General features: G+C 41.1%; 3 protein-coding genes and 1 long non-coding RNA gene across 8 annotated transcripts; 2 read left to right on the forward strand and 2 right to left on the reverse strand.

The window, feature by feature from the left end:
* Positions 1-3,676: 3,676 nt before the first annotated feature.
* On the reverse strand, positions 3,677-74,118 carry SLC38A1 (solute carrier family 38 member 1). Of its 4 annotated transcripts, none has more exons than XM_082349445.1 (17): positions 73,825-73,963; positions 60,877-60,991; positions 56,327-56,532; positions 46,512-46,587; positions 46,104-46,219; positions 24,124-24,197; positions 22,582-22,674; positions 22,194-22,275; positions 21,129-21,211; positions 19,680-19,738; positions 19,442-19,558; positions 18,116-18,195; positions 14,904-15,004; positions 12,302-12,420; positions 11,639-11,780; positions 11,439-11,536; positions 3,677-9,653 (listed from the first exon to the last, which is right to left on the reverse strand). In XM_082349445.1, exons 3-17 carry the CDS (start codon positions 56,446-56,448, stop codon positions 9,552-9,554), a joined length of 1,464 nt encoding a protein of 487 aa, XP_082205571.1. In that variant the 5' UTR covers positions 56,449-56,532; positions 60,877-60,991; positions 73,825-73,963; the 3' UTR covers positions 3,677-9,551. The 4 variants fall into 4 exon arrangements, with proteins under 4 accessions (XP_082205571.1, XP_082205570.1, XP_082205572.1 ...); XM_082349444.1 differs by lacking the exon at positions 73,825-73,963 and adding an exon at positions 73,494-73,635; XM_082349446.1 differs by lacking the exon at positions 60,877-60,991 and having other exon boundaries at positions 73,494-74,118.
* On the forward strand, positions 73,125-80,136 carry LOC309609674 (uncharacterized protein; the record flags this gene model as incomplete). Its single annotated transcript, XM_082351375.1, has 3 exons — positions 73,125-73,261; positions 73,465-74,295; positions 75,054-80,136. The coding sequence occupies 3 exons, from the start codon at positions 73,125-73,127 to the stop codon at positions 75,184-75,186; spliced, it is 1,101 nt and encodes a 366-aa protein (XP_082207501.1). The 3' UTR covers positions 75,187-80,136.
* A 37,423-nt stretch (positions 80,137-117,559) lies between these two features.
* Positions 117,560-131,769, reverse strand: SLC38A2 (solute carrier family 38 member 2). Of its 2 annotated transcripts, XM_082350317.1 has the most exons (16): positions 131,490-131,769; positions 130,161-130,358; positions 129,790-129,871; positions 129,526-129,641; positions 126,520-126,593; positions 126,325-126,417; positions 126,113-126,194; positions 124,607-124,689; positions 124,151-124,209; positions 123,892-124,059; positions 123,404-123,483; positions 123,187-123,287; positions 122,374-122,498; positions 121,876-122,020; positions 121,674-121,771; positions 117,560-120,581 (listed from the first exon to the last, which is right to left on the reverse strand). In XM_082350317.1, exons 2-16 carry the CDS (start codon positions 130,274-130,276, stop codon positions 120,483-120,485), a joined length of 1,521 nt encoding a protein of 506 aa, XP_082206443.1. In that variant the 5' UTR covers positions 130,277-130,358; positions 131,490-131,769; the 3' UTR covers positions 117,560-120,482. The 2 variants fall into 2 exon arrangements, with proteins under 2 accessions (XP_082206443.1, XP_082206444.1); XM_082350318.1 differs by lacking the exon at positions 129,526-129,641.
* Positions 131,770-132,064: 295 nt separating this feature from the next.
* On the forward strand, positions 132,065-132,845 carry LOC309609185. Its single transcript, XR_014233307.1, has 2 exons — positions 132,065-132,354; positions 132,666-132,845. It is a non-coding gene; the product is annotated as an uncharacterized lncRNA (long non-coding RNA).
* The last annotated feature ends 11,334 nt before the right edge of the window (positions 132,846-144,179 follow it).

The raw sequence follows: 144,179 nt of genomic DNA on the forward strand, positions 1-144,179 counted from the left end.
TTGGCACTTTTGTAAGTCATAGAGAGTTGAACAATTTTATAGATCAATTACTTCCCTTGTGACTTCTGTATTTTTGTACAAAGAAAGGCCTTCCCCTCTCCAAGATATTATATATATGAGATACAAATCTACAGACAGTGATAGAAAAACTGTGAAAGCCTTTGAAATAGGTAAAAATGATTACTGGGTGTCCTTTCAGTGGAATACTACACAGCTCTTCAAGGTTACCTGGAAGGATACCTATGATAGAGTGGAAACCATTAAGTTACCTAGTAAATGAACCACAGCCTTTCCATCTCATTATCAAATAGCCTCTTCTATTTCTCCTTGAAACTTCCCTGAGGCCCTGTTATAAGCTACAGGCCCAAATCTGGTTCTTTAGCAAAGACACACAGGCCCAGCGACTCGTGGAAAAGGAGTGTGCCAAGTGCATTAAACTATTAACACTTCAAAGAATCGACTCCTGGGTTCGAGCTTCTGAGATGACATTACTTAGACAACTTTCAAGCTGTACCGGTGGAGTGAGTGTGGATTTACACGACCGCTTTTAGTCCAGAAGCAGACAACTTTATGAAAGCAGAACATTAACCCAAGATCAGAGCAAAATTACAAGGGATGGAAGGAGATGATGAGGGAAATCTTACTATGGCTGTGTTGAGGCTGTTTTAATACTCATTTTCTGGATATATAAGGAGGCCATCTCTCTTTCTTCTTAAGCTGTCTTTAATCTACAACTCAGTGGACTCTGCTTTTGTAAAGTGAAGTTAAACTCATTCAAGTTTCCTCTGCCTCCAAATTAAAAAGCTCTGAGTTCCTTTACTTTTTCACAGCAATAGAGTTATTTGCATAGTTTCCTTTCTACCAGTATATAGTTGGAAAAATTGTGTATCAATTCCTTGTAATATCATATTTGTGAATGATGCTCATTTAATCAAACACCTCTAATGAACAAAGGTTGATTTTACTTATAAAGCCAATGCCTACAAAACCATCCCAGGAAAGCTGGCCTAGTACCATCCTTATAGATGGTAAGAAAGGGCACTTCCTGGAAGGGCAGGATCCTTAGCAAATTTGGGGGGAACTCAAATAGAGAGGAATTCATCCAAATTTCTAGACAGTGCAGGTGAAATATGGTGGAGTTTCTTGGGCTTCCTTTCCTAGCCTTGAGCTGGCAAATAATAGAGACTTTTAAAAGCGCAGTTCTGTGCTCCAATAGCTGTTCAATACTGCATGCCTCCGGATTTGCAAAGCAAACCCAAGAAAGTCTATGTGGTTAATTAACACTTGCTGCACCTATGCAAATTATCAGGCCAAACCTAATGAGGCCAGCCTTTTTTTTAATAACCAAGGATAATCTTTGAGATTTTTATGGTCGAAAAGCAGAAAGTTATTAGGAAAATTGGAAAGCATTTGAAAATTTGAAAGGAGCAAAAAAATTTACTGGGTTTACTACCTATGTAATACTAGATTTCCCTTCTGAGTTATCTGATTCTAAATGAATATTGCTTTTTTTTTTTTGCCTTTGAGCTATTTTATAACCCGGTAAATTGTAGAAAACTGATAGAGACAGAAATGATTATTGCCCAGAGAAGCAAATGAATTCTGTCTTAGGGAGATGTAATTGATTTCCCTCTGTGAAGGCCAGTTTTGCATCTATTAGCAAATTCATTTCAGCATCCCTGATTGCTCATATATGTGTCTGTTCTTTGAATTCTCCTTTGAACCATTTTAAAACATCTTAATTGTTCCTTTATTAATAATGAACTAGGGCTTCCCTGGTGGTGCAGTGGTTAAGAACCCACCTGCCAATGCAGGGGACACGGGTTCGAGCCCTGGTACGGGAAGATCCCACATGCCACGGAGCAACTAAGCCCGTGCGCTACAACTACTGAGCCTGCGCTCTAGAGCCCGCGAGCCACAGCTACTGAAGCCCGTGCACCTAGAGCCCGTTCTCCGCAACAAGAGAAGCCACAGCAAAGAGAAGCCTGCACACCGCAATGAAGAGTAGCCCCAGCTCACCGCAACTAGAGAAAGCCCGTGCGCAGCAACTAAGACCCAATGCAGCCAAAAATAAATAAATAAATTTAAAACAAAACAAAAAATAATGAACTAGATAAATATTTTGACACACTTTGTATGTCATATTTCTACATTTGTAAAAAAATAGACATATTTACCTGTGTGTTTTAAAGTCTTTAATGTATATGAGCTTTTTTTAGATATAAGGGGCAATACAAGGATATAGCTTTATTATCTTCAAAAAGCTAGTCATTTTTTCACCATTTATTGAGTAACCCTTATTTTCCCCATTAATTTGAAAGGCCACTTTTCTCACGTTATTTGTGTTCTCTATTATGAGCTACTTATTTCAGTATAAATCTGCTTTAAGTGTTATTGCTTTATAATACATTTTGATAATTTGGCAGGTTATTACGATGTTGCACTAACCCTACCAAAGAACAGAGTATCCTGCCAATTTGGATTAGTCTAAAATTTAAACTAATGAAAGATAAAACACTGGCATACCAAAAATTGGCTCCATTATTTGGGCCTCATCAACCCCTTCCAGACTGGGCTAACCAGACAGAACCGAATTATAAGTCTAGAAGGTAAGCAAGCAGGTTTTCTGAGTTGCAAAGTAACCAGTAAGTCCATAGTTTATTCCATTTTGGAGGGGTAGAATAACCCACACCCAGACAATTATGTGTAAAATAGGGCAGAAGAGAACAGTATTAGCAGACACTCATGGGACTGTAGTGGAAGAAGTCAGAACCATCAAAACCACAGCAGGACCAGACCTTCTGATTTATAACAAAACCTGCTCATATTCTCAGGCCTTTTGCATGTAGGCACTTGTACAACTGCTTGGGTTGGAAAGTGATGACGACTCACACCCTTTGTCCCTGGGGTTTTGATTAATTAAGAAATAGAAACAGGAGGCACATAAGGATAAAAGTATCAGCCTTATTGCTAACGAAGTCAGATTGGAGTCCACAGCTTGGACTCCTGGGCCCCAAATTTCCACCATGAGACCCACACGGGTGCCAAGGTGGCCCTGCAGAATGGGCTGTCTCCTGGGAAGCCCAGGGAGAGTCGAGACAGCCTCACAGCCAGTCATACCATGAAGGCCCAGGTCGTTCATGCACTAACCCTGTGTCCACAGAGGAATTTGGATATCAGACTGTGGCCATCTTGCCATCTTGGTCTGATAAAACTTTCCCAAGATCATGGGGAGGAGCCAGTGGTGGACATGGAAACCAGGCTGCAGGAGCTTTCCCCTCAGTAGTTCCTGGAGAAATGGAAGTGTCGATAGGACTTCCTATTTTATGGGTGGTTGCAGTTTGGGTAGAGGAAGACTAGAGTCCCTCCCACAAGATGGCACAGAAATTGATATTCATAAAGATGAACCTGAGTTTAAGAAGAAAATATTATGTTCAGCCTACTCTGATGGCGAAGGACGGAAAAGATGTAATGTGCTTCAGTTCAGATAGATTTCTATCGGAAGTAATTTTTAAAGTTTGGGCACCTGAATATAATCTTCCGTGAACTCTCGGTGTCCCAGAACACTGACAAACGTGTCAAATCTGTCTCCAACAATCCCAAATAGTGTGTAAGTACCTAAATACCTCCCTTTTTAGTACTGCACCCCAGAAGAATGAAGACAAAAATTCATAAATACTTTTATTCCACATTTTTAATGTTTAAAAACTATGTTAACAGAGCAGTTATAGAACAGAACTTCTTACATGTCTTTATTTACACCACATCCTGGCCGGGGGGGGAAACTATGTGTTTGATCAACCATGAATGGCAAAGTTTTGTGACTTGTGACTCACTTAAATCATCCATCTGAAATTCATTTACAAGGTTTTTACATTAATAAAACAGTGGTGTGCTACACGCACTGGACTTAGATGAAGTCTAAAATACACTGAACTCTAGTGAGTGGATTACATACCAACAATCAAGATTCAAGTGTTTTGGGAAAAAATGACTTAACACAGTCTATGTTGGCGTTGACACTGAAAAGAAAAGGCAAACATGCAAGACTTGCAAGAGCTTGATAAAATAACGGGGTTTTTTTTCTTTCTTTCATATTTGTGCTCATAGTTAATATTCAGGTCTTTCCCCCCTTTCAGAGATCCCAAAGTTTGGGAAATGCAGCAATTCAATTTTGAAAAAAGAAAAACCCAAAAAACCGTTCTCCTCCCCAACTTCTGTTTTCATACATGCTGTGTAGTGGTATCAGTGTTAAACAGTGAAACAGCATTATAAAGAAACAACTCGTTACTTTGGGTATATCTATTTCTATATGGCAATAATTTGGGTCTAAAATGTTCCTTATTTGTATCTCAGAGGACTAGCTTTGAAATAATTGATCTTAATACCAGTAATAAGAAATCAATGAAACTATTTCTCAGACATTTCTCTCTCTAAACAATAAGTAAGATTTGTAGTTTCCAAGTTTACATTGAGAGAACTATGTTACCTGGGAGAGAAGGTAAATTTTTCTAATTCCCAAACAAAACCGCTAATATCTATGAAAACATTCTTGATACGCAGATACTAGCGACTTCTATTTCAATGTGGATCAACGACTGCAAAAATATACAGCCTCCTATTTATTTACAATATATTTACATACAAATGAAGTATTTCCTACAATAAGCCTCAACTGCATAGATTCTTCCTTTTAAAAGCACAGATTCAAGCCTGTATGCACATGGGCCCAGTTTCACAGTCCTTCCTCCAAGAAAATCCTAAAGAAGATCTGAGCCTTGTGAATTTTACATGTTTTTCAAGAACTTTCCCTTTAAGATTTAGTGGTATTTTTCAGTTGTCAGCTACCCCATCCCCAATTTGTACCTGAAAGCCTTAGATAACTATAAATAATTCACCGTGTGTATTTTAGAGGAAGTGTATTCTGCTGCTAAAAGATTCTCAGATCTGCCATCTCGAAGGAAACATTCATTAACATCGTTAAATGATGCAGTCTCAATCGTCTTTATTTTGAAAGGGGCTAGAAGTTTACTGTGAACTGGAATGGAGGAATTACATTCTTAAAGTTTACACCCTTTCTAAGCCTCATGCCACTTACACTGATAAACAGAGGGGAACTGATTGACGGCTTTTGCACTAAGGCATAAAATCATGTATCTGATCATTTCACCGACCTCCGCCCCACTCCCACCCCAACAAGACGTGCTGTCCAGCACCCTGATCCACTGAAACCGAGCTCAGCACTAACCTTTTCGGAGCAGTTTGTAGCCCTCACGCAGTGCAGCACTTTCAGTAGAGAATTCACTTTAAAGGGAGGACAGGATTGATCGCTACACACTGAACCCAAACATTCTGGAGAACTTACTCCTGACATGAATTCAGTACTTCCTCTGAGGTTGCATTTACAAACGGTATATCATTTAATTCCTTTCAAAAAAGAAAAAAAAAAAAAAAAAAACCCAAACCCCAAACACCTCACTTTTATTTCTTCACAGCTGCCGTAACTGTAATCTTATGGTGTGTCACCCCGCGCGAGCCCCGTTTACAATGATGCACCTGTGCCAGCATTTCCAGTGGGAAGGGGGCTGAGACGAGGCCCCTTCCTCCCCTCCTTAAGTCCTGCTTCCCACTTCTTGTCTGTGAGTCCTAGGAACCACCCTCAGAGAATTACGGGCAGGACTAATGAAGACGAAAAGGAGAGACAAACTGGCTCACGGGCAGGGCTTTTTAAAACACGGTTTGCTGGGCCTCCACCCTGAGGGTTTCTGATTTTACTGGGTCTGGGGTGGGGCCTGAGAATGTGCATTCCAATGAGTTCCCAGGTGATGCTTCCGGTCCGGGGATCCCCACTTGGAGAACCACTGGCTTGGAGGCTTGACTCCAACTCCAGAAAGAAGCCAATTCTGGGGTAACTGTCTGAGATGTCCTCTGAAATACCGTGACACCTTACCACAGCCCTTTGTCCACTCCAAGCCCCACGGCCATGACCCATGGATGCCCTTCTCAACAGGGTCTGCAAATGTAAAAAAGGAAAAGTGGGTAGAGAGCTTTCTTACCCCCATTTGATTACTGGGCAGTTAAACCATGGTTTACTAGCACTAAACCCATTAAAAGTGCTGTGCGCTGGCTTCTATGACTGGCATTTGGGAGAAGCTATGCAGTGGCATCCTTTTTGGTAGCAGGAGGGAAGGAGACGAACTCCAGGAGCAAGAGGTCCTACAAATAGAAGCAGGCAGGCCAGGCCTGAGACTCCAGAGAAAAGAAAGGGTAGCAGCAGAGAACGTCCCTGGCGGTTTACGGCCCACAGGAGGACCCTTCATCCTTCGTAACCCTCCTCCTACCACGAGGTCTCTGGTGGCCCTGAACTTGGTCCCCCTCCTTTGCTGGAGACCTAGCTTCAGGCCGCTCTGGGCACCTCTAATTGGTGATGTGTGACTGGAGTGGGCAATCTAGATTCCACTAACAACGAGTGAGGAATTCTTGGCAACTCTGAACAAATACCCCCTAGAAACAATATTATATTTAGTGCATAGGTTCTTTAGTAATCTTGTTATATTATCCTATTTCAGCTAAACTATGGGCTTAGATCATTTTCTCCAGCTGGTCTGGGGGGCCTAACCATCATATATAACCTGGTTTCTAAAGGAAAATGCATTCTAGGTTGCAAACAACTGACGGTTTTACAACGTGGTCTGCTTACAAACTGGGGGCTGCCCGTGCTTAACAAGACTGGACTTCTTTCCCATATATACTCTGCAACCCCACTTCCAGTGAGTAACATGAAGGAAACTAGGGATTTACAGTGTGCTGTGTTATTATAACTAGAGAACAGTTCATAATCCAAAGTACGAAGCTGGCACTGTTCACTAGTGCTGAGATCCTACCTACCAAAGGAAAACGTGCTGCTCCCAAAGGCTAAGGTATAATGTTCGTTAGTCTACTCATTTAGCAGAAAAACTTCTACAGCACTTGACTGTGTTACTTAAATTCTACCTCACATCTGTGGTACATATATTTTTGGCTACCGGTTCACTGTTCTGAATAAGAAGAATAAGAGCAGTACACTTTACAGCTAATCCCACACAAATGATGTAATTAGTCAGTGATACTTGCCAAATTACAGTAGGATCTATTGTATTCAGTCAACAATAAACTTAGATAAACATTACAAAGAAGATTTTAAAAACCTGTAGTATCACAGACATTCACAACAATGTGCCTCCTCTAAATAAGTGTATTTTAAATAATAATAAAAATTCCTTGTCCTGACACATAAAATCCAGAGATTCAAAAATATCACTACACATCCCAAGAGCTAATGATCATCTTCTAAATGGACTCTGTGGGCATAAAATGAATTGTTATAAATTAATGAAGAAAATAGAAAGCAGCATAATAGAGCTTGCAGGCTAAATCTGTAGTTTTTTTAATGGAGGGTCATCTACTATCTGGCTGTTTCATTATTTGGTGCCCTGGACAGATCAAAGGGCCAGCCAACTTGCTTTGTTGAGTTTCTCTCCTGCTCATCTAACATGGAAGACACTGCTGAGAACGACAGAGATGGCTGTGGATTTTACCAGATTAAGAATTCATATATAGGTAGATACTCATATCTAAACACCTGAACTCTGACCTAATGTGCATGTAATTCTGGAGCATTATGGTAAAAGCTATGATGATCCCACTAAGAAATGCAGGCAATAACTTCTCCTTTTCCCCCAAGAGGATAACGAGAAAGTGCTCTGATGCCTGCTTTCTCTATGGGACATTAGTCTGTAAAGGGGAGGGGACATCTCCGTGTTACTCCCGGTAAGTGTGGAGGCCTCTGGGGGTCTCAGTGGGGGAGGAACAGAGCCCAGAGCTAAGTGCCTGGAAACTCTGCCAAGAGTCTGCGGTTAGAGGCCACTTATCTCTGGATAAGAAATCTGTGCTTGGTGAACTTACGTGTCTGCGGAATTCAACCAGGATGCAGATAAAACACAAGCCCTGTTTCACAGGGTACACAACACTTCTCACTGTGTGATACGGACAATCCAATCATAGCTGATGGCCCAGCTTAGGCGGAATGCGGTGCTGGGTTTCTATACTGTCTCCTATGCCTTTCCAAGCTACCTTGTCCCAAACTCTCTGCTTTTTCAGCCTCTCTGTAGTTTCCTTCACTTGCTTTAGGAGAGGGGCTGGGGTAAGAGTGTGAGGCAACTCTGTCCTCCTGGGTGGGTCATGTCAGGCAGGCAGTAACGGCCCACCCTTGACTAGGGGCGAGAAGAGAGATAGCACAGATGCCAAAGTTCCCAACTGGGGGAAGAAAGGTACACAGTGATTTCATCACGTGTTCTTCTCAAAGACCATCTCTGAGGGCTCGTTTTCTTTTTTCAAGACTGGATGGATGGTTAATGGAGAAGAAATAGGAATGAGGCTTATTTAAGGTACAAAAATCTTATATTTGTAATAACCTAAATTTATAGATATAAAACAAGTCTTTTAAAGACCCCCCTAAAGTACCCAATATAAAACAGGAATTACTTATCCTAGATCATCCTTGGTTAGATACACATGATTCTCTGTGCAAAAAGCTGGTGGACATGAGTAAAAGCTGCTGGGTTTGTAATTTAAGAAAATGTTTTTCCCCCTTCAACAATACCGATGTAGGGCTGAAGGCTATCTGCATCCGAGGAATATTTCCTTAGGCATTTTGGACAATCTTTTTGCAGGACTCTTGCTTCTCAGTTTGTTACAAAGGTATCATGGGTCTTCCCCAATAGAAGTTGACTCAGAGTAACTCTGACAGAAATTGTCAAGGGGGAAACAAAACTTCATTTGCTAGATTACCCAGATGTGTAGATTAGCATGTTTACCAAGGTAAGAATCATTCCCATCCCTTTCCCAGCTGAGAACAGTCGCCAGACAGTATCTCTGCACAGAGTGGGATGCAGTGCCAGAGAGGCCATGGGCTGCTGAAGCTCGGCTGCCAGGTGATCAGAGCTGCCTCAAATATTGGGCATCCTCTGATCCAGCAAGGGTGCGCGCCCTGTGACTCTCATATGATTATCCCTATGTGCTATGTTAACCAAAATAGGCAAATTATTTACGAAACCATTTTTTTTTCTGTAAAGCAAAATAAATATATACAATTCAAGATTCTTTTCTCTTCTAAAAAGGTACAGATATTATAAGCTGAACATCAGTAGGAAAATTATGTCAGAATCTGGATGTGTAATAAATAAACATGATGGATGATCATGTCTTCCAAGTTCCAAGAGATGATGAAATCACAAAAAACAGAGTTAGGCGAGTGAAAAATAACTGACTGTGGAAAGTACTGGAAAATATGATTGCGTGAAATTTGGAACAAAAGAAATCCATAATCCTTAAAATTGATCCCCAATCTTGGAGGGACATGAACCATGATAGAAACAGGTCTCTGTTTTGTTACCAAAGTGTTATTCCATTGTGTATCTTGTAAATTTCTGTTTGCTTCTGTAAATTTGCAAAGGATGTGATGAGGGCTTGCTGATGAGTGGTAACTTGACTGTTTCCTTTTCCATCTGGTCTCAGTGGCCTTCATCACCACTTGATGAGCAGGCCCAGTCGTAGATAACCAAGGGAATGCTGACCAGGGAAAACAACACCCCCAGACCCAAGAAAAGGGCAGCCTGGAGTGACAGAAAGGCAAGGGTTATTTTCAGGGAAGCAAACATTTCCCACACATAGCTGGGAAAAAACAGATATGCTTTCCCTCTCTTTTTGAGTCCCTCCGTATTTGGAGTTTGTTACAACTGTTGCTGAACTGTGAGAATCTTTCTAAAACTGTGTGCGTCTGATTCTCCAAGGATGGGAAACTAAGAAAAACCAGCTATGCAGAACCATCCTCTGCATTCTGTTCTTTGACTTCACAGTCACCTCAGAGTGACTCTGTTCTACAGCTGACGGTATCCTCACAGCTTCTTTCAGACTAAGACGACAACCGAAAAAAAGAATGGGCTTAGAAAACATACAGGTCATTTCATTACTCTTTACCAACCAACCTAGGTTATCGCTGGCAGGCAAACATTTCTGTTTGAAAAAGTGTTAAAAGGATATCAAAAAGCAAAGTAGATTTGATCGAGTGAAATAGGAAATGGGTGTCCAAAACGAAGTTATTTCAAGGGTTGATGAAGCCCACAGGGGGCAGGTTACTAACTCTAGAATCTGGAGAACCCGAGATTATAAACTGCTTGGCCTTGAGAGTTTCCAATGAAAGCTGAAATTCAGGGAGAAGGATGAAGCATCATGAGAGCCAGGGGGGCTGGACTAGACTCTGGATGAGGAGACAGAGGTAAGGGATGGGGAGGAGGTGAAGGGTGGCATTGGGAGGGCTGCACACAGGCTCACCAGCACCGGTCTGGTGTAACTCCCACTGGGTCCCCACATGGCCTGGATCCCTTGTCTAATGCTATTTGGTAGATCCTCCTAGCAGTTTTAAAATGGGAGCAGGGTTGGAGAGGCCCAGAGAATTCACGGGCAATAGGTCTCCATCATTGTCAGATTTAATCTTAGTTTACTTTACTGCTGTGCCTGAGTGACTGCTCCTTCCTTTCTGTCCCCACGAAGTCCCCGCTGGTCAGATCTAGAAGGATTGGGGATTTATGGCTTTAGGGCTAATCCTGTTGGGGAAGGAGATGCTCTACCAGCATCAACGCTGCTTCTCCTAAATGCACGGCCATGATCCCCCATGCCTATGTCTCTCATCCGGGTCTGTTGGCTCAGGTAACATGTGGACTGGAGTGCTTACACTATCTGGGAGGGCGGCTGAGAAGCCTTCTCCGAAGCCAAACATAATGGTGCTCCAGAAGGTACTCAGGTAGCAACCACTTCACCCCTGCTTCCCTCACTGTCTCCAAGTGCACCACCTTCAAGATGCCCTTGAACTTCACCAGACCTGGAAACAAGAATCCCAATATAGAAAGGTAGTTTCTGAATCCAGGTCTGTTGCTCCAAAGCATTTCTGTCAAATCATAAAAAGACTCTTTATGCTAACTCAGCCATTTAAATTAAGGCATTGCAGGTTCCCTGGGCTGTAGCATGGAGTTACAGGACTAGGAATTGTACTGAAACAGCAGACTGCATAAAATCTTTGAGCCCCTTTCCACTTCAGGTCTTGCTAAAGACAAGGCATTACCCTACAGAGATACAGGATGATAAACGTCTAATCTCTCAGCTGGTCCTGCCCTCACAGAGCAAGAGCTAAGGCACAATAAGAGCAAGACCTGAAAATATTTTGAGGGAATGGAGAAGATTCTGATATGATATTTTAAATTTCCCAAATGGGCAAACATTAGGACTGCTGCCTACTTTGGAGATCACTAAAAGTAGTATTAGTTGGTGGAGATGGACTATTATTTGATATATTTCAGTGAAAAACTAAGCAGAAAAATGAGAGTGGTTGGCATGAGACATACCCAAATTTGTTGAGTTCCTTTATCTCCATCTTGGCTTGTGATTTTTAAATAAAGAGATGAAGGAAGAATGAAAATAAGCATATTAGCAGACGTAACTCCTGAAAAATAAGAAAAAAAAAAGTTTGAGGTTGTTATTGTGAAACTTCAGGTTTCTAAACAGCTACTGTAAATACAATAAGCAGAAAGTCAGAAAGCCATACCTACGACTCCAAAAATATCCTTCATGGAGGGTATGAAGATCACCAACAAGTTGATGATAACCAGGAGTATGAAGGTCACCAAGACATGACGACATAAATTAAACTTTGTTTTCTTAGCCAGTTCAAATAAAGAAGAACGAACCTGCAGGATAAGAAAACAAAAAATTCCTTAATGCCCACAGCATGCTACCTTTCACATTTCTCAGCAGTGACTGAAAGATTGGTGCACAGGCATTTGGGACATGTTTTGTCACCCCTAGTGAGTTTATAGATAGCTTTAACCGTTTGGGAAGCAGGGGGGCTTGACTTAAGATGGAAAATCTTTTTCTTTACGAATAGGTAGTTTTCTTTTGCAGGGGGATAATTTCTGTTTTATCTATGACCGAGTGTTCTCTTCTGGTTCTTCTATATTTCCCTGTCATGGATGACTGGAATTCAAACAGTCTATCTACATTTCTCTGTAAAGAAGAGGGACAGATAAATTAGACCGAAGATTCATTCCATCAGACGGTTACCCTAACTCACTGATCCCACGTTTTTTCCAAAGAGCCTTGGGATCCTTCCTTGATGCAGTTTCAATGATGCAGGAGAGTTCCCTGCAGCAGGTTTGCTCTGCAAGGAGGCCTCAGCTTTCCTCAAGTTGCACTGAGGCCTTTTACTCACCGTGAAGAATAACACCGGCACCGTGAGGATGACAGCGACAATGACAGCCAGCCGCACGGTCAGGATGAGGATGTCGTCTTTACTCTGATACTTGTGGAGGAGGTCCGAATGCACATTTTCTAAAACGAGGGAAAAGTAAGAGGGTGTTAAAACAAGACAAAAGCACATCACGGAAGGACGGGTTTTCTGAGCCACAAAGAATTTGTAACCTAAAGGGCAAGGAAAGCAGTGTCCTGGGTATTGAAGTGTCTATTCAACAATTCATAAAGTTGAAAAGAAAAATCCCCTGTGTGAGATGGGCACCACCTGTCCGCATGTACCTGTAGCAAAAAGGAATGTACAGTAATCACTAGAAGAAGTTACACCAAGTGGGGAGCTTAATTTACACTACACTAAACCTAAGAGTAAGTTGGGGGCAGAAATACCATACGGTTGAAGCACAAAGCTCTTCTTCATCTAGGTTCTCCCCGACTTGATGCCACTCATCAAACAACACCGAATAGCCTCACTCTCGCTAAGTGGACTGCAAGGCCCCCCGGGGCCACTTTCAAACTCTCCTCTTATAACTCAATGTCCAAGCTGCAGAGGTACCCATGGAACTTCACCGTGGTGAAGTTCATCATTCTTCTCTTCCAGGTATGTTTTCCTCGTAAAAAAAGTACTTAGCTTATACACCACTTTGAACTTTTTCTCAACTCCGAACTTCAGAAAGTGTCATTTCAAAGACAACCAAAGCTAGAATGGCAGCCACTGAGAGCAAGAATGCTCACTCGTGTCTTTTTCATCAATGACTTTTGAGCAGTTAGTTGTGATTTGGGTGTGCTCGTGAGAAGAGGTGAGCTCAAGGTCCTTCTACTCTGCCGTCTTATCTCCAACTCGAAAATGCTCACTCCTTTGACAAAAGATAGTTTCCCTCCCTTCTCAAGGTTCAGGGTGTGGAATTCCAATTCTAGTCTGGGCCAGAGATTGGTCTCAATTTTAGAAAAAGGGCCCTAGGTTATAATAAAAATCTCCTTAGTTCTAACTTCCTTGATTCAAAATTCATAACCATCTAAAAATAGCTGAGTTTTTTCTCCGACCTAAGAGTATGAAAGGGTTTGGTATTCTATTCTATGTGGGAAAAAAATGGATTTGCCAAGAAAAATCATAGCTTGCACAAGGTTGCAGTGAGACCATTCAACTAACATTAGGTGCTCTCTCTCTCTCTCTCTCTCTCTCTCCCTCCCTTTACCCACCCTAATCCCTGCAACTCTGCAGGAAACTTAAGAACATCATCTTTTTTTTTTTTAAAACTCTCATATCATTTTGTTTATTTATTTATTTATTTATGGCTGTGTTGGGTCTTCGTTTCTGTGCGAGGGCTTTCTCTAGTTGAGGTGAGCGGGGGCCACTCTTCATCGAGGTGCGCGGGCCTCTCACTGTCACGGCCTCTCCTGTTGCGGAGCACAGGCTCCAGACGCACAGGCTCAGCAATTGTGGCTCATGGGCCCAGCTGCTCCGCGGCATGTGGGATCTTCCCAGACCAGGGCTCGAACCCGTGTCCCCTGCACTGGCAGGCAGATTCTCAACCACTGCGCCACCAAGGAAGCCCAAGAACACCATCTTTATGCAGAAATTAAATGTCGTATTTATGGACTCATTAGACAATGCTATTCTCCATCGCTTGTGAAAATGGTAATAAGGGAATTCCCTGGCGGTCCAGTGGTTATGACTTGGTGCTTCCACTACTGAGGGCCCGGGTTCAATCCCTGGTTGGGGAACTAAGATCACACAAACCACGCCGTGCGGCCAAAAAAAAAATGGTAATAATACAACTGTATAATCAGGGTAGCCTTCCTCTCCAGGATGAATTGATCATCTCTAAATGTGTTTAAATTTTGAGACATTTGTGTTTATGAAAAAATGCCCCCAAGAAATATTATTTAATAGAGAATGTGAAATTTATGTATTTAAATTTAAATTAGGTCCCAAATTATAAAGATAATGAAAGATGTTAAATAAAGCTGCAGGATGATTGGAATAGAAGAGGATGAAGAGGTAGTAAAAGAAGGTAAACTATTCATACAGGGTCAATAAAAGTTACAAATGAAACCTTGTCATTTCTTTCAACTTTCTATGTCACTGCTTCAAATCGTTGCAAGGCTCCACCTGCCGCTGAACAATCAGGTGCTTTATTTTTAATTAATGCAGAGTGTCATGAGTGTAGCACTCTGCTGTTTCTCACTTTCAAAATCTGTCTCTGTCTCTCTTTTCTATTAATGGAATCTGACCCAGTTCTCAGCAGCAATTAGGAAAGCCTTCTCTGATTATAGTTTTAAACTTTCCTCAGTAAAGGTGGCGTGCTTATAAAATGCAATTTCTTTTAAGGACAGTATTAGGAGAAAAAATGACAGTATATTGTTTCAGTAATTATTCTATTGTGCAGTCTGCATGAATATGTAAAGGAACCACTGCCATTTGCTTTAAGTAGAAGAAAAGATCAGCAAAGTCAATGGACAGATTTGTTGCTTTTTGGGCTATCGTATTAAAAGTTATTTTGATATTGATTTTTACTAATTTACTTACTAATACCTACATTTAGGTACTGACAGAAGGTACTTACCATAGAATGTCAAGTAGCCAAAAATGGCAGTCAAGAAATACATAACAAACATGGCGAAAAAGGAGATATTTGAAACCATCTGCATCTTTTTCTGTGATCGACTAAAAACAAAGATAAAGGAATTTGAAAAATTAAAAACCACATTACTGAATGTAAGCACCGGTGTTAACACTGAAGAATGGAACTTAACTTTCTATCAGGCTGGGGCTGACCTGACCAGCTGAAATTACCCTCAGCAAATATGCCAGTTTATAATAACTTCTTTTACACCAAATGGGTATTGTGTGAGAGAGAGCCATGTAACAAACAATCCCTTGAATGTTCCTCCCCATTCTTTTGAAAGAATATCGAGTTCTCATCTGAAGAGCAGAGAGTATTTTTTAACATTTGTTTGATACTATCTCTACACTCAGCATGCACAGGAAAAAGGCAGAATAAATTCCAAAGCTGTTCTCTCAGCTCAGAGATCGGGGCAGAGCTACAACTTGACCTCGGTGTTCAGTTGCTAAAGCTGCTATTTAAGTTCCGGTTGTCCCACTGAATAGCCCCAGGGAAGCCTGTATGTCTCCAGAGCAATGAGTGCCTAAGAGCTCACAGCTGGGATAATGGAGGGCTCTCTCTTTCTCTCTTAGGTCAAGGTTACTCTGGGAGTTTGCATGAACCTCTAAGTTTCTTTAACTGCCCAAACAATTAGTCTACAAGACTTGTACTCAACAGTCGACCACCAACAGTCACAACATTTGATTGTGTCATAAAAGGGAGTATGGAAAACGAGAAAAATTGAGAAGTACCCACGTGAGGAAATTACAAACTAAAAGCTGAACTATTAAATTTAAAAGATGCCAAAGACGTATTTAAACACCCTAAATATAAGGTCATAAAGTAAGCCTGATGAACACATAGATAGGTAGATGTAAATACTGATACTTCAAAGTTTACTCATTTATCAATTAAATATGAAAGAGGAAGAATAATGAGTGAATTCAATGCTAAATAACATCATCTTTATTTTTGTTTCAAAATGGAAACAGATAGCTATATTGTATATCTTTCTGAGTTTAAGACTATACCATGATGCCTACTTCAAGAAACAAGAAAAATCTCAAATAAACAATCTAACCTGACACCTAGAGGAACTAGAAAAAGAAGAACAAACAAAGTCCAAAGGAAGGAAACAAAGATCAGAGTGGAAATAAATGAAATAGAAACTAAAAAGTCAATAGAAAAGATCAATGAAACTAAGAGCCATTCTTTGAAAAGATAAACAAAAATGACAAGCCTTTAGCTAGACTCACTAAGAAAAAAAGACAGAAGGCCCTGATAAATAAAATCAGAAACAAAAGAGGATAAATAACAATGGATACCCCACAGAAATACAAAGGATTACAAGAGAATATTATGAAAGCTATACGCCAACAAATTGGGCAACCTAGAAGAAATGGACAAATGCTTAGAATCATATAACCTTCCAAGACTGAATCATGAAGAAATAGAAAATCTGAATAGACTGATCACTAGTACAGAGATTAAAACAGTAATCAAAAACCTCCCAAAAAACAAAAGTCTCCAGGACCAGAGGGCTTCACTGGTGAATTCTACCAAACATTCAAAGAAGATTTAATACCTATCCTTCTCAAACTCTTCCAAAATTTTGAAGAGGAGGGAATGCCTCCTAACATTTTATGAGGTCAACATCACTGTGATACCAAAACCAGACAAAGAGGACACAAAAAAAACTGCTGGCCAATATCTCTGATGAGCATAGATGCAAAAAATCCTCAACAAAATACTAGCAAACTGAATACAACAATACATCAAAAGGACCATACACTGTGATCAAGTGGAATTTATTCCAGGGATGCAAGGATAGGTCAACATTCACAAATCAATCAATGTGACATACCACATTAACAAAATACCCACTTACGATAAAAACTCAATGACGTGGGTACAGAAGGAACATACCTCAACATAATAAAGGCCATATATGACAAACCCACAGCTAACATCATTCTCAATGATGAAAAACTGGAAGTTATCTCTCTAAAATGAGGAAGAGGACAAGTATGCCCACTCTCACCACTCTTGTTCCACCTAGTATCGAAAGTCCTAGCCAGAGCAATTAGGGAAGAAAACGAAATAAAAGGCATCCAAATTGGAAAACTGTCCCTACTTGCAGGTGACATGATTTTATGTATTGAAAACCCTGAAGACTCCACCAAAAAACTATTAGAAATAATAAACAAGTACAGTAAAGTTGCAGGGTACAAAATCAACACACAAAAATCTGCCATGTTTCTGTATGCTAACGATGAGCTAGCAGAAAGAGAAATTAAGAAAACAATCCATTTACAGTTGCAACAAAAAGAATAAAATACCTAGGAATAAATCTAACCAAGGAGGTAGCTACAGAGAATAGAGTAGTGGTTACCAGAGGGGAAGGGGTTGGGGGAGGACAAAACGGGTAAAGGGGATCAACTCTATGGTGATGGATGGAAACTAAATTTTTGGTGGTGAGCAGGATGTAATGTATATAGAAGGAGAAATATTAGGTTGTACACATGAAACCTATATAAGCTGTAGACCAGTTACCTCAAAAAAAGACACTATGCCATGATGACTGTTTTTATGTGGAAAGTCTGATAACAATAGGCTAAAAAGAGAACCCATGAGGGAATTTATAAGCAGGGCTTTCGTTTTCTCTAGAACAGCAATCAAAACCAAATCCATACAATCATTGTAATAGTTTGAAATGAACAACAATATTCTTTTGTCCAGTTTGTGGTCTTAACATTAATTTCTTCCTGCCTGATTTACCAGCCTTTTCCAAGTAAACCAAAAGGCAAATCAGATGCAGTGTATTTAGTGGTTCACAGATGGGTCTGAAGATTATTATTATCCACTTGCAGAATAATCATAAGTAACATAAAGCAACACAAATACTTGAACTCTCTTGAGTAATACAGAATTTGAAAAACCAAATTAACAAAAAAAAGCCCACAGAGTAAGCCACTTTATACATTTATGGCCAAAATATACTGCAGGTTTGTGATTTTTCTTGCTCAAGAATGGCAGATAGTAAATGTTGAAGCTGGGTGATGAGTCAGGGGGCGTTCATCATATGAGTCCATTTATTTTAAATACCGTACTTGCCTATTAATGAGAGCCCCTAAAATGATTCAGTTTGCAAAAAAATTAAACAAATCTCTTACTCTTTAAGCTCGCTGTAAATTGGCAGGACAGACGGGTGGCAGACAAATGCAAATGCAATTGTTGGTAAAGCGTACACGGTCTATTTGAAAGAAAAAATATAAATGTTACGGAAAGGCATTTTTACCATAAAAATTGTACAGCTCCAGTATTTCTGAGCTGTCTTTTCATCTGACAGCCCTTCAGAATCCCTGGATTATTTGGTTATTAGGAGAGCTTTGGTATCGAAATAGGAGCAGCTTCTCTAAGAGAGCTTATCTAGCTTGAGACATTAGGCACTTGGCAGAGAGGGGTTCTAGAGCTGGGCTCACCCACAGTGTATTTTACAACCTCCAGGCACTGCGTCACCCCGTATTTATGTGGTGCTAGCCGGTTACAAAGCACTTTCCTACATTATTTCACTGAATGCCCACAGCAACCCTGAGGCAGACCAGTGCTGTTCTCCTGACTCCCTCCAAGACAGGCTAGGCAACACACCCAGAACTTCCACCTCCATTTTACTGCGCTTTGCACTACATAGGGCGCATCAATCAGACTTAAATATGGCATCTAAAAAGAAAGTTACTTTCTAAAAAGAAAATCACTTCACTGCTTTGGCTGTATCCTTGAGAGTTAAAAGACAGCGAGAGAGAGAACGAGCTAAATTAGTTTTCTTAGATAAGGTTTTTTAAAACTCCCAAATTCAATATAGTAACTTCTTATGCAAAAAGAAGTTGGCAGAGAAGGAGGGAAAAGTAACATTTCTCATGCTCTAATTTTGCCCAAGCACTGTACCAGGCACATTCTAACAAAACCCTGTAAGATACAGAATAGAATAGTCATTTTACAAATGGGGTTGATAATTTGTCTGAGGATTCAAATCCAAGCCTGACTGGTTCCATAGTCCATCATTTCCCAATATGTCGTATGAACGTTCCTTAAGTGCTAATTTGTGGTGGTGTCTGTATTTCAACTGTACATGCTGGGGAAGTCTGAGGTGTTCCCTTCTGTCACCACAAGATAAGAAGCAGTGGGCTAAGGATGTTAGTTATTAATCTGTTTTTAAAGATCTACAAGGAATAACAGAGCTGAGACAATTATCCAGAAAGAGGTTTTCACAGGGAATACTTAAGGCTGTCCTACACATAAACTGGGTAAAAGGGAGAACGAAATATACAATTTGTATATTTCTCCAAGGTCCCTAAATGGATTGTGGCAGTTGGAAGCAGTGATACAGTGTTCTTTTGAGAACAATCACATCAAAGACAGTTTAATCAAAAGAAGTTTGAGAAATAAAAATGCCCTTAGTAAAAACACTCGTTTTTATATTTAAAGGATAAGAAACTTACCTTTGAATTGAAGGTAACATATTTTGGCGTACACATGTCAGCATTTGTTGAATTAGCACTTATTGTTGAATTTAGCTCTGGAACAATGCAGGGAATTTGAAATTTCTTGTATATAACCTAGTATTAAAAAATAAAGGAGAAACAATCAGACTTTATCAAATAAAGCCAAATAATGCATAATTATTACATAGCATCATACTATGGCAAAACCAAGCCAACCATTTCAATCAGCACTTACCACAATTAGGAAAAAAACCATACAGCTCAAGGAAAATCCACTAGTATAGCCAAGATAGCCTAAAAAAAAAAGTTTAAAGAATTCTTATTATTTCATCCATCACCTCTTTCAATGCATTATTTCAAGCATAGTTTGGGGTTCCAATAATATTCATACATGCTAATATTAATACAAGATTATTTGATAGTGCTACCTTACTTGGCAAAAATGGTGACTTTAAATTAAAACATTATAGCATTATGTGTTTTGATTCCAGTTCTTCCTGACACACTAGATAGAGAACACAGATTCCCAGAATCCAGGGGAAAAGAACTTACCAAATTTGGCCATAGGTCTCTGTTGCTGTACTCAGATGGATTCCTATGGCCAATTCCCATTTACCCCTTGATCCATTCAATAATTCTTGATTATGCACATATTGTGTAAATACTGAATATACACAGAGGAGAGGAAGTGGTTTCCAGCGAGAAACTGAACACCTGAGGATCTCCACCTTGCTCCCCTTAGAATACCTGGGAGATCTCCGAACACCGTAATCTCCAGAAAGGCAGAGTTAAGTGGTCTCTGGGGGCTGCACTATTCTCACCCCTGGGGGAGAAGAGCCCTTCTCCACTTGCACTGAAAAGAGCTACATGTATACACATAGAAAAGCTTAAACACAGACTCAGAAACCAGATAATTAAGTAGCTTAAAAAAAATCTACTTATAGGTCTCACAGAACAGCTACAGAGGCTTGGTATTTTTCATACAAAACAAAAAATTATGGTTAGCAATCATTTTGGGAAGAACGTTAAACGTCTGCCTTGAATGAGCCCAGAATTAAAGGAAATGCATTTCAGAGGCTTTGGACTGGACGGCAGTCTGGCTGCATTATTCCACACACGAAATGTCCATAACATCAGGGACCCTGGTCTCCAACTATAGGCGCACACACAATAATGTCAAAACCAAATGGATATGACTTAGTGATTATCTACCACTTTTGACTTTTTGCTTCTCTCTCTCCCTTCAATGAAGCAAATAGTTGAGACCGGTTAGACTCCTGATAATTTAAGAGTGATTCATAATACTTTGGGGTAAAAATATAAGCAATTTTCTGTCTTGATATCAGATGTGAAATTCTGCTCGTCTAAATAATCAGAGTATGTAAGACCTTGTATGAGGAGAATTCCATTTTCTGGACTTTGTGCTTTTGGACAGAGCACTGTCTGTTGCTGGTCCCAGGACCTTCCTTCTTCCCTCCACGGCTTAGTAGAGGGATTGCTTAGGAAGTCACATAGCAACCAGTGTTTTTATCCCATATTAAAGTCAAGCCTGATTAATACTTGTAATTTATCACTCATTTAATCTTTACCCTACAAGTGAAAGCAGAGGGCAAAGTTGTTCGTTTTTATTAGGTTTCTGATTCATCTGGGTATTGTAGAGACTATGAGAAAAGCAAGCTCTTACCTAAGTTCTTCAAGAGACACAGAGGGAGAATTATGCCAAAGGTAACTACCACCACCAGAAGACGGCCATCCACGTACCAGGCTCTGAAAAGCATGTGAACAGTTAGGTCACATTTTCTTAGAAAGTGACTTTTCTTTCCTCACACGTAAAATTTCACAATATTTAAACTTTGTTAACTATTATTAATGTTTACCATTAACTTTTATCATTATTCAGGTTTTATCCAACCACTCTGACCCAACCACTAGTCACTTACTCTCATCTCTCTCCCCATGCAGCAGAAGAAGAGATATTGCTTCCTCCCTCACTCCCACTGGCTAAGCGCGCCATTCCTCTGAATTATTTACATCGTTTCAAAGCTGAATGCACACATCACGTTCTGTCAGATTACAACTTCTCTTATCAATTATTTAAAGAGAAAGTTCCTTTCTGTTTTGCTTGGCTAATATCGTTGAAAAACAAGTCACCACAAGTAGCCATTGCTTTCTCCCTAATCCCTTGGATTTGACCTTGAATCCTGATGAAAGAACACTAGGAACTCTGGTTTCTACGATTCTCCCTTGAAAGAAAACAGAGAAACTAAGACTGACAAGAACTGTTAAACAAGAGGTAGTCAAAACACAGGATGTACCAAACGCAGCTGCAACATTTTCCAAGGTTAGCTACATCTTTAATGAGGTTGGCTCATGTCAATTCTGCTCCCCAGATGCTCTGTCCCTTCTTTAAGGAAGAGACTCGGGTCTTAATCTTGCTTGTTCCACTTCTGTGTCAAAAATACTCCATATCTGTTCTACTTCATAGAAACTGGATGTAGATTTCAGGCTCTTGGGAAATTGCAGCACCTAGCGTTTTCAGCATGACCGATGAATCTACCTTTTAAATGCTCAGATTCAAACGGCTCTGCCTGCTTCCTTCATTTATATACCCCCCAGAAACAACAAACCAAGAAAAAACAGCCTAGGGAAAACTCTGTTTCTGCCGGCTTCATAAAACAAAAACGTTGGTTAGCCCACATTTCAGTTAAAAGCATTTTAGTTATCTCACAAACAACGGTCTATAACTTACGAAAATGTCTCTTCCTTTCCCATTAGAAACTTTATGGCAGAGGGTAATTCGTTTTTTACTATGAAGAGGTAGCTCAGCATTGCTAGAGGAAAATGAGAACATTTTTAGAAAGAGGATACTGAGGCTCACGTTGCAAGCTATATAAAAGGTCACCAGCCTGTTCCTAGACTAAGCTTCAATAAGACACAAAGACAGCTGTAGACACTGTCCCAGTATCCTTGGTTGTTAAGTGACTACTGTCTCTGCTGGACTTTCCAAGCGCCATTTTAGCAATGAGAATGATACTGCTTGAATTATGTTAAAATTCACGTGGCCACCCAACCAGCAGGATTAGAAAGAAATAATAGTGTTCACAACTTTAATGTATAGAAAAACATGATCTTTTTACCTCCAGTGTTCTGTAGGGAGGTGGCTCCGAAGATGACAAGTTTCCCTGTGGTGCCAAAGACCTGTTCTCCCAGCTTTTCATAAACCATGCAGCCTGTTTAAAAACCACAGTTGAGAACAGAAGAAATGACAGAGTTCCCTACATTCAAAATAGCCAAGATTTCATCATTCTATTGATGATTCCCCAAGTTATTGAGTCTTTATCAAAAATCACACAAATAGCCTTCTTGGCATTGCAAGGGTTAAGGCATTCTCATTGCAAAACCACCCCTTGACATTTTTAAATGTCAGACATGACCACCATTTTCTCTTTTTCAGGTTGGCTACAAAAGCACTGCAAATAAACGATGAGGTCATAAGCCTTATTTTTTTTACTGTCTCAAAAGTCTCCCTACTTTACTGGGGGGGGGAAGTTCCCACTCTGATCTTATTCTCAGGTCTGGTGTGTATCATTAAAATAAAAATTTGATTTAAAAATAAAAATCCTGATGCTTGGGAAGAAAAGTTCCTTTTAAATGAATTACCTGAACTGATTAGGCTAACAAGGAATTATCTTAGTAATATTCCAACAATGCCTCATGGGTCCTAAATAGAGTAACAAGCTTAGAAACATGTAATAACCACGACATCAGAATTCTGACCTTTGATAAAATTTAGTTCAGAGATTTGCAACTCACAAAAGAGGGAAGCAGGTAACTCTGTCAAGAGAATAATTTGGCCATAGCAAAATTCTACAGTGTTCAGCCGGCTCATGTCAATAAATACTAAAATGTTAAACCATTCATTTAAGAAAATGGGTTTATATTTCTTTGTAACAGTTCAGCTCACGTTTTTCAAAAGGTTCACAGGAAGCAATATGGGTCAGACTATAATTAAACTTTTGTTTATTCTCTCATAAGACTGGTGTTTAAACTAGACAATGGTTAGATCTGCAGTTTATTACAAAATGTTCCAGTTAAATGAAGTCATCTACATACAATAATAGTCGGCCAATGTGGTTTTAGCTAAAGTAAAAGTCAAAGTATTACAAACGTAATCCAGTGTCCCAGGAACAGAAAATAAACACTTCAGGTATTACACTGCCCAGAGAACCTGAAGTCTTTTCACAGCACACTCACTCCCACATTGCATTGGGAATCACATTTTCTCCTTGGAATATGCACGAAAGAGAATGAAAGCTCTGTTTACTTTTGAAACCTTGGAGGCTATAATATAAAAACATGGGATCTGATTTTATAAAGACCTAAGGAAAAAGCCGAGGCCTTTAAAATGAAGTCATCTTAAACTAGAAAAGCAGGTATAATTGAGGGTTCTCTTTAAATGGCAACGTTATTTGCTCATTGTTCGTAACAAGTTAACTTATATGTTGCTCTATCTATTTCTCTAGGTAAATTCCTCTATAGGTCTTCCAGTGACCACAGGTCAAAGTACTGTTTTTCTTTAATAATCAAGTTGCTGAAGAGGGAGAGTATCATTTGTTCACAATATCACCATGAGAATCAGCTACCCTGGCTTTACAAAACTACACGTGCTATCAGCTTACCTGTTTCCTTTGAACAGATCAACAGAAGGTTGATTGAATATATAGACAGCAGTGTTACTGAAGTCAAAAGTACCCTAAAGCAAAGAAAATAAGTCTTGTGATAACTATAAAGAACACAGACTCTGACCTTACGTTGCATTGGGTTGGCCAAAAAGTTCGTTCAGGTTTTGTGTAACACGTTACGGAAAAACCCAAATAAACTTTTTGGCCAAACCAACAGAAAGGCCAAGGCTGATTTATATGTTATACGGTTAACACTATTCATTGACAGGATCCAGATACTGGAACCTATTAGTCACACCCTCCTTAACATCCTCAATAAAAACGTTCTACCAAGTAAAGAACTGCTCATTAGAATGTAACTCCAAGAATTCAAATGCTTTACATAATCCTAAGTGTAAACAGAAATAGCTCTCTGGGATCATTTCAGTTGAGGTGACTTTAAAACAACATTGTGAAAGAAAGCTTTTGTGGTCTATGGTACACTTGCTGTGACACCCCCGTGAGGAAGTGTGAGAAAGGGGGGTGAGGGTGGGAGTGGGGTGAGTGGGGATGTTGAGGGAAAGGTGTGCAGTGACCCTTAGGTCCAGGACCATGTGACTGTGGGCACCTTGCTTGATGTCTCCCATCCCTCGCCTATAACAGAAGGCCAAACGGTGTCTAGGTTCTTTCCACCTAATTACTCTATGGCTATCTTTGAATCTATACATTAGACCACTGAGATAATTCACTTTTTTCTGCACCTGGTTCCTCTTAAAATAATAATGTTTCCCTCTCTTAACGGATGGGAAAAGTTGGACAATCAAGCGGAATGAAAAGACTTTGTTGAACAACGAACTCATGTTTTTGTTTTAGTACATCTGGCTCGTTATCAAACCTTCCTCGAGAAAAAGCACAGTTAAAATGATGTGGGAGATGGCATAGATTATTTCTGAATCATTTGGTTAAAACAGACCTAAGAATTGCAAATAAAGCTTATTTATTTAAAGAACTAAATTCCAGTCCCCTAGATGAGACCGAACAATGCATTACTGCAATTGATTCCATGTTTGAGTGATTAAGGCAATTATTTTTCTAGCAAGTACTGCTGAGCGGTGCTTGGCGCCTTGTGCAATCCTCTCTGCATGGGCCTCTTCCCAGCCCTTCCCCCACTCCGCACACCTGCTGAGCCACTGCTCAGATGTCACCTCCTCAGGTACCTTCCCTTGCCCCAGGCAGAAACACTGCTTCTTAGCTTTCTCTTGTCTCGCGGCATTTTGTTTCTCCTCTGTTTCAACCATGGGGAAATAAACGGGGGAGTACAGACAGCCAAGGGCAGAGCAGACAGACCGCCAGAGACTGGCCAGAAACCATAAGAGTGACAGGGCTCGGCAGAGGTAAAACAAACACTGGGAGAAAGAATGGAAAATCTAACTCTTCAGGTGAAGGTCCAACTGACCAGCTAATAAAGGGGAATTTAGGTTAAGATATGATTGTAAGGAAGTACATTCGGACATATATTGACTCAGATCCCTGAGTAAGATGGCGAATAAGAGGGTAAGTCCCTTATTACCTATTCTGGTTAAGGGACACGAAAAACTGAGAGCCAGCATTTACTAAGCAATCCAGCAGTTTTGAGATCTGTAATGGAACATGATTTGCTATATGCTCTGCCAGAGAGTAAGAGACAGGACACATCTGTGGTATGATTTTTCCTTCATCTTATAAGATAATATTTATGTTAAGGAAGCAAGCCTTGAGTTTCACTCAGAGTTCACTCATGTTGATACTGAACCCTAAGTGGCAACTTCCACATGTGCCTGTGACAGGCCACAGGGGATTTCTGTGGCACAGAAGATCCTGGGCTACCAACTGGGGATAGAATGGATGCAATTAGAGGATTAGCCATGGGCTCTTCTGAAGTGACCCTGTCCTCTGTTGAATTGACTCTCCTGGGACTGACCTGGGGAGGAGAGGACATATTACCACTGGGCCCCAGGCTAATGAGTGAAGAGTATGACCTTTCGAAATATGTACGTTGTAGGAGGGATAATTACTAACATCTACCTAATGGGCAACCAAAGGCCCTCAGCCAGGGAGAACTGGGTCCTCAGCAGCAAAAGAAACATTCTACAGAAACATCTGTTCCCCCAGCTAGTAGCCCTGGGACCACATGTTCTTGCACGTAGCGGCTCTGAGCCATTCTTTTGGGTGGGCTTCTCTGTAGATGATACTCAGCTGGCCTGTGGCCCTTGGCAAAAGAGAAAGGATTTCTTCATAAACTCGTCTCACCTCTTTTTCTTTTCCAAGTGGGAGAAAAGTGTTGATCAGGGAAGATTTTAGCAGGGAGCTCACCTATCTCCTTCCCCACACTTAACAACAGCAGAATGAGATCCTTCCACAGAGATGACAACAAGCCCCTTGCTCCCACGTCTGAAAGACATCACGCCGCACCCCCGGCCAAACGACCCATAGTAAGTCTGACAGCCAATCCCTGAAGACCCTTTTCTCCATCCCTCCCAACATATAGACCTTCCCTTCCAAGACTGAAAACTAATATAAAGCAAAAACCTTTTTCTATCAGGTCACTAAAAGGCAACTTCTGTATGTAAAATTCTATGACTGCTTTAGCCTATAACAGCATCTAGCATTAATAGAATTAAAATTTAGAAAAGTATATCTCCCTATTTAGATTCTTAGAAAGAAGCAATAAAATATCGGATTGGTTATCACAGATCCTAGAATAGTTTAAGAGGATCCAGTCGGAGCTGACATCTAAAAGAAAGAGCAGGGAGAATGACTCGTGAGACTAAGGACTTATTTGAACATTTCTTCTATTCTGAGCATGACTGTGCCCCTATTTACCCAAGTAAATATTTGTACATATAGTTTGGTTTCCTGGAGGAGAAACATAAGCTGGTATTCCTATGCTAAGAGGAACAGAAGTGATTCATTTTTTTCATTTCATCTGGGTATCACGTAAGCTTTCACACTGCTAACCATTGACCAAAAGTTTTCATATGGTTGGGGCAAAAGCTGCTCACTGAAAAAGGCATGTTTCAACGGGAACCAAACCTCAACAACAGGCAACCGAGTTGTCAAGGTATTAATAGTTCAGACTGATGTTCACCCTTGAAGAGAAGGGGACCTAGAACATATGACTGAACACGGGCCCTGGGGAAGCAGTGGCGGGAGAGTTAGTCTTGCAAAGAATGTGTTCAGGGATTCTGAGAACCCTCATGTGTCAGCGATACTTTGAAAAACGTGGTGCAGGGACATTCCAGTAGATTTTGTGTCCCCTGAGAAGAAAGAGGCTGGTTAGGAAACAGAATTCTAGACTCCTGGACTGGGGAGAGACCTTCAGAGACTACCCTGGCCAGCTTTTCAGGCAGGATGGGAAACCTCTATGTTCTGTGCCAACACACAGAAATCCAGGTCTGCAAAGTCTTCTGTCAGGGGACACATATGCAACCCATCCTGCTTCTGGAAAAGTGCTGTGCACTGGAACTGAGGCTGAGCTGAAACTACTGCTGCTATGTTTATCCTGGGTCCTTATTTTACCCTCTGGACCTACTTGAATCTACCTGAAATCTAACCCCTCTTCCACCTAAAGGTCCATCTGACGGTGCTCATTTTAAGATGGTGCTCTTTGACTTAAACTTCTCCAGTACTTTCAGCTGTTCATCCTGTGATGGCGTGTTCAGCTGTTTACAGCTCAGTCGTGGTCCAGTTTCTCAACCATCCTTTTTAACGGCTGGGTGCCAAGAAAAGCACGATGCTCTCACATTAGTTTTTTTTTTTTTAATATTTATTTATTTATTTTTGGCTGTGTTGGGTCTTCGTTTCTGTGCGAGGGCTTTCTCTAGTTGCGGTGAGCGGGGGCCACTCTTCATCGCGGTGTGCGGGCCTCTCACTATTGCGGCGTTTCTTGCTGCGGAGCACAGGCTCCAGACGTGCAGGCTCAGTAGTTGTGGCTCACGGGCCTAGTTGCTCCGTGGCATGTGGGATCTTCCCAGACCAGGGCTCGAACCCGTGTCCCCTGCATTGGCAGGCAGATTCTCAACCACTGCGCCACCAGGGAAGCCCCCTTCACATTAGTTTTGATCCAGACAGTGCAAAGCACAGTAAGATTATTAACTTGAGTTGGACATCCTGCTTTTTTTTTTTTTAATTCTTTTTATTAGTAATGTTGAGCATCTTTTCATGTGCCTCTTGGCCATCTGTATGCCTTTTTTGCTTTAATTTTTTTATACAGCAGGTTAGTTATCTATTAGTTATTAGTTTTCTACTTTATACATATTAGTGTATATATGTCAATCCCAATCTCCCAATTCATTCCACTCCACCCCCCTACCCCTGCTTTCCCCACTTGCTGTGCATGTTTGTTCTCTACATCTGTGTCTCTATTTCTGCCTTGAAAACTGGTTCATCTGTAGCATTTTTCTAGATTCCACATATATGCGTTAATATACGATATTTTTCTCTTTCTGACTTATTTCACTCTGTATGACAGCCTCTATGTCCATCCACGTCTCTACAAATGACCCAATCTCGTTCCTTTTTATGGCTGAGTAATATTCCATTGTATATATGTACCATATCTTCTTTATCCATTAGTCTGTTGATGGGCATTTAGGTTGCTTCCCTGACCTGGCTACTGTAAACAGTGTTGCAATGAACATGGGGGTGCATGTGTCTTTTTTTTTTTTAATTTTATTTATTTATTTTTGGCTGTGTTGGGTCTTTGTTTCTGTGCGAGGGCTTCCTCTAGTTGCGGCGAGCGGGGGCCGCTCTTCATTGCGGTGCGCGGGCCTCTCACTGTCGCGGCCTCTCTTGTTGCGGAGCACAAGCTCCAGACGCGCAGGCTCAGTAGTTGTGGCTCACAGGCCCAGTTGCTCCACAGCATGTGGGATCTTCCCAGACCAGGGCTTGAACCCGTGTCCCCTGCATTGGCAGGTAGATTCTCAACCACTGCGCCATCAGGGAAGCCCGCATGTGTCTTTTGGAATTACGGTTTTCTCTGGGTATATGCCCAGTAGTCATCCTGCTTCTTTTAAGGCAAACTATTTTGGTTTTCATTTTTATGGAAGCAAGTCACACTTTTCATTCTTGTTGAGCTTCTGGGGGAACTGCTGTTAGGTCAGTCTTCCTGGTTCCATCCTGTGTACTTCTTTTTTTTTTTTTAAGCCAAGTATAAGGCTCTGCACTTATTTTCATTATCTTTTATCTTTCCAGTCTTGTGATATTTTTTAAATTGTTGATCCTTTTTACTTATGTATCAACTACCTCATCCAGCTTCCTATCTTGAGTCTGCCTTCATCCAAGTCACTGGTTCTTTTTGAATGGAACAAGACCATCTGGAAAATGGCCCACTGTCCAGCCAACTGCTCCGGCCAGACACCTGGAGGTCATCCCTGACTTCTCATCTACTCACTCATCACTCATCTCTAATTCACTGGCAAGTGTCCTATCATTTCTGCCTCTAAAATATATCCCAAATCCATACGCTTCTTTTTTTTCCATCTCCACAGCCACTACTCTAATCCAAGCCACTGTCATCTTTAATTTCTGGGCAACTGTGATAACCTGTTTCCCTTTTCTTGACCACTCTCATCCATCCTCCATCCAGCAGCCAGAGGTTTCTTTTTGTTCTATTACTTTATTATGTTTCTTCACCACTAGACTGTAGGACAGGCCACGATGGTTTAATTCACAGTCATGGCCTGTCCTACTTACCTGTTTACTTCCAATACCAAACACAGCACATAGCTGACTCTTAGCTAAGTATAAGTGAATTTACAAAGATTAGAATCTCATTTGTAAGCCACGTGAGACTGCCAAATATCTTGCTAAAATCAAGGTACACTCTGCTTAAGCCAGTTTTGTGACCTACCAGTTCACTCTTTTTTTTTTTTCTGAAAAAGAATTTATTTGTATTTTTATTTTTCTTGAATTTTTAAATTTTATTTAATTTATTTATTTATACAGCAGGTTCTTATTATACCAGTTCACTCTTATCTCAAGACATGAAGTTAGGTTAGTAAGACTATTTAGGAAAACATTATTTGCCCCCAGGGAGCAGTATTTTCTGCAGTAATTTCATATAAATAAGCTATTTAATAATCTGCTCTAGAATAATGCTTGGGATATACTTCTTACTACTTTTGAAAGCTGGGATGAAATTTGCCCATTTCTAGTCCTCTGGCAATACTCCATGATTTTTTTTTTTAATTCATATGCTTTTTAAAAAAAATTGTTTATTTACTTTTGGCTGCGTTTGGGTCTTCATTGCCGCGTGCGGGCTTTCGCTAGTTGCCGTGAGTGGAGGCTCCTCTTTGTTGCGGTGCACGGGCTCCTCATTGCAGTGGCTTCTCCTGTTGTGGAGCATGTGCTCTAGGTGCAAGGGCTTCAGTAGTTGTGGCTCACAGGCTCTAGAGTGCAGGCTCAGTAGTTGTGGCCCACGGGCTTAGCTGCTCCGTGGCATGTGGGATCTTCCCGGACCAGGGCTCGAACCTGTGTCCCCTGCATTGGCAGGCAGATTGTTAACCACTGTGCCACCACGGAAGCCCCTCCATGATTTCTTAAATATTCCTAGATATTTTTACTCTATTTGCTGCAAGAAAATTTTGACTCACACATAAAAACAATGAACATCTAAACATCTATCTTAAAAACATTTATGTCATTGTTTTGAATCATATTGATAGGACTATGATTCTTGTTCTTCTATAATTTACCCAAAGATTATATGGATAATGTTATAAAAAATTTCATTTTTTGAAGTATTTTATGCTAATGAAATGGAAAGCTGTGACAATAAATGGAACCAACACACTTAAGGTGATTGAAATGTTCTATACCATGGTTGTGGTGGTGATTCCACAACTCTATTTGGGTAAACTCATCAAATCCTATCCTTTAAATTGGGAAATTTTATAAATTATGTCTCAAAAAAAAAAAAGAAAAAAGAAAAAAACCCAACCTCACAGCACTGTAAGGGAGATGAGACTATCTTTTAACAGCCCAGCTATATAATGAGAAATCATACGACATCCTTCAACTGAGCGTCAGAGCCCTTGAAAGAGGTGAAGATGAAGCAGCCATCACCGCTGCGGATCCAGAAATAGCTCAGATGGGGGTGTTCAAGGCTGCCACGCAGGTGAGGGCTTTCAACTCTTCCAGGACCCACTCCTCTCAAAAAAGAGAGAGCCCTTATCAACCCTCCCAGCATGACTCTCCCCGTCCTCTCCTTTGCCAGAGTTTAAAGCAGCTATTCTCAAATTTCAATGTGTATATACGTATCTCCTTAGGATCTTGTTAAAATGAAGATTCTCATCCCGTAGGTCTGGGATGGGACCTGAGGTTCTGTATTCCTCCCAAGCTCGCAGGTAGTACTGATGCTGCTGGTACATGGACGGCACCTGGAGCAGGCAGGATGTGAAGCTGCCAGCTCTGGTCCCCTGGCGTATCCATCTCAGTGTTTCTGTTTCTCACAGCCTCCGAACCAGCGCCACCACATCGCCCGCCAGCCGCCTGCAGGTATTCAGCGTGAATACCTGCGACATGGATCCCACCGCTGTCCAGGTGAGACTGCACTGAAGGGAAGCATTTACAGCTGAACCATTACCATTCCTGTGAGTCCCTGACTGGCTCTCAGTGTGAGAGCTGGTCCTGTCTGCTTCCTAAGGGTAGTAGAGCATTACTTACCTCACCAGGATATATATTTTTAAATTATTTTCAACTCCACACCCTTCCCCACACCGCCATGTCTTTCCTTCCAAAAGGGACCAAAGGCTCACCACACTATATAATCCTTCCTCTTCTAAACCTGGTTGAAAGTATAAAAGTTTTTTCTTAAATAATGTCCAGAGATGCTTGTTTTATTTCTTACCAGGTGATTGCATTTCAGGCTGGTGACATCAAGTAACAGTCTAATTATCAACTAATTTTGTACCTCTGAACTACAAATCAACAATACAACTCAGCAAGGAGCAATGGGGTCAACGTCTAAACTGGGAGGGGCTGGGTTTTCCAAATAAATGGTCTTGGTTGACAGGGTGCCGTGAGTGGAGCCAAGAGCAAGGCCTGAGATCGTTTGGGAGACCCTGACACCTGGTTGAGATAGGCTGAAACCCTGTGAATCCCTAGGCCAAGCCCTCCATCCCAAATCCTAAGAGCACAGCTATAATCTTCCTTTTTGTGGTCAGTTCAGCCCAAACAAGGAGCTGAGCTGGGCCTAGCAAAGTGGATCTGGGGCCTACTTTTAGCTGATCTGTCCTCCACCTGCACTCCCAACCTTAGGGCACAGCTCTTTCTGCAGGTTCTTAGGAAAAAGCTAGGCTTCTGGTAATTTCTTGTCTCTTTTTAGTTCTGCTTTGAGAAGAAAATGGAACATCGGTAACCAAGGGTGGGCGCAGGCATCTCAGCAGAGCTCCAGTGGCCCCGGAGCCCACAGCAGGGGTGAGTCAGGTCTACGCTGGTGAGGGGTGCTCCTCTAGGAACACAGGGCCACTGCATCCTCCTGGGAGAAGGTCCAAGGGGAAGAATTCATTCATAACATTCCAAGCTAGTAGGGGCTGTTCATCTGAGAAGGCAGAAACTGGGAGAGGGTCAAGATCAAAGAAGAGGGCTTCCCTGGTGGCGCAGTGGTTAAGAATCCGCCTGCCAATGCAGGGGGCACGGGTTCGAGCCCTGGTCCGGGAAGATCCCACATGCCGCGGAGCAACTAAGCCCGTGCGCCACAACTACTGAGCCTGCGCTCTAGAGCCTGCGAGCCACAACTACTGAGCCCACGTGCCACAACTACTGAAGCCCACGCACCTAGAGCCCGTGTTCCGAATCAAGAGAAGCCACCGCAATGAGAAGCCTGCGCACCGCAACAAAGAGTAGCCCCCACTCACCGCAACTAGAGAAAGCCCACAGCAGCAACAAAGACCCAACTCAGCCATAAATAAATAAATTAATTAAAAAAAAAAAAGATTAAAGAAGAAAGAGCTAGAAGGGAGGGATGAGCAACTCTTTCTTATCACATGGGAGGCACTCCATCCAAGTAAGCAATTACTACGTGAATCATTACCGTAGTTCCTCTTCTTTTTCTCACCAGAAAATTACACAAGCTTCCTTTGAGTTCTGGAGATCCCCTGCCCAAGAACCGACTGACAAGCTGGTGTTTTTCTCTGAGACCAAGACAGACCAAGTCATTTAGGAAAGGCTGGTCTCAGCAGCATCTCTACACCGAGGCTTCACGTGGCCACGGCTCCCACCGCGCTCAGCCTGCGCTCACGGGTGTCTCTGAGCCATAGAGCTCTGCAGATGCGTGCTGGCACCTGAGGCAGGGCCAAAGTACCCATGCTCCGCCCCTTAGTGCCCACAAAATCCTTCTTGAATTGAAAAGCATCCTAACGTTCTAATGCTATTTAATCATGCAAGTACCTTTGTTTCTATATTCTTTGATATCCTCAGTGCCTGGGAGAGTGTCTGGCACATAAAATGTACCAATAAATATTTGATGAATGAATGAATGATTTGATTAAAAAATATAAAACTTTTACCATCCTCATGATTAGAAGAGCCCACATAAAAACTACCTTGCTGGAGGAAAAGTGGTCTTTGTTGATCGTTCTGCTTTTATCTAACGTCATCTCCCACCAAACCACAGCCCCTCACTCCCAAACTCACAGACATAGATGCTGATCATCTGCAAGGAAATGTAAAACCCCAGGACAAGGCAATTGGACAAATGGTAGGAAACATTCTGTTTTCCGGCCAATCATCTTTCTCCAGTCCTTCCCGGGGGTGCTGGTCTCTCCCAAGCTCTCTTCTACCGCCTCCCTTTCTTCCACATTTCCAGGCTGTCTCTGCCCTCCTGCACTTTCCTCCCCACTTTCTCATTCACCTCTTATCTCCACTCACCCTCCTGCTCTTCCACTGCACCCCTATTCTTCCTATGAGAAATATCTCTATGAAGCGAATAAAGGTTTAAAAACACTGCTGAAGAGAGTGCCAGCGGGGGATGAAGGAAGGGCTGGAGAGCTCACTGAGGATGAAGTTAAAGTGTCACCCATCTGTATGACGAGAGAGCGCAGATCCAGGGCTTTTCCGGGCTCGTGTGACAGAGCACCAGTAGAGGAAGGGAATTTCAAGTGTGGGGAAGACCTGAAGGGGTTTAAGGGAAGGACCGTGGCATCTAAGCTGGACAGGGGAGGAAGCACAGAGGTCCTCAGTGACATTTAAGGCCAGGCACAGTGGGAGTATCCAAGGGGGAGCCCTTGGAGGGAAGTAGAGGAGACTGCAGTCAGAAGCGGGGTGTTTGGAGGGTACGTGCAGGTAGGTGGTGCAGAATTGTTCCTGGGGGGTGCCAGTGGGAGAGACTTACGTGGAGAGGAAAGGGCACACAGAGGAAGTTCATTTAACAAGAGCTTAGATGGAAGAAGACGCGCCTGAAAATTAGGAGAGGGGGACAAGCTGTTCTGAGACTCTAATTCATGGGGAAATTATAAATATTTTGACAAATTCAAAATTATCTTTTACATACAAATGTACTCCTAGAGCTTTCATTTACTTCAATGAGAATTCAGTATAATTAATAAAACACTTTATTGATCACCACTAATAATAAATTTAAGCGTATTCACTATGTTGGGCCCACACTAAGCACTTTTTACAATATTTTACTTATGAGTAGTACTATTACTACCTACCTTACAGATAAGGAAACTGAAGTTCAGAGAGGTTGAGTATTTTGTCCAAGGTCACAAAGTGGGCATCAGAGCCCTCAAACCCTGGTAGTCTGACTCGAGTCCTTACCCACCATGCTCTATTGTCTGCCAAAGTCAAATGTCCACGGGAGAATGCCAGTGTAAAAAGCAACACCCAAGCAGAAGACAAAAAACTTAGAGTAAAATATATCAAAATGTTAACAGAGCTTGTTTTAACGGTAAGACTTTGGGTGATTTCTTTATACTTTATTTTATGCATTTTCAAAATGGTCTTTAATGATTATCTTTTACAATAACACTATTAAAATGAAAAATAAAGGAACCTTTCAAATGAAAAGTATTATTATTCCAAACCCTTTTTGGGGTGTGTGCATTGGTTTAAGCCCCAAGCTCATCAATATAGTCCTTATTTCATTTAAGGAGCTCAAGAAATGCTTATGGAAAGGAGCAGAAACATCTAATTATTCAGACCCAAAGCGGACTTCTTAGTCACTACACCCTAATTAAATTTCAACATTCTGAGGGTCAGAGAACCAGCACACTAGGATCTAGTAGCATGTGATTATTTGTAATATTTACAAATTGAACTAGAGAATGAAAGGGATGGTTTTTAAAGGCTGGGCAGGGAACAGGTGAGGATCAATTATTTGTATACAATTCCATTTCTTTCCTTGTAGGCAAATCGAACTTCTGTGCTGCAAAGTTTCTCTTGAACTAGCCTCACTATTGATTAGATATTTTGTTTTGTCTGAGGAAAGGAATACACATCGCTGGTGACCAAACCAAATAATATCTAATATAATCCTAAAGAGAAAGAAGTGTTTAAAAGAGATTTGCGGAGAGAAATCGCATTTATCCGTTTAGTTGATGCTTTGAGAAGTTAAGAAAGTTAGGAGGAGGGCTGAGTTTAAATGAGGAAGTTGTACCAGCAGGAAAGAAAGCCAGATGCCACCACCACTTCCTGTTTTTGCCTACAGCCCTTGGTAGAAGGCTGTGGGTTTTGTGGGCACTCCATTTATAATTCTAGACATGGCTTCCTTCCTCTTCTTCCATTCTACAAGGATCACTGGTTTCCCTTCTCCTCAAACCTAGATCCTTACCTTTCAAAACGATGCCCCCTTTATCACACTCTAAAGATGTGACTCCTGAGTGACAAGAATTCCATATAACCATTAGGTAAAGGAACATGCTGTACTTGGTGGGCATTTTGGACTTCCATTCCAGTAGGAATGATGGATTACGGGCTCCATTCACACTTTCCAACTCTGTTTCCATGGTAACAATGCACATTTAAGGAGAGATGGGAGAGTTAAGAGGAATGCACCTTTGTTGCCCTCCCTTCCCCCATCCCACCCCCAACTGGTGTCAACCTGGGCAAGTTACTCAGCCTCTGTGAATCATAGCTTCTTTATCTGTAAAATGGGGATGATAAATAGGGTTGTTATAAAGATTCCATGAAACAATGTATACTTTATAACTACCTTCTTTTTTTAACCCTTTAAAAAAGTAAAAGCCATACAAAGAGGCTGCAGGTGGCTTTGGATTTTGGGCTATAGTCTGCCGACCCTGATACAGATGTAGATCATTAATACAATGTGCCTGATGAAAGGTGAAGAACATAGCAAAACTAACTGGCCGGGCTTCCCTGGTGGCGCAGTGGTTGAGAATCCGCCTGCCAATGCAGGGGACACGGGTTCGAGCCCTGGTCTGGGAAGATCCTACATGCCATGGAGCAGCTAAGCACATGCGCCACAACTACTGAGCCTGCGCATCTGGAGCCTGTGCTCCGCAACAAGAGAGGTCGCGACGGTGAGAGGCCCGCGCACCGCGATGAAGAGTGGCCCCCACTCGCCACAACTAGAGAAAGCCCTCGCACAGAAACGAAGACCCAACACAGCCAAAAATAAATAAATAAATAAATAAATAGTTAAAAAAAAAACAAAACAACAACAACCAAAAAAAAACTAATTGGCCCACATCAGGGCAGTTTTCTAATCTAGTAAACCAACTACCACTCTATGAGTAAGAAAAGTTCGAGCTACTCTTGAAAATCCAAATTTCTGGACTATTTGGATCTACTGTGCAGATACACATCTGTCCTACTGTAACCCAGAAGAGTAAATGTTAAAGGCATTCTCTACACATCACGGCCGTGAACAGTACTGTTAAAACCTTAGACAGTTTAGTTAAGTTGCCTCTTGCAGACTAAGAAAAACACGGGGCTCCAAAACGGGAGCCAGGCTGCTGTCCTTGGGTAGTACCGGGGCACCCGATGCAACACAGCACAGGCAGGACTGAGTGAGCTCAGTGGACACGCTCTTGCACATGCGTACACACACACACACACACACACACCACACTCCTACGTCTCTGGGGCCAAGAGAATCGATTTCTTGGAACCCCCTTATCAGACACATATCAGATGACTCATCAACTAAGCATAACTGCTCAACTTTTAAAAACAGTGGGTGGGACCCATCGCCTACACTTGCCAACTCTGTTTACAAAACAGGCACTCATTTTTTAGCACAACACCCCTTCCCCCTTTCCTATTTGCCCATTTCTGAAAAGTTCTTCATCCAGCGAATTTCAATAGAGTTCAACGGCACTGCCGCTGTCCTTTCTACATGTATTTCTAATGCTGGCAAGCCTGAATGTGCCATTGCTCCCCTTCCAGTATTATTATTCCCAAACAAGAGGCTCTGATGCCAATGATTTTTGCTGCCAGCTGAAGGACAACAATTTTCTCTTCAAAGCATTTCTAAGGAACGGAGACTATAACTCAGAGAATTTTGAAAACAAGTAAGTGACCGACGTAAGACGTAAGACGAGTGCGCCTCTACCCAGGGACCTCCTCGGATCATCAGAAGGGCAGCGTTTCCTATTGACTTCCTCTTCATCGCCCTGTTTTGGTATCACAAAATCCAATTTGGTCTTTCCTTAGGAGGCAAAGAATTGCCTGCTTAGGAGCCCACAGAGAAGACAACTTAACATTTACCAGGAATGACTTGATAGATATCACACAAACCATCTTTGTTACTGCTAAAAGCAAAATTATCACCTTGGTGGGTGTGATTCAAACTTTTGGGAATATATGGAAAGTAACAGAGCAATGACAGTTCAAGAACATGCAGAGTATTTGCAAAGGTACACTGCAATCTCACTCCAATTTGGTAGAATTTGCTGAAAATGATTTAGAAACTCCAGAGAGCTATGCTGAGGCAGTTATCTGAGACTGCAAACCTCTTGAAAGAACAAGAAGCCCATTTTTGTGACACGATAGTAATGATCAAATAACTATAATATCTGAACAGGACTTAGGGAAATGTGTTGATGGCTCTGTTGTTCTAATTCCATATCTGCCTACCCCTTATGCAGGCTGAATTGTAAAACACCGAATTTAAAGAGAGAAGGCACCTGGTAGTCTGATCTTTGTTTATAGAGTCCTCATTTTATAGATTTATCTTTACCGGCATGGCTATTTACTGATTTGTTTGTAAACACTGTGATTATGGACAACACAATGTTGCATCTTTTTGGTGGTAGGATAATGGTAAGTGATAATGGTCCACAAAGGTAAATATTGAGAGAGAGAGAAGAATTCACCTACAATTGGAACAAACAATCCACCACAAAGTGAAGGTAATTGCTGTAAACTGACAATGACAATTACTGTCCTTTTTGCAAACAGCAATTTAGCAACAAACGCCCTTTTAGCAATGCAGTGCTAACCTCGTACAGTATTCCTTAACAGTCTCTAACTATTTTGAATTTTCAAATGAAGGAGGCATTCCCAGGAAAGTAACCAATGGGTGGTGAGTCGCTTCCTAAACTTCTATAAGTTTCATTACATCTCCAGAGCCTACTTAAAATCTGAGGGTGAACTAAACCTCATAGTTGATGTTTTCCCTCTGATAAGTGTGCAAAATTATGAGAGCCATTGGTTGCCCTAAAGCCTTGTAAGACTATGTAAGACTATGCTAATTTTTACATATTCTTTCATTTCAGGGAAACTTTATTGAGAATCAGCTATAGGCAAGCACTGTTCTAGATCCTGTCGTGGGGAGAGAGACAAGGAAGACATTAATCCTGCCCTTGTAGGGCTCAGTGTTCAACAGGAAACAAAATATATACACCTAAATAATGGAAGTAATACTTGCTATTAGAAAGATAAAGGCTACACCAAAAAGAGAAGGAAGGGAGATCTTTCCTTCCACCTGGGAGGATCAGAGAAACACTTTTGGAGATGGCATCTGACCTGGGTCTTACGGGACCGTCAGGATTCAGAAGCACGGGGACAGCATGGGAGGGGGGTGGCAGAAAGGCCGAGGTGATGGGCACGGTGCCGGCGGCCCCTACAGAAGAGAGGGAGGCTGGTGTAGCTGATGCAGAGGCAGTCTGCAGGGAGGTGTGGTGAAAATGCAGTTTGGAGCAGGCGGCACTGTACTGATTGCTCATTCTAGCTCTTGTGGTCTAAATAGCGACACCGAAAATATTTTTTTCTCAAGTTTTCTGCAGGAAAGAGAAAGAGGAAAAATCTAATCACAGTGGTTTTAAGTTCTCTAAAAAACAGTTTTCTCAACTAGTGTCTTCCCCTAAAGCACATGGTAAAAAGATACTTTAAAGAGTATAAACTTTCTACTCCCACTCCACCCCCAGACCCTGTGTCACCATCCAGGAGTAGCCACTGTCAACAGTTTTCTTGTTTACCCTCCCAAACAGTCTGTGTAATATATGCACATATACGCAATCTACCCCCATCCTCACTTCCACCCAATATTGTTTGTTTTTAATTTTTCAATACCAGTACATATAAGTCTATTTTACTCCTTTAAATAGTAGTCTAATATTCCATTTTATGGAACTACTATGGTTATTTAACCAACTCCCTAATAACGAACTTGGTGTTATTTGACTTTGCTATTTCTTGGTTTTCAATTCTTAATTACAAAAAGTTTAGTTAAAGCCCTGGAAGGAATTAAGTTCAAGGGCAGCGGGAAATCTTAAATAGCACATGAGGCAAAGTCAGGCACAGATATGACAAATATGAAGCAGTTCAAAAAGTTTACTGGTTTTACAATATACTTGAGGCATGTATTGTACTTGCTGCGACCAGGAACTTGACCACCCCTGATACACAATTTCATACCCTTGGTATTGCTGAACTATTTTCATTACAATAAAGGTGACGGTTCTTGGTGGAACAGTAGTAAAATAGTTCAGGAACACTGACTGATTTTACAAGGTGATTTTAAAGAGCTAAAGGACTAACTTGCAAGTATCCACTGATAAGAATAAAATTTGTCTCAAGAAGTACATTAATAATGTAAGTTTGGCTTCTGAAGGCATCACTAAAAGGCAGTATAGTGTTTTAGATCACTTAGGTTCTAGACTCAAGAAATCCTGGATGGAACATGGAACCCTGGCTCCCCTATTTTCTAAGTTGTTATTAAGCCTCAGTTACTTCATCTGTAAAATGGGGCTAATATTTACTTCATAATGTTGTTGGTGGGGATTAGATGAGATAACATGATACATATATAGTTACCGTTCAATAAATGTTAACTATTATTTGGTAACTACCTAATTAATACTTTAACAAACACTTAGTACATAGTGTTACTATGTACCAGGCACTGCTGGTACTCTCTCCATCTCCGTCTCTCTCTCTCCGTCTCTCTCTCTCTCTCTCTCACACACACACACACACACACATACACACGCTCACTCATTAGTTTTTTATAGCAGCCCTACAGGGTTGTACTAACTAGTAAATGTCTTCTTGCATGCCACTTTTCAAAGTGTGCTTTTAGATACATTATCTTTTTTATTCTCACAACCACTACCCCAGTGAGAAAGAAAATGGAAAACACCAAAAAAAGGCAGGAATTATAATCAACCAAAATAAAATTTAAACTATTGTTTCATTCAGACTGTAACGTTGTTTCACAATTATCATTTCAAACAGATTGTTTACAAACTCAGTGTTTATGATAAACTATGACATCTCTTTGAGCCCCCAGCAATGTCATGAATTACATTCTCATTTTTCATGGTTTTAAACTTCAAGGTTACATGATTAAAATAATAATAAATAATAATGATACATGCTAAGAAGTTATGGGAAAATATAAAGCATTTGTTACTTTATCAGATTCCATACAGTGTAATAAACCTCTCATTTACCTAGCACAGTGAGGAGATCACATGCCCTTCAGAGATTAATTCTCTATAAAATGTATGCGTTTAATAGAAATCTTTAGAAAATGTAACTTTCCTATTTGGGGAGATGGTAATGTGAAATAACAAACAAAACAAAAGCCATCATTCTTCTGTGCTAATGTTTACTTTTAATTCCTACTTTTGCTATGATGGGGTTATGGGGAATCTGGGAAAAACAGTAGTAATAGGACAGGAGGATGCAGTGGAAAAGAGATTTCTTCAGCACCCTTTGCCTTTCCCTTGGATCCCACTCAGGAAAACTCAATTCAATTGGTGCATTTTACCCTTACCTGTGCCTCAGCACATCCCCAAACTGCTGCCTCAGGGAACAGCCCCATCTTACTTCCAACAGAGAACATATACCTTCAGGACAATTGTACACTGAGATTCACCACTAGCATACTTCCGGTTCCTCAGATGCAATTATAAAATTATCCTCAGGATTTAGGATAACACAAAACCTCACAGCATTCTTATCATAGGGCTGAATTCACTGAATCAAACTGAATCAGATGTGTGTTAAACAGGAATGACAGCCGTTATAGTCAGGTCCAAAAAATGAGCCCCAAACTCATCCAGCAAAAAGAAATCACCCCAGCAAGTTTCCAGATGACTCCAATCAACAGCCCAGCACCCAGCCTCAGTGAGACACAGAGGAGCCTTCCCAGCTGCTTTTCTAAAGAAGCCTGGACAGCCTTGGGTTCTTTCTCTGCGTTGGCCAATATGAGTCTGGAACGGGGCCCTGTACCAGATGAATTCTCTTCATCCTGCCAACTGCTTCTTGGCTTGAGCAGTTGTGGGAGCAGCTGGTTTTATAACACAGAGTGAGTCCTTGTTCTGAGGTAGGAGAGTTCTGCATTCTGTGAAAAACTTGTAAGTTTGGGTCTCTATACAGCTACCTTCATGAGCTTTAACCTGATGGTTTGGTGTGTTGTGCTGCTATTCATGTGTCTTGCAAAGAACCAAACAACCTATGAGAGTTTTATCCAGAGGAAATCTTCCTGCAACTATAAAAGTCACCTTTATCCAATTCTTTGTCTCAATCAGAAACTGAAGGGTCATGAGATAAGAGATCACTTATCCCTGAACCAGTATAACTAAAAATCAACTAAATTCCAGGAATGGTCGGTTGAATACAAGAATTGACTCCTGTTCCCCTCACCACAATAATCCAGTAAAGGGATTTCTTAAGGCATAAAACCGCTAGGATAGTAAGAACAGGAGAGAAGAGACAACAGTAACAAAAATTCAGAAGCTGGAAGGTGGACAGAGCTGAATCTTAAATTGGCAGTGGAGAAAGCCAAGACCAATCCAATTTACACCACAGAATTCCCAAAAGGCCCTGGTGGCATTACTGGAAGTAGGGAACAATGGATAGGATGAGCTAAAATAAAGAGGATCTGTTGAACTTCTTTCAAGAAATAGCTAGATTCCCCAGACCAGGCACCTACTCTGTAAAGCAGGGTGACTGCTCCTCTCCCATCGTGGCAAAAGATACATAAATATACAGAAAATATATTCTCTGCAAAGTATAAAATGTAAGTCTCCGAGTGAGGGACTCAGCACAACTTGTGAGGGAGGGGTTCTGTAATGAAAACTAGGATTGGGTGGACACATGCACAGAGATATTCACCCAAGCCCTTTCCCCCAACTTGGTCCCCAGAAAGATGGCAGCAGTGCCCAGACCCTACAGGCAGGTGACTGGAAGATCTTCTCTGGGTGATCTGAACAGCCAAGAAGAAACTGACACGGCTGGTTCCCCAAGGAAAGGGGAAAGGGCTACTGACAGCACCTCTAGTGAAGCTATTTCCAACAAACCCCACTCATGTGTACCAGGCTCCAATTAGCTTTGTTTCAGTCCACACCCTGCAATTCTTGAATACAGCAGACAGAGAAGGACAACCTGACATCTAAGCAAAGATTCTAAAATGAAAGAGTCCAAAACAAACAGAAAAATCAACTTGCATCACAGGGATACAATCAGCAGAACTCAGATTATGGGAAACACTATAGGACAAATGGTCCAGTTTCTTCAACAAATAAATTGCACAGAAAAGAACAGAAGAAAATCGGGGAACCTATAGAGTGAAAGAGACTTAAACCACATAACAACCAATTGTAGTATATGGACCTTATTTGAGTACTGATTTAAACAACCCAATTGCTTTTTAAAAATAAGGTAAGCAGAGCAATTTAAATATTGTTTGGGTATTTGATGATATAAGGAACTGTGGTTAATTTTTTGGGTATGGCATATTATGGTTATGTTTTTACAGTCCTTATATATTAGAGAAATACACTGAAATGTTTATGGATGAAACGATATGATGGCTGGGACATCAAGTTTGTCATCAAGACAAACTGGGTGAGGGGGTGACTAAACAAGCATGGTCATGAGATGAAGGGAATGCAGGGATCTTTTAGACTCTCTACTTGATGTTTGAAATTTTCCATAACAGAGAAAAACCATCATTAGAATCCTCAGAGAAAACAATGAAATTGTAAAACAGAAACAAAGTAATATAAAAAGGGAACATTCAAAGAAAGTTTAAAAGCCCCTGTAAATAAAAAAATAAGAGAAATAAAACATTCTGTAAAGAGTTGGAAAAAAATTGATGGCATATTCCAGAGAGTACAGTAAAAAACTTTAGAAACAAAAATAAAGAAAAGAATAAAAAGTTAGAAGGCTAGTCCAGAAGGTCCAAAATCTTGGTAACAGTTCCAGAAAGAGAGAAAAGAGAAAGAGAAGGAAGGAATTCATCAACACAACAATGCAAGAAAATGTCCCAGAACTGAAGACCATGAATTTCTAAAAGAAAAGATGTACCAGCTGCCTGACACAATGGATGAAAAAAGACACACAGCAAGACACAGCATTGTGAAACATCGGGAACAAAGAGATTTGGCAAGTGTCCAGAAAAGACAAAATAAAAACAAAAGCCCTGGCTACATATAAAAGATGAGGAATCAGAAGCATTTGGGACTTCACAACAGAAACAACTAGAAAGCAGTGAAGCAATGCCTTCAAAATTCTGAAGGAAAATGATTGCCCACACAGAGTTCTATATCCAGCCAAACTACCAATCAATGGTGAAGGTAAAATAAAAACATTCTCCAGCCATGAAGGCCTCAAAAATTTTATTTCTATTTACCCTTCCTCAACAGCAAAAGCAAGGAAGTAAATCCAGAAAGAGGAAGGAATGAAATACAGGGAACAAGGGATCTAGCAGAGAAGAGAGGTGGAGGGGATTCATAGGATGGTGACAAAGAGAGATTCCAGAATAAAAGTTTACTCTCCTTGCCTCAGTTCCCTTAAACGGGAACTGAGAACTGACAGTAGTACCTGCCTCACAGACTTGTCAGGATTCAGCACAAAACACTCTGAGCAGCTTCTGTCATACAGTGAGAGCCACAAGAGTTGTTCTCGTTACCATCATCAAAGAAATGACTCTTTATCCTATGTTAACATGTAACTACTTGATATATTACAATAACTAAAAAGAAAGAAATCAGTGTAAAACACATGTCCGAACCAAACATATTTCCAGCTTTGGAATGAATGAAAATTGTCACAGAACCATAGGGTTTTGGAGGTTAACAGGGTCCTGAGATTTTTCTAGTGCAATTTCCTTGCTTCAGAGGGTAGGGAATTGAAGCTCAGAGTAGCTAAGTAACTTGCTGGACTATACAACCATTCAGAAGAGGAGCTGAGACCAGCAGTCAGGCGTTCCATATCAATGCACTGAAAATCACAAGGGTAGCTACTCAAACTCCATCTATAGTATCGTCACAGGGTCAGAATTTCACACATACAAAAAATTATCACCACAGAAATATTTTATCCAGCTCCTGTCATTTTACCCTAAAACCTGCCACTTGGCTCATGATATACGTAAATAGAAAGTCCACCTAGAAAGATCCAGCCGGGGCAATAAAGCAAGGAGGCTACAGTTGGGTTTACTGGTTAGGTTGACAAGGGGAAGGTAATGTATTAGATTCACTGTCCTGCACAGAGTTGTTTTGATTCTAGGAAGGATACCTCTAGTGGGTTGACACACAAAAGTATGAATATTAATCCCTAGTGCTGTGGACCAATATGGTGCAGCCTGGTTGGGCATTTCTGATGCCTGAGTAGTGGAATGGGTAGCAATGCACTTCTATCACAGTCTTCTAAGTCTTTCTAAAGGAATAAACACAATTTGCAGGATTAGTAGACATTCTGGTCACTGCTTCCAAGGAAATGATGGATCTGGCAATGAGGACTACTGGGCAAGCCCAATGAAGAGTGTGAGTGTCGTCAGGGGTGAAAAGGCAAGATCCCAGGAGAAGAGAATTTCCTCCTAGTCTCATCAGGAAAAGCACCACTGATACTCCTTTGAGGTCTGAGAGAGAAATCAGGCTGGGTGGGAATTTTCCTGGTATAAATTGTATGATCTGTCTTCATCTCATTCCAACTGAAATGAAGCCCTCTGTACATTTGCAGAAAGTCTCATTCAACAGTTTGAGATGAACTTATTTCAAAAGAAAATTGCCCATTTTCTTTTCACTGCATCTCAGGGGGAAAGTACCGAATAATTTCTCATCTTTAAAACACTGAAAACTTCTATGCTTCTTGAATATTTCTTACAAACAAATCTGCAGTTACCTTTGGATATAGTACGTGTTCCACAGCAATCCAATACCAAAGTGGTGACTGGATGGATTAAACACCTCAATATTTTCACCATTTATTGATAGCTGAGATTTAAAGTGACAAGTCAAGAGTCCAAAAATACAAAAAGTGCTATTTTCAAATCGTTTATCCTTTCTGCAAGAGCTTATTTTGGTATTTTTGATTAATAAAAAGATTTTCTCCTTTCACTTTCTTATAAACATGAGGTGCTTCTTGGAAAATCATTCAAACAAACAATATAAAAGGATGCACTGTAACTTAGCCAAGTTAGTAAAACATAAAAAGAAATAAGAACTATTTCGAAATATTTCCAAAGTCTTCTGTGTATGAACAGAAACATACAGAAAATACAGTTTTTAAATGAAAAGTACGGCAGGGTCAACACTCACAGAAAAAGTAGGATTCCGGTATTTGCCAGGGCGAAGGCGAGTCCCAAAATCCCACTGCCCATAATGGCGTTGCTTAGGTTAAAAACAGACATGCCCAAGGAGGTTGTTCCTGGAATCTGAACAGAGACAGTGACACTAAGCAAAAGAGTCCTCAAGACAGATCATCACGTCAAAGCCTTTAAAGAAAGCACTAACAGGAACCAACAGGGAAATGAAATTCAAGGAATCCTTTCTTAGTGGTCTAGTTATTTTTTTTTTAAATGGGTTTCAGGAGAAAATACATAGGCTCCGAGGAATAACCTGGTGAATAAATAGCTATGTTTTTGGTACTATGCTGGATGAATTAAACATCTGTCACAATTTATGTCATTTAAAAAAATAAGCAAACTTTATTATGATGGCACTTACATAGTCATCACATTTCTTTTTTTCCAAATGGCTGTTCGTGAGACTCCTTCTACTTTCACGATCAGAAATAAACTTGCTGTAAAGAGACGTATAATGATTAAATTTCATGATAATGACTTGAAACTTAACATCATGACTAAATGATTTATTAACTTACCAAAACATCACGCATGAAAAGTTATCAACCAGTTACTTAGGAGTTTTTTGTTTTTTTAAAAAAAATATTTATTTATTTATTTATGTATTTTTGGCTGTGTTGGGTCTTTGTTTCTGTGCGAGGGCTTTCTCTAGTTGCGGCAAGCGGGGGCCACTCTTCATCGAGGTGCGCGGGCCTCTCACTGTCGCGGCCTCTCTTGTTGCGGAGCACAGGCTCCAGACGCGCAGGCTCAGTAGTTGTGGTTCACGGGCCTAGTTGCTCCGCGGCATGTGGGATCTTCCCAGACCAGGGCTCGAACCCGTGTCCCCTGCACTGGCAGGCAGATTCTCAACCACTGCACCACCAGGGAAGCCCCACTTAGGAGTTTATAGTCATATTCAACCACTCTCCCTACCTCGTTTTTGTTTCGGTTTGGGTTTTTTTTTTTGCCAGTTTTAGTTGTCCACATTCTTGTTTTACCAAATAAACTAAACGTGCTCCAAGGGCAGACAGTTTGCCTCATTCTTTTTCATATCCCTCACTCTACTTAGCACAAAACAATGCAGATAGCAGGTGCTCATCTTGAGAGGAAATGAAAGACAACCGTAAGTCAAAAAGAGCTATAGATTTTGAATCATTTTAATACTAATAAATTAAAACACTATATGCAATGCAAGTTAACTTTTACATAGATTGTTCTCTAATGGAAAATGAGATAACGTCAAGAATACTAGAAAGCTGGCATTGAAAAGAATATTGGAGGCAGGATTCCTTCTGAGCTCACATTCCTGGAGCACAAAGTTATTACATAGGAATTCCCTCCCCCCGGCAAAAAGGAAAACAACTCTTTTCCCATCACACATTCTTTCAGCACTTGCTTATATGCAAGTCACTAGACCAGGCAATGTGGGAGATATGGGGGTGTGTAATAAGTGATGCAGCAGTGGCCCACAGGAAATTATGGTGGAGGAAGCAGGGCATATGGTCCATGGTTAGGGGCAGAGCTAGCAGGGCTTAAAGCAAGCATGGGATTCAGAACGTGAGTTCAAATTCTCACTTGCTCTGAGGCCTGAGTATGCTACCCCAGTTTCCTGATCTGTGAAATGGGAACGACACTATTACATTATCTCAGAGTGTTACTGGGAGAATTAAATGAGAGCACATGTAAAACATCAGTACAGCTCCAGACACAGAGTAAGAGCAACACATGGGAAAGATTCAGACAGGGTGAGTGGAGTAAAGTATGTACAAATATACAGAAGGAGGAATTCAGAATGCTCTAAGAACCAGCAAATATATTCGGGATTAATATCAGAACTTTAAGTGCTATTGTCAAAGAAAAGTCTATTCATAAGCAAACTGCTACATGTATTAGTTAAGACATGTTAGGGGTGCTTTTTGGCTCTCCTGGAAATTTTATTATCTGGTCTAAGTAAGAAATCATCAGTGTGGGGCTTCCCTGGTGGCGCAGTGGTTGAGAATCTGCCTGCCGATGCAGGGGACACGGGTTCGAGGCCTGGTCTGGGAAGATCCCACATGCCGCGGAGCAACTAGGCCCGTGAACCACAACTACTGAGCCTGCGCGTCTGGAGCCTGTGCTCCGCAACAAGAGAGGCCGCGATGGTGAGAGGCCCGCGCACCGCGATGAAGAGTGGCCCCCGCTTGCCGCAACTACAGAAAGCCCTCGCACAGAAACGAAGACCCAACAGAGCCATAAATAAATAAATAAATAAATAAATAAATAAATAAATAAAGCAGTTCCTTTAAAAAAAAGAAATAATCATTGTGTTTTCCACTAATAAATATAAAGCCACTTGAATTGGACTACCTTAAAGAGGCATATATCTTTAAACTCTACATTATATTTTCATATGCTTTTTTTAATGAGGCTATATTTCACCATAAACCATGTTTTAATGAAAGATATATATCATTAATGTTGGTTTTATTTGTCTACCGTTTTCATCTTTAATCCATATTCTTCAGGTCTGCATTATTTCGCCAGGAGAAACCAAAGGCAGGCAACATAGACACTATGAACTTCCCCTGAGGCCACCACCTGGTACGAGCAGCACGGCCTGTGGTTTATTTCCTTCAGCATCTGCCTTTGCCTAGGACCTGTTCAGTGACTGTCAGAGATGAAAAGGAAGTGAAGAAAACCTTGGTCTCCTGAAACCCAGGAGCTGACATTCCAGCTGAGGAGAGACCAGACCAGCTAACACCGGAATAGGAACATCAGGCCATGCAAAATGGAGATGAGATAAGGAAGCCAGAGAAGGAAAAACCATGATTGGGTGGGATTAGCCAGAGGAAACGAAAAGGCCGAGGCCTGAGAAACAGCATTGCAGGGTCTTAGCAAGAGAATGACACAATGAAAGCTGTGTCTTTGGAGACCCATCTGGCAGTTCTCTAGCCCTGGCTCTTCTTTTGCCCTTAACATTTTAAATCTTTCCAAAGAACTGAGGTTTACAGATCTGGCTGGAGAGGGACCGGGAGAGCAGCCTTCCTTTTCACCCAGGCGGCCCAAGGAAATGGGGGTGCTGGACTTTCCAAACTGAAGTTGACTCATATTTAGTGTGGCTGTTAAACGAAAGACTGTATTGTAATCAGGCTAATTTTAACAATCAACTCAAGTCTACCAAATCATTACCCAGAAGGTCCCCTGTTTGCCTTTCTTGCAGAGAGATTTGCTTTTCAAAGAGAATCTCCATTATTTTTAAACTAAGGGGAAAGCCCGAACATTTTCAAATAAACTAAACCAAACACCAGTGAACCTCCTATTATGGCAGATCTAAGTTCCTGGCCTGCCAATGCTCCCCAGACTTGTGGCAGAAGACGGACAGAGAAGAACCGGATCAAGGCACCTGGATGCAGGGGCATTCAACAGGGTCAAACACTGCAACGGAAGGGGAGGAAGAAGAGGCTCCTGCATGCTTGCCAGCTCTCTGCTGCACCGCTTCTGCGGGATGAGAATAATGCAAGTGACTTGCAGAGCTGTTGTGATGAGTAACCATGAAAAAGCACATTAAAACACATGGTGCTTTGGGTAGTTTGTTCTTTTGTTATTGAGCTGAATGAGCTGCTTGTAAATTTTGGAGATTAATCCTTTGTCAGTTGCTTCGTTTGCAAATATTTTCTCCCATTCTGAGGGTTGTCTTTTGGTCTTGTTTATCATCGGATGAATGGATAAAGAAGATGTGGCACATATATACAATGGAATATTACTCAGCCATAAAAAGAAACGAAATGGAGTTATTTGTAGTGAGGTGGATGGAGTTAGAGTCTGTCATACAGAGTGAAGTAAGTCAGAAAGAGAAAAACAAATGTAGTATGCTAACACGTATATATGGAATCTAAGGGAAAAAAAAAAAAGGTCATGAAGAACCTAGTGGCAAGACGGGAATAAAGACACAGACCTACTAGAGAATGGACTTGAGGATATGGGGAGGAGGAAGGGTAAGATGTGACAAAGTGAGAGAGTGGCATGGACATATATACACTACCAAACGTAAAATAGATAGCTAGTGGGAAGCAACCGCATAGCACAGGGAGATCAGCTCTGTGTTTTGTGACCACCTAGAGAGGTGGGATAGGGAGGGTGGGAGGGAGGGAGGCGCAAGAGGGAAGAGATATGGGAACATATGTATATGTATAACTGATTCACTTTGTTATAAAGCAGAAACTTACACACCATTGTAAAGCAATTATACCCCAATAAAGATGTTAAAAAAAAAAACAAACAAAACAACACATTGTGCTTTGAGTGCTTCCCGATTCTGCCTCTTTCTGTCTACTTTCTACAGCAAGACTTGACAGGTTTTCCCAAAAATCTTCACTGGTGCTCCCACTGAAAAAGTTTCGAGTCCAAACTGCTCGCCCTGCAAATTCCAGGTACTGCTGAATTTGATTTTGCCTCACTGTTCAATCTTAGCTCCCCCTGCTCTTCCAAATGGTCTTCCCAAGAGGCGGGGAGGATCAAGATAAGGGCATTCTGAGAATAGAGACTGAAAAACAAGTACCGCTAGGAATCCACTCTCCCCTCAAGAGACCCTCCGTCCTCCTCTCTGCCAATGCCTTCCTGCCTGTTCACAACCCTCATCCTCCATGAGTCTGCTGATGTTCTGGTTTGAACATAGTTTTCTGACTCTGACCTATTTACGATTTTTCTGTAGCACCGACCGTGGCACTAAGCTCATCTTGCACCCAGAGTGGCGGTGTCATGTTCTCACTGCCTTAGCTCCTCCTTCTATGTACCTGCCCATGTGTTAGCAACTCAGAGGAACCCTCCATAAACCAAATGAGCCTCTTCCATTGAGGAACCAGGGAGTAGCTTAGGCTGCAGGGAAATCTTGCTCGCTTTGTATTTCTGCAAACTTTTTTTAAAAAAACAAAATAAAACCAACCTTTTCTTTTTGTAATGGAAAAGTCCATTTATAACAACTAGGTCAAGCAGCTTATCACAAGTTTCTGTTATCTCACCATTTTAAAAATGCAATTTCGTGTTAAAAAGCACTGACCTCTGGCAAAGACCTCTTTATTGACTTAAAAATGAGCTATTGGAGAAGGTGCCTTTGACATGCGGTCTTGGGAATGATAAAAGTATTATTAAATAATCATTTTCAGTGGGTCGTTCTGTACCCATAAAGCAGAATCTGATCAACCCTTAGGTAGCCAATTGTTCTGTGAACAAAACAAAACAAAAATCTACAGTGGCTGTCATGCTGACCTTCAACAGACAAAGCCTTAAAAAGGATGTAGGCATTATACTGAGGTAGTGTGAAGGGAGACAAGCAATATACAGCAGTTATTTAAAGCCAAAAATAAATCAACAACAAGAATCCAGTTAAGGATGGGTTGTACAATGGGAAGATAATCTTCCTATTTTAATCTCTACCAATCAGGTTCTTACTAGATTATAGTGTTTCATTGGAGGATTTATAACACAAAAGAGATGAGTGGTTGAACTTAAATGACCTTTCCTAGCTCTTTCCCTGAAAGTCTAACAGTCTACAAAAAAGGAAAAGAGAAAAGGAGGAAAGAAGCATGTAACCGAGAGACTGGAAAGCATGAAAGAATTAAAGAAATAGCAGGCATTTAAAGAGAAGACTGAGAGGTGAGAAAAGCCTTATCTGGTGGATAAACTCTACCCAAAATAGGAGAAAACAGATCTTCGTTGTAGCGGGAGCCATTAAAGCCAGGGAAGAATTTTCTGACATGAAAACTGAATATGGGAAGAAGTTATGGTATCTTCTTCCCTAAGGTATAGAGAAGACATTAGAAGAAGAGAAGGGGTAACTTTTCAAGGGTCCTCCCAATGATACAAATGTAGTTCATGAACTCCGGAAGACATACAGGGACCAAGGAAAAAAAAGGCTGATGTAAGCTGTAGTGACAAGAGTTCCTCATTAAGAAATACCTTAATGAAAGACTCTCAAATTTTGTTAGAAGCTTCCTGGGTCATAACAACAGTAACTATTCATGGAGATTAGGGCAACAGTAGATAAATATTAAAATATGTGAATATTTGCTTGGCTACAGCTAGGATAATCTGTTACTATTTCAACGACTTTAAGATAACAACAACCAACAATCATCCCAAACCTAAAACAGTATTATTAGTCCTTGGGTGGAGAAGAAAGAAGCGCTTGCCAAAGAAAGAGGGTTGCACTTTTACTGTTAGAGACTTTCCTCGTACTAAAAGACTTACTCTTGCCAGACACCATGTCAAGTGCTTTACATGAGTTTTCTCATCTCTTTTCACAATAATTGCATGTGGTCAGTAGTATTTTTAGCTCCATTTTGGAGAAATTAAGTAACTTGACCAAAGTTACATTATACCTAAACCGCTGAGCCATGATTTGAACCTAAGCGGGCTGATGGTACAGCCTGAGTCCTTAACCTACAAACAGCATTGCATTTAATATTCCCCAACAATCCCAGGAGGTCAGGTATTATTTTTATCCCTGTGTTACAGGGATGGAACTAAGGCTTAAAGTACAAGATCACACAAGACCTATGGATGGAGCCAGGATTCAATTTAAGTTGAAATCCAAACCACGCACTTAACTTCTCTCTCTGTCTCTGTCTCTCTCTTTCATTTAACAAATACTTTGTAGTGTCTGCCCTGTTCCAGGCACTATTATCATATCATTACAAGGTACAAGAGATATAAAAATGATTAAGATGGGTCCTTCTCTCAAGAAGCTCACATCTAGAGGAATGTCTAGAGCTCATTACTCAAAGTGTGGTCCATGGACCAGCTGTAAGGGCATCACCTGGAAGCTTGTAAGAAACTAGAATCTCAGGCCCAGTACCAGAGCTACTGAATCAGAATCTGCACGTTAACAAGGTTTCCAGGTGTTTCACATGCACATTAAAATGTCAGCAGTACTGGTCCAGTGGACATTTCAAAAGCCTTTGCTTTGTAAAGCAATTATACTCCAATAAAGATGTTAAAAAAAAAAAAAAAGGCTTTGCTGTTCCAGGTATAGGTTTCTATGACTATAACCCACGAATTAGGGCATGAAATAAAACAACTGAACTGGAATAAGAGCAGGTATCCTAATGCCCAAACGGCTCTACTCTATTTTTAACTAAACTTAATAAAATGATTCTTAAGGTATCCTAGAAGGGAGTTTCCAGGCAAAGCTATCAGTTACACGCCAGCTAATGAGAAGTCAACATTTGTTTTCAACATTTTCTCTAGCTTCCTAAAAAAAGGCACTGTTACCTAGAAGTTCACTGTTTTGGGAGATGGTTCGCCTAGATTCATATAATTGGGCCTACCTTCCTCCCACCAATGTGAAAAAGCTAACAGAAGAGTCAGAAATATTAGGTGTAGCTTTGCAGAAATCATGGGGGGAGGGGGGGTGGTGGGGGTGTGTCTTTTTTGATTTTTATTTACCTTTTTGGCTTCATGCTGTAATATGTTGTTTTTAATTTTCATTGTTCTAGAGCCAGAAATGAAGCAAAATTCATAAACCATGTCAATGAAAGAGAGGAGATAAAATAAAGCAATAAATGCATCACACCACACTTGTGACAGTGGAACCAAATTCCAAAAAACAAGAGGCTGTACAGCCCACATCTTAGTCATGGTCTCTGGGGAAGTGAGCTCCCCTGGCAGGCACCCCAAGGGGCGAGAAGGGGTGCCTCCTCCTACCCCAAGAGGTTATCACCTCCCAAACAATACTTTTTCTTAGTAAAACTTTTAAATATCAAGTTCAGATCCTAAGCTGAATATTATAAAAGACTCTCATTTTAAGGTCCTGAAGGTTTACACTGCTTTGGGAACGAAGCTTTGTTATAAACCTAAAATGTGCTACTTGTGAAATAGCTGGAATCCCATCCACCACCGTTAACTGGAGGTCAGCAGTGACTACAGAACACCCCAGGGGCCCAGAGCAGAAAATAGCACCGGTAGAGTTTAGCAGAGTTTAATTGATAGTAGAGACTATCTTTTTCATTCACACCCGAGCATTTTAATCAGAGGCAGCAGGACACAGAGGAAAGACAGGGATTTCAGACAGACCTGTGTGTGCCCTTGAGCAAGTTATTCTATTTCTCTAAGCCTCCATTTTCTTAGGGTACACTGAATTTTTAAATTTTCCTTATTTGCAAAAGAATACATTAAATGATATTATAAGGATAAGTGGTAATATATGTAATCACACCTGGCACTCAAGAAATGGTAGTTATTCTTAATAATTACACAGAAAAGGTGAAAGAAGCAAACTTGAGTTCAACAATAAGAAATACCACATGGTGAATGATACTTGAATGGCAATGAGGAAGTATTTGGGCTGGAGACTTAACCTCTGAGAATATGTCAGGAAGAGAACAAGGAGGAGGGGCGGGGCTGGAACTTCTGAGTGTCTGTAAATGATGGCAGCCCAGTCAATTACACATTGTATCAGAATGCAGAGCAGATTATCAGAAATGATTTCGGTGAAGATGCCTGGTTAGCTGACATAATGTTTTCATCTTCCTCCCAATTTCCTTTTGACCCCACTCCCGCAAGTGTAGGTTGGTGTTCTAGTAAGTAGTCCCCGAAGAGTCCACTCTCTCCTCCCAGCCTTTTAGGAGGCCTCGGGCTTCAAACAAACCTCACCACTAACTCCCAAGCTGCAGAGCTTCCTGCTAAGGGATCCATATAAGCTGGCTGTAAAATCAGAAGGTCAGAATTTGCAGCAACATGGATGGACCTAGAGAGATTATCACACTAAGTGAAGTAAGTCAGAAAGAGAAAGATAAATTCCATACGATATCACTTATATGTGGAATCTAAAATATGACACAAATGAACTTATCTACGAAACAGAAACAGACTCACAAACACAGAGAACAGACTTGTGGTTGCCAGTGGGAAGGGGGTGTGGGAGGGATGGATTGGGAGTTTGGGGTTAGCAGATGCAAACTATTATATATAGAATGGATAAACAACAAGGTCCTACTGTATAGCACAGGGAACTATATTCAATATCCTGTGATAGGGCTTCCCTGGTGGTGCAGTGGTTGGGAGTCCGCCTGCCAATGCAGGGGACACGGGTTCCAGCCCTGGTCTGGGAGGATCCCACATGCCGCGGAGCAACTAAGCCCGTGCGCCACAACTACTGAGCCTGCACTCTAGAGCCCGCGAGCCACAACTACTGAAGCCCGCGTGCCACAACTACTGAAGCCCACGCACCTAGAGCCCGTGCTCGGCAGCAAGAGAAGCCGCCGCAATGAGAAGCCCGTGCACCGCAACAAAGAGTAGCCCCCGCTCGCCGCAACTAGAGAAAGCGCGCACGCAGCAACGAAGACCCAACGCAGCCAAAAATGAAAATAAATAAATTTATTAAAAAAAAAAAAAATATATATATATATATCCTGTGATAAGCCATAATGGAAAAGAATATGAAAAAGAATATATATATATGTATAACTGAATCACTTTGCTGTACACCAGAAAATAACATGACAATGTAAGTCAACTATATTTCAATAAAATACATTTTTAAAAATAATAAAAAAATAAAATCAGAAGGTCAGAGAATGCTAAGGGTGAGAGCTGCCAGGCCAGCATTCTTCCTACCCGCCCCCTACCTTCCCTCACTCACTGTATCTCTTCTTTTCTTTCTCTTTCATGTACTATTTCTCCGTTTCATGTACTATTTCTCCATTTCATGTACTCTTTCATCTACTATTTCTCATAGAGCCATTTGGCTCTGTGTTATTATTACTTAAAATCCATGTTACAAACGATGCTTGTAGTGACGTATTTGTCGTTTTAACATGGGAACGTTGGCAAATGCGACTTTGACCATTCCTTGATTAACATGTGGGCAAGGCCAGATGACTGTAGTACACATTCAGATATGGCACGCGGTGAAATTCCAACAGTTGGTCTGATTCATAAACACAGAGCTTTTGAAAAGTTAAGGCTGGTTGGGGTCCAATGTATTTATACATTTTTATTAGACTCAATTGAAAGATTTGAAAGGATGATTAAATTACTTTCCTATTTGCTTCATCTGCTATTGCAGACGATGCCCAACAGATGTCACATATGAAATTCAAACTACATCTTCAAATGGAGCATAACTTTAGTAATGAATAATTCAAGAGAATAACTGAAAACCAGAATATTTTAGAGACATTTCTTTCATTGGAGAGAAACTGTTCGTGGAAAAATACTCACCTATTTATCTGACCATTTTCTACCTCGGTGAAATCATTGGAATCATTGCTAATGTTATCATCTTCGGGCACTGTCATGTTTTGCAATTCAGTTAATTCGAGTCCACTTTTGAAATGCATCATGTTTAGAAAGTACCTGTCGTCCAAATCCTCCTTTTCTGAGTGTATTTACAAATGGATAGCAGCAAAAATATAAGGTTCACACCCCTAAAATACAACACAAGGAAAAATAATTAAACATGTGAATATCACCACTGATTACACATAAGCTATTACACACAAATGATTTGCTGATAACATAACTTTTACATTTTGCTATTCAAAGCATTAAGGCAATCTTGGTACATCAAGTTATAGAGGCTGTAAATTTTCTGTCTTTCATAAATCTTCCTGCATTTTTAACTATAAAATGAGTCATGTCCCATAATCTTTACGCTCACGTTCATAGGAATACCATGTGATCTGTAGGCAGTAGAGATGCCCTTTTATGAAGCAGTGCGTTTAAAAGGAAAGTGAATAGGTTATTTTAATGCGTCAGACCACAGGGCACACATATAGCTGGGTACAGACTGAACAGACACAAAAGCACCTCTGATTTAGCAATCCCAGTTTAATAAAAATGCAAATCCTCAATAAATGGCATCATGCAGGATCAACCACTCAACCTGGAGGTCAAGTAGCAAAGGACAAATCTGTGTTTTGAAATTTAGCAAACAGTTTATCCATCAACTGCAAGAGATTAAATCAGTCTCTTCAATGAAATCACTCCATGTCAGGGAGTTAGGGAATTAAAAACTCATACTCAGGGGATTTAGGTTAATCCACCTGAAACTATATTTCCTCACAGAAATGAAAGACTTGCCGAGTTCACATTTTCTCCCACATGAATGACTGAGATTTAAATTTCTGAGTGGTCACCAATAATATATAAGGGGGTAAAGAGTTTCAGACACACAGCATCACAAATCAAAAAGCAGGTGGCAACAGAGGTGTGGTACTGTGATTTATTATAAAGAATACATAGTTGGTCTTCGTTCCTATTTCTGGTTCACAGCTCCCCAAACCCTTAGAATTTCCTAAGTGTTGAGAGTGATAAATGTCCTTTGGTATATTAATGAGGTGACTTTGGGAAAGCACCTAAGGATGGGGGCTGGTTGCCAGTGGAGCCAAACGTGTGATTAGAGGGTTGAAATTTTCAGCCCCAGCCCGTGATTTCCGGGGAGAGGAGACAGGCCAGAGCTTGAATCAATCACTAATGGCCAATGAGTTCATCAATCATGCCTATGTAATGAAGCCTCCGTAAAAAGCAAAAAAAGGAGGAGATTCAAAGCATATCCATACTAGGGACCCAGAACACCACGTACTGGGCACCAAGCTCCACAAGGACAGAAGCGCCTATGTTGAGGACCTCGTCCTGTGTATCTCTACATCTGGCTGTTGATTTGTATCCTCTGATATCTTTTGGAATAAACTGGTAACCTAGTGAGCAAACGGGTTTTCCTGAGTTCTGTGAGCTCTTCTGGCAAATTAATGGAACCCAAGGAGGGGGTCATGGAAACCTCTGATTTATGGCCAGTCGGTCAGGAGCACAGGCAATAACCTGGGCTTGTGATTGGTGTCTGAAGTGAAGGGCGGGCTTGTGGCATGGAGCCCTTGACCCGTAGAATCTCATTCTATCTACCGGTGGATAGTGTCAGAATTGAATTGACAATTGATGGTGTGGGGAAGCCTACACACACACACACACACACACGTTGGAAATGGGTCCAGGAACCCTTTTAAGAAGTAAATGCAACTTCAAAAGTAAGGCCTGTAAAGGTATAGGGGCCTCACTAAGATAATCTCGGTGGGGCGACGGGGATCATGGAATGAAGCAGAATGTCAGCGAGATTTTTTTTTTAACCTCCAATGGATGATCCGCCTTGGATGATGTTTTGATATTTTGTCTGATCCTGAATTCCATAAGATAACTGTAACCTAGTTAACAGTCAAAGCTCCAATGTGCCCATCTAAGCATCCTAGTATATCCGAAGAAGCATTTTGCTAACTGATAATATTTTCAGGACCCCTAGAAAGTACCCTAGAATGACACTTCTTTAAGAATTTCCTTCTTCTCAACCTAGGGGCAAGACGGGAATAAAGACGCAGACCTACTAGAGAATGGACTTGAGGACATGGGGAGGGGGAAGGGTAAGCTGGGACGAAGTGAGAGAGTGGCATGGACATATATACACTACAAAATGTAAAATAGATAGCTAGTGGGAAGCAGCTGTATAGCACAGGGAGATCAGCTCAGTGCTTTGTGACCACCTAGAGGGGTGGGATAGGGAGGGTGGGAGGGAGACGCAAGAGGGAGGGGATATGGGGATATATGTATATGTATAGCTGATTCACTTTGTTATACAGCAGAAACTAACACACCATTGTAAAGCAATTACACTCCAATAAAGATGTTAAAAAACAAAAAAGAATTTCCTTCTTCTCTTCCCCACAGCCAGGCCCCACCTTACTCCTTTCCATTCACACCATCTCCTGTCTAGAATGAATCTTCCCTGGTTCCAGGATCCTTTACAGCTTCCACAAGATAAATAATGTCTAATACCTCAGATTCCAGGAGCCTCACCCTTCCTGCAGGGCAGGGCTTCTCCTGGAAAGCAGGAAGCCAGGATGGGAGATTGGAGCTCCCTGAACTCCTGGTCTAAGGCTACCCTGGCAGCTCAGGGCTGATTCTTCCAGCTAGGGTGGTAGTGCTGGAGCCTGGGCCATGACTAATTGATTTTAGTGTCTTCACACAGCAGCAGCATTTACAGCCTGTCTTTACTTTGCAGAAGTTGGAAGTGCATTAGAAAGGTTAAACCCCCTTGTCACCCCTCGGCCCCCTCTGAAGAAAGCTGCACAAATGGACTGGGCTGGGTAACCCCTAGGAGTCTTGCCACACTGGCTCTTGCCTGTATGACTCCCTCAGAGGCTACTAAAGTGATACTGTAGGGCTGCTAGAAAGTTCACTCAGTGGGGACTTCCCTGGTGGTCCAGTGGTAAAGAATACGCCTTACAATGCAGGGGACGGGGGTTCGATCCCTGGTCAGGGAACTAAGATCCCACATGCCACGGGGCAACTAAGCCTGCACGCCACAACTACTGAGCTTGCGTGCCTCAACTAGAGCCTGTGTGCCGCAAACTACAGAGCCCACGTGCTCTAGAACCCGTGCCCCACAACTAGAGAAGAGAAAGCCTGCACGCCACAACTAGAGAGAAGCCCGCGCACCACAACGAAGAGTCCCGCATGCCTCAAAAAAGATCCCGCGTGCCACAACTAAGATCTGACACAGCCAAAGAAATAAATTAATAAATAATAAAATAAATCTTAAAAAAAAAGTTCACTCAGTGGATGGCATTTCCAATCTGGGTTAAGGAGTCCTTTTCTCTCTACAAACTTGTAGGAAACAGGGCACTAGACAAAAAATTTCTGAGGAGAGGAAAAGTTGACTAACAACAGATCTGGAATCTACTGTTTGAATGTAAACTTTCATATCAATATATGTGTGTGAATACAAATATATACTACACACACACACACACACACACACACACATGTGCAATGGACAAAAAAGGAAAAGAATAAAAAGAATAGAGTAAGTTCTGGCCACTAAAATTATGTCAGTATTAGGCAAATGCCAGTACTAAGTTAATCACATAGGATACATTTTTGCCTTTGGCTTAAAGAGAAATTTATTTTTTTCGCAGTTCCAGAAGTCCAAGATTAAGGTAATGGCAAGTTTTATTTCTTCTGAGGCCTCTCTCCTTGGCTTACAGATAGCTGTCTTCTTGCTCTGTCCTCATATGGTCTTTCGTATCTCTGCATGTTCTCTGTATTGTAACCTCCTTTTCTTTTCTTTTTTTTTTTAATTTAGGATAAATTTTTATTGTTGTGAAATAACCTATCTGAAATCTAACTTATTCTTGAAAATAAAAACTGGAAAAATGGGGAAAATTAACAAAGTTAGTGACATCTGTCACTAAGGTTGAGGCCACACTTAGGAAGTACTATCCATTCAATTTATTATATATTTATTGAGTGCTAGGTGATGAAAGGATTTTAAAAGTCTGAAAAGGATCTGAGGCAGTTTCACAGAAAAATCACATTTGAACTGGCTCTTGAAAAAGAAAAAAAAATTTTTCTGGTTCTAAAGCTAATATATGACCACTGTAGAATCTTTAGAGCAAACATTGTACAAGAAACCCCACCACTCAAAATGGGCCACTGTTAGAGTTTCATGTGCTTCCTCCCTTCTTTTCTTCTTTTTTTCTTTTCCTTTCTTTCTTCCTCTCTAGCTCTCTCTCCTCTCTCTTTTTTATTTAACATTGGAAATTTAGACTGTTTTCAGTCTATTGTTTTTCATGTAATATTACATAGTATGAATTTTGAAGAACAGAAGTGTTTTTTAAAAATACATTAGTTCCTTACTAATAAATAATACAGGTCTTTGTAGAAAAATTAGAAAATACAAGCTTGCAAATGAAAGAAAGAACAAATAAAAAGAAAAAAGTCACCTGTTATCTCAGCAAGCAGAGATGATCGCTGTATATATATTGGAGTATAACCTTCAAGGGTTTTTCTACGCACATAGATATAGTGCCTGACACACAATAGGCACTCGATAAATATCTGTTAAATGAAAAGAATGAGTACAAATTTTTAAAAAATATGTATACATTTACAAAAATGGAAATCATACTATAGAGTTTTTAAAACATATTTTTTCACTTAACAAGATATGGTCTCCTATCCTGAGTTATGTCCGTAAACATGGGTCTACACCATTACGGCAAATGCTCCTTACCGCTTGATTGTGCCATAAATTGACATCCAACCTACTACTGCTAGACAGTCACACTGCCTGGTGGACAGGAGACTGACAGGTGGAGATGGGCCCTGAGCTGAGACTTTTCAATGAAGGAGAACACGGCCAACGACAAAGACACAGGAAGTGCAGATTGAGTTTAAGAAACAAAAGAATTATAGTTTCACTGAAAGACTGAAGCAATTATCAGACTATACAGTTAATTAAAAGACCGAATGGGGTCATCATGTGACCATCTTGACATTAACCCAACCACAATTACTATCTCCCAACATTTATAATAGGTTACAAATGACGGTTTACTCAGCACAGAATATTTCTGATCCTTTACTGCAATCTTGTGAGGTATTCTTAAGATGCATTATTATCTTGCCATGCTTATTGGTACGTTTTACTAATAGTACCAATGTAAAATACAGAAACTTCTTCTCTACTCTTCATGGTGATATGCATCAAAGGAGAGGATAGTTAAAGAAATCTTGTTTGGTCTTACGTTGGTCTTACGTTGCTTACAACCTACTGAAACAAGAAAGACCTTCCCATATAAAGTGACAGTATATCATAAAACATTTGCATGATAGAGACCAAACTGTACAGGAGAACAAAGAATAAGTCCAGAAAGATTTCAGAGACATGCATACATACATAGGTACATACAGGAAGGAAGGAGGGAAGGAAGGAAAGAAGGGAGGGAGGGAGGGAAGGAGGCGGGTGGGGGGAGGGAGGAAGGAAATTGGAGCCTGGAGAAATCAGGTAAGGTTTTACAAAGAACTATGAACTATGTTGAACTATGTCTAAAAATAGACAGGATTTAGACTGGGGTAGGGAAGGCATTCCTTGCGCTGGAAACGGCACAGGCAAAGACATGGAGGCCAGATGTGCAGAGAACACCCACTCAGATGAATCTAGCTACAGCAGAGGGAGCAAGGTACATGTTCTTGAGCAATAAGAGGTTATATTGGTTTAGCAAAAGCTGATTAAAAAATTGTAGAGAGAAAACCAAACCAAAAAATATACTATAACTCAAACATTGTCCAAAATTACTTTTGGGGATAAATAAACAAAAATACAATTTCAATCGCTGAGACACTGTGTGATGGATTGACCCACTCAAAATGTGTTCCCACTTCTTTCTAGTCCAGTTCTGCATCTAGAGGATGGAGAGTTGAAAACTACATTTCCCACATTCCTTTGCAGCTAGGGGTCTAGAGAAGATTTAGATTCCACCAATCAGAGAGCAAAGTGGTGGGGCCCAGGCACCCATTTTGCTGGTACAATTCTAGCAGATGCCACAGACAGCACTGGAGCCAACAACTGTGGCTATGAATTCCCGATCATCAGATTTGGCCTAAGTGACGTGCTCCTGGAGCATATGTTCAAACAATGAGAAACTGGCTTCCTGGCTTCCTGATGCGAGGCACAAAAGCAGCCCCTAAAGCCAGCTGAGTGGTGGTGTTCTGGTGATTCTTCCTAGAGACCCAGACTAAAGCCTGGTCTACCATCTTTCCTAACAATTTTACAGGCCTTAATTCCCCATATTCAATCCCTTTTGCTTAACATACATAGAAAGATCTCTGTTAATATGCAGCTAAACCCTGACTGATATTCTTAATTTTATTTTTTCCTCCCTCTGAAATATTTTATTATGAAAATTTTAAACATATATAAAAGTGGACAGAATAGAATAATGAACATCCACGTAGCAACTTCAACAAGGATCATTTCAGGCCAGTCTTGTTGAAGTTTCACCCCCACCATCACATATAATTATTTAACAAAAGATTCCAGATATCCTATCATTTGTAACTATTTCAGCACATATCTCTAAAAGGTCAGATCTATTTTTAAAACAGTATCATCATATCATGATCACACCTAAAATGTAACAAGAATTCCTTTATGACATTAAATATCCAGTCACATACACTTAATTTCAAAATTGTTATGAATCACTATTATTTTTTTTATTCTGAAGAATAAGATCACACCTCTCCCAGCTCAGCTCCTGAAGATCAATTATGACAGCTAGGTCAGTGGTTTTGAGAATGTGTTAGGCGTAAGGCCAATGATGGTCCTGGTCTTCCTGCCATCTCTTTCCATAACCAACTGAGCCTATTTACACACTTGAGGTCCTTGACTCACCGGGCTGTTCACTGTATTTCAAAGGGCCTCAAACAGGCTAAACAGGTTAACTAAAACGTCAAGAGTCCTTGCTTTTGGCAAGATTGCCTTAACTTGATGTGATAATCCTAGATTCTGACTGGCAATGTTATATATCTTTGAGTAAAAAAAGCGGGAAGTGAATTAATATTTTCAAGTTGTAGTCAAAACTCACTAAACAGTATACTTAAGAACCAGATGTTGCATTCCATATCAGTTATACTTCAACTAAAATAAAAGCTTAAAATTGATAGTCTTTGAAAACCTGGAGTCCTCGGGAGGTGGGGAATGGCCTTCAGGAGTGAAAGGCTGGGACCCAGTAAGCATTCTCAGAAGAAAAGGTGTTTTCTCTCTTCTTACTCAAAACTCCAAACAAACAAAAACTCTAGCGTTCATGTCTCAGCTCTGCTAGGGCTTGGCCTCCCACTTTCTCTCTACTGGCTTCCCTGACTTCTGTGAATCACGCTCAGCTTCATATCTGGAAAGTAACCTTGAACTATCACCCCTCCCTCCTGTCTTTACTGCCAACAGTCTGAACAACTTGCCCCTGTCCTCATCACTCCCCTGAACCCAGGATCCACTGGCAAACCCGGGCTTCACCCTTCAGGAGCTGTGTTGACCCTGGGCAAGTAGGTTAACTTCTCTTTACCTCAGCGTCCTCATCTGTAAAATGGAGATAAAGTGGTACCCACCTTACAGAGTCCTTATAAAGATTCCATGTTTGGGTCCATGCTCGGCCCGATTCTGGTAAGCGAGGGTGACTGTCGCTGCTACTATTGCTACCTCTTCCTAATCAAGGCAAGTGGCCTTTTCTCAGTCCTCATCCCTTCACTTCCCTGCACAGGAGGGTCACGGTTTCCCGACCTCCACCGGCTTGCTCCTCACCGCACCCTCCTACACGCTGCTTCCTGCCTCCTTTGCCAGCTCCTGTCTGCCTCCCACCCTCAGTGTGAGGGCAGCCCTTCTCCCTCCACTCTTCCCTCTGCACACTCCAAACTCTTTCCTTTGTAAGTTTCAAGCCTGAAGTGTCAGGCTTCACCCCCACAAGGGCATCTTTCATATCTTTTCTCCCCCCCAGGCCTTTTCATTTTACAAAACTAGAAATCCTCTGCGTTTTGAAATAGGATCTTCCTCATAAATACTACTTGCTAATGATCACGTCACTTAACATGGCACGTGTTTCTTCATCTGTAAACTTAGAAGGCTGCAGGGGAGAGGCAATCTCTCAGGTTCCCTCCTGCTCAGAAAAATTTCCACAAATTCTTTTCGGACCCCAGCTGCCCGCCGGACCTCTCCACGTGGATGTTTGCCATGACCTCCAACTCCACGTGCCTCACTGAACACATCACCCGACCTCACACATCAGCTTTTCTATTTCTGTTCACGATAATGTTCGTTCCCCTCCTCACTCAGACATGGAACCCGGATATCTAATCAGTCCCCAGGTCCTGTCAACATTCTTTCATACCGTCCCTTCCTTCCTCTCATTCCTCCCGGCTCCACAGTCCTAGCCTGGCCAGTCGCTTCCCCCCGTGCTGCCTCCTGAGCCCTACCCACTTCAGGAAGACGCAGGTTCTTCCTGAAAATCCATGTCTTGCACATTCCTCTTCCCCCCCTTGCCAATCATAACTGTTCCTAATAGCTGAATCCCTGAACCTCAAATTCAAGGCCCAGATTGCTCTTAACTCTCTCTTTAAACTTCTCTCCCACCATGTTCCTTCTGAACCTTGCATTCCTGTGATGGATCTACTTATAAGCAGTTTCCTGCTTTGCTTCCACCATCTTGGTCCTAACATACTTCCCACAAACCCCTTTCCCATCAAGCTCATGCTCATTTAAGTACAACATTTCTTTCAAAGCCCATCTTGCTGGCTTGCATGCTTTTTTTTTTTTTTTTTTTTAATTTCAAGCCAACCTTCTCTGTGAGGTCTTCCTCCAATGACCAGCTCGTGATTGATTATTTACCTGTGATGAATTCTTACAGTGCTTTTGTATAGATTACTCATTGGCTTATAGCAAGGGTTCTTATATATTTTCATGATCTCCTTATGGAGTTAGCCAGTTCCCTAATTATTATACATTTTCAGCTTCTCGAGGACAGGGACCACAGCCCTCTTAGCGCCCTAGCACACGGTGATAGTAAATATGTGAACAATAATGGTGATGACTCAACTGAAAAAGCAAGCTATGATAATCTGTCTATAGACAATACAGCAGCAATCCTCACAAACACAATTTCACAGGAAAACATAACAAAAATGGGAAGTTAAAGGAAGCGACACATGCAGCCCCACAGCACAGTTTTCATTAAGTCTGCCACTTAATTTCTTTTACATTTGATCCGGGCATGTGAGAATTACGTGAAAGTGCATTTAAAACTGTAAAGTACTATATGAATGTAAGGTATTTATCATGAACATCCTGGCCACTATGCCTGGAATGTTTGAGAACTCTTGGCATGATTTCTACAAGTTCAGAGAAAGGGTTGTATTAGAGCAGTGGTTCTCAACTGGGGACCATTTTGGCGCCCCCCCCCCCCCCAAGGGACATCTGACCATGCCTGGAGACATTTTTCGTTGTCACAAGTGAGAGGGTGTCGCAGCCTTCTAGTGGAGAGAGTTGCTGCTACACACCATACACAGGGTGGCTGTCCGCAACAAAGCCTTATCTGGCCCCAAATGCCCAGAGTGCCGAGGGTGAGAAGCCCCACGTTAAAGGAAGCTCACCAGAGGATGAGGACTGACCATTTCTGCATGGGGTAGAGGTGAGCTGCTCACTTCCTTGGACAGACTGCCCCCTGCGTCCTATCTTGTTCACAGTATCCCAGCACCTGCTCCTACCATCCCACAACGCTGTTCAGCTTCCCAGATGATCTTTTATTTTCTTAATTTTTATTTTTTTACTTAACGATTTCATTTTATTGGAAAATATTTGACTAGGTAATACACGTACATAGGACAACATTCATAAAGTACAAAATAGTCTACAGTGAAAAAAGCCTCCTTCACTCCTTATCTCCTAAGAAGTTCCCTCCCATGTTTTCTTCTATAACTTTTACAGTTTTATTTTTTACAGTAAAATCTTTGACTCGGGGGCTTCCCTGGTGGCGCAGTGGTTAAGAATCCGCCTGCCGATGCAGGGGACACGGGTTCGAGCCCTGGTCCGGGAAGATCCCACATGCTGCGGAGCAACTAAGCCCGTGCGCCACAACTACTGAAGCCCGTGCACCTAGAGCCCGTGCTCCGCAACAAGAGAAGCCACAGCAATAAGCCCGTGCGCCGCAATGAAGAGTAGCCCCTGCTCGCCGCAACTAGAGAAAGCCCGTGTGCAGTGATGAAGACCCAATGCAGCCAAAAATAAATACAAATAAATAAATAAATTAAAAAAAAAAAATCTTTGACTCGGGGCTTCCCTGGTGGCGCGGTGGTTGAGAATCTGCCTGCCAACGCAGGGGACACGGGTTCGAGCCCTGGTCTGGGAAGATCCCACATGCCGCGGAGCGACTGGGCCCGTGAGCCACAACGACTGAGCCTGCACGTCTGGAGCCTGTGCTCCGCAACAAGAGAGGCCGCGATAGTGAGAGGCCCACGCACCGCGATGAAGAGTGGTCCCCACTTGCCGCAACTAGAGAAAGCCCTCGCACAGAAACGAAGACCCAACACAGCCATAAATAAATTAATTAATTAATTAAATTTAAAAAAAAATCTTTGACTCACCCAGATGATCTTTTAAATGTCTGTTATCAACATGCCCAGCCTATGATGTTGGGGAGTTAACCTACCCATATTCAGATGTTTTGAAACTATTCTGATTTCTCAAAGTCAGAAAATATTAATAAACTCTAGAAGTTAATGAAGTTCATCTGTAACTCTGGATATAAGAGGACTGACTGTATATTACATTACAAAAACTAAAGTTTAATTTAATTAAAACAGTGAGTGTCTTTGAGCAGTGTGAATACCACAAAAGTAAAAATCTTTCTCATCAACTGAAAATTCATGGATTTAAATAATTACATACAGAGTTTAAAGACAGCTTGGCATATGATAGCCTTTGAGAAATTCTTTTTCTTTGCACATGTATGTTTTTGCTATAGTAATATCTCTGATCAAGGATTACTATTGAACTAAAAACAATGAACAGGAGTTTTTTTTTAAGGCCTAGCTGTTATGACAGCTAACTCCCAACAAAATACTCTAGGAAAAACAGAAATAATGACAATTTGAAAGCATCACAAAGTGCTTTCAAATTGCATGTGAGGAGGTTCATTTATAAATATAAACATTAAAAAATATGCCTTTATTTGAAAAGAGAAAATGTAATAAAACACACTATAACTAAATACCAAATGACGTTATAGTCCTTGAACAAGTTTTTTCTTCTCTTTGGACCTTTGTCTTAGACAGAATCTGAAGTTCAGATTAACTGATGCACTCTCAAAGATCTCTCCCAGTTCTAAAATCCTCTGAATTTATGATTCTGTAGACTGTTTCTTAATGAATCACTTTCATTTCAGAGATAAGAAGATGAGCTTGTGGACAAGTCTTTTGAATAGGTGACTTTTAGACTAGGAGTACTCAGTTCTGACTACACATAGGAATCACCTTGGGAGCTTTAGAAAAACAACAGTGATAATCTGCCCCCCTAACGCACACCAGTTTCTGATTCAATTGGTCTAGGATGGAATCTAAGCATGGATATTTTAAATGCTCTGTAAGGGATTCTAATGTGCTGCCAACATTAAGATCTACAGATTACATTGGGTCGGCCAAAAAATTCATTCAGGTTTTTCCGTAAGATGGTATGGGAAAACCCGAACGAACTTTTTGGCCAGCCCAACACTAAGGGTTAAAAACAAATGCAGCAGGAGCCCAAGTTGGTAAGCTGAATGAGCAAAGCAGATTGGGCACAAGAAACTGGAGAACATGTGTCTCATCTATTTCAGTAAAAGTAAGACAGATCTTTTGATTTCTTTTCAAGAAATGCCAGAAATCCAGGTTTTAAGTGAAATTCTGATACTGTACTTAAATGTTGACAACTAATTCCAAACAATTTTAAGAGAACATGGAGGGCCCACAAAATATACCCACAGGTTTCATTTGGTTCTATAGCCACCAGTTTGCAACATAAACAAAACCGGTTCAATAAACCAAGCCCAGCTTTTCCTCTGTGCTCTGTCCTGCTGCTCTCCCACTCAGAGCCTCCCACTCCCAGACCTTGGGCCATAACCTTTCCCTTTCCTTTCCCTTTCCATTGTCTCTTTCTTTTCCAATCATCTTTGTCACTCCTAAGAGATGGAAACTGACACCCACACATTAAATCTTTATTTGGCCCTGGCTGCATCACTGGATGGGCTTCTATGCCTGGGAAAATGCAGGTTATAAATTGTAACCTGAGGCTGGGACTCCAAGATGTCAACAACTGGTGAGCTTTGTCAAGTCAGGGGAAAAGCCAGTCAAGCTCATGATTTCACATTACCAAGACTTTATCAAACAATCTATGGAAGTCTTCATTTAATTTCTGCTTTTGTTTTGCTTGTTTTTAAATCTAAACCACTGCGTATGAGAATTATCCCTGGTGTTGTTTTTTTTTGTTTGTTTTTTTTTTTTAAATTCCTATGTCTGGGCTCTGCCGCAGGATGACTAAATCTGAATCTCTGGAAATGGAGTCTGGGCATTGGTAGCTTTTAAAAGACTCTAGGTGAGTCTGATGTGAAACTCACGTTGAGAATCGTTAATCTCTACCCATCTCCTAAAACTGCAGATTAGCAGTGTGTTTAACTCCAGATGACTATCATCTTGAGTTCTTTTAACGTGTTCAAGGATGTTCTCACCTCTGTTCTCATTGTACCTTCACAACTCTGTGAGTTTGGCAGCTTGGACACTATCGTTAGCATTGGACAGATGAGAAAACGAGGCATTAAAAATGTTAACTGAGTTGTCCCAGTGGACCCAGCTAGTTGTTGGCAAAGACACCCTGTAGCTTCACCTGAGGCAGAGTTCCTTGATTGCAACGCGGCTGCTTGCAAAGTTTCCCCAAACCATGGGGCTTCCCTATGACTGAACTCCTTTATGCTTAGTAGTAACCCTAACACACAGGAGGTGAGTAGAAAAACCAATGAATAAAATGCGATCAACTTCCAGAAATAATTGTAACAATGTTTTTTCTTTTCCTTATCATACTTAACCCTTCCCTTATTTTATTTATTTATTTTTAACATCTTTATTGGAGTATAATTGCTTTACAGTGTTGTGTTAGTTTTTGCTGTATAACAAAATGAATCAGCTATATGCATACATATATCCCCATATCCCCTCCCTCTTGCGCCTCCCTCCCACCCTCCCTATCCCACCCCTCTAGGTGGTCACAAAGCACTGAGCTGATCTCCCTTTGCTATGCAGCTGCTTCCTACTAGCTATCTATTTTACATTTGGTAGTGTATATATGTCCATGCCACTCTCTCACTTCGTCCCAGCTTACCCTTCCCCCTCCCTGTGCCCTCAAGTCCATTCTCTATGTCTGTGTCTTTATTCCTGTCCTGCCCCTAGGTTCATCAGAACCTTTTTTTTTCTTTCAGATTCCATATATATGTGTCAGCATACGGTATTTGTTTTTCTCTTTCTGACTTACTTCACTCTGTAGGACAGACTCTAGGTCCATCCACCTCACTGTTTTTAAAAGACTCGATTTAGGGTAAGTGTTCTAAGGTGTCCTTCTCTGAAGTCTATGATGCTATTTGGAATGTGCTTCCTTCCACGAACCTGCACACCACCTTTCACAGATGCACATTCTCCCGGGGACTGAGAACGTTCAGGTATTTTCCATTAAGGTATTATTTTCAGAAAAGTATTTTCAAATGATTAAATATTCATTGAATATTAGAGATAAGGGGAACTTTCCTGATCAGCTTCCCCCATCTCCTCTGATAGATGAGAAACCTGAAGTCCCTTTTAATTCAATATATACGGACCACTAACACTGTGCCAAGCACTGCACATCCATTATCCTCATTAAACCTTCTGAATAACTCACCATACCACTACCACCACGTTCAACAAATGGGGGGGAAAAATGAGGCTCAGAAATGCTAAAAAAAAACACAACTTGCTCAAGGTCCCCAGGCTGGTAAGTTGAGACCGGCACTGATTCAAAGCGTATGTCCTTATCTTCCACCTTCCATCACCTGGACTGACGATGGTGCAAAAAGTGAAAGATAAATCTTTATGAAAAGGTGAGGTGGTCAGTGGACACATTTGATGAGGTAGAAAAGTGGCATTTGGGCTAAGCCTTCACAAATATATAGCATTTCAGTAGGCATTCCAGTTTGGAATCAACATCAATATTGAGGCAGAAAAGTGAAAGGAAGGGTATAGGGTGAACTGGGAGAAAGAGGTGAGGCTTGTGGAGGGTCCCGAGCGCCCAGCTAAGGAATTTAGACTTTAATTGTAGGCAACTGGAACCCATTGAAGGTTTTCAGAAGCAAGATGAGTTTTAAAAATAAGTTTTAAAAATATAGATCACACGGAAGTGTCGAGATTGAATTAGGGGAGCAGAGCTTGGTACAGAGGAGATCAACTAGAAGCCCATCACACCTCCTTTGCCGGCTACTTCACTCTTTACCACACTGTGCTGTGCTTGCATCTGCTCCCCTGAGCGCTGGTTTCTTCGGGGCACCTCCATGCCCGTTTCACCGTTCTTGTATCCCAACCGACCGCTGCAATTGCCCTGTCTAGGTCAGATAACAGAGACCTGAACCCGGGCAGTGGGAATGGAGATGAAAAAACATTTGTGGAGCATTTGCAGGCACCTGGTAACTGCTCAGAAGCGGAGAGAAGGTAAGAGAGAAGGAGAAGCAGAGTAGAAAAAGACTCTGACGTTTCAACTTAACAGGGGAACAAATAATGAGATACAGAAAGAAAGGGATGGTCAACAGTAGCACAAAGTGCTGAACAAGATGTTTTGGCCAAGGTCTCAATCCAACAGGCATTTATTAAGCAGCTACGCTGTGCTGGGCATTAGGGGAACAATAATGAATTAGACTGGTCTTTGCCCTCAAGTATCACCCAGAGGGAGGAAAAGACAGCCGAGCAATAACCAGGTTCCTGGCCTCTTAGTCTCAGGACAAATGTCCCCTCTCACACAGGCCCTCCTAGAGGGTCATCTGTCTCAAGCACCCTCCCCCATCACATGATCCTGTTTTATTTCTTCATTGCTGGAACAAATCTCCAAAATTCATTTATAGGTACCTTTATTGTCTGTTTCCCCCAGGAGAATGGAAGTCTCACAGAAGCAGGAACTTTACCTTGTTAGTTGCTAACTGCCACATAAACCCTCAGTAGGAAAAACTCATTGAATATGTTGGAGGGAAAAAAGAAAGTGAATAAACGTCATCAAGGTTAAGACCTCGAGCCAAACTAGGTGAGTTTCTCGATGCCTAAGGCGACATACTGAGAACTGAAGTAACTCTGAAAAGTAAAGCCATTTTGAGATTGGGGTCCAAACTGAAATCCAGGGGGCCCACCATGGATCAGAGCCCTGACTTGGCTGTTTCGCATAGATTTCAGGAATACCCACCCAGCGAGAGATATTTAACAAGGAGGCCAGCCAGCCGCCTGGCTCAGGTTTTATTTCAGTTGTCCTTCTGACGTCAGAAGAAGCACGAGTTGCTGCACAGTTTCTTCTATCAAGGTGACAAATTACAGCCTTGTTGGGCCCAGCAGTCTGCAAACCATAGATTTATTCTCACCTCCCCCTTATATTAAAAATTTTTAAACCCACGGCAGAGATGTCAGATTCCTTTCCAAATGCAAATAAATCCTGTTTCCTAGCTCTCGGGTCTTTTTTCACTCATTAAATACATCACCAGGGATTCGTATGCGAAAGTATGTGATCCTGGTGGCAGTGAGGTTTTCACCGTAGAACCAGTGCAATAAAAACCGGGTCCGCGCCGCAGAGTGAGACACAAAGGACTCTCAAAATCGTAGCACCACCTTCCTAAGCCGAAGACAGCCTGTGAAAGGCACCCGAAACTCCGTGACGCGCTTACCGCGAAATTCCTTTTGCCGCCATATGCACTTGTACCTTCTCTGACTACAGTTCAGCCCAAACCCAGGGTCGGGCGATTCCGCAGGGAAGCGGCGCCCAGGCAGCCCTGTAACCTGGAGGTCCCAGTGGGTGCTGAGGAGCCCGATGCTCCGGGAGGCGGATTACGGTGGGGGGCGGGGGCGCGCACCAGGGCGACGGAGCACTTTCCTCCGGGCACGGCCGCGGCGAGGTTAAAGGCCTTTTGTGGCAACGTTTAGGGAAGCGAGCGAGATGCGGGGGTGGAGGGAGGAGGTGGGAGTGCAGGCGAGGACCGTCCGCGCCCGCGCCCCGCGCAAGCGGTGGCCTTTTGTTCGCCAGCTCCAGCGGATCCCAGCTCTCCGAGCGGCACTTCTCTCTTTCTCTCCTTCTTCATTTGGGAAAGAACCTCTCTGGGGCGGGAAAGGGCAGTGAGTCACTGCCAGCATCCTTTAGCAATCACCCCACCACCACCTCCACCCCACGGCCCGCATCCTCCCACTCCTATTCATACTGAGAGCGGGGCAGAGCTCGAGAAGGGCCGGCAAGCGTGCTCTCGTTTACTCGGGCTCCGCGCCTCCGATCCCCGGCCCGCGGCCAGTTCCCGAGACCCAGCCGGCCGCACACACAGTCCCGAGGACATCACATGCCCTCCTCGGGGACCTGCGGACACAGGAAATTCCCCGCAACTGCCCGGCATTCAAACACTCCTCGGGTATGCAGTCGCGCCCTCACCTCGGCTGGGCTCTCCAGACCCTCGTGGTCCCTAACCCTCGTATGATTGAACCAGATCAGGTGCCACAAGCTGCCACTAAGAAAACAGACTCCAAAAGTAAGCCAGAGCCCATGCAAAGGTGAGATAAGGGGCTCCGGCACCTCCTTACACTGTCGTGGGCGGTCAGGAGAACCGGGGATCTGGACTTTTCCTAAAAGCAAAATCCGAACGCATCCGGCACAGCCGCGCACTCCTTCCTTTCACGCCGCATGGATGACTTCTGCGTTACCGCCTCCTCTCCCATCTAAAATATCCCTTTCCTCCCCGCCGCCGCTCCCTCAGCTCTCCCCGGGAACGCGAAATCACCTTACCTCGGGCCATAAAGGAAAAGCGGCAAAAGGAGACGTCAAGGTATCCGCCCTTCCGGGATTTTCCCCCCGGCCGTGCGATGTCCTTTGTGTCAAGGTCTGGCTGCCTCAGCGGAGGAAAGGTGGCCTCCGTCAGTGAGGGCTGGGCGGGGAGGCTCAGCGTGGCGTGGCGGATTTCCGAGGAAGGTGAAGGGCGGCGACCTTCAGGCGGAGCGGCGTGGCTGCCCCAGCCCGCGCTCTCCTGTCTCTCCTCCTCCTTTCGGGGCCGATTGCATCAGAATCTCCCCCCACCACCAACCCCCACCCACAAGGTGCTCGCCAGCGTCGCACTTACATCCACATGCTCGGCCGCCGAGGGTCTCGAATCGCAGTCATTCTCCTATTGCGGGGCGCGTCGCCCCTGTGCATCCATGGCTCGTGACGGTTTAGCTGGGAAAGTCAGGCTATTCCTCCGCGTCCAGCGTGCCGTCGCCTCCCCTCCTGCACGCCCGCTCTGTAACCGAAGCTGCGTGTCACTCAGCGGTGCCCGTCACATGGTGCCGCTGCCGGCGGCCGCCCCTTGCTGCCTCCTTGTCGCCGCCCGCCGAGGATGCAGCGACCGCGGCCGGCGGAGACTGAGCATCCGGGAAGAAGGGAGGCGTGAGGGAGGGGTTGCGGGGCGTGCGTGTGCGGGGCGCGCCGGCAGCGGCACCGGGAGCAGAGGCTGCGCGCAGCCTGGACACCTGCCCCACGCCCCCCTGGGGCCTGGCAGCGAGCCCAGAGCCCAGCTGCGGCGGCGGCTGGAGAGCCCTCGGGGATGGAGGAGGTGGGGGCGGCTTGGAGGGCGCGGAAGGAGGAGAGGAGGGCTGCGCCTTGCGGGACTGGGGGGCGCTTTTGGGGTCAGCGCCGGGGCCGGGGCGCGGGAGCGAGGGGAGTTGCATTGTGGGAAGGGCGCCGCGTGAGGATGGCCGTGGGAGTGGCTGGTCCGCGCGCAGCCCCGCGAGCCGCTAGCGCCGCGGGTATCTAGGCAGCAGCGTGTCGGCTCTCCCGGGACAGCGCCGAAATGGCCGGGGTCGGCGGGGAGGGAGCCGAAGCGGCCGGGGCAGCGGGGAACGCGGCGCCTCTGGAAACGCTTTGTCCGCAACCCCCAGTGGGAAGCACCTCCTCTCTTCCGGATCCAGCACCCGCAGACCTCGCCAGCCCTCCCGGAGATCTATTCTGGGGGGTTCTGGGGGGTTGGGTGGTTTTGCTGAACTGCAGGCGCACTCTGGCCCGGCGGGGAGACCCCACGTGATTCCGCTCCGGGCTCGGCGCGTCGGGGTTCAGGGAGCCCGGCGCTCCAAGCCGGGGGCCAGCGGGGAGCGAGGGCGCAGGACGGAGGGGCCTGGGACAGCTGGGCCCGTTTCCCTTTCTTTTGCTCACTCTTTGTTCCAGGCACAGCCCCCTTGAACTGACTGGGCACTTCCTTGCAGGGGAGTGTGTTTCCTTAAAATGGCGACAGGAAATCCCACCTGCGCGTCAGCCAATTACACTGTCAGCACAGCGCGAATTTGCGAGGTGGAAACTCGAGCCTTTTATTGACAGGAACGGTTCCGTCTCCGTGTTCCATCAAAACAGGAAAGGGAAGGTGAATCATCTTTCAAAAATTAATCTACCTGGAGCATTTCAAGCGGGCAGACCGAGTAGCCTCTGTCACCGAGTGGCTATGGCTTTTTAGTCACCGCTGGAAACGCGAGAATACAACCAAACTCCTCGTAACTGACTAAAATCCTCGTTCCGTCCAGTGGCAGAAAACGGTCTTCGTTAGTTCAACAATGGCTATCTGAGAACTCTACTCTGAAGGCCAGCTCTTGAATAAACCTGAGAAACTGAAAGGCAGTGCAAACAGAAGGGAAGATAATGGGCAGCCTCGTTCAGACAGACCTGCCATCAAATTCTGCCGCAAACACTGCGTCCCTCCCCTGCTTAACTTTTGTCTTTAGTCATGTTTCCCGATTTGTAAAAAAGAGTGTTAGTAGGACCCATGTCATAGTAATATTCTACAGGTCACCAGAAAGTTGGTTCTTCTCCCCCTTCCTTCCTAGAGGAAGCTAATTTAGGATGAGATTACTAATTATAAGTAGTGTGCACCTTGCCTGGCAGAGATAATTCTTATGAATAAGGTAGGAAATCTGAACAGGCAAAGTAGGTAGATTGTGAGCATAGCTCCATAAGCCAGTTGAAATGTTTACCTTTTTTATCATCATGTGTATTCACCAGTGTTTGGAGAGCATCTGATCGCAAGCTTATCTTTTGATTACAGTTTTAACTTATTTGCTTGTTTCTGTGCACCAAAGACTGCAGTTAAGCAGCATTTTAAAAACTGGATTCAATAGTGATGAGTTGGGCTTCACTCCTTGCCAACTACTGTGCTGAGCACTTTACATATAAATATTATTACATGTAATCCTTTCAACTACTCAATTCGGTATTATCCTGTTCGTATAAACAAAAAAGCAGGGTTGAAGAGGCTAAGTTGGCCACGTTCACTTAAGACAGTAAGTGGTGAAAGGGGACGTAAGGGAAGTGGTTCCCATTCAGGCCTGAATTCAAAGTCCACCCTCAGGCTTAACCGTGATGCTACGACCATTTGCAAATAGACACTCTTGGGCCTTGAGTGCGCAAAGATCTTCACCCCTCATCTGGATTTTAGTTGACAACCTGGAACTGAAGTGTAGACATCAACATGGAGGCTGAAGTGAAGAAGCTGCCGTGGGGAGGATTGGTGGGAAGGAGAGTGTGGGTGGTGTTGGCAGGACGAGTGCCTGGTCATCGCAGTGCGGCTTTTCTTCCAAAACTGCTGGTAGGTGAAACTTCCTTTCAACGGTCCTTTCAGTAGCCCAGCACTTAAACCCAATTGCTGTGGTCTCAAATGGGGGAAAGGGATGTCGTGATGATGCCTGCTGTTTACTGTGTGCTTCCCGAGAGACAAGCAACAGGATAAACACCTTACAGACGGTCTCTCGTTTAATCCTCACATCATTCCTAAGAGATTGCAGACCATCCTAACCCCTGATTCAGAGGTTAAGAAATTTATGCCAAGTCCACCCAGCTCTGATTGGCATATCTAGTCTTACATCCAGAGCTGACGCCAAAGCCAGTTTTCTATGCCTGGCTCTAAAATGTTCCCCGAGGCTGCAACAGACGCCTTTGGAGGACCAAGAGGTAGGACAAGTCCCAGGCCCCTCTGCCTTCACATGGGGACCACATCCCTATTGCCAGAGAGCTCAGGAGTCAGTTTGCTCTGTAATAGGTTTCTGAGCCCCAAGAGCATTGTCGTTCGTATCTAATGTTACTGTGGACCTTTGCAATTGAGTAGATTTCCCCAAAAGATATTCAGGTAGTCAGGACACATTAATGGGTTATACTGTGGACTGCCCTATGGAACTGAGAAAAGAAAAATTCTGTATCTGAAAGTGAGGTGGAAGCAGGAAGCTCTAGTGTGAAAGGAGAACTGAATCACCTCAGGTCACCTGGGAGTTTTCTAGTAGCTCCATAGGCCCTTTCTGGATGGTTCCAGGAAGGAGGGGCAGCTTTGTGAAGAAAGATCAATCACTTCCCAAAGCAGATTCAGCCTGAACTTGAGCCACATCTGCTCTCATCCCAGCTTCACCCTGTACTCACGCGGTTGTACCTCTTCTCCATCTGGGTTGCCCAATAGGACAGCTGTGAGCTTACAGAGAAAAGGTGCTTTCCTCCATGGGTTTTCAAAGCTGTCCAAATGTATCTGGTCTGATACCAGTAGACTTCTTGTGCATGAATTTTGAAATAGGATCAAAACTACCTTCTGAATATGTATAGCTTTTTTCCTTTTTAATTGGTTATAGGACAGTCTGAATTTTGACAATGATGAAAAATAGAAATGTCAATTGGTGCGGTTATTGCAGAATAAGTGTCCTGAGCAGTTCCTATTTGTAACAGAAGTAGTACAGCCATCTAAAAAAAATCTTACCTCATTAGAAACTAAGTTATTTATTTTGAAATCAGTCTTTTATTCCTATTTATAGGCTCTGCCCTAAAACAACAGATGGTCTTTAAAATTATTAGTGTTTCTTTTGACTGATGCAATCACATTTCTTTGCCTGATTAACCCTTTTTACCAACTTTGATGTTCCTTGGATCTCATCCATAGATGACAATATTTTGACAATAAGAGTTAGTTAAAGCAGCCACAGCAAAAAGTAAATTTGCAACTAAAAGAGTCCCCAGTTGTCTGGCCTATCCTTCTGCAGATACGTGGTGCCATGTTTCCTACCCCCTTGGTAGCACTGTGACAGGGCCTGCTGTCACCTCTTCCAGCATTGCGATGGATGTTCTACCTCATCAGATTTGTAACTGGCTCTGGCAGGAGGTCAACAGCTCCCACTGATTCTAAACTGAATTTAAATTAAAATCCCAGAGCAGGCTTCTTAAAAAATGTCTATTGTTTCTGATTTCAGCCCAGGTCAGCTTTGTAGGGTCACAGTTAGGGAAGCAGGGACTAGGGTTTGTTAGGTATTGTGACTATATAGCAATACAGTTTCATTCATTTAAGCTCAACTAAAGAACCAGGGCCAGTGATCCGTCCCAGAAGTTTAATGTCTAATTTACCCGACATGTTTGCATTGTTATGCAGCTCAACTTGAGTGGATCTCCCTAGCATGTTACCAGATGAGGTAATGAGACCCATCTGATGATCGAATGACTCTGTTGTCTCCAGAGTATTCACCACAGTGCTTTGGCACATAATAAGTGCACAATAAATGGTATCTGTTACTATTCTGCACACTTTGCAGAAATAAGCACAAGACAATGAATATTCAAAGCCCACGTTTATAGGCACAAAGTATTCTCTAATGCTCACTTCATACTGAAACAGCTGTCAAGCCCACACCTCTACTCCCGTTCTTCCCACTACGGGACTAAGGAGACAAGGTATTTATTAGAGAATAGTTAGTCCTTCAGGTTAACTCCAAACCTTACCATTAAAGTGAGAAAGCACAGTTTAGGCTCTACATAAGAATGTATTAATTAAAAAGTAGAAGTGTTCCCAAATCGAGTATCACATCTATACTTTTTAATGGTGCCAGTGTAAGTTAGCACAACTTTATGTGAGGTAGCAATTTAGTGATTAAGAATGTGGGCTCTGAAGCCAAATTTTCTGAGTTCTAATTCTGGCTCCACAGCCTACTAGGTCTGTGGCCTTTGGTGAGTTGCTTAACTTCTCTGTGCCTCAGTTTCCTCATCTTTAAAATGGAAATAAACAATAACACCTACCTTATACAGTTATATGACATATGTTTGTTAATATGTGTAAACACTTAAAATAAGTCACAACCTATCTTAGGTATTTAATAAATAATAATACTAATTACCGGAAAATAATTTGACAATAAATAGGAAGAACTTAGATCCCATTGGTGTCACTTCTGGGAGTCTGCATCCTAAAAATAATGCACAGAGATGTTCACAAATAGCACAGAAGGTAAGGGCACAGGCTTTGGAATCAGGCAAGTAAAGGTAAAAAGCATGTTTGAGAGTATTCATTCAAAGCAAGGATAACATAAATTCATAAATGACAGATCAAAATTAAATACTCAGGTGGCTAGGCTAGGGGAGACCTATAAACCCTCTGTAAACCCTTAGAGATACTTTGGGAAACAGAATACAGGGCTGACTGTTCCTTAGTCCTGATCCGATGTGGTTATTTTTAGTTTCTTATTAGTTTGGGTGTCCGAAGGCAATATAGCCGGAGAAAGGATCTTCATCCAAGAGTGAGAGAAATCAAAGCGATAGCAGGGAAGTGATGAAAGACATCAAGGGAAGTGGGGATATAGATGAGAAAATGAGAAAGTGAATGACAAGATCAGAAGGCAGGAAAATCTGAAACAAGGCCACAGATGCATAGCGTGAGCTAGTTCAGGCCAGGACGAGGGCAGGGTCATCTCAGGAAGTTGGAGGGGGGCTATTTGATGCTAAAATCTTGCTGGGCAGAAATATAATTTTTGTCTTCTCTGCTGAAAAGGTAGCTTTGGGGAGGAATGGTTGGTTTTTGTCTTCGTTTTTTCTATTCCTTCTGGGAAGCAATAAAAGGGGAAGGACTCTATTCATTACTTGAGTAGAGTCACACGCTTTACTAAAATGTTTCTTTTCAAAGTAATTGTTCTTTTTTTTTTTTTTTCACACACACACACTGTATTTTATTTTTACAAGAGATAAATCGACTGACACCAAGCATTGTACATGGATGACCACAACAAAAGCAACAATGATTGCAATTACCAAACATGAAACACACTCATACTATGTCATAGTATTGACATTCAGTCCAGTAATCCTCCACTGTAACAGCTCCTTTACTTTGCAGTGAAAATTGATTTGTATGTTCTTTGCCTCTGAGTCCTTGTGGAATTTTTTTTTTTTTTAAATTCAGACAGAAAGTCACAAAAATTATACTCATCCTCATCAGTTCACTCAGTCCCATGTAATTAATTTTTTTTTCATCTTGATCTTTTGTTAGCACTTTTATGAGTTCATCAGTTTTTCAGTAGAGTTCTGAAAATGCTTATTCATTCAGTTCAGCAGTACAGTCCGTTACCAGAAACCTGTACTTGTCAGAGTCTTTTCCATGTATTTCTTGAAGATGAAACCCTTTTATAGGAACATATTTGCAAAATCATCAGAGTACAAGTAATTGTTCTTAAAATAGGAAAAACCCAGTAATTTTCAGTGTGCTTGGTTTTGAAGGACTATTTATTCTGTTGTATTTTAGACATCCAATGCTATTTCATAATCACAAATGGGGTAATTTTAATAAGAGATTTATTGATATATTTATAGTTAACTATACACACACACACATATATGTACTTCTAAGATAAAATACTCAAGGTTTTTGATTCAGATGTGACATGTCCAAAACTGAACCCATCCTTTCTTCCCCCAACCCAAACTCTCCTCTCCCCCATAGAACCCATCTTGGGAAACCGTACCATCGTGATCACAACTGCTGAGGCGAGAGGTAGGGGAGTATCTTAGTGTCTCCTTCACCCTTCACATCCAACTGATGCATTCTTTGAACAAACATTTACTAAGTGCCAGGCATTCTGGTAGTCTTTCATGGAGCTTGGAAAGACCAACATTCCACAAATTATCTCGCCAGTGAATGTACGATTTATAGATGGAGAGAAGTGCTATGAGGAAAAGGACTCAGTATGACTCTCTAGGGTAACAGAGGCACATGCACTGGGCTGGGAATCAGAGGAGGCTTCCCAGAAGACATGAGCCTTGCTTGGATTCTATCCTCTTTATACTGAGGGTTTTAATAGGGAGGGGGTGATGGACACGATCCAGTGAGCATTTTCAAAGGAATAATCACCAGCCCTATCACTCCACCTTCTAAATACTCCTAGCATTTGTTCCTTTTCCTAACTCCTTACAACCACAACTAGTATGAGCCTCTAGTAACACACTTCTGGGAAAAGTTCTCTTCAAAAGGCATTGATAACGTACCTCATCCTTAGAAACATCTTGATTTTACTTCTGCAACATAATATGTACTTGTATATACTTGTCAGTAATACACCTGTATTACTGTCCTGTTTATTATGTACATTAAAAACATTCACAAAACTTAAAATTAAATAGCAGGATTTTACACTTATTTGTTAATATTTTTTATTACTAAAATATAGTTCTAATTATTATTAAAATATTAACATTTTAGTGAGATAAGTTTAATTCAATATACTTTATTTTTAAAATCTTAGTTTAACACTCTGTCATACAGCAATTCACGAGTCTGGTTCCAAATTTGGTTAATTTTGACTCTTGAATTTAAGGGAAAAGGGACCTCACAGAGACACGGGGACCCAATGGAGGCAGTGTACTACTGTTGGCTGTACTTATCAAATCAAGCTGTTCAGTTCTTAATCCTATCCACTAATTGACAAAGATTTATTTTTTCACTGTTACTCTACAAAGGTACACTTAGATGGAGGTCATCATTCATGGTTATGGAAGTGAGCCATGGGCCCTACTTGATAATTCTGAATTTGTCTTGATGGACTTCTTATCACATTTGATTAGATGGTCATTGCTTTACCTTGCAATGTGGCTGACCAAAGAGCTCTCTCTAGGAGTGAAAGTGTCAGCTCTACTTTTTCTTATTTCCTTATGCTTGTATTATTATTTTTTTTCATCTGAAGTTTCTTTAGAGGAATGTTTTAAATCTACTTTGTCCATTTTTGGAGGACACATTAAAGTAGATAAAACAGAAAATATAATTTGTAAATTCACTCAGCCAAGCATACAGAAATGCAATACATTGCAATATACTGAAAGGGGACAAATTAACTAAGGCACCACTCTCACCTTCTGTGCTCCTTCCTTAAGATACCTGGGATGCTGCAGTTGACGGGGGCCATCTAATGTGTGGGCTGAGGGAGAGCCATCATTGATCTATTCATCTACATAAGAGGTACAATATTTTCTCCCTGCAGCCCACTTTGTTACCCCGCCTTAGCCTTCCGCAAGAGCCTCCTAGCTGGTCTCCCTCCAGCCACTCTTGGCCACATAATCTCTCCACAACAGTTTAGAAGTCACTTGCCTGAGTTGGCAGTTTCTGAAACCCATTGAAATGATTTATTCAGAGACTATCTTCCCCACCGGTCTGCAAGCTTCATAAAGGAAGATGGCATGTTTTTAACTGTTTCCAAGCACCTCAGACATAATAGAAGCTCAATAAATATTTGTCCAATTAATGAATGTATGAATGAATAAATAGAATACCTTTACATTTAAGTAGCTCTAATTCTTTTCTATTGAATTTAAATTTCAGGTCCTTAAATACATATATATCCCTGAATCACTTTGCTGTACACCTGAAACATTGTAAATCAACTATACTTCAAGAAGAAATAAAAATTTAAAAAATTACAAAAAACTTTTAAGTAATGTATTTAGTTTAACAGGGTTCTAGTTTATGGGAATTATCTGGAAAATTCAGAGCCCCAACCACCTAAAAATGATCATTCCTTAATAGCAAGTGTGGTTTTTACTTCCAGACTTACCTGGATAAGTGCCAGCATTCTCTAAGTCACATTTGCTGTATGAAATTAACATTTGTAAATGGAGTCTAATTAAATTTTGTGAATTAGAAAAACAGTTATAAGTTAATTGTCCTGTTGTTCCTCCTTGTTCTTCTTATAACAGTTAGTATTTAGACATCATCCTATAGTTAAGATACAAAGCACTTAGCAATATCAATTTTATAATGAATTCAATAGTTCTTTCTCTATATTCAATATTGTAACTTTGATCAAAAAAGAAATGCACTGATCTTTCCTTTTAAATTTTGAAAAGGAACAGAATGAAGGAAAATTGTCTTATTGCTTGGCATTTGTTCATTCGTTCATTCATTCGTTTGTTCAACAAATGTGTTCAAAGTTAATTCCTTTGGCAGTGTTCTTTATCTGATTTTCTGTTCTCCTTTGGAAACTTACTCCTGCATTTATTTTTCTACTATGGTATTTTCATCCTCTGCTCTACTGACTGTAAAGTATTCAAGCCTCTCCCATCATTAAAAATAAAGAAAGAGAGGATGGAGGAGAAGTGGGGTGGTGGTGGCGTGGAGGGAGGAAATTTCCTTTGATTTTACATTTCTCTCTGGCTATAGCTCTCGTCTTTCTTCCATTTAAGGGCCAAGATTCGAACAGTTAACAATATGTTTCCAATTCTTTACCTCCCATTCACTTTTTAAATACACACACACACACACACATACACACAATTATAAAATTTATTCTCACTGTGGAGAAGTTGGAAAATGCAGTCAAATGTAAAGAAGAAAACCCAAATCATTCATAAGCTTACAGACTCTAGATAACCACTATTGACATTTACTTCATTTTGTATATGTGCATACCATTATTACAATCAGAGTCATGTCCAGTTTTGTATTTTGGTGACATTAAATTTTGATCATTTTACTATGTCATTAAAAATTCTTCAAAAACATAAAACTTTTAGACTACACAGTATTCCATCATACGGTTTTGCAATCATTCTCATTGATTTCAGATTTTTACTTTTTTATATAAGTGTATAAAACTTTTCCCTCATCTCTGATTATTTCCATAGATAGATTTCTAGAAGTGGAATTCCAGGGTTAAAATGTATCTATGTTTTAAAATACTTGCTACAAATTTAAAATCACTTTCTAGAAAGAAAGTATGCATCAAAACAATAGTATATGAAACTGCTCATGGCATTGAATCTTCAGCATTCTTGGGTATTATAATTTTACTCACTTTTATTAATTTAGTAAGTGAACAAGAGTTTCTGGGTTTAATTTGCATTTCTTTTGTTACCAGTTTTATTGAATGTTTTAAATGTGCTTATTAGACCTTTTATTTCTTCTCTGAATTGTGTATCATGTGCTTTACTCATTTTCTCCTAATATTTTAGTGTTTTTAAATCCATTTGTGTAAGCTTTTTATATTTTAAAAGTCATAATTGTAGCTACAGTTTCTCCATTTTTGTCTGCCTTTTATTTTTTTTTATGTTCAGACGTCAAAATTTTTATGTCAATGAACTGTTGAGGTTTTTTTTCTTAGACCTACAAATTCATTTCTTATACAGAGAGAAGATAATATACACCAGAACTTGGCTTTAGTTCTTATGACTTAGATATTTTTCCACCCATTTAATTCTTTAATCCATCTAGGGAGAGTTAAGAATCTAAACTGATTTGTTCCAAATCACTAACCAATTATTCCACTACCTGTTGTGAAAATGCCTTCTCTTCTCTCCTCAGTTGTGGTGCCTCTTTTATCAGATGCTATTATTTATTACTGTTTATTATTCCAGATGAATTTAGGATTATTAATAAGTCAATAAAAGAAAACAATTAAACTTTTGTCACACCTATAATTCAATTTAAACACACACATAAAATATTTACAATGAAAACCTAAAATACCCAAGGATTCTCTTAACACAAAATGTATAGGCTATCTTTTTATATTTTTCAAAGTATAAAATTTTGCTAATATATAAATAAAGATCTGAGTACAATGAGAAATATACCACACTCCTGAACAGCCTGAAGATAGCAATTTTTCCTAAATTAATTTATAGAATAGGAAATTTGCCAACCAAATCTTATTTTTTAAAATAAAAATATGAATTGTCCGCCAGAGGGCAGGCAGCAGAAGCAAGAAGAAGTACAATCCTGCAGCCTGTGGAACAAAAACCACATTCACAGAAAGATAGACAAGATGAAAAGGCAGAGGACTATGTACCAGATGAAGGAACAAGATAAAACCCCAGAAAAACAACCAAATGAAGTGGAGATAGGCAACCTTCCAGAAAAAGAATTCAGAATAATGATAGTGAAGATGATCCAGGACCTCGGAAAAAGAATGGAGGCAAAGATCGACGAGATGCAAGAAATGTTTAACAAAGACCTAGAAGAATTAAAGAACAAAGAAACAGAGATGAACAATACAATAACTGAAATGAAAAATACACTAGAAGGAATCAATAGCAGAATAACTGAGGCAGAAGAACGGATAAATGACTTGGAAGACAGAATGGTGGAATTCACTACCATGGAACAGAATAAAGAAAAAAGAATGAAAAGAAATGAAGACAGCCTAAGAGACCACTGGGACAACATTAAACGCAACAACATTCGCATTATAGGGGTCCCAGAAGGAGAAGAGAGAGAGAAAGGACCCGAGAAAATATTTGAAGAGATTATAGTCGAAAACTTCCCTAACATGGGAAAGGAAATAGTGACTCAAGTCCAGGAAGCGCAGAGAGTCTCAGGCAGGATAAACCCAAGGAGAAACATGCCGAGACACATAGTAATCAAACTGACAAAAATTAAAGACAAAGAAAAATTACTGAAAGCAGCAAGGGAAAAATGACAAATAACATACAAGGGAACTCCCATAAGGTTAACAGCTGATTTCTCAGCAGAAACTCTACAAGCCAGAAGGGAGTGGCATGACATATTTGAAGTGATGAAAGGGAAGAACCTACAACCAAGATTACTCTACCCAGCAAGGATCTCATTCAGATTTGATGGAGAAATCAAAAGGTTTACAGAGAAGCAAAAGCTAAGAGAATTCAGCATCACCAAACCAGCTCTACAACAAATGCTAAAGGAACTTCTCTAAGTGGGAAACACAAGAGAAGAAAAGGACCTACAAAAACAAACCCATAACAGTTAAGAAAATGGTCATAGGAACATACATATTGATAATTACCTTAAACGTGAATGGATTAAATGCTCCAACCAAAAGACACAGGCTGGCTGAATGGATACAAAAACAAGACCCATATATATGCTGTCTACAAGAGACCCACTTCAGACCTAGGGACACATACAGACTGAAAGTGAGGGGATGGAAAAAGATATTCCATGCAAATGGAAATCAAAAGAAAGTTGGAGTAGCAATACTCATATCAGATAAAATAGACTTTAAAATAAAGAATATTACAAGAGACAAGGAAGGACACTACATAATGATCAAGGGATCAATCCAAGAGGAAGATATAACAATTATAAATATATATGCAGCCAACATAGGAGCACCTCAATACATAAGGCAACTGCTAACAGCTATAAAAGAGGAAATCAACAGTAACACAATAATAGCGGGGGACTTTAACACCTCACTTACACCAATGGACAGATCATCCAAACAGAAAATTAGTAATGAAACACAAGCTTTCAATGGCACAATAGACCAGATAGATTTAATGGATATTTATAGGACATTCCATCCAAGAACAGCAGGTTAACATTTTCTTCTCAAGTGCACACGGAACATTCTCCAGGATAGATCACATCTTGGATCACAAACCAAGCCTCAGTAAATTTAAGAAAGTTGAAATCATATCAAGCATCTTTTCTGAGCACAACACAATGAGCAAAAAAACCCACAAAAAACAAAAAAAAAAGGCTTGCTGGTTACAGAAAGATAAAGAAACATCCGAAATGTTCATTCGGAGGGGGCTAGTGAAAGCAATTATGTCTGCACAGTGGAACACTCAGCAGCCTTCAAAAAAAAAAAAAAAAGAATCTGCCTGCCAATGCCGGGGACACGGGTTCGAGCCCTGGTCTGCAATGATCCCACATGCCGTGGAACAACTAAGCTAGCGAGCTACAACTACTGAAGCCCGTGCGTCTAGAGCCCATGCTCCGCAACAAGAGAAGCCACTGCAATGAGAAACCTGCACACCGCAACGAAGAGTAGCCCCCACTCCCTGCAACTAGAGAAAGCCCACGTGCACCAATGAAGACCCAACACAGCCAAATAAATAAAATAAATATGTAAATAAATAAATAAGTTTATTTTAAAAAATATGAATTGTCTTAACCATGCACAGCTAAGACACCATTTTTAGGTAAATTACATTTCTTTGTCAGGTAAGCATAAATAGGAACTTTCCATGTACTCGGTTTCTAGCCATCCACAATATATTGGTTGACATTCTATAGGTAAACATGGTAGACACAACTCGTGTTTGTTACATGGAGTAAAATAGCATCTTGGTCTAAGTCACCAAGAATGTTTGAAAATCAACTAATTAGACATCTGTCATAGGTTGGGTTCCCTGGGAAACAGTGTGAGACTGAGGTTAACGAGAATAAGGTTTATTAGGGATACTCTTGGGATCCACACTTGAGGAAGGGAAGGAAAGGAAGTAAGATTAGGGAAGAGAGAGGAGTTGGGCTATGACACAGTCTCAGCGAAAGCCTCAGCCAACCCCACAGGGAGCTCAAGGCTGTGGTGGCCCTTCAGAGTTGTCTTGAGTTAGGGTGAGGGCCCGGATAATTTTACCTCCATATTGACCAGTCATGGGATGCAGGCTGCCTTGGGAAAGGAGTGTGACCTCGGGCGAATCAGTTTTCTTTCACGGAGATACTTCTGCAAGAGGGCAGATAAGTGAGGGCTTCTGACAGCAGCAGTCCTAAAGGGGGAGAGGACAGTGTCCTACGGTGTCCCCTGTAGCATAAACTTAAAGTAGTCCTCATCATTTCCACATCGTGTATCAATTATCAATGTCTATTCAATAAGATTTGTTAACAGTAGAAAACAATTCTTGAGAGAATTATTTTTTAAAACACACAGCCTAGTGTACTCCATGTCATACACAGATAAGAAATAGAAAAGAGGGACTTCTCTGGCGGTGCAGTGGTTAAGACTTCGCCTTCCAGTGCAGGGGGTGCGGGTTCAATCCCTGGTCAGGGAGCTAAGATCCCACATGCCTCGTGGCCAAAAAACCAAAACATAAAACAGAAGCAATATTGTAACAAATTCAATAAAGACTTAAAAATGGTCCACAGCAAAAAAGAAAAAAAAATCTTAAAATGAAAAAAAAGAAAGGGTTCTAAGGTCCTCTTGTCTGACTCTTGGGCATGAAAAACTATAATGGAAGCGTTTGGATTTTGCTTTCCATTCCCTTTGCTTTTCATTGTCTTCTTTAGTGAAGCAGCAAAGTAAAAAGAAGCCAGGGAGAAATAGTAAGGGATCAAGGTTCACACATATTCTTGAACAGGGAATGTTGATAGTAATCTATTCATATTAAGAAAGCTCATTTTTCTGACCTTTATGAAGTGGGGTTGGGGAATGAGGGGACAGGTAGAGATGCAGGGGAGAATGGGAGGGTTGCAGAAGTGCCGACCGAGGACGATTGCAGGGGAGGGAACAGAAGGAAAAATGACCAAACCCCTACTTGTGCCCACCTCTAAGTCACATGCTTGCGTGTTGTCTGTTTTGCCTTCACAACAACATTTGAGGTAGACACCATTAGCCCCAGTTTTCAGAGGGAGGATGTGAAGGGCAGAGAGGGGGTATAACTTAGTCAAGATTTTATAGACAGTAGCTGAGCTAGAATTCAAACTCCCAACTGTCTGCTCTCAGTGCCTGTGTTTCTTTCTGTTATATGCTGTAACTATGAGGGATAGAACAGGACCAAACAATTAGAAATCATCCTGCCATTCTAGCATCACGCAGCTTTGTCATCCATGTGGTTTAATGAACATTTATTGAGTGATTACCAGGCACTTTACTATTTGTTGGGATTAAAAAGAGATGAGTAACATGCAGTATTAGTCATGAAGATCTACTGTGCTTATCAGCCCTGTTAATTACTAGCCTATTGGTTTTGCCATTTTGTTCCTATACCTGTGGCAAAGTAATGGAAATGGTCATCCAATTAATTTCTTGGATAGGTTGCCCGAGTTACCTAAATGCATGACAAGCTGACATTTGAAAGACATTAAAAACATAAAGTATGCCCTGAGGTGGATCTTTGGAGATGAAAGAAGAAGCTGCTGGCATGGGCGGAGGGCTCCTTTTTCTAACGGAGGCAAAGTAAAAGAATGTGATGTAAGGGGATTAAAAATGTGAGGTGAGGGGGACACTCCTGAGTTGTTTGTTGACTTCAGTGAAGGACCTAAGAGAGTAAGTTAGAGGCTGTACATTCTTTCTCTTGGTATAGAGTCCTGGTTACAAGCATGGGCTTTGCTGCGAAATATACGCAAGTTCCCATCTTGTCCACATGTGAGATGCATGTGTGGGCAAGTGACTTATCTTCCATTATCTTGAGTATCTTTACTTGTAAAACGGGGATATTTACAGTACCCATCTCATAGGCTTGCCGTGTGGGCTACATGAGATACAGGCTTAAATAGGGCCTGACACTTATTGCTTTCTGCTGATTAGCTCTTGTTAAGAATTAGTATGCTTTACTTGAACACTTATTTAACTCTATTTTATATTCAATATGGGAGACAGTAGAGCCTGGTGGTTTAAAAAATGGAGTCTGGAACTGGACAGCCAGAGTTCAAACCCAGACTCTGCCTTGTGCTGGCTATGTGAGTGACCTCGGGCGAGTTACTTTTAACCATACTATGCCTCAATTCTCTTGTCTGCAAAGTGGAGATTATGACAGATCCTATTCCAACACTGTCATGTAGATTGTGACTTCATGTATGTAAAGCCCCTAGGACAATACCATATAGAAGAGCTATGTGTTCATAGTTATCTACATACACACACAGATATGTGTACTTCTAAAATAAAATATTCAAAGTGTTTGATTCAGATGTAACACGTCCAAAATTGAACTCACCCGTTTTTTCCCCCAACCCAAAGCCTCCCCTCCTCCCATAGACCCCATCTTGGGAAACTGCACCACTGTGGGCACAACTGCTCAGGTGAGAGGTTGAGGACACACATGTCTTCAGACGTACATGAACACACTGGAAAGTACACACGCACGCGCACACACACACACCAGCTACAAATGGTCCAAGCGCTACAGTCCCTTCTCTGGGGAAACGAGCAACACACTTACTCCTGTGCTGAATTTCCCTGGGAAAGGGACCTGAGTTCTGTAACAGAATCTAAGGTCTAGACAAGACGGGAAGAATGTGCAGCTTGTGGTACAGCCAGCACAGGCCACAGGGTAACCCCAGTGCCTTCCTCACCTCCCTTATCAGCCTGCTTGCCTTCCTTCCATCACTCCCACCCGCCGTTGTTCCCCCGGGGCCTCCCCTGTGTCCAGTCCCTGGTTTCAATGAATTTCAGCAATGAGCCTTCGCTTAAGTATGAACTCTAATTAAAGTATTTGCTGATAACTTCAGGTAGGAGACCTCCCAGGGGGCCTTCTTATTTCTTACAGGAGGAAAGGTCAATGCCTGCTTCGTCGCTTCCGCCTCTCCAGCCCTCCCCCTTCCTCCTTAATTTCTGTCCCGTCGTGGGACGAGCCCACAGCAAGTGGAGTAGTGGGACATGTGGTTTTGTTCTCGGTGCTGCTCCTCTGGAGGTGCCGGGTTACACGTGCAAGGTTTGCCAGGACACAACCCACATCAGCTGTACTGCTCCCTTCCCAGGTGATGGGGCAAAGCAGGGCTGCTATTTTCGTTTAGAAAAAAGTTATCGCCAGGTATCTAGTCCGTCTCTTTGGCTTTTCTCCTATAAGACACTTTCACATCTTTAGCTGGGGAAAAGAAATGAGCCAGAGGACACATTAAAAAGAGGAAGGAGACATAGGTCTAGGTGAGGGCCTTGACAAGTTCTCTGAACAGACTAGATGTGCCTTGGATGTGCCAGTGGCCATGCAGGTGTCAGCTAAATGAGTGCCCAGGTAGATCTTGAAAGCATCACAGGAACATGGCATTTCAAGCTGGGATGCTGGAATTTCCTCCATAGCAACCCTAATAAGGGGGCTTCTTGCCTCTTGGGGCTATTTATTTCATTTTCAGGTTATCCTTTCTCTGCCCTTCACCACCCCTTCTTCTCCTCTCCTCTGTCACATGACAAGCACTCCAGATATTCGAGAGCAGCGTCTTGTGTATCCACCATCCCCTGGGGCCGGTGCCACCCCAATTCTGCCTTGTTTTCTCTTCCTCAGCATAAGTACTCAATCATTCCTTATATGTGTGTTGACAATATGATCTGCACTTTAAAATTTCAAGTATATAGTCTGTGCTCACTTTGGCTGTCTGATGTCAAGGCTCCTGTCCCAGATTTTGTTTGGAGAAGATGTTGCTCTGGATTGCTGGGCTACTCTTGCAAATTCTCTAATTCTGACCCCCTGATCTTGCCCTCTTCCTCTCCCTTCAACCCATTACAACTTCCTAAATATTCACTTGGCACGGGTACCTGTAATGTTTGCTGACCTCCAAAGAACTCTAAACATTATTCTAAACTGCCGATGGACATGGAATACAGGCGTGACCAGAATGTGTTAAGAGAGGGTACAAATAATAAATCCTACATGGCAGAGAGTTACAGAGGGAGTGCAGAGTGAGGGTGTAAAGTTAATGTAAAAGAGGAAAAGTGCATCCAGTCCAATTTATACCTGAAATCCCTTAAAACTTTGGGTCTTTATTTTCTTAGATAAATGTTTGTCTTTTGTAGATTATATTTAATTCCCTATCTCTTTATAAGTTAATATTTTTCTGTGGTCCTCAATTAATTGTTCAACTTCTTCCTTAAAAATATCTACTGAACCCTTGCTCCTCAAGAACCAACACCACAGGCATCACCTGGGAGCTTGTTAGAAATGCAGGATCTCAGACCTATGGGATCAGAACCTGCATTTTAACCAGATCCTCAAGTGATCCCTATGCCCACTGAAGTCTGAGAAGCACTGTATTAACCCATCACAGCCGCCTTCAAGTACTCTATGCTTCCTCGTCAGTGGCTGAAAAAATCTTAAAATTGTGTTCCAAAATTGCACCAACATATACTGATCGTTTATCCTTGACTGCGTGCATTGATTTTTCTCTTAAAGTTGCGTATAGTCAGGGACACTCAAGACGGGGGTGATGTAAGTACTCTACCCCTCCAAGAAGTAGAGGGGTAGAGTACCCTTACTGTACTTCTAGGAGAAGATGGAGATTTAAATCTTTGTCTTAGGATAAAAATGGTGATGAGGAAAGGAAGGGGCGTGAGCAGAATCTAAAGTAACCTCAGGACTGCAGCTGAAAGGGTGGACTTGGAATGGCCATATTGGGTAGCAGTGAGAATGAGTTACCCGGCACTAACCTAATACCCATGGTTGGAAAGCAGAAGCAATGTAGGGGCAGATAAGAGACTATCTTGTGGACATTTAGCAAAGAAATAACATGTCAAAAAGGATCTTGCAATTTCTTAAAGAAGTTGTAAAAGGTGGACTGGTACTTTTCCAAGCCTCAGTTTTTCCATCTGTCAAATGGAGGGTAATTTCTAGTGTGCAGATTGTTGTAAGGAATAAAAACAAACCACGTAAAGAGCTTAGACCAGGGTCGGCACATAGGAAGCAGTGAACTGGCACAGAGGTAGCTAGAGTTATTCTATCACTACTCTTGAGAGACTGAAAGCTGAGAACATATCTAGGAAGCTCTTCTAGTAATAATAATAATAGCAACAGTGATTAAGTGCTCACTGTGAGCTGGGCACTTTTCTAAAAGTGCTTTACAGAAAGTAGCACATATATGCCTCACCACAGTCCTCTGAGGTAGGTACTGTTATCCCCATTTGTCAGATTGAAAACTGAAGGACAGAGGGGATCAGTGATTTGCATAAATTGCCCCAGACAGAATTCAAATGTGCAGTGTGACTTCAAATCTGGCATTCTCCACCACCACGCTATTCCACTACATGTGTTCCAGTGAAGACAAGGAAGAGAGGTATGGAGGGAGAAATAGAACAGAAAGGGATGAGCAAAAACCCACCAGGGAGGAAGAGTGGCAGTGAGTGAGCAAACAGCCCTGGATGAATAGACAAGAGTCCAAAATAACTCTGAGCTGCTGAACAGAGCTGGGAGAAAAATGGCACCCATGCCAGAGATGGAGGTTTGTTTTGGTTTTGGCTTACCATACTTGAAATTTTTAAGATTTGATCAAAATCTCTGGGATCATTTTGAAGCTATAAATAATTATTTTTGAAAACTAATATTGCTTTTGTTTTTTTGAACAACGAACACTCAGAACCAGCCATTCACCTGAAGCTTGTGTGTTCAGTGATTAGTTCTGTACATAGGTGAGCATTTCTCTCAAGTAGCACATATTTAAAGAGCATAAGTGGCTTTTTTTCACACCCCATTTAATTTACACTGGTTTTACCTTCCTGCACAGATGGCCTGCTTTTCCTCTTCCTGTGCTTAATTCTCACTGAAGCCAAAGAGTGTTAAATGCCCATGAGGATTCAGTGGCGTTAAAGAATACAGGAAGAGGAGTCAGATGGTGCCAGTATTACAACAAACCTGCAAGGAATGGTTCCTAAAGTTATGATATTATGCACAAAGCATTAAAAAGATATTTTGCAGCATCGTTAATAAAATGGGAAGATGCAAGTAATGTTAACTGAAATAAAGGAGGAAACTAAATAGTATATGCAGTATAATTCTCAAATGGTGAAAGTAAGATGTATATAAATGTATGTTTATATTTATCACATATTTTTAAAAGGCTGAATAGTCATATTATAATCAGAAAAATCCCATGCTTTTAAAAAAGAAAAGCAACATTTAGAGTCTCTGTTTTTCCTGTTAGGTGTTTAAATCTGAATGAAAGCTGCAGTTTCTGCTGAATTTTTTGCCTAGTGGGGGTGGTATTAGTCCCCAAGATTTCTGCAGTTGCCCTGTTTTTGGTCTGTTTGGGAGATCCTTAAGTTCAGGGGAGAAGCAAGGAGCTCATCATCATCACCAGCTGTCAATTGTTTAGCGCCACTAAGTAGAATTGCTCTTCCTATTAAGTGGAAAAGTCAGCCCAGAAGGACAGGAAGAGAGGGTGGTGGGAAGGAAGAACCTTCAGAAGAGCCTTCCTCTTCAGCATTTTTCAGTGATGATTACGCCAGGGACTCCGCCAGCTGCAGCCTGCAGCTGTGTTTCCAGCTGTGCCGGGATAGGGCTGGAGGATGCGTATGTCAAGTGCCCTAGCGGCCCTTTTCGGGAGCATGCAGACTAGTCAGTACATCCAGTGGAGCTGTGGCTGCACTGAAACTCTAGGAAAGGGCTTTCTGGACAACTTTCAGAAGGCTGAAGTTCTACCTTTCAGGTGTCAGAAAGATCAAGTGAGTCCATGTACATAGAAACTGAAACTTACAAAGCACTATATTGATTCACTTGTTGAGATGATTTCTGTCCTTAAGCTCTAAAACTTTAAAGCTTAATCATGGTGACTTTCATAAATGCAGCAGACAAAATCTTTTTATTGCTCAGCATATTTTAAAATTCTGAAAATAACATTACAGTGACCATAAAGAACGCTTTAGAGCAAGAAAATTATGATCCATTACTCAAGAACCAAATTATTTCCATTTGGGGGGCTTTAGAGTGTTTATGCTTACAGTATAAGAAAGTTACATTACATTACAGAAATTCTGAAGAAAAAATATCATCCCTCTAAAATTCCACGACCCTAAGGCAACAGTTGTCAATTATGTGTATTCTCTTCCAAGTGTTTTCCTAGAGGCAACATCTTTAAAATTTCAATTGTAGTGGATATAATAAATTTGTAATCTGATTTTCTTTTGCTTTTCTGTTTGACACCATATTAGGTAGGAGTCAGTTTAGGGTAATGGTTAAAAATCTCATGCTCTGGAGTCAGGTAGGAGCTTCTTTAAGGAGTTCTCCTCCTATTAACTGGAAAGGGGAAGTCACTCAGAGAGATCACTGAAAGAGGGCAGGGGAAATGAAAGAAGAATCTTCAAAAGAGACTTCAAAGGGGGGGTAATACCCACTTCACAGAATTATTGTGAGACAGATATGAAGTAATATCCTCAACATTGCTAATTTATGGCCTGGGACATAGAAAGCATTCAGTATATGGTAGTTATTGTATCATACATATGTTGTTACATAGACTTTATGCTAATTATTTTAATACCAATATAAGATTCCATAGATAAATGTACTATAATATCTCTATTATTGACCATTAATTTTCTTTTAATTTTCAGTATTATAAATAATGCAGGACATGGCTTTTCTTACGTTTTAGATGATCTCTTGAGACCATACACAATTTAATGGAATTACTATGTCAATGAACATTTTCTTGGTTCTTGATACATTTTGCTATATTGATTTCCAAACGTGTTCCAACTTATAATGTCATTATCAATATTTGAAAGGAATAGTTTTACTGCACCATTGCCAGGATTAAATATTAAAGTTAATTTGAGTGTGTATGCATGTGCACACATACATGTGTTTGTGTATGCTCACTAATTTGGTAAGAAGCTAATGATGATGTATGAGGATTTTTGCTAAGCCAGGGCAAAACCTCTGATAAGCTGGCATGTGGAATTAGAAAGCAATGCTCCCTAGAGGTACTCTTCATGATCTGGGCTGACTAAGTTTCTAACAATGGTAGAAAGTTCCAGAAATTTAACTCCCATGGGATATGCAGAACAGCTGCCCAACTGTATCTCCTGACTTGCATTGGTCCAAGAACTCAGTGGGAACGAATTAGTGTTCAGCTCATGAATGGGGGTCAGCAGGTGTAAAAAGTTTTAATGGTAAAAGAGAGAACCTCCAAAAAAGAAAGGAAGGAAGGAAGGGAGGGAGGGAGGGAGGAAGAAAAGAAGGAAGAAAAGAAGGAAGAAAAGCTAAACTTCAGGAAGAGGCAATTGAGCCTTTGAGGAAAAAATTCTCTTTGAATAAAGATATATTCTGACAGAGTAGCTCAACAGCAAGGTCTCACTGCTGAAAAGAGTTGGTGCTTTCTGAGCACTTAGAAAGAGAAGATGATAATAAAAAAAAGGAAAAACATATCACATGTCTGCTGTAGCAATCTTTCTCTGAAACAACTGGTCAGGAAAAGTGGGTATTTCCAACCAGCTGGAGAGTGAAAAAAGCCCTACAGTGGGTGGGCCAGGCAGTAGTCTGTGGGCAGCAGAACATTAGCCATTGGGGGCACAGGGGTGGCTGAGACAGGAACAACAATGCTCTGGGCACCACTTTGATGACGCTTGAGGCAGTGGGCCTGCCTATAGCTGCTTGCTGTCCTCTTTCTGAATTTCTGCTTCCAATCTACTAAGGTCTTGGAAACTAGATACCCAATCTTGTCAGACTTATTGGTAAAATAACAATAAAAAGTCTCTAGGAGGAGGATCCTGGGAAAGTAGTGGAGTAGGAAGCACCAGAAATGTCTTCCCACCTAGAAAAAATTGGACTGGCAGAATCTGTCTGATGTAACCATTTTGGAACTTTGGAATTTGTTGAAGGCTTGAAACTTCCAGAGGAAGGTGTGGATGTTAAATTGCAGTTAATTTTGGTTAATTCACCTCACAGCACAGTAGCAGCTACCCAGTACCCACCCCCCAAGACCCTTGGCAGGCAGCCATGCACACATTCCAGGAGAAGGTTGTATGCAGCTTGTAGAAGCCAGAGTGAGCAGTACGGATCCTGTCTTACAAATACTGGACATCTGTACTATGATTACTGATTACTGCTTCTGAGCACAGAGGTACAAAGAGGTGGGTGGCCATTGTTGTTGCATCTCTCCCTATTGTTGTAAGTTCCTCCCCCTATTGCTGAAGTTACTTCCAAGGGATTTAAGCGCCAGTGTCTTTTTTTCCAATCATTTTTTCTTTTTTCTTCCCTTCTGGTAGCCAGACATTAAAGACTAAGATATTCAAAAGTAACTGCAAAAGTGGGGGACATTGGAAAATTATTGCACATGCCCAGGGAAAGGCATAGACTCAGAAGAGACCTGAGAAGATCTTAAGTTTACTCCTCAGGCCAATCCTTGGCACAGAGACATCCCACAACAATCAACCAATAAAGAAGAACAAAACCAAAATCCATCAAACCTTAAGGAAGGGGAAGAATCTGATTTCCAGAGTTACTATATTATTAGATTCAAATGTACAGTTTTCAACAACAACAACAAAAAATCACAAAGCATACAAAGAAACAGGAAAGTAAGGCCCATTCAAAAGAAAAAAATAATCAAAGAGAAACTGTCCCTGAGAAAGGCCTTATGGCAGACCTATTAGACAAAGTCTTTAAAACAACTGTCTTTGAGATAGCTTCATCCACCAGAGGGCAGACAGCAGAAGCAAGAAGAAGTACAATCCTGCAGCCTGTGGAACAAAAACCACATTCACAGAAAGATAGACAAGATGAAAAGGCAGAGGGCTATGTACCAGATGAAGGAACAAGATAAAACCCCAGAAAAACAACTAAATGAAGTGGAGATAGGCAACCTTCCAGAAAAGAATTCAGACTAATGATAGTGAAGATGATCCAGGACCTCGGAAAAAGAATGGAGGCAAAGATCGACGAGATGCAAGAAATGTTTAACAAAGACCTAGAAGAATTAAAGAACAAACACCTAGAAGAATTAAAGAACAAAGAAACAGAGATGAACAATATAATAACTGAAATGAAAAATACACTAGAAGGAATCAATAGCAGAATAAGTGAGGCAGAATGGATAAGTGACCTGTAAGACAGAATGGTGGAATTCATTGCTGTGGAACAGAATAAAGAAAAAAGAATAAAAAGAAATGAAGACAGCCTAAGAGACCTCTGGGACAACATTAAACGCAACAACATTCGCATTATAGGGCTCCCAGAAGAAGAAGAGAGAGAGAAAGGACCCGAGAAAATATTTGAAGAGATTATAGTTGAAAAATTCTCTAACATGGGAAAGGAAATAGTGACTCAAGTCCAGGAAGTGCAGAGAGTCTCAGGCAGGATAAACCCAAAGAGAAACATGCCGAGACACATGGAAATCAAACTGACAAAAATTAAAGACAAAGAAAAATTATTGAAAGCAGCAAGGGAAAAATGACAAATAACATACAAGGGAACTCCCATAAGGTTAACAGCTGATTTCTCAGCAGAAACTCTACAAGCCAGAAGGGAGTGGCATGACATATTTAAAGTGATGAAAGAGAAGAACCTACAACCAAGATTACTCTACCCAGCAAGGATCTCATTCAGATTCAATGGAGAAATCAAAAGCTTTACAGACAAGCAAAAGCTAAGAGAATTCAGCATCACCAAACCAGCTCTACAACAAATGCTAAAGGAACTTCTCTAAGTGGGAAACACAAGAGAAGAAAAGGACCTACAAAAACAAACCCATAACAGTTAAGAAAATGGTCATAGGAACATACATATTGATAATTACCTTAAACGTGAATGGATTAAATGCTCCAACCAAAAGACACAGGCTTGCTGAATGGGTACAAAAACAAGACCCGTCTATATGCTGTCTACAAGAGACCCACTTTAGACCTAGGGACACATACAGACTGAAAGTGAGGGGATGGAAAAAGATATTCCATGCAAATGGAAATCAAAAGAAAGCTGAAGTAGCAATACTCATATCAGATAAAATAAACTTTAACATAAAGAATGTTACAGGAGACAAGGAAGGACACTACATAATGATCAAGGGATCAATCCAAGAAGAAGATATAACAATTATAAATATATATGTACCCAACATAGGAGCACCTCAATACATAAGGCAACTGCTAACAGCTATAAAAGAGGAAATTGACAGTAATGCAATAATAGTGGGGGACTTTAACACCTCACTTACACCAATGGACAGATCATCCAAACAGAAAATTAGTAATGAAACACAAGCTTTCAATGGCACAATAGACCAGATAGATTTAATGGATATTTATAGGACATTCCATCCAAGAACAGCAGGTTAACATTTTCTTCTCAAGTGCACACGGAACATTCTCCAGGATAGATCACATCTTGGGTCACAAACCAAGCCTCAGTAAATATAAGAAAATTGAAATCATATCAAGCATCTTTTCTGACCACAACACTATGAGATTAGAAATGAATTACAGGGAAAAAACCGTAAAAAACACAAGCACATGGAGGCAAAACAGTATGTTACTAAAAAACCAAGAGATCACTGAAGAAATCAAATAGGAAATCAAAAAATACCTAAAGACAAATGACAATGAAAACATGACGATCCAAAAGCTATGGGATGCAGCAAAAGCGGTTCTAAGAGGGAAGTTTATAGCAGTACAAGCCTACCTCAAGAAACAAGAAACATCTCAAATAAACAATCTAACCTTACACCTAAAGGAACTAGAGAAAGAAGAACAAACAAAACCCAAAGTTATTAGAAGGAAAGAAATCATAAAGATCAGAGCAGAAATAAATGAAATAGAAACAAAGAAAACAATAGCAAAGATCAATAAAACTAAAAGCTGGTTCTTTGAGAAGATAAACAAAATTGATAAACCATTAGCCAGACACATCAAGAAAAAGATGGAGAGGACTCAAATCAATAGAATTAGAAATGAAAAAGGTGAAGTTACAACAGACACCGCAGAAATACAAAGCACCCTAAGAGACTACTACAAGCAACTCTATGCCAACAAAATGGACAACCAGGAAGAAATGGACAAATCTTAGAAAGGTATAAACTTCCATGACTGAACCAGGAAGAAATAGAAAATATGAACAGACCAATCACATTGAATTAAATTGAACCTGTGATTAAAAATCTTCCAACAAACAAAAGTCCAGGACCAGATGGCTTCACAGGTGAATTCTGTCAAACATTTGGAGAAGAGCTAAAACCCATCCTTCTGAAACTCTTCCAAAATATTGCAGAGGAAGGAACACTCCCAAACTCATTCTATGAGGCCACCATCACCCTGATACCAAAACCAGACAAAGATACTACAAAAAAAGAAAATTACAGACCAATATCACTGATGAATATAGATGCAATAATCCTCAACAAAATACTAGCAAACAGAATCCAGCAACACATTTAAAGGATCATACACCATGATCAAGTGGGATTTATCCCAGGGATGCAAGGATTCTTCGATATACGCAAATCAATCAATGTGATACACCATATTAACAAATTGAAGAAGAAAAACCATATGATCATCTCAATAGATGCAGAAAAAGCTTTTGACAAAATGCAACACCCATTTATAATAAAAAAACTCTCCAGAAAGTGGGCATAGAGGGAACCTACCTCAACATAATAAAGGCCATATACGACAAATCCACAGCAAGCATCATTCTCAATGGTGAAAAACTGAAAGCGTTTCCTCTAAGATCAGGAACAAGACAAGGATGTCCACTCTCACCACTATTATTATTCAACATAGTTATGGAAGTCCTAGCCACAGCAATCAGAGAAGAAAAAGAAATAAAAGGAATACAAATTGGAAAAGAAGAAGTAAAACTGTCACTGTTTGCAGATGACATGATACTATACATAGAGAATCCTAGATATGCTACCAGAAATCTACTAGAGCTAATCAATGAATTTGGTAAAGTAGCAGGATACAAAATAATTAATGCACAGAAATCTCTTGCATTCTTATACACTAATGATGAAAAATCTGAAAGGCAAATTAAGGAAACACTCCCATTTACCACTGCAACAAAAAGAATAAAATACCTAGAAATAAACCTACCTAGGGAGACAAAAGACCTGTATGCAGAAAACTATAAGACACTGATGAAAGAAATTACAGATGATACAAACAGATGGAGAGATACACCATGTTCTTGGATTGGAAGAATCAATATTGTGAAAATGACTATACTACCCAAAGCAATCTACAGATTCAATGCAATCCCTATCAAATTACCAATGACATTTTTCACGGAACTAGAACAAAAAAATCTTAAAATTTTTTATGGAGACATAAAAGACCCTGAATAGCCAAAGCAGTCTTGAGGGAATAAAACAGAGCTGGAGGAATCAGACTCCCTGACTTCAGACTATACTACAAAGCTATAGTAATTAAGACAATATGGTACTGGCACAAAAACAGAGATATAGATCAATGCAACAGGATAGAAAGTCCAGAAATAAACCCACGCACCTATGGTCAACTAATCTATGACAAAGGAAGCAAGGATATACAATGGAGAAAAGACAGTCTCTTCAATAAGTGGTGTTGGGAACACTGGACAGCTACATGTAAAAGAATGAAATTAGAACACTCCCTAACACCAAACACAAAAATAAACTCAAAATGGATTAGAGACCTAAATGTAAGACCAGACCCTATAAAACTCTTAGAGGAAAATATAGGAAGAACACTCTTTGACATAAATCACGGCAAGATCTTTTTTGATCCACCTCCTAGAGTAATGGCAATAAGAACAAAAATAAACAAATGGGACCTACTGAAACTTAAAAGCTTTTGCAAAGCAAAGGAAACTACAAACAAGATGAAAAGACAACCCCCAGAATGGGAGAAAATATTTGCAAATGAAGCAACGGACAAAGGATTAATCTCCAAAATATATAAACAGCTCATGCAGCTCAATATTAAAAAAACAAACAACCCAATCCAAAAATAAGCAGAAGACCTAAAGAGACATTTCTCCAAAGAAGACATACAGATGGCCAAGAAGCACATGAAAAACTGCTCAGCATCACTAATTATTAGAGAAATGCAAATCAAAACTACAATGAGGTATCACTTCACACCAGTTAGAATGGGCATCATCAGAAAATCTACAAACAACAAATGCTGGAGAGGGTGTGGAGAAAAGGGAACCCTCTTGTACTGTTGGTGGGAACGTAAATTGATACAGCCCCTATGAAGAACAGTTAGGAGGTTCCTTAAAAACTAAAAATAGAATTACCATATGACCCAGCAATCCCACTACTGGGCATATACCCAGAGAAAACCGTAATTCAAAAAGACACATGCACCCCAATGTTCATTGCAGCACTATTTACAATAACCAGGTCATGGAAGCCACCTAAATGCCCATTGACAGACGAATGGATAAAGAAGGTGTGGTACATATATACAATGGAATATTACTCAGCCATAAAAAGGAACGAAACTGGGTCATTTGTAGAGATGTAGATGAATCTAGAGACTGTCATACAGAGTAAAGTAAGTCAGAAAGAGAAAAACAAATGTCATATATTAACACATATATGTGGAACCAAAAAAAGTGGTACAGATGAACCGGTTTGCAGGGCAGAAATTGAGATACAGATGTAGAGAACAAACGTATGGACACCAAGGGGGGAAAATGGTGAGGGGTGGGGGGTGGTGCTGTGATGAATTGGGAGATTGGGACTGACATATATACACTAATATGTATAAAATGGATAACTAATAAGAACCTGCTGTATAAAAAAATAAATAAAATAAAATTCAAAAAAAAGAAAAAACAACTGTTTTCAAGATGCTCAAAGAACTAAAGTCCAGAAATGTGGAGAAAGTCAAGAAAACAGGTATGAAAAAATGAAAATATTAATAAAGGGATAGAAATCCTAAAAAACAATCTGAAGCTGGAAAGTACAATAACAGAAATTTAAAATTCACCAGAAGAATTCAAAGGTAGATTTGAGCAGACAGAAGAAAGAATCACTGAACTTGAAGATAGGAAAATGGAAATTTTCAAGTCTGAGGAATAGAAAGAAAAAAGATTGAAGAAAAGTCAACAGAGAGAGCCTAAAGAACTTGTAAGACACTGCCAAGCAGACCAACATACATATTGTGGGAGTCCCAGAAGGAGGAGGAGGAGGAGGAGGAGGAGAGAGGCAGAGAGAATATGTGAAGAAATAATAGCCAAAAACTTCCCATATTTAATGAAGACATGAGTATAAACATAGAAGAAGCTCAATGGCTCCAAGTAGAATAAGCTCAAAGAGACTCACACCAAGACACATTATAATCAAACTATCAAAAGACAAAGGGAATCTAGAAAGCAGCTAGAGAGAAGTGATTTGTCACATACAAGGGATTCAATAAAATAATCACCAAGTTTCTCATCAGAAACTTTGGAAGCCAGAAGGCAGTGGGCTGATGTATTCAAAGTGCTAAAAGAAAAAAGAAAAAAAACTGTTAACCAAGAATCTTATATCCAGCAAAACTTTGTCAAAAGTGAAGGGGAAATTAAATCATTCCCAGATAAGCAAAATCAGAGGGAGTTTGTTATTATTAGACCTGTCCTGCAAGAAATGAAAAAGTTAGTTTGCAAGTTGAAATGAAAGGACAATAAACAGTAACTGAAAGCCATATGAATAAATAAAGAGCTCAATAAAGATAAATACATGGGCAATTATAAAATCTAGTATTACTGTAAAAGTGGTTTGTAACTCCACTTTTTGATTTCTACGTGATTTAAGAGACATAAATTTTTTTAAAGAATTATTTTTCTAAAAGCTAGTCTTGATATTATTTGCAGCTTTGGTTTATAACTCTACATTTTGTTTTCTATATAATTTAAGAGACTAGTTTATGTTTTTGAACATACAATATATTAGGATGTAATTTTATGATAACAACTGAAAAAGAGGGGCAGAGTATTTGTATGTTACTAAACTGGTATATATCCAAATTAGAGTGTTATAACTTTAAGATGTTAAAAGTAATCCCCATGGTAACCACAAAAGAAAGAACAACCCAATTCAAAAATGGTCAAAGGACTTGAATAGACATTTCTCCAGAGAAGATACACAAATGGCTAACAAGCATATGAAAAGATGCTCAACATCACTAATCACTAGGGAACTGCAAATCAAAATCACAATGAGATAAGACCTCACACTCATTAGGATGGCTACTATTAAAAAAAACAGAAAATAACAAGTGTTGGCAAGGACATGAAAAATTGGAAATTTTGTGCACTGTTGGTGAGAACGCAAAATGGTACAGCTGCTGTGGAAAATAGTGTGGCAACTCCTCAAAAAATTAAAAATAGGATTTCAGTATGATCCAGCAAACCCCATTTCTGAGTATATACACAAAATTGAAAGCAAGATCTTGGAGAGATATTTCTACACCCATGTTCATAACAGCATTATTCACAATAGCTACAACATGGAAGCAAGACAGGTGTCTGTCCATTGACAGATGAATGGAAAAACAGAATGTGATAATACATACAATGGAATATTATTCAGTCTTAAAAAGGAAGGAAATTCTCCAATATGTCACAACATTGATAAACATTAAAGACATTATGCTAAGTTTAAGCCAGTCACAAAAAGACAAATACTGTATGACTCCACTTACATGAGGCACATAGAGTTGTCAAATCATAGAAACAGAAAGTAGAGTGGTGGTTGCCAGAGGCTGGGGGGTGGAGGGAGTGGGGAGTTATTGTTTAACAGGTATAGAGTTTCAGTCTTTAAGATGAAAATAGTTCTGGAGATGGATGGTGGTAATGGCTGCACAAAAATACGAAGGTACTTAATAACAGTAAACTGTACACTTAAATGGTTAAGATGGTAAATTTCATGTATTTCATTATGTATATTTTAGAACAATAAAAAAAGGCTCTGAGAGAGAACCTGAGGGATTATCCTATAAGCAATGTGTATATATTTTAGTGTATGGGGTTTATAAACTCTATTTTGACCACATATTGGTCCTTTTAGTTTCTTTCCCAACACTTAGTTCTGTTCTATTCAAAGGAGTTTGTCTAATAGCTGAGTTCTAAACAGGTGAGGTCATTTGGTAAATGTTTTTATAGGTTTATTTGCCCTCATCCAGGTTCATAACATATAAAGGCACTATAAAGGAGTAGATAAAAAAGTAGACTCTGGAGTCAGAAAGACCTGGGTTTGAATTTGAGCTCCAGAAGTAACTACCTATGTGACACTGGGGACTTTTGCAACCTCTCAGTTTACTCACCTGTGAAATGGAGATAATAAGGTACCATTGGAGTATTTTGTGAGAACTAAACAAAGTGCATATGAAATGATATGATGATGGTGCCCGGCACCAATAAGAGCCGATGCTTGTTATCATTATACTGAGAAGTCCCAGACGGAGGTGAGAGCTTTCACTCTCTCTCATTCTGCTTGGTGTTGAGATGGCCATGTCAGCATAACACAGCCAGTTCACTTTGCAATTGGAATTACACACAGACCATTGCTTAACTGACTATCAGATGATATCAACAAAATGAGGATTTGTAATGGATTTTATAAAAGAAAGAATGATTTTTCAATTAAATTTAGAAAATAGTCAAGCAGGGGAAAAAAACTTATTTCCCTTGAGTTTACCTTATAATCACAAACTGGGCCTGAGTGAGCATATGGCTTCTTAGAACAAAGGTAAATAAAGTCATTCAAGACCTAGTTGTGCAAAATTGGATTTCCCCAAAAAGAACTGGAGATCAGATATTCAAAAGAGATACTCTTAAAAACAACATTGAGGGGCTTCCCTGGTGGCGCAGTGGTTAAGAATCCGCCTGCCAATTCAGGGGACACAGGTTCAAGCCCTGGTCTGGGAAGATCCCACATGCCGCGGAGCAACTAAGCCTGTGCGCCACAACTACTGAGCCTGCGCTCTAGAGCCCGTGAGCCACAACTACTGAGCCTGTGTGCCCCAACTACTGAAGCCCGCATGCCTAGAGTCCGTGCTCTGCAATAAGAGAAGACACCACAATGAGAAGCCCGCGCACTGCAACGAAGAGCAGCCCCTGCTCGCCGCAACTAGAGGAAGCCCGCGCACAGCAACGGAGACCCAGTGCAGCCAAAAATAAACAAATAAAAATAAATAAATAAATTTATAAAAAAACCACAACAACATTGATATTTACATTTGAAACTAATCTTTCTTAATTACTTTTTATTTATCTTTTGGATGAAGCCTTTACACACACACACACAAACACACATTCGTAGGTTTATGCATATGTGTGTGTGTGTATTCTTAGTTTGCCTACTTACATTTTTTTCACATAAAAAAAAGAAACATGCAATTGGAAGATAGCCGTGGTGAATTTACCCCTTCATTTTGTATCACGAAAAGAGTGTTTTGGGGCCCTGGGTGACCCTCCCTTTTACCTCCCTCAGCTTCTCTCTTCCTCACTTAGGCTTAAAGAAAGAGACAGTGTAAATGAGTATATAGTATCTTTGTCTCAGAAGAAAGCACACAGTAGAAAAAAGCACGTCAATAACCAATACAAATGCGTATTTAAAACATGATTGGGATTGAAAACATATGTCCAAAGACTTGTACGTGAACATTGACAGCAGCATTATTCATAATAGCCCCGTATTGACCCCAGCCTAAATGTTCATCCCCTGATGAAAAGATAAACAAAATGTGTTATATCCATACAGTAGAATGTATTTATATTTTTATATAAAAATATGCAAATTTGTAGTTAGTATATTTAACTCTGTGAATATACTTAAAACTCAGAGTTGTACCCTTTAAGAGGGCAAATATTATCGTGTGAATTTAATAGTATGTGAATTATATTTCAATAAAGCTGTTTTTAAAAAAGGAAAAGAAGAGCCGACTAGGTTCTAATGGAACTGTTGTAATTTTCTTTGTTATCACGTCTATAAATAATTTCACCATAGAAGTGTTATAGCATTTTCATAAAGAACCTGAAGGTTATTTACATAAAGCCAACTTTTTCTGAAAACATCTTCACCTTAGAAATAGCAGTTTTCCGGGAGAAGCAGGGAACATTAACAGCAAATTGGCTCAGACCCTCTTGGAGGATTATGGAAATGTTTGCATTCTCTATTCACACTCACTAGTTGAAAATTCTGAGGCAATGTTTGTTTTCAGAACATTTAAAGCTTCCTGGAGAGATTGAATAATTCTTAAGAGTAATGCCAAAACAGCATTATGCATTTGACATGAAGGATTAAAAAGAATGACTAATGAAGTTCTAGCAAAGCTCCTTCCAAATTCTACCTCTGTTCTCTACCAGTGTATATGAGTCTTATTTTCCATGCCCAATTCATTTAAGCAATGAATTCTTCCAGAAATTGAGAAACTAGCAAGCAATGACAAAGTCCACTCTGAAAACAAATTTGAGTTTTTGATTGTATTTCCATTTGATCCTCTCTAAGGATTAAAATGAACAGTGCCATCAGTATGCTACAGGAAGAAGTTAGATTGAAATAATATTACAGGCTTTAAGTTATGCAATGTTTTTAATCTTATAAGTGTGGCAACTGATATATGGGGCTAAGGATCATTCTTAATTATAGAAAAATTTCTACACAGAAAAAATCATGGGATTAGATTCAGAGCTTATTTGGATCATACATTTAATTATACTTATTGAGAAAAACAAATTCTAATCCATAAAACAGATTAGAAATAACAGCACAAATCTCCTTAGCCTGCCAACCAGGCTTAATAACTGATTATTAAGTTATAACATCAGTTATTATCAGAAATTACCTGTAATATTCAGTGAGCTAATTCACTGCTAGCTCTTCTAAGAACATAGGCTCCAGAATAAAACAAAAATAAATTAAAAGAGAGATAGAGACAGAGTCAATCCTTTGCAATCTCTTTAAAGTCAAATGAAATGATTCCTTCCTGGGTCCAAACAGCCTTAGGGCTATGGTGGAAGTGAAGGATAAGAAGATCCTCATTTCCAGGGACAGCTACCTGTCTTTCCTGATTAGAGACATCTGAACCCAGAACTGCCCCCCAACAAGCCTTTCTGACGTATTTGGAAACTTCGGAAGACACTTCTGATGGCCCTGCTCTTGATATGACCCAATGACTAGGTACCACGATATCTGGTCATTGTAGACCCTGTAGGGACTATTGCACCCACTTCAGACACCTTGGGACTCACTACATTAGACCTCATTTTTCACCAGTGCCTGTCCCAAACCATTCTAACATCTGTGGTTCACCAAAGTGATGCACTACTCTTCTACATAGCAACCCTATTTACTTTTATTCTCACTCGTTCTACTTTGCTTGTCAAGGCATACTTTTTCTCTCCATAGACTCAATCTCTCCATTATTCCTTTTGCATGCCAATTTTGGGGAAAAAAATTTCAAATCTCTCCAGTAACCCCCTGCCACCCACAGACTGAGGGAGCATATTAACCTGGGCCTAGCAGAGTAGATCAATCTGTTGCCAGACATTCTACAGACAGCTGGGCTAGCCTAAGAACCAAGCCTGATAACCTGGTGTTTGCAAACAGGATACCACTTCTCCCACAATACCTCCACTTCCACATTAATTATCTGTTTGTCCGCCATGATTTCTCTGAACTTCTCAGCATCACAATTTCTCCAGCACCTGGGTAGTGTCTGGAAGAAGAACTTCCAGTGATCCAAAGAACACAAAGCAGAAAAACAACTGACTGAGACTATCAAAATGGGAGACACCATTAGGCTCTGCTCCCAACACATATATCCCCTGCATATATCCCAAATTGGAAGACCAAAGTATAGAAGTCATCAACTTCATCACCTTCCTAAGACAACTACACAATTCTCTGTGTAAAGACCCTGACTCTAACCCCTCTCTGATGCATTTACCCCACCAAGACCTCTATTCCTATCATATCCCAGAGGCTGACTCAATAATCTGGTAAAAATACCCAAGTACATTATCAAAGGGATATTAGAAGAATGGCAATAATCAAAAACACGGACAAAAAAAGCATTTTTGAGGCCATGGAGAAATTAGAACTGTGCTAGTGGAAATGAAAAATGGTATAGCCACTTTGGAAAACAGTTTAGCAGTTCCTCAAAAGGTAAAAAATAGAATTATATAAAACCTGACAATTTCACTCCTAGGTATATACTACAAAGGACTGAAAACATAGGGCCACAGAAAAACTTGTATACAAATGTTTACAGCAGCATTATTCACAATAGCCAAAAAGTGGGAACAACCCAAATGTCCATCAGCTGGTGAATGGATGAACAAAATGTAGTATAATCCATACAATGGAATACTATTCAGTCATCAAAAGGAATGAAGCACCAAGGTAAACTACAAGATGGATGGACTTTGAAAACATTATGCCAAGTGAAAGAAACCAGTCACAAAAGACCATGTATTGTAGGATTCCATTTATATAAAATGTCTAGAATAGGCAAATTCGTAGAGACAGAAGCTATGTTAGTAGTTGCCCAGGGCTGGGGCTGTAGGGGAGGAAGGAATGAGAAGTGACTGATGATGGACTTGCAGTTTGTTGGCTCTTAATAGGCTCTACATTTCCCTCCTGTTGCCTTTTCAGACAAGTGGTGATAAAGGTTCCCTGCTATTGCTTGTCCCAGATTCCTCATCTTCCCTTATTAATTCTTTTAATCCTGTCCACATCTGTTTCTTGTTGGGACAATGGCTAGTGTCCTACTCCTTTCTCTGTGTACGTCCCTGATTTCTAACTCTGAGGCTTCTTGGTGCAATTCCCAATACCCACTTCCTTATTCTTTAGGGATAACGACATTGATGGATTGGGAGTGGAGAAAAGATTGCATATTTACAACTCTCCCCTTCTCTTTTATTCTACACATATTACTGAGACATGTCAACTACCCAGGACACAGTGCAGGGCTTCCCTCTATCTAGGGAATTAGTGTCTTAGAGGGACAGAGATAGAAATGGGCTCAGTGGCAGCCTGGCTATGCTCCAGCGGAATTTTAAGAGATGACCGGGTACTCAAATTGCCCTGAAGTTTTAGGACTTTAGCTATTGTTATTTCTAAACCTAACTGCTTTTGTGAGTGAGGGCTTGTGTTATATAGACCAACTGGCTTCATTTTTCCAGGAAAGGAGTAACTCATCTTCAGAAAACTAAGATAGTTTAGGGTCAAGGCAGAGCCTGACGAGAACCTATATTTATTTCATTATACAAAATACAGATCTTCCATTGTCAAAAGTTTACAATGAGTTGAATCCCTTGTCTTAGCCCAATCAACCCCAAACCACTAAAAACAAACCCTTTGTTAGGCAAAATCAAATTTATCGGCCCACTGCTATGAAGGAGATCACAAATCAGAGAAACTGTGGTGCATCTCACCAACCAAAGTGAACGATGGAACTAGGATACAGAGAATTCTGGGCCAGGGTAGAGTCTGAGTTAAATTTAAATAAATCAGTGTTTTGATAGGCTCCAAGCAAGGTAAGGCAGTGTAAAGTGGCCAACATCACACTCAGACTGCAAAGTAGAGCCAGGGTCTTGTTTCCTTGGGAAAAAGGAAACTAAGATAGATGTGGGACACCGTGTGCAGAAACCCCTTATCTGAGACTCTGCATCTGGGCTGTAAATCCAGATGTCTTCTCTGCATCAGAGTAACTTAGAGCCCCCCAGGCAAGAGTAGGTTGTTCCTCTCTTACTGATATCTTTTCAAACAACAATTTAAATCAAATTACTTACATTTCTGATAGTGTCTGATTTTAGAGAACAGTTTCTCAGGAAGAAAGTGGTAGTCACTTAAAGAAGGGGGTTGTTATGACACTTTACAGCTGCTGTGTGTCCTTGGGGGAAATATTGTTTCCTGATAACTTTGCAGCTGGCTTTATCTGTGTCTTTTATTCCAATCTGATGAATGGTAGGACAGATTTTTACTGTCCAAGCTATTTTTACTTTCTCATTGCCTTGGTGAATTGCACCGAGCATGTAGCATAAGCAAGAACTAAATTTTTGTAAGATTAAGCTGCTGAGATTCTGGGGGTTTGGTTTGGTTTTTTTTTACCAGAGCGTCACCTAGTCTAGCCTGGATGTCATAGAGAGTTCTGTTTTAATTAAATTCCCATAAAATGAGGTACTGGCTTAGGGGCTGGTAGCAGGTGGCAGAAAACTATTATTGGAGGATGAATGGATGTATATCCACATTATGCACTGGCAAAACATTTGATAAAATTGTCATCTGAGGTGATTTGGAAGGCACATCAAGTCCCTAATAATTTGTAGCCTTAGAAGAAGAGGTTGGAAAATAGAATGCTTATAGCCTGTGTTGGTTGTTAATGACTATGTTTGGCAAGGTATTATAAGAAATAAATGAGCTCAGAAAACAATTGGCCAGTTTGCAAGCAGGAAAGGGAATAGAGAGTGTCTACAAATTTGGGAATTTATAGGGTTGCAAAACGCAACCATTTCTGATCCACAAACAGTAAAAAGTAGCACTGAGCAATGCTCTGATAACAGAGTCTGATTAAAATAGGCCTGGAGCAAGGATCAAATCAAGATACAACCATAGGGTATATTGTTAAAATCTGTATGGGTTAAGGTGACACCTGCTATATCTTTTCAATTGGACAAGATAGGGTGAATGAATTAAGGTGTGTCTTCCCCAACAAAGATAGGCCCAAGGTAATTGCAATTGAGAGAGAAAGAGACAGAGAGATAGAGAGACAATAAAGCAAAGACATGTAGAAAATTCAAGATGTATGAGTAAAGAGAAATGAAAACTTACGTCCTTTCAAAAACTTGTACATAAATGTTTACGGCAGCATTATACATAATAGCCAGAATGTGGAAACAATTCAAATGTCTATTGCTTGATGGATAAATAAAATACTGTATATCCATACAATGAAATACTATTCATCAACAAAAGGAAATTAAGTGCAGATACATGCTACAATGTGGATGAACCTTGGAAATATTATGCTAAGTAAAAGAAGCCAGGCACAAAGGACCATATATTATATGATCCAATTTATACACAATGTCCAGAATAGGCAAATCCATAGAGACAGAAAGTATATTTTTGCCTCTTGCTGGGAGTAGGGTGAGCTGGGGTGGGAGAAGGTGGGGGAAATCGGGAGTGACTGCTAATGGGTGTGGAGTTTCTTTCTGAGATGATGAAAATGTTTTGTAATTACTGGCAAAGATTGAATAACTCTGTGAAGATACTAAAAACCATTGAATCTTATACTTTAAATGGGTGAATTGTATGATATATTAATTTTATCCCCAAATAAGCTCGAATTTAAAAAGGAAGTATATCTCACAAAGAACTGTGGGTATGGCTATTGGCATATGAAATTGACTGGAATCAGATGAGAATAGGACTAAATTTTTTGAGAGAGTTCAACTGCTAAAGGGACCACTAGCCCAGAAAAGAGTAATTGACTGCTCAGGATTTAAAACAACACTTGGGCTTAACCTTCTCTGAGTAGAAAATGGGCTGGAAAAACTGCCTCACACCTAAGGAAGAGCTATTCACTAATACCCACTTCTGATAAGGCTAAATAGGATATCATAAAAGGAAGAATCTTAAGGAGGGTTCATTCAAGGACTATGAAGACAAGTGGATTGAAGAGTCCCTTGTCAGGGCAGAATTGGAGCCTAATTAAATAAACTTATCCTATCCCAGGGTAGGAAGCCCTCCTCAGGTTGGCCCAGCAGTATTTTAGAATTGCTACAGACCTGGACTTCCAGGAGTATTTAGTGCATTTATCCTGCCTCTGATCCTCAGTGCATAGTATATTGAGGGCTGATAACTTATCTTTTTGGTTCATAGGACTTGGAGCAAGAAGAATCACATCCAGACCTAATGTAGACATAACAGGGCATCAGCCCCAATGAAGAGACCACTGTACATTGCTCGGAAGTCCTGGACTTGAAGGTTGATGTTGTGGATGAGGCTTTCGGCTCATCTCCCTCAGGACCGCCTCTAGTGATTACACTCAGCGCAGTACCTGGCATGTGCTAAGCACTACCTGACGGGAGTTATGCTAAATTTTATAACAAGGTAAGCCAACTGAGGCATGGGCAGGTTAAGGAACTTGTTGGAGATCACACAGCTAGTAATGGCAAATCAGATCTTGAACCCAACTTTGCATAGCTACAAGGTCATGCTTTTCCACCTAGACCAGGAGAGCTTTCCATGAACTGTGACATAGTGACAACCAGTGTGGAGCAATTCCTGGCATCGTTGATTATTAACTCTTCTTCAATAAGTACCGCAGTGAAATCTGTGCTGGCCTTGTAAGTATTATTGCTTGTGTGTAGTGTGTGTGTGTGTGTGTGTGTGAAGAAAGAGTCTTGTTTCACTAGCTTCTCGCCCACAAGCAAGAAAGAGCGTTCTCTTCCTTGCTTCATTGCCTCCAATGCAGGTGGTAAGTACTAAATATTTCTTTTTGGAACAGTTTATGAGAGAAGAACATTTTCAAATTTATGAGGCTCTCATGCATTTTGAGAAGAGATTTTCATATTTCACATATTTCCTTCTTTGGATCTTTCTATTTAGGGATCAGTTTAAAAATACAATCCCTCTATCTGGAGCAGAAGTGTTGTGAACCATGAGTTCCACATCTCTTGAGACTTTGAGTCACTTTAAAGGCAAAATACAAAGAAAATGAAAGGAAATTAAAAAGAAATATAGCTTGGTTTTGGCTTGGAACACAACATGATTCCATGATAGGTTACAGTAGATTGGAGACACTGGAAGAAAATGCATCATTTACCAAAACTTAAGGTGTGCCTTTCCCCTCAAGAAAAATAAACTGCTGCTTGCTAGAATTGTATCCTTAAAGTAAGCATCTTCAATATATTTGTTTTTTTTTTTTTTTTTTTTTTTTATAGCTACTTTATTTATTTATTTATTTGGCTGTGTTGGGTCTTCGGTTCGTGCGAGGGCTTTCTTTAGTTGCGGCAAGTGGGGGCCACTCTTCATCGCGGTGCGGGGACCGCTCTTCATCGCGGTGCGCGGGCCTTTCACTATCGCGGCCCCTCCCGTTGCGGGGCACAGGCTCCAGACGCGCAGGCTCAGTAGTTGTGGCTCACGGGCCCAGCTGCTCCGTGGCATGTGGGATCTTCCCAGACCAGGGCTCGAACCCGTGTCCCCTGCATTAGCAGGCAGATTCTCAACCACTGCGCCACCAGGGAAGCCCATATTTGGTTTTTTAATTGCTTATTTAGACCAGATACCTCACTCTTAAAAACTATGTCGATGTGTGATTTTGCCACATTTTCAGTAAGCATGTATATAACTTTGGAAGCTTAAAGTTATACACTTAGGGCCTGGGAATAATTCCCCAAATCTTTGAGTAACAGATGGTTCAGAAGATTGGTTTATGATATCTTGTCCTTTTAAAATTAAAGACCTCCAGAACTAGATGTAACCAAAGGTCAACATTTTTTTTTAAGGTTTCTTACCCTACCTATTTAGAAAGACTACAATTTCGGCAACCTGAAGGCAGTTCTTGGCAATGGCATCATTCTTGAGTAGGGGACAGGAAATGGATTATTTGACATCGTGTCTCTTTTCCACTTTGATTTCTTCACCTGCTCCACCTTAGATATACCTGGAAGGACTTGAGGATCTCCTCAGCAACACATTCACAGTCAAGGAGACTTGAACTCTATGTGAACTTCGTGTCCATCTTGAGGCTCTTGGATTGTACTGAGATAAAGACGATTGAGTTGTAGACAGGAAGCCAAGGCCACCATCCTGGCAATAAGGAGAGAAAGAGGGGACTCAGCAGCTGAGCTTCAGGCTGGCAGGATTCTTGTTATCTTGGGGTCTCATTCTCCTGAAAGAATTTAGAGCCACGTTTTTTGAACCCCGTTGCATAAAGCCCTAGGTCAAGGCTGCATCTTGTGGATCATTATGGAAGGATGAAGCAGGTGCAAAGAGGTTGGGAGGCTGAGCACTTAGGCTCTAGACCTCACCTCTGACTGTTTCAACCAGCACAGCTTTGCTCTTATCTACTTTACAGGTTGGGCTCTACGTCACGTATTTTTTAAAATAATCAGATGAAAGAGTTAAACTTACCAGAAATCCTCTCAGGGAAAATACTGTGCATGGTTAGAAAGAATACTAAGGTAAGTCATTTAGGAAGGGAGGGAGCAGAAGTGAGATCTTCAAAAGCAGACTGGAAATAAAAAGATATGACCAGTAAACTGCCATCTCAGGAGGGTGGGTCCTGATGACTCCAAACTTTTGTTCATCTGACATGCACTGGCAGATTTGAGGACAGAGTTGAACTACTCATAAGAACAGAGGACAGGCTGAGTATTGGTGTGGGAGGAAGGGCAGACAGAGAAAATCTCTAGTTCACAGCACAGCCAGGCCGACTTGGGGGGAAAAATATGTCAAATGGGATTTTCTGAAGTTGCACACAGTGGCATGTGCAGTGTAAAAAGTCCCTTTACTATCTAACCCTCCAACACCCCACACCCCAGGTAATATTTAGTAAAACTTGCTTTGGGGCTTTCATTGTGAATAGGTTCTTCCTGGAGAAGGCAAGAGATGCTGATGAGGTTTGAGAACTGATGATGTAGAGAAAAAAGACACCATAAGTGTTTCATTTGGTGATTCACCAGAAGGGCTCAATAGCAGGTAATGGTCACTGCTAAGGTTTATTACAGCAAAGGATACGGAACAAAAGCAACAGGAAAAAGATATGCAACAGGGGGGTCCAGAGAGGTTTGTCACGGGCTTCCAAGACCTTCCTTGTCCGAGGCCACACAAGAATGCTCTTTTTCCAGCACTGGACTACAGGGACGTGTGTGGAATGTCTTTGCCCAGGGAAGCCCCAGTGTGCCTCAAGGTCCATGGCTTTTATAGGCCAGGGGCAGGAGGCGGAGGGGGGCGGTGCTCTTGGTCACATAGGCATATGTGCAACCAGGCTTGGCAACCAAGACTCAGAACCCCAACGATGAAATCAGGTGCACATCAGCAATCTTGGTGTTTGTAAAGCAACCTGAAAAGCCAGTAGAGGACGATACGTTGCTTCAAGTGTATAAAACAAAATCGTCAGTCACTCACATAAAGAACATTCTGAGGGCAGCATTCCCAGGAGCTGGCCAATGGTCACTCACGATTCCCTTGAAGACATAAGTAGTAAGCAATCAGGCTTGCTGTGTTAGTGTTTTCCTCACACTGCATGGGGGACAACCAAATTTGGCTGGGATTTGGAAAAGGATGTCACAGCCACTGACTCACTTATATGTGGTAGAGGTTAAAGACGGCTTCTGGTACCTGGAGGTAGATCATAGGCTAGACAAGAAAGCCTTCCGGTCGGAGGCCTCTTGTTAAAGACGACTGAACTTTACCTTTTAAGTCTGACTGTTTAATTTCATGGTACTAGTTGTATTTATTTTGCAAGCATTTAGTAAATTTTTGCTGAAATTTTGAGCCTCACCAAAACTATGCTGTGAAGGGCATATTTATTCATTCAACAATTATATTGGAAAAAGGAAATCCAAAGAAACAGTTTATCAATATCTCTGGCCTGTTTTATTAGACCAACCATCCCAGTTTGCCTGGAACTGAGGTGTTTCCCAGGATGCAGGACTCTTCCTGTGAGAACTATTTTCCCAACCATAGGGGTGGGTCCCACAGCCGTGGTGTGCTGTATCACCTGCCCACCTGACTAGAGAGCAGGACCCATCATTAGCCAATGTTCATCTCGAGAGGCTGGCTGAAGAAAGTGCTCGGAATCTAACTGTAGAGCCCCATAGTGAAGTCTCCACACCTGTCATTGAGGTCTCTAGAATAAATCTAGCCTGTTTATCTAACTTCTAATTTTCTGAGGTACCCCAATCTCCTTCTAAGAAGCTCTCTCCCTCAGCCACCATTTTTGCTTAAGCTAATTTAAGTGGATCTTCTTTACTTTGTTACCAGAAACTTAACTAAGCCAATTCTCTAGGTAAGAGCACTTCCAAGTTGAGAATCAGCTCTGGTTCTTCCGAGATGTTCCTTGGCTTTTCCTCAGGCTTACTGGAAATATCTGGCTCTCTGGTTGTAGAACGGAATTTTTATCCCAAGGGATCCATCCGCCAAATATGTAAATTTCAGGTCAGTAACTTGGCATCCTGGGTTCACTTCAGTATTTTTTTTAAAAATGGCTTAACTGAGAACTGTATGGCTTCTGTTGAAACCTGAGTCTGACACATTACCCCAGCCTCTTTCCCATGGGCATGTTAGTTGCACACAGGTGTTCAATTAAAGCTTCTCAGATGAATAACTAAAAACGCTACTAGTCTTTTGTTCTTGACATTTGTTGCAAACTGCTGTACTTTCTAGTCACAAATAATTTTTTCCCTTTTGAACATTGTTAGTAAGTGGATATAAATTTCTTGCATGAAGGTTCCCTTGCCTTTGGAACCACTCCCCAGCACACTTTCCTCTATTTCAGCTTTGGATATTTCACTTTTTAAGCCCTAAGTTTCTAAGACTACCAGCAGGCCATACCTGAGCTACCCTGTGTATCTTAGTAACCTTCCTCGCAAGCGTCCATCTCTCAGGTAACCCTCACCTGGTCTGATTCCTCTCCAGCCATAGCACTTCCTCTCCTTTCCTGGGACTACTCCACAAAGGCTGAACTCAACCTGACTTCTTCCCAGGCCTGATTCATCACCCCTTACTTTAATTGTGCATCAGAAATCACTTGAGTAGCTTTCTGGGAGAAAAGATGCTCTCCAAACCTATGGAATCAGACTACATAGACACGTGCTCCAGAAAACTGCTTATTTGCTTTTTTTTTTGGCTGAGCCCAGCAGCATGCCGGATCTTATTTCCACAACCAGGGGTCAAACCCGTGTTCCCTGCAGTGGAAGCGTGGAGTCTTAACAACTGGACAGCCAGGGAAGTCCCCAGAAAGCTGCATTTTAAAAAAGCTCCCCAGATGTGATTCTGATGCACTACTTAAGAGCAGGCACAAGTCTGGGTCTTCCAGATGCTAAGCATTTTTTTCATTCCTCCTCACACTTGGTAATCATTAGGAACTTAAAAGAAAATTCAACTTTTTTCTGGCCACTCTTTCTTCATTATAATCACTAACATTATATGGAACCCTACTAAGTGCTAGGTTGCTGTGCTTACAAAATACACCAGACACGACTTATCATTACTTTAAATAAAACACTGCTACTCAGGATTAAGCATGTATTTATTTTAGTTCAGTTAAAACAAACATAGGATGTTTCATTGAAACGGTGTAGCACTCTTTGCCAACAAGTCCTACTGGAATTGTTGGCCTCTAACAGTACAGGGGGGATATTTACATCATATACAGAAAGCTTCACACACTCAGGTTCTCAAAGGTCTTCCATCACACTAGATCATATTTGATTTTATTACACTAGATCATTTTGATAACTACTGCATTTTGAAAATTTAGACCTTATTTAAAGTTTAAACAAGAGATCTGAACTTGCACCAAGTTTTCATGAAAAAAATGTGATGTTCAGCCAGTCTGTTTATTGCAAATACAATTTAAACAGTATTTTAAATTTTTAGTGTTTACACAATTTGTCAATTTGTTTATTGAAATCTCTGTACAGGTACTTTTGGGACAATTCTTATAGATACATAATGTGAATTCATCAAAATGCAGTTAAGAAACTTATAGGAATATATACATTTGAACCCAAGACCCAAACCTGATATTATATACAACCTATTTACAAATACATATGGACAGACAACGTATGTACATAAGATTATCATAAATATTGAAAAATAGGTTAGCTTTAATGGATTAATGCTGTTCTATAAATAACATTACAGTTATAACTGAAACATCCACGGAAGACAGTAATGCAAAATGAGGTGACACGACAGTGGTTTTAATACTGAAGACTGCTCATTACTGGGAATTCACTGTTTAGGAACCTCCAGGTAGACAAGATAGCTCCAAGAAAATCATGCAATGGAATTTACCCTTGGCAGTTGATTTTGAACCTCAAACAGCCAGGAGATTGGAGGAGCCTCCCACATCGATTTGCTGTGAGAATTTTTGTTTTTTCATTTCTTCCTGGTTGCCTTGGTATTTTCTCCCATAAGAAAGGATGTAAACTGTAGAGAACAACTCTTTACTTGGTATTCCCTGGCCAAGTCTTAAGATACACAACGAGCAATTCTTTCCAGGAATCCAACCAGAAGTGCCAATTCTTGGTCTGAGCTAGAGGTGAGGTTCTGGAGTCGAATGGAGTGCCAAAAGCCCAACTGAATGAAAGCAGTGCTGTAGAATCTGTCTTCTCACTGCCTTTCGAGATGGTCCCCACTTTAATTTTCGCAGAAACAAACAAAAACGGACCATTGGTTTCACCCAATGTAGCACTACAAGACGTCTTCCAGTTCCACAAGGGTCTTTGATTACAGACACATCTTGTCTGTAATTTAGTCACATATAATACAAGAATGCATAACAAAAATCATGTCTGCCACATTTCTGGCCCTTGCCTAAAACTAGAAATGTTTAGTTCAAGAGAACAACCTTATAGCCAGGTGACCAATTAATGATTCCATTATTTGCTTCCCTCAACCACTAATGGAATTATGTATATTAGATTTTAGACATTATGCCTGATGAGCAAAGTACCACATTATTTAATAATATATTCACCATGACGTACAATAAATGTGCTCTTAAAGCCAAATAATCTTTTCACTTCTAACTGGGATTAAAATAGGAAAGGTGATCATGCAGTCGGACCAATAGTTACACTCAGGTTGCACTGTTTTCCCTAGCTAACCATTTGTTGGATGTAAACAAGTAATTCTATGTTGTACAAGAATGAGATGACAATCCAGTGCACATGAGTTTTTTAAAAAGCTTACTGCATGAGAAACCCAGTGGCCTATATGAAGAGAACGTATATTATACCAAATATTGGTGTAACCTATGGATTAGACCTCTACTGTAGACAAAACATGAACACAACTAAACCATACATTGTCAAGTAATTCACACTTCCAGGAGCAGATGAGCATTTTGAAAAGTTGTACTCTCTGGGTAGAATAGTTTTGGCCTACAGCCATCAAATGCCCATTTCCCACTGCTGGAAGCAATGCCAAAAAAGGGCTGGCCCAAAAAAAACCCGGAGCTGTTAATACAACTCTGGAGGCAGATGCAACTGAATAAACCCTGTTTTACCCAATTGCACTATTTGGTACCTCAAAATTAGTTATTTTATTTCCCACAGAAATATCTGCATTATCTTCCATGCTAATAGATTGAAGCCATAAATATTTCAGAGTCTAAATGAACCAAATTATTTGGGGACAGAGAAGAAAGGTGATGATGAGAGTTCATCTGATTTGGTGTAGCCACAATCAACCAATTATCCTTTCATGGTGAAGTCTGAATGGAAAAAAAAACTGTGCTCCTATTCATGGTACAATTTCTCATTACATCATTTTCTCTAAAAATTATTTTGGGTAAAAAAAGTATTTGGCTTAGTATGCCTACAAAAAGGCAAATCATTTCATAATACTAGTATTTGTTTTTAAATAACAATGAATTTTTTTTTAACAGAATTCATTGACAACTGCTTTTGGATAAAGTTCAAAAAAAGCAATTTTTAAAGAGTAAAATAGTGCTTCTGAGGTCTTTAAATATTTTTGGTACAAAAAAATAATAGTATTTTTCCCAATGGTTATTTCAATACTTTGCTGTAAATTAAGAAGAATTGTTTCTCACATCGAATGGTTCCATTAGGCACATTCAAGTAAAATCATAAAATATCCAAGTTAAACAATGACACAGCCAAACATGTGGCTTGATTAAAGTTAAGAGTTCGTCCATTCTCTGGAATGGAATAAAATTGTCACTTCCCTTAACCCGAGACTCGTGGTTTTGTTGTTAATATCCATTTCTATCATACAGAATAGTTTCTTGAAGAACAAAACAAAACAAACAAAGAGTTCACTTATTCTGCACTCAGAAGAACCAGCGAGGAATCTGCACTTCAAAAGGAAGTGAAACTGAAAACATTAGGTGAAATTTCATAGCAGTTGAGAGTTGACTCAACACTGGCATCAAATGGACTACCGAGTTTTAGTGGTGCTGGTTAATGGCCACCTCCGGGGGCATTGTGGACCCAATCCAACACAATCAAGGTCATGCTTCCGGTCATCACCACTACGCCACTTAACAGGAAGAACAGAGCCTGCAACGAGCACACAGAGAAAACTGATCAGCAAGCAACAAAACATATGCTAAATATTCCTCTTTCTACTTTTAAAAACTGGCTTATAATTACTAAAAGCATGTCCATAATACTTCACAGAGCTACAGTTTTCCCTTGCTAAAGAGAGTTAAACTGTCCTAAGTGAGTGACCAAGGGGTTATCTATAGAGTACTAAGTAACTGTATCTTTGAAACCTTCCCAAACTTCCCCTTTTCATTCCTTTGTATCAAATGAAAGGGTAAACAATTTTCTTTGCTAAATAAATTATTTCATATAATAGAACTGGACTGGGGTTTTTACATTTTTTAGAAGGAAAAAAATTTAACTTACAAAATCAAATCCAAGTCATCTTAAAAATGCAGCCTGAGTCGAAGCTGGAGGTTTTTCTAAGAGACATGAGTAGGTCTACTCCTAATCCTACCCCCTTCAGTTACTGCACTATATATTTTAAGTGAAATAAGATGATAGTTGTTGGTTCATAAACAATTCTAGTATTTTAGTCAGACTACAATAGTAGTGGCGAATAAGGACTGAAATGCAGTCTTTTTCCTAAATATCCCCACCAGGATCATTTGTGGTTAACATACCATACTCTTTGTAAAATCAGTCGTTATTATACTGTAAAGTGTAATAGTAGCCCCCTCCCTAACCCCCAAGCTTTGCTTTGAAAATGGTTAGTCTCATTCGACTAAATACCCCATTATTTCTCTTTTATACACTCCAGGCCCATTTAAGTGCTGGTCACACAGTAGGCAGTCCAACAAATACTGGTTAAACAACGTTGAAAGGTGAGTCCGTATCTTTACACTCTTTATCTCTATTCCTATTTCTAAAATATCTAATAACTTTCTTGCAATTAACTTAAGCATACGTATTAGATGGCAAACCATCTCTCACCTCCCCTCCTCTCCCAATCTTCCATCTGTGAAGTACAGTTACAGATGTATTTGTTTACTAGAAACTTCAAATGAAACTACAATAAATGACATTTAGGAGACTAAAATTAAAATCAGTTGAGGAACTTCTGGCATTAGATTATTATTATTTCTCCAGTCATAATCTCTCACTCACCCCAATCTTTTGTACAGACTTCATAGGTTCTTTCTTCACTAACTTGATATAAAAGGCCGATGGAAGAATAAAAATTAACATAGCAGCTGCAGATGCACCTGTAAAAGAGCATTTACCATTTCTTAAGAATCACTTGTTATTCATTTTTTAAACATTACAATCCCTGATATTTTAAGCAACTTTGATACTTCCTAAAACTTACCAATGAAACCAAATATATCCCTAATAGTTGGTACAAAGATGACAAGTAAATTGGTAAATGCCAAGATAGACATTGTAATGATACTATGACGCCACCAACTGAAATCTTTGGTTGCACACAGCAAGTGAGTTACGGAACTCCGGATCTGCAAAAATAAGTGGATAAATAAAAACTGCAGATTTAATTAATGAAAAAAACAAACCCCAAACAACAGGATATATATCTCAACTAGCAGCTATTTTTTAAATACTAAAATTGTACCCCTCCTCAACTGCTGTTTTCTAAATATCTGAACACTAGAAAGATCATTGTGTCTTCAATTACGGGAAAAATGTCCCAGGATATGTTTTAAAGATATACGAAACATTAAAAACAAAAAAAACTTCAAAAACCCGCATCAACTCGATACTGCTGTAGCAGTGTTCCCCTTCTCCCAAAACATAGAAATCACACAAATCTTCATGTCTAACAATTCATTCCTACTGAAATATTACTTACTGGGAAAATAACTACAGGTACTGTCAGGGTGACAGCCATCAACACAGCCAAACGGACGACGAGAAGCAGAACATCAGTTCCCATGATGGAAGAGTAGGTATGAAGCAATTCTGACTCAACGTGTTCTATACAGAAAGACCAAGAAAAAAAAAGCTTCAAGTGTGCTGTCCTCTCTGGAGATTAGTTAGAAAATCTAACTTAATGGCAAAATCTGCACCAAAGTTATTAGCTACTCACAAAACGACTATAAACTAAGAGGTTAATAAGATTAATTTGGAATTAGGGTTAATGCAATTAAAGTAACATTGAAAAAAAGTTTCTAAATACCAAGGAGAGATTTAGCCACATGACCCCCATTAAAAACAACAGGAGCTAAATAGCTAAATCCCATGGTTTGGTTGTGTGTGTGTGTGTGTGTGTGTGTGTGTGTGTGTGTGTGTGTGTGTGTGTGTGTGTGTGTGTGTGTGTGTGTGTGTGTGTGTGTGTGTGTGTGTGTGTGTGTGTGTGTGTGTGTGTGTGTGCTGTATTAATCTGAAGGGGGTGGGAGAAGAGAGTCAGGCTGAACCTAAATGCAAGCACATCACGTAAAAAATGCCATCGAATGGCTAATGGTAGATTTGGGAATCCGGATTCTAGAAATTACTGACTCAATCAATATACGCTACAGGAAATTCTAAGCTCTAAATTCAATCGTTCATCACAAATATGAAATACACCAAAACAGACCGAGTTTTTAAAGTGACAGAAGTATACATTCAAAAGTATCAATTTCATTTCATTAACTATTCTTTTTGTAAACTAGACATTATTTACCATAAAACGTCAGGTATCCAAAGAGGGCAGCAAGCAGGTACATGAGAAACATAGCAAAAAATGAAATCTTGGACACGTTCATCATCCTTCTACGGCTGCGGCTATACAAATTCAAAGGAAAGTACAGATACATATTTTAGCAGCAGTTATAGCAGTAATCTAATATTTTTCTAGTTTTTCCAATAAATTTATATAAAAGTAGGTAAAAAGCACTCACCCTTTAAGCTCTTCATAAATGGGAAGAATAGCAGGATGACAGACAAATGAAAAGGTCAGAATTGGCACAGCATAGACAGTCTGCAAAAAATGTAAAAACTTTCTTAGTATCCTGATATAACAAACTCATGTTATCACAGTTCTGCAGCTCGTATTTATATTCATTCATCTTAGAATCGAAGCCTAAAATGATATTGTCTGGCATAGTTAGCTCCCACTCTTCTAATTTGTTCACTAAGTGTGATGGATACCCTCCATTTCTGAATGTATCAGTTATGAACATCAGATGATCATTTCATCTCTCGATCTATTTTAAGCTACAAACCAACACTTTCTTCTCAGTCCTCAATAATGAGCTAATCATGTTTCCTAAAGGGCAGCTATTACCTGATCTTCCTTTACCTTGGGAGTGTTTTAAAATTTCCAGTGGGTATTTTCCCTGTTTTCTTCCCTAAAATCTTCCTCTGAGAACACAAAGATTATAGTTACCTGTGAGTTGAAGATAAAATAATGTGGTTGGCAAGAATCATCTTCAGTCATATTAAAAGCCACATCAGGTGCAAAAGCTGTTGGCTGTGCTAAGGTGCTGTTTACTGTTTCATTAATTAGAAAAGCAACTTCTGCAGGACAAGAAATCTGAAACTTCTTGCAAATCACCTGAAAATACATTATTTTGCATTTGTTAGACTGAATAATGTGACAGGGCTTAGAAAAACAATCTCTAGCTGTAAAGAAAAATGATACCTACCACAATCAGAAAGAACATCATACACAACAAGGAAAGGCCACTGGTGTACCCCAAATATCCTATAAGGAGAAAAAAAATTGGTATTCGTTTACTAAAACAGGTTTAGGGCAAATATAAACTCAATTCTGCTTGCAAGACTTCAGTGTGGACACATCAAATTTCTGATTCTTATATAATAAGATGTAGAATAACTTAAAAATACTTGTTAATAACTAAATCAATAACAACTATCCTTTTTTATTTTTATAAAGCACAAGATGTTGTAAATGTCAACAGAATATTTGGGCCCTTTGGTAACCATCCTGCTAGAATTTTTCGAAGACCTACAAGTTCTGAATGCTGAAATTCACAAAGGTATGTTTTCGGGGCTCTTTAGCTCTCATTAATTTCTATTAAGAGGAAGTCAATTAGCTGGTGAGGCTCATTTCAATTCTCTTTAGAGATGGGTTTGCTCACCTAAATTCCTCAGCAGTGACAAGGGAAGAATGAGCACCAGTGAGACCAAGAGAACCAAATAGTCACCGTTCAGATACCACAATCTGAATTAAAGAAAAGAAAAACAAGGTCACAACCAGCCACAAACATACTCAGAATAACATACATTTCTTTTCACAAGACTCGTTTTATACTTTAAAAAAAGACAGGTTTGGAAAGAGCATCGCTTCTTCAAAAAGCCCACATAGACAGAATAGATTTCTAACTTTGAGCCCTCAATGAATATTCACTCAGGTTAGAGATGGGATCTCAAACAGTGTAACTTTTTGTCCCACTGTTTGCTCTGGGAAGGCTGCCAGCTGATTCGTAACATAAAATGCTTCTTAAAGGCTTGATACTAATGTAGGGAACAAAGCGGCATTGTTAAGCCAGTCATCTTATCTTGAAGCATTTTTAGAAAACTGTATGCCAACTTCGTCATAGCTTTAGCTCACTTTTTTTGATGCTAGAAACAAGGAAATTTTAAAACAAGTTTCTTTCAGACATTTGTTAGCAAATGTACTTACTAAACATGTCAACAAGGAATTTCTCTCACTTCGATAAAATACATAGGCAAAAACAAAACAACAAAACCCAGTCCCCTAAAACAAGAACTTATTCCAGGTTGCCGAGAGTATGTTGTGACACCTTGACCCACCTTGACTCCAATAGTAAAAAGATTCCTTCTGAACTCAGAGAAAATGTTATGCATCTCTCCTAAGAGTTCGAGCAATGCCTTTTCCTTTTTAGGTCATCAACTACACCGTTTTAAATCACTTATTTTCAAATTCTAATTGCCCTGTCAATTCTACTCTGCTCACTTCAGCAATAAAGACCACCCCCCAACAGAAAACTAGTATTTAAAGATCAGCTTACTAAACTTAATTTCAAATGCCACAGAGATAACCACACCTCTCTATTTTGAGATAATGAGCTGCACGTAAGCTGTGAAGTACATTATCCCTCCTCATGTGTACTTTAGATAAAAACCTGTTAGTCCACTCGGATGAATAACTTTGCTAGAAGGACAAGGTCTGTACAGCATGGCCATACATTTTCTGGTATTCTGCATTTTAAATACATGAAATTTCAAACTCACAAAAATCAGACAGGAATTGATTTTTAATGTAATTCAAAATGTTAGTCCTAACTTAGGTTGGGGTATGAGTTATTCAACTATAATTTCTTGGGACAGTAAATATAAAGAGAAAAGGTAAGTAGTTCCAGAAAACTTGTTTTCACACGCAGGTTACAAATTTGTTATTCAGAGTTATAGGACTACTATAACTTGTCCTATAACTACTATCTTTGGCCTTTCATTCTCAAAGGTTCAAATCAGTTTCTGGCGGGACTTCTTGGTCAGTTTCAACAGGAGCATTTACAAAAAATAATTTACTGATAATCATTTCGTATCCAACTTTGATAAAAATGTATCTAACCATTTTAGACTGTAATTGTTTCTTAGGAGTAACCTTACTTAGCACCTACCCAGTGGTATCTTCAATGTTCATTAATGCCTGGATCACCAAAGGTAACTCATATTTCACTATGAAGAGGTAGCTTGACATAGCTGGAGGAAAACAAAATTATACCATTACAAGTGCAAAATGTGGCACGTGACACCAAAAGTAACGTGTCACCACTCTCCGCTACATAAAGAGCAAAAAAGTCTACCCAAATCGTCCTTTAGAAATTCTTACCTCCAATGTTCTGCATTGTAATGGATCCAGAGGCTGCAAGCTTTCCAACCATTCCAAATGCCTTATGTCCCAGTTGTTCATATAATAAAGACCCTGTAATTTAAGGAACACAGAAGCATGAAGAAAGTATTTTATAAGAGGAAGAAAATCATGACAGGCATAACTGTTTTAGAAATATCAAGAATGCTACCATACCTCCTTCATTGGCAGTCTTCAAAAGAAGATGAACAGAATACAGGGAAAATATTGACACAAATGTCAACAGGATTCTGATGAGAGAAGGAAAAGGCACAGGGTTATAAATAAGCACGTCTATATTTAAAAACAATTCTTTTTGGCTTTATTTAAACATTAAACAGGGAACTTGTCCTAATATTTTGTGTACTAGACAGAATGCCCCCAAGGACAGGTGTTCACTCTCCTGGCTAGAGTGTCAACAAGTTCTCTTACCTGGCACTAAACATGACTGCATCATGTCTCAGGTAATAACTCTACAGTACTGGTTAAGAACAGGGTTATTAACCCACTGAACCAAAGGTGCTGGGAGACACTGGAAAACCTAACTTTTCAGTGGTAGAGTTACAAGACTTATATTTTGATTCTGGCACCATGATAATTAGCTGTGTACTTGCCACTTCTCTGCATTGTATAGTTCCTTTTATCTATAAAATGGTTTTAACACCTGCCAGTTACTTGTGAAATCCAAATGAGACAGATTCAGGAAAGGTCTTGAGACCACTTGGACCACATAGATAAGCAAAGGTAATGGGACTATAAAGGAAGTGGAGGGAAAGATACTGACATGTTAAGTGTCAGGCACAGCTTTACAAATGGGCACAAATCAGAGAAGTAAGTACTGGGACCATATACTACATTGCACACCATGGTATGGAAGACAGGCCCAGCATTGTGAGTTAAACAATGCCTGTGCTAGAACAAGCGGGCTATCAGTCCCGACTGGGCTGTCTCCTCCCTCAGTCCTTTCGGTTGGATGGAACAGGAGAAAAAAAAAAATAGAATAGAGAGGAACTAAAGGTTCTCTACTAAGTCACTACGTTTTCCTTTAGGGCACACGTCCTCTCTCCTTCCAGCTTTACTTTCTTCCCCCCAGGCAAGCCAAGAAGAATACAGATTTCTTTTTGTTAAAAGGAACAACAACAACAACAGATCAAAATCAGGGAAACTCATAGAAAACTCTGCAAACAAGAAGACAGTCACATTTTCCAAATTCTTTACTGGCAAACTGAATACAGTACCATATAAGGTCTGGCAAAGAAACTGATGTCTGTTAGTTAAACATAGGTGGTGGCATTAAGCTGCCATTCTAATGCCCAAAGTTTCATGGGGTCTAATCTGCTGTGGAAATGACACAATCAGCCTCATCTCTAACTGGACAAAGCATGGCTTAATCAAAGACAATGTTCAAAGTGTGCTGACAAATTCAGTCCTTTCTTTTACACAGAAAGGACAATGAGGAATGAACAGACTTCATAACCCTTGAGGTCACTTTCAACCTCAAGTTGAGTCTACTTTATAGGGTAAGCTACAAGAGTTGTTTAACCAGATGATGACAGCCATGTGGCTTTTGAACCATTTACGTCTGTACCTCCAAATATATGTTGTAAAATACTGATGGATTTAAAAACTCACTTTAGCACTCTTGATATTATTTAACCATTTATTAAATGGTTAATCATCAAACATACAGACCCTATTAGAGTATAAATAATTTCAGAAGTGCAAGGGTAACATATCAGAATTTTGCTTTCTCTTACGAAACAAAGGTGCCATATTATCTCATGTAAATTCTGCACCATAACCACACTGGAGCATTTAAAAACTGCCTCCAGTTTTTATATTAAGAGTTAGGAAGTGTTTCAAATATTTAACAATGATGCCATTCAAGTACTCCACTAAAAACAAACTTTGAAACTCTAGGGTCCTTTCTACGAAAATTCCTGGCTCTTGGTCTTAGATCTCAAAAAGCCTCATGCTAATGAAGCAAGCTGAGTGAATCCTAGCTTCCAAAGCTCAAAGCCATGCTTAACTTCAGTGTGGAATTTCACCACAAAGCAGAGCTTTGCGAAGGTCTGTTTTTCTTTTCATGAACATTCTATTCTGCTAGAAAAAAATAACTTGAGTAGAAGGCACCAGTCAGTTAACTATAACATATCTGTAGCAAAGAGACAATTCCATGCTACGTGTATATGTGGTTTCTTCGCCTGATAGTAAATCACACTATCTTCCACTGAAAGTGCCTTAGCCAGGAGCCCACAGAAGCCCAATCTTAGTTGCTATGATACAAACATCACTGAAAACGCATACTAAACTTCACATGTGTTTTTCTTTCATGCTTTTTTTCCCTGGAAATAAGGTCCATACTTTTACATTCTCCAAAGGTCAGTGACCCCCAAAATGGTTAAAAACCACTGTTCTAAAGTCTTCTACAGCTCCAAAATTCTATTCTAGGTATTTATGCTGGAAAGCACAGGAGTAACTAATTCTAACTGGACAACTAGGGGGAAAAAAAAGGCAATTCAAAGCAGGTACTTATTAAAATATTCATCTTTTGCTGTGGCAATCACATAGACCTGGAAGAGATAAATATTAAAAAGAAAAAAAAATAAATTAAAAAATCACATATGGGTTGCTTTTCAGTGTCCAGAAAATTATGGCTCACTTTTCTTAAAACAAACATGTTCTAGGTTAGACAAATACCACCACACCCTATATATTAAAAAAAAAAAAGAAAAAAAAAGTTGTTTTCCTTATGTACAAAAGGAGCCACAGGTCCTTGGGGAGACTGTCAATTTACCAAACTGACTTGAAGGCTACCATGCTTTTTAATATTTCTTGCTTCAGAGTTTGCCACAGTAAAAATTCTACCCTGGATTTATCAACAGTTCTTTTTAAATATTCAATCCCTATTCAACTGTAACTATCCCCTTTGACTTAAAGACTTTTTGGTTTAATTATCGGTTTTAAGAGTTGTCTTAATTTTCCCTACCTAATTGGCTTTTTTGATATCATGCAGTTACATAGCAGAATAAAGATTTTCAGATTTCTCATATGTTAAATTTTAAGCAAATGATTTTTAAGTCAACTACTTCAACTGTAAATTCAGTCTCTGGAGCCAAAATATATGTTGTATCATCATATTTACTGCCCTGCATGGCAGACTCACTACTTACACATACTTACATAAAAAGAGCAATTCCAGTATTAGCCATGGCATAAGAAAGCCCAAGGATTCCACTGCCCACAATCGCATTGCTCAGATTAAATACTGACATTCCAAAGGAAGTAGTACCTGGATGCTACACAGAGGGAAAACGATAACCAAACATATAACAATAATTAAATGGAGAAAACCAGCTTTGGGCAAGTTAGATTTGAAATCTAAAAGTAAAACTATTCTTTTACTCCATAAAGCCACAGAAACATAAATTATTATTTTTAACTTACAAAGTCTGTTTCATACTTCTTCTTCCCCAAATTCGATTCAAGTAAAAAGTTCTGGTTTTCAGGATCTACATCTGCATAATGGCTGCAGAAAAAGAAAACAAAAAAACTCCTAAATTGGATTGAAATATACAAAGGAATGCTTCAACACAAAACGGTCCCCGCGTTTAGCTGTCACACATCTTTACTTAAATGCATATTAAGTAGTAGTCGACATTCACACGACACCATGTCATTGCAACCGGATAATCTTCCAGAGATTACACGCTCTCTCCAAACGCTACAGTAATTTAAAGCAACAGAAGAAGAGTTCCAGGTAAAGAACCTCCGATGCACACAAGCCGTTTTTAAAAAAAGCACACAACTTCTCCCACCTTTTCAGAGCAGCTTGTTTGGTGGGGTAGGAGTAGTTGAAGTCACTGTTGGAACTGTAGCTGCTGCTGTCCTCATCTGGGGAAATATTGAACCTTCCCATTTCGGCTTTCTTCATGCTGGGTTGCAGAAGGAATCAGGCGCACCGAGTAATGCTGGGCTCCTTTTGTCCTTGGAGATGCACGGGCCCGCGCGGCTGCCTGTGAAGGTAGAGGCGGCGCGTCAGGACTGCAGAGCCCGCCCTGGTCACGTGACGCCGCCGGGCGGCGCTGCGAGGCTGATTCATCCCCGGCCAGGCGAGTGGAAAAGTACCAGCCGAGCGCGAAGGGCGGGGGCGCGCGCGGAGGGGCGGAAAAGTACAGACCGCGGAGCCGCGGAGAACAAAGATGGTCCCCCTGCAGCGCTGTGCCTGCGGAGGCCCACGCCCCCCGGACCCCGATGACCCTCTCCAACGGAATTTAGTGTTTGGCCCTCTCCATTCTCTCAAGTTTCACGGGAGGGGTGCGGGGGCTCTGTTTTGCTTTTCCCGCAGCCTCCTAGGTCGTGCACAGGCACGCAGGGCAAACATCCCACCCAGGCATTGGCTAGGCGTGCACTGCATGTAGCCCAGGCGCACAACTCCCCCTTTCTAGCATTTACAATAGCAATGCCGCGTAAGTCGTCCTTTCACACCTGGAGCCCCCAGATGGCGAAATGCCTCTGCAGCAGACAGACTCGAAGGGGGCGGAAAGGGCGAACATGAGTCCTCTCCCGAGAAAGGGAGCAGAGGGCGCGCAGAGGCATCGAGGGTTTGTTTACACGCGCACGCCCGTGCCCTCGAACACACCAGTCCACAGGCATTTGGCTCGCGAGCGCTTCGCCCGGCCGGCCCCTCCTCTGCCCGAAAAGGAAACTGATGCAATATCGATAGCCGACTGTCAAACGTTCCCGCTTGTCTTCCCCAATCCTGGCCTCCGCTACACTAAAAGCCCGAACCCACTCCCGTCGCCCCCAAATTCCAAGACCCGTTTATGTAATTATTTTTATTAATTCAATTCAGTCACAAGACTTGTCGCAACGGAGCCTCGGGGCCCGGCTGGCTCCCCTCCCCCTAACGGGAGGATGCGGCTCCGCTCCGGGCGGGCACGCGGCCCCCGTGCCCCTCCCTCGCCCGGAGGAGGACCGCGACCCCGGTGCGGACCGGGATCGAAGGCTGGCTCGCACACCAAAAAAGCCCTCCCCAGGAGTAAACGACCGCGGCAGCTGCCTTCCCGCCGCGGCCCCTCCCGGACGCCCCTCCCCCACTCCCGCCCGGGCCCCGCGCCCTTTGCAGACGCCCCCGCGCGCGTTACCTCGGTAGTCTCGACTCCTGTATCCCGGAAACAACACGCAAACGCCTTCTGTGAGTTTTTCTCAGTCAAACAAAAATCGTAAAAAAAATAAAAACAAAACAGAAAATCCAACTAGAGGCAGGAAAAAAATTTTAACTAAACAAGGAAATGGCAAGTTGCCGCCCCAATCGTCCGGCGTCCGCCGTCTTAAGGGAAAGGAGCCAGTGTGCGGGAACGCGTGGTCGGGCTGCTGGCGGCTCTGCAAGAAAAGCGCTCCAGCACGGCAGCGTCGCACGGCTCTGGAGCCAGCGGCGCGAGCGGCGGGTTATAGCTGCCGCCTTGGAGGACGCGTCAGTGGGCGGGAACCCAGCAGCCGGGTGCCTGCTCTCCCCGCCCCAGCAGCCGGGTGCCTGCTCTCCCCGCCCCAGCAGCCGGGTGCCTGCTCTTTGTGTATCAACACCACCTGGGCTCCGCCCCGCGCCCGCCCGGGCCCGCAAGGCCCCGCCCCGCCCCACCCGCGTCCGTCCCCCGCGGCTGACTCGGGCCGCCTAGCCCCGCCCGCTGGCGTTTCCCGCCCCCCCCCCCCCCCAAGCCCCGGGCCAGCCCCGTTCTGCCGTCTCCTGGTCAGCCTGGAAAGACGCCCCCCGTGCTTCTCCCGGTCTGTCCCTTTCAGCCCGGACTGGTGCCCAAGACATGCGGTTGTCTTTCAGGAACCTTCTCCTTCAAATATCCTTTTGTCCAAGTTTCCAGCAGGCTTTGCTTTCTCCTAGAGGCTTTTTGGGGACACATCCCGCCCACCCAATCCTTTGCTGCCGGTTTTTTTTTGTGATTTACATGGGGCTTTTCTCTAGCAAAGTTGGGCCAACGCAGCAACGTTGTCTCCATGGTAGGTTTCTGTTCTCGTTCTTTCTTCTCCTCCTAGACCTGCTTTCACTCTTCAAAACTAGCCTGATGAGGTCGGTTGGCAGCTCCATTTCGGGAGATCCTTTTTATACGGACACGGAGAACCCTATTAAGGGTAAAGCTACGTCCTGCCCAGTAAGCCAGACTCCTTGAAAGGGGTCCCTGGTTGGGAGCTTCGCTCTTCCGATGAAGTGTAGGAGTCCCACTTTCCCTTCGCAGACACATTGCAGTCATCCCACCACCCCACCCCAATTGGAGAGCTCTCCTCGCCTCTCTCTCTCCTTGTATTTACAGAGGCGCTGCCTCGGTTGGAATGCTGGTCCTCCTCTTCCAGTGTTGATGTGGTCTTGCTGAGCCAGGCAACTAGGGGGCCCCTTCGCTGTGGAATACTCGGTGCTGGCGGAAAGGCTGGAAACAAAGGCCTCTTAGGAGAGAGAATTGTTGGTTGAATGAATGAATAAACAAACGATCTGACTTACTGCTCTCTTCCTTTTGGGGACGTGGGAGAGATTGGGCAGGGTTGGGTGTGATCACAATTTTTGCTTTCAATGTTTTCCTGAGGAAATCTGTACAACTGTCTATTTCCGTGGCACGTGAGGCTGCGGGTGCCCTCGGCCTGCACCAGTGTTCATGACTGACGTGGGAGGACCCGATTTCCCCTTTACACTCCTTTCTTCCCCCACCCCTTTGACTGGTCAGACCAGTCTCACCTAAACAATACTCTTTCTTGCTTTAGTGCCCAGCTTCTCACTATCACTCAAGGCTTAGTCACTGAGCCTCGGGAAAGCCTCCCTCCTCACCCCTCTTATTGCAGGGACTGTTTTCTAACCCATGTGGCGAGGACTTTTTAAAACCTATGCTGTCTGGTACTCAAAATTGTTCAAGTTTGTAGTCTTACCAGGGAGACTGTGAGCTCCCCAGGGCAAGTTTGGCACTTGATACACATTTGGGGCTGAAAAAACTTCTTTCTTCCACGCACATTCCCTAGTAACACCGATCAACTCTTGTCTGGAAAGCAATCTTAGCAGTGGGTTAGAGAGGACTCGCTGGAAGTTCCTTTCTATCAGGTTTCAACTGATGAAAATCAAAAGATCTTAAATCAGTTCTTCATCCAGGTTAGTCCCCTGCATAGTCAGAGGTGGTTATGGTTGGCAAGTCCTACTCTCAAACTAGTTCTCTTGTCCCTTGGATTTTTTGGTGGTTTGTATTGAAGTGCATGCTTAAGGAAACCTGTAAAATTGAGGGAGTGTGTGTGTGTGTGTTGGGGGGAGGGCTGTAATCTTGTTCTGACTTCTCTATGACAAGAACCTGAACAGTAAATGACAAAAAAGAGGGGGAGGTATTGAAACATTGATTTTTCGTTTGCAAATTTGATTCATGTTTTCAAAGGCCACTTGAGGCATATCTAGTTACCCAAGTGGTTTCCAAGTGAGGCCTGATGTGCTTGAGTTTTTGCCCTCAGGCCCTGGGCTAGAAGGCATGGGACACAGTACCCTGACCCAATTTCTAGGAAACTATGCCGCCAAATTCTTGTTGGTCAGAAGTGCTATGATTTTGCTCTATTCCTAAGCAAATGTTTTAGCAGAACAGTGTCTTTCAGACTGCAGAATGGGACCCAGGAAAGGACAGTGATGAATTCAGTGGATTACTACAAGCTTTTTTTTATTTCTTTAATTCAGTAGAACAAAATAGAATTAAAATATCAGTATGCCATATATAGTAATGCTAGTACTATTCTATAAAACTAATTTTGATTATGTACAAATATGTATATATTCTGAGTTATGAAGTGAAATCTATTTCTTACTGTGGGCTAGGATCAAAGAATTTTGAAAGCTACTAAGAGTAAACCTATCCTAAGACAGGAAAATAATCACAAATATTAGTTTTCAACTCTGGATTTTCAGGAATGCACTGCATTGTCAAGATAGGTCGGTTGGAGTTTTTAGGGAGGGTAGATAGCTATCTTCTGTAGAATTATTTGACCATTATCACCTGATAAAATAGAGTGGGTCTGTTTCTGGGGGCTCTAGTGAGTTGTTTCCCAACCTGTTGTTGAACAAGATCATCTTCAGGATGGTCCTCAAAATTCTGTTTATCCAGCATTTCAGTTTGCCTGAAGTGGGCTCACACATTATATTTGCTTCTCTCTACACTTCATGTCCAGCTGAGTAGTTTCATTCTCAGGTTGGCTTTCGTGGCTTCCTTTGATGTGGCACTAGCCTATATTTCCATCCTAATCCCCCACTATTTCCTTGTGGTAGGCAGCTTCTGAGATGAAGCTCAATGAACCTCACCTGATAGTCATACTCAGCTGTAATCCCCTTTCCTTGAATATGGGTTGGACCTAGTGATGTGCTTCTATTCAGCAAAAGTGACGGTACATTACTTCTAAGATTAGGTTACAAAAAGTCTCTGGCTTCCGTCTTGTTCTCTCTTGCTCTCTCCCTCATTTGCTTTGAGGGAAACCAGCTGCCATCTTGTGAACTGTCCTACAGAGATGCCCACAGGACAAGGAACTAACGTCTCTGGCAACAGCCCAGGGAGGCCTGCCAATGGTCACAAGAGTAAGCATTGAAACTGATCATGCCCAGTTGAACCTTGAGATGACTGCAGTCCCAGCTAATACGTTAGTGAGAGGACCCAGCTGAGCCCAGCCTGGATTCCTGACCCACAGAAATAAGTGATAATAAATGTTTGTTGTTTTACGCCACTAAGTTTTGCTGTAGTTTATCACTCGGCCATAGATAACTAATACATTCCCCTTCTTATACCCTGTGGTTTTGCCACTGTTCTCAAACCATTTCCCATTTCCCATTCAAACTTTACCCACTGCTTGGAATATTCTTCATGCCTCCTCTTCCCTGCTATCACCATGTATCTAAACTCTTATCTTTCCTTTGAGGCCCACCTTAAATGCCAGACCTTTCATTAATTTTTCTTTATTTGATGCTCCCATTTGAAACTGATCTCATTCTATTCAATACTTTGAACGCAGTGCTTTATAAATATCTTTTTGTGGCACTTCTTTTTGTGTTGTCTATGTACCAGATTTTCTGTTACTACCTTTTAGGGTAGAATCTGGCTAATCACACCTGACCTAGTCACTTGTAAAAAGAAGGTACTTTTTGAGTATTTGGATGAATTAAATACATTGAAGTACCTATTTAAGTACCTACCACTACCTGAATTATATTTATTTATCTGTTTACTGTTCGTCTCCCTCACTAGAATATAAGTTCCATGAAGGCAGAGGTTTAATCTGCTTTGATCACTGTTAGCTCCAGTACCTAGAACAGTACCTGGTAATACATTTTTGTTGAATGAATAAATGTAGGAGTAAACAGTAGAAAGCATATTATCTAATATGTCTAAACGGCATCTATCTCATTCCTTACTGGTCAAAGCAGAACTCTTGACTTCCCTAGCAAAACTGTTACTAATTCTTTATAATTTAGAAGTATAACACTACCATTCATAAGGGAGCCCTCCTTCTCCTCAAATACCCAATCCATCAGCTAGTCTTGAGGGTTCTGCCTCCAAATACATTCAGAATCTTGCCATCTCCACTACTCTGGTCCTAGTCCAAGCGACCATCACCTCTCTCCTGGATCACTGCAAACGCCACAGCCTAACTCATCTCTGGGCTTCCGTTCTTGGTGCTTATTGTCTGTTCTCCACCTGGCAGAAAGTAAGATCTTCTCAGAACGTAAATAAAATCCCTTGCTTAAAAGGATAAATTGTTAAAGCCCTCAGTGGCTTCTAATTGCAACCAGAATAAAGTCCATATTCCTCACTCACCATGGCCTTACCTGGTTGTGCCCTTGCCTACCTCCACAGCCTTGTCTCCTGCCACTCTTTTCCTTTTCTTTTCTCTCTTTTTTTTTTGTTGCATCATTCTATCTTCTTTTAAAATTAATTTTTATTGGCGTATAGTTGATTTATACTGTTCCTTTTCACTATGTATTAGCCACAATGATTTTCTTTCTGTCCCTGAAATACTCTAAGTTATTCCCTTTTCAGGGCACTGTACTTGCTGTTTCTTCCACCTGGAAATCTCCTTGCCTCTATGTTTGGGTAGCATCACTTAGATCTGTTTAAATATCACTCCTGAAAAAAAAAAGTCTTCTGGACTTCCCTGGTGGCGCAGTGGTTAAGAATCAGCCTGCCAACGCCAGGGACACGGGTTCGAGCCCTGGTTCGGGAAGATCCCACATGCCGCAGAGCAGTTAAGCCCGTGCGCCACAACTACTGAGCCTGCGCTCTGGAGCCCGCAAGCCACAACTACTGAGCCCACGTGCCACAACTACTGAGCCTGCGAGCCACAACTACTGAAGCCCGTGTACCTAGACCCCATGCTCCACAACAAGAGAAACCACCGGAATGAGAAGCCCGCACACTGCAATGAAGAGTAGCCCCTGCTCCCCGCAACTGGAGAAAGCCCACACGCAGCAACCAAGACCCAATGCAGCCAAAAATAAATAAACGTATTTAAAAAAAAATTTTTTTTTTTGTTTATAAATTTATGTATTTATTTATTTTTGCTGTGTTGGGTCTTCGTTTCTGTGCGAGGGCTTTCTCTAGTTGCGGCGAGTGGGGGCCACTTTTCATAGCGGTGCGCGGGCCTCTTCACTATCGCTGCCTCTCTTGTTGCGGAGCACAGGCTCCAGACGCGCAGGCTCAGTAGTTGTGGCTCATGGGCCCAGCTGCTCCGCGGCATGTGGGATCTTCCCAGACCAGGGCTCGAACCCGTGTCCCCTGCATTGGCAGGCAGATTCTCAACCACTGCGTCACCAGGGAAGCCCCATATTTTAGTGTTTTTAAATCCATTTGTGTAAGCTTTTTATATTTTAAAAGTCATAATTGTAGCTCCAGTTTTTCCATTTTTGTCTGCCTTTTATTTTTAAAAAATTTTTAAAAAAGAAATTATTCTAGCTTATAAAAAAAAGTCTTCCTTGACCATCCTAGCAAAAGTTGCCCCTTGCATGCAATCTCCATTTCCTCATTGTCGTATTTTAGTTTTTGTATTTTTTCATGGTATGAGAACAGATTATTTCATTATTTGTTTATTTGCCTATGATTTCTTCCCCCTTCCTGCATTTTCCCTCTCAAACTCCTTTCTGGAATGTTAACTCCACAAGGATAAGTCTTTTGGTTTGCCCATCGTTGAATCATCAGTGCCTAGAACAGTGCCTCATACATTGAAGAAGTTCAATAGTGTTGATTTAATTAGCACATTTAACTTTATCCGTCAGTGCCTAGCACATAATAAATGTCTGTTGCAATGACTTGATGGTGGAAAAGGACAGATTTTTCCTTGAGGCCAGTCTTCTGTAAGCCACAAGCATGAAAACTTATTTCAAGAATTGCTTTCTAATGGCTTCATTTTACCTAATTAATATGACTTTTTGCAATGTACACATTTTGACATTCTTGTCCAGACAGTGTTATTGAAAATTCAAGTATGGACACTGGCATTATGGAGGAATAGTGAACTCCCACCCCCCTGGCCCATTTCCCTTCAGATCAGATGCCTCCCTTTATTCCAATGACTTCCATATTTTCTTAGCATTAATCTCTCCCAGGTTCCTCAATAAATTCCTTTCTCTACTCTTTTTTTTTTCTTATATTTTATATTTTATTCTTGAGATTATGTTTACTAGGGGCTCAACAAATGAAGGGCTATATTTTATCTTTGTTAAGACAGCTCCTAAGCCCCAAGCAATAGTATTAACTCTGAGCACCCGAGTGACTTCGGCGTGTTTTTCTGGTATTGAAGGATACTCTACTAGGTAGCAATTGCTGTGTAAAAATTATTCCAAAACTCAGTGGCTGAAACTCTCAAAGTTTGTATGAATCAGAAATTCGAGAGCAATTCAATTGTGTGTTTTAGCTTGGAGTCTTTTATGAGGTTGTAGCCATATGATAACTATTTCTGTAGTTATCTGATGGCCCGACTAGGGTTGGAAGATCAGTTTCTAAGGTCACTTACTCACATGCTGGCAAGCTGGTACTGGCCAGTTGATTTTTCTCCAAGAAGCTTTCTCCACAAGCCTGACTGAGTGTCCTCATGACACGGTAGCTGGCTGATCCCAAAGCAAGTGATCCGAGAGATCAAGGCAATGCCTTTATAAACTAGACTTTTACCCAATGGCCTTTTCCTGTGACCCTGGAATGGTCCATTTTGGTAGGTGTGGTATATACTAATGAATATGAATGAAAACAGTGTCAGAAAGATGATGGATTTTTAAAATTGACCATGGTTCTTTCACTGGGTAAACTGACACCTGCTAATTAGCAGTAAGCGACTTTAAAATTTCAGACTCATAATTTTCCAAAATAGAGCGATTTAAAAATACTTTTATTTGTGCGCTTCTTAATTGTTAACAGTCTGTTTTCTTGTCCAGAGAAAAATGACAGCGACTGAATGATGTGTTCTACTCAAAACATTCTTAGGCCACCATGGACTTATATTCCTGGCCTTCAGTCAGTTTCCAGACCTTTCTTTGCCCAGAGCTAAGATACTGAAATAAGGATTTATTAAAATTAACATACCTGCAATTCTGGTTCTTAGCTGGAAAGCATTTTAATATCTGGGCTTGGTTCCGGGATCTTTATTCAGGTAAAACTCCCACTGTTTTGGACGAAATCTTTGGCACCTGGTGTCCGATTAAGACGCCTGCGTCCACCTCCAACTAACCTCATCGTGGGACACCTGGTGCCGACGCCACTTCTCAACCCCCCTCCCCATTCAGTGACACCCATCCGAAAGGACAGCCCAAGACCCCACCAGTCGAGGAAACTGTTAAATGTTGTTTGCTTTCTTGAAGTGAACCACGCACATAACACACCCCTTTTGAGTGAAATATCGTCATTGTGTAACCATCTGTCACCCCTGGGTGGATGAGGCCAACAAACTCCCCAAAGTTGCTGTCTTAGGAACACATTTTATTCGTGGCTGGAAAAACGAAGTGGGGAATGTTATGGGGTAGGGAAAACAACTTGTTTATTTTCCTGGTGGTAAGCGGGGGTAAGTAAACTATTTACAATAGGGCCGAGTACACGCTATGTTCGAACGACGAGGCAACGCAGGGCGTTAAATGAGTAGAAGGCAAGACGCCCACTGGAACCATCTCCTTCCTTTGTCTTCCACCCCCCCCCCCGCAAGAGGTATGGGGGGGACCCGTGTCACGCGGATCGGAGGTGGCGGGGCCGAGGGGGCTGCGGCGCCCCAGAGGCGAAGGCGAAGGCGCCAGGACGCCGCTCCTCGCCTCTCAGGATGCCAGCCGGGTACACACAAGGTCGGGGGCAAGACCGCACGGCGGCTCGGAGCTCTAAGGAGGGTCGCTAAGGAAGTGCGGGCTGCCGGCCGGAGGGCCAGCGGCGCAGGCGGCGCCAGCCTAGGGGGCGGCGGCGGGCGGGACGTGCGCAGAGCCGCTCCCGGGGAGAAAGGAACCTCCGCGGGGCGGGGGGGGAGGGGGGGCGCCGGGCTGCGGCCGGAAGGCCGGGGACCGGGAAGGGGGTGGGGGTGGGGGTGGGGCAGAGGGGAGAGAGGCGGGGCCTCGGGCGCGCAGCCCCAGTAGGTCTCCGAAAATTTTCCACTAGGGCTCCGAGCGCCAGTGCCGCCGAAGCGCAGCCCGCCCCTGCGCACCCGAGGCCACGTGACGGTGACTCAGCAGGCGCCGCCTCCCGGACCCCGGGCGGGGTAGCGGAGGGGAGAAGAGGAGGACCGGGAAGGGGAAGGCGGGGGGAGGAGAAGAGGGAAGTGATGGGGGAGGCCGGGGAGTCCAGGAGAGAGGAGCCAGTGGTGCGGAGGCGCGGGCCTTTATCTCGGCCCCCCCAATGCCCCCCTGGTCCAGCTCCGCCAGCTGGGAGGCTGCCAAGTGCACGCCAGCCAGGCTCGCACCGGGCGCGCCCAGCCCGCGCCTACGACCTGGGAAACCTAGACTGCTCTAAACATCAGGGCTCTTCTCGGGGTCCTTTGAGGAAAGCCGCAGGGGGCCTCGAGGCCCTGCGGAGTTTTCACAGACTCGCCTGGCCGCGTGGGAATGCCCTGCTGGGGAGATTGCAGTCTGGGAAGCGATCACGCCCTGTTGGCAGCTGGCGGTGCCTGTGTACGTGGCTCTTGCCGTGGGGAACTGTGGCTGTGAAAGCGTGCACCGGAGGGAGGGACGAAAGGGTGAGAGGCCTTGACCCATCCCTTGTGCCCGGGGAGTCCCAGAGACACTGGTATTTGTCAGATGAAACTCCCGGACCCACGAGGAAATCCTCGAGGCTTCGGTGAACGTGGGATTTGTTGTGCAGCAGGTTCCAGATGGTTCCCCGTTAAGAATTTTGGAAATCGAAATCGGCGAAGATTTCCTCTGATCCTTCTGCTGCGTTGAGTAGACATTACACAGACACCCCGCCCCTATCGCTGGTCTTATAAGGAAACATTTGTTCCAGAAGTACTCCACTGCTTCATCTCCAGTGTTTTTTTAAGTTCTTTCTAGTAATTGTGACCGTTTCCTTTTCCTCAAGTCGCTCCATCAAAGTCTTGGAAGCAAATTAAAAAAAAACAAAAACAAAAACAAAAAAAACTAGCCCGAATTAGGAAGTTAAGATCTTTGTTTACCGACTGCTTTGCCTGGGAAGAAAGCGTTATGGGTTTGCTCTTTCCAGGTTTCCTCACAGCCTCTTCTGGGGGCTTTTTTCTCTCACTCCCACCTCGAGGCAAAAGTACAGACTGGGGACTTGCCGGATGTCCCTTTTTTTCCACACCGGTTTTAACTTTCCCTCCAGAACTGTGTGTATTGTTTTCTCGTAGGTTTCTGCAATTAGAATTATTGTAATTAATAAGAATAGCTAATGTCCTTGTAGTACTTGGGGCGGGCACTATTTTCAGTTGTTTACAAATATGCGATTATTTAATTCATCCACTGTGTGAAGTAGGAGCTATTATTGTCCCATTATCCAGCTTAACTTCATTCCTTAGAGATACGGAAATTGAGGCACAGTCGAGTTAGATAACAAGTCCCCTCCAGCTTGTAAGGGAAAGAACTGTAATTTGAACCCAAATTGTCCGAGGTAAATCCCACGTTGTGGTCACAATGCTATAGAAATTCCCTACTAACTAACAAGCATAATTGCATTGAAATATTAAATTTACATTTTGTTGGGGATTTTTTTCCTTCTACTTATTTAGCCTTCCTGAAGTTTATTTCAGAGAAATGTCTAAATTTAGTTTGGATAGAAAATCACACATAATTTAAAAAAGAAACTCTTAAGAAACCATGCGTTCCAGGGCAGTATTACATTTTTCTTACATGGAAGATTATTGAAATATTTGACCTGGGAACTTATTTTCCTTAGGAGAAATGTCTCCACATATACCTTGAGCGCCTAGGACATGGTGAGCCCTCCAGGAAAATGATGAAGCGGTTCAATCATCAGTTTGAAAAATATATATCGATTGAAATGTGCTCAAGAAGTGAACACCCTTGAAATGGTCGATGACATAATGCCAAATGAAAAGGAAATTTCCACAAAAAAATATAAATATTAGGTGGATTCAACAGGGAAGATACTCCAGGTTTTTTCTTTTTTTTCTTCCTGGAACCTTCTTTTCTGCTCTTGAAACCTTCCCTGAGCCTCCAAGATTGGGTTAGAAGCCTCTTCTGTGTGCTCCTGTGGCACCTAGAAGCTATGCCTGCAGTGGTACATTGTATTCTCATTGCTTGCTCACCTGACTCTACCTCCCAGGAGATTCTTAAGTTTCTGGAAGGGCATCCTGTCTTTCTCAACAGTGTGTCACCAGAGCTCAGCACAGTTGTTTGTCCTAAAATAGGAGCTTAGCAAGCAATACTAGTTAAAAGGATGAGTTTACTGGTCAGCCTTGTCTTGTTAGGATGTACTGAGTTGGGATTTAACAGAAACTGTGAGACCAGTGTACCCATCGGGGACATAGTCTCTGTCCAAACTCCTCCCACTTTCCTCCTTTCTTACATTTCCTTGTTTTCTTTCTCTCTCTCTTTCTTCCTTTCTTTCTTTCTTTCTCTCTCTCTTTCTTCCTCTCTCTCTTCCTTCCTCTCTCTCTTTCTTCCTTTCTCCCTTCCTTCCTTCCTTTCTTTCTTTCTTTCTTTCTCTCTCTCTCTTTCTCTCTTTCTTTCTTTCTCTCTTTCTTTCTTTCTCTCTTTCTTTCTCTCTCCCTTTCTTTCTTCCTTCCTTCCTTTCTTCCTTTCTTTCTTTCTTTCTTTCTTTCTTTCTTTCTTTCTTTCTTTCTCTCTCTCTTTCTCTCTCTCTCTCTCTCTCTCTCTCTCTCTCCCTCTCTCTCTCTCTCTCTCTCTTTCTTTCTTTCTTTCTTTCTTTCTTTCTCTTTCTTTTCTTCCCCACTAGATATAAACTGCCCGGTCAGAGATATATATTTTGAGTGTGGGTATATATCCCATTGTCCAACTTGTTATTTTGCACATAATAGTTTTTTGATGTTTATTAGATAAGAGCAAAAACAACCTCTGAAAAATTTTGTGTCGGGTTAGTTTATTTCTGCACCCAATTAATAAATAACCACAGTCTTAATCCTGACCTCACAATTTGGGGTATTTAGAATGATAGAATTGTAGGATTTTTTTTTACTGCTGAGGGGAACTTGATAACTCTCTAAGACAGCCACTAGCCACAAGAGGCTATTTAAATTTAAATTGATTAAAATAAAATTAAATTAAAAATTTAGTTACTCAGTAGCATTAGGTACATTTCTGGGGCTCAACAGCCACGTGTGACGAGTGGCTCCTCTACTGGGCAGAGATTTTCATTATTGCAGAAAGTACTATTGGACAGAGATGATAGTTACAAAAAATAGGTAAAAGGGCATAGTTTTATTAACTTAAATATATCACTATTACTAAAAAACATTTCAGATTGCATAGCAGTTCTTTCACATACAAACAACAACACATTCCTGTTTCAGATGTGTGTTATTTCACATAGATAAACATTTTTTTCTTAACAGTTGTGTTTAATGCACATTTAAACATATTCAGAAGAACGGATGGTTCAAAAGGATTCCTCTTTGTATTCCCCTAACATGACTATTCACCCCAATTGATCCTTTGTGACTCAATTTTTTTCTGTTTAAAAATACTTTAATCGACTTGAGTCACTGCACAAGTTTGACATTCATTAGATTTGGCTGTGCATTTTAAGCTCGCATGACTGAGAAACTAAAATACTCAGTAATGTTGGTAAAGGACAAATGCCAGATAGTTTTGGACTGACCAAATATATATTTAATGACATCACACATGCCATCCGGACAGTTCTCAATTTACAAACACTCTATTCTGAAGCAGCCCAAATATAAAACATACGGGTGTACTTTCCTTAAACTCCTCCTTAGAACAGTATCGCCAAGGTAGCCATTGTACAAAAAATTAGTCAATTAAATCAATCAATCAATCAATCGATCTTGGAATTTTTAGAGAATGGATAGCTTGAGTTGTGGAGGCAATAAAGACGCTGTGAAAAACCCTGGGGAATTAATAGAGGTTAATTCCACAGTAGAGCAGATTTGCTTAAGTGGTAACCCCCTGACAAAAATAGCCTAGCTCCACCTTTCTCCATCAGGCCCCGCCCCTCCTGGCCGAGTCTCTCTCCCCCTCCCCAAGTGTTTCACAGTTCTCCAATTTCATTTGTAATCCAGTTTCGGTTCTGTGAGTTCAAAGTTTTGTGGCCTTACTTCTCTGAGCCTCAGTTTTCAGAACTATAAAATAGGAATAATCACATGCTGATTGTCAAGAATTAAAGGAATATTTATGTGCAAATACTTTA

Source organism: Balaenoptera borealis (genome assembly GCF_965194805.1).
Source record: "Balaenoptera borealis genome assembly, chromosome: 13".
NCBI lineage: Eukaryota > Metazoa > Chordata > Mammalia > Artiodactyla > Balaenopteridae > Balaenoptera > Balaenoptera borealis.

Coding starts and splice junctions, on each gene's coding strand:
- SLC38A1 (XM_082349446.1), bottom strand. CDS start 56,448: ATGATGCATTTCAAAAGTGGACTCGAATTAACTGAATTGCAAAACATG. Junction 15,005..18,115: donor ATTTACAGCGAGCTTAAAGA/GTAAGAGATTTG, acceptor CTTTGTTTTTAG/TCGATCACAGAAAAAGATGC. Junction 11,537..11,638: donor GGATATTTTTGGAGTCGTAG/GTATGGCTTTCT, acceptor CTTATTTTTCAG/GAGTTACGTCTGCTAATATG.
- SLC38A2 (XM_082350317.1), bottom strand. CDS start 130,276: ATGAAGAAAGCCGAAATGGGAAGGTTCAATATTTCCCCAGATGAGGAC. Junction 129,642..129,789: donor AGAAGTATGAAACAGACTTT/GTAAGTTAAAAA, acceptor CCCTCTGTGTAG/CATCCAGGTACTACTTCCTT. Junction 124,690..126,112: donor AACATTGAAGATACCACTGG/GTAGGTGCTAAG, acceptor TCTTTAATTCAG/ATTGTGGTATCTGAACGGTG.